Source organism: Lissotriton vulgaris, chromosome 2_1, assembly GCF_964263255.1.
Source record: "Lissotriton vulgaris chromosome 2_1, aLisVul1.2, whole genome shotgun sequence".
NCBI classification, from domain to species: Eukaryota; Metazoa; Chordata; class Amphibia; order Caudata; family Salamandridae; genus Lissotriton; species Lissotriton vulgaris.
In genome coordinates, this window is record NC_141687.1 from 122,357,895 (window position 1) to 122,502,073 (window position 144,179).

The 144,179-nt window shown below is 48.1% G+C and overlaps 1 protein-coding gene across 1 annotated transcript; it reads right to left on the minus strand.

Moving 5' to 3' along the window:
* Positions 1-3,422: 3,422 nt before the first annotated feature.
* ORAI2 (ORAI calcium release-activated calcium modulator 2) lies at positions 3,423-76,161 on the minus strand. The gene is made up of 3 exons (XM_086954565.1): positions 75,437-76,161; positions 61,427-61,659; positions 3,423-4,251 (listed from the first exon to the last, which is right to left on the minus strand). The coding sequence occupies exons 2-3, from the start codon at positions 61,649-61,651 to the stop codon at positions 3,700-3,702; spliced, it is 777 nt and encodes a 258-aa protein (XP_086810691.1). The 5' UTR covers positions 61,652-61,659; positions 75,437-76,161; the 3' UTR covers positions 3,423-3,699.
* Between the last annotated feature and the right edge of the window lie 68,018 nt (positions 76,162-144,179).

The following is a 144,179-nucleotide window of genomic DNA, read 5'->3' on the forward strand; positions in this document are numbered from 1 at the left end:
TGTACCTGAATGGGCAGCATCACTAAACATCCCCTAAACTGATGGCACTATTACCATTGGCATGGCCAACTGACCCACTGTTCCGAAGCCAAGTGAAGACCCTGGCTTGGAAATCAGACCAATTTCAGGTTCAAGGGAGTGCGCGCCAGCGAACAGGAACAGCACCCCTCGTCTGGTGATTGGTGGGTTTGTAAAAAGAACACTTTGGTACCCATGTAGGATCAAAAGTTTTACTTATTCAGGACTCTGTCTATAATATGTTCATATTTTGTGTTGACACTTAGTTTTTCTTTTCAGGTTGAAAGTCTTGCTCATTTCACCTAGGAAACTCCCTAATTTGAGACCAAAATCTAGCCAGTTGACACAAAAAAAGTTCCTTCCCTGTGAATGGATTTACGTCCTCTTTTAATTTCTAGTGCCTGGAAATAGGAGTCCCACCACACCTCTGCTTAACAAACATGCCACACAACATTTGCAACATGGTATAGTACATTCATTGTACATAAAAAGACATAACATTCAATTAATCTGCTGCTCTTAGCTGGTGCTATTTTAATACACCTGAGGCTCTACCATGTTCCCACCAGAGCAAAGATGTCCACTTTGTTTCCAAAAAAGAGCTTGTTCACTATCTAAATTTGATGATTGAAGTATGTAATCATTAATATTGCAAAGACCTTGTGCCCAGCTCTTGCTGAGAGGTCCCTGCCTTTACAGGATCAGCCCTGCCATAAAATATTTCTGCCTGGACCAAAACAATCAAGCAGTAAATAGAAGCTGTGCAGATTAGCGCCAAGATAGTAAAGGCTGTGGCTTATAATCAGTAGGCCACAACTAACAGAGCACACAAGCACTTAGTAAATTGTGTCAGTTTCACACTGATGGTAAGACAGCACTTACAGTTGAAACGTTTACTGTTTTACAGTCAAACAGGAATGGCTACTGCCCCAACAAGCCGGGCCATTGGTGGTAGCCGTGCACTCTACACATGAAATGGAATGGAATTGAACGAGCCCACGGGTGTATGAGCCCAGCGGGTCAGCGGTTACTTGTATGAGAAGCTCTCAACCATACCTGATACTCTACCTGCAGGGTAGGAACACCCAGAGGAGTTCATTTCAAGACCGGAGGCTACCATTATGCATTATAACTAATTTAATGCTACTCTGCAGCACCTTAAAAGAACATGTTAGACTGTGTCTTTAATGAAATCTTGATTCTCTTTTCATTTTATTTGGAGACCTGCCATTCTCCTGTCCTACTGCTCTTGAAGGGGCCATCCGGTGAAAGGCATGGTATGTCTCAAAACCCAAGCTGACGTCATCAAACAAAGTAGCGTTCCGAACGCCTGATCTTAGTGATACAGGGCTGGGTAAAGAGAACAGTTTTTTCCTTAAGCAGGTGGTCCATTTTTGTTTCCCCAGCTATCTGCAGTGGCAAAAGCAGCTGCCAAAGGCTTAGAAATATGGCACCCTGTCCGTCCTGAATGGGATTTTGGATCAAATGGATGATCTTCGAATGCATAAAAGTTATATTTCAAAACAAAAGGTGAACTTCCAGGAGAATAGGAGGCACACTTTGGCTTCAGCGACAAATATCTTGATTGCATTAATAGAACTTTGGATTTCTACTAATAGACATTATTTGTGATGAAGGACATTTCCATTGTTAAGATTAAGCTAATAACTGAATTACAGTTAATGACTACTCTTTTTCAGCAGAAGGTTGTTTTAAAACATAAGCTCTTACCTAGTAACTTTTTCATTTGAAGTATTGTATAAACCTGCATTATCAAGACTTTCTAGCTTTAGGGGTCTGTATTCTGATTACAAGATGATGGGGAGAGGGCCAGTGTACCATTTTGCCTCTGTGCCAAAATAAAATTAAGCATTGTGTACATTATGCCCTTATCACTGGCATTGTTGGTCATAGATGTAACATATCTGTTTTATAATGAGAATAAACACATCTCCAAACGCCTTACAGTGATTGTGACAAAATAAAATAGGTTACTTATTACATAAACTCTTACCAATCTGGCATAATCAACGTGCCGCAGTAGAAAGTACAGTACTCGTCATCATGGTATTTTGCGATGACTTTAAGTGCTAAGATGGTCACGAATGGTATTTGCGCTTGTTTGTGCTCCGGAGCCTACTGAAAGTCTGACTACAAATTGTGCTCCCTTCCTTTCTGACCAGGTTGATAACATTATCTGTTCAAGGGTTCGAACCACAAACCTCAAAACATGTAATCACATGCATGTTATGGGCAATAATACCATTTGCACACATCATTTAGTCTTATGAGCTCTGCTAAGCTGTCATCAGAGTCAAAAACAGTCTGGAGCTAATATAAATTGCACCAAAGTATTTTTGCACCCAAGGTGTCATTCAGTTCCAAATGACCCTTTAAAAGGTGCGAACACATGTAACTACACTGTTGCATACGTTCCGTTAATGCCAAATCGGTAAAACAGTAATTTACCCTGGTAAATAAATGTGATGGTCATACAGTGGCAAAGTGGAATGCTACATTTGGCCAGACCTAAACATTATCTGTAGGATGAATGGGAATAAATCACATTTTCATCAGTGAGGAGTTCAATCACAGACTGGGTATGACCTGAAAGAAGTCTTCATGATCCATCTGTGAATATAAACACAATATTATACTGTTCACCAGTGTATATGGCCATTAGATAAATTAGTATCAACAGAGTAAAATATCGAAAGCAGAGCAAGATTGTGAGGGACCAGCTCCGCAAGGAGCCGCATCAGCAGTGCATCCATGGTACTGGCAGCGCCATTGACTGGCGCGGTCCTGTGAAGTAACCTCCCGATCTAGTTGGTCATCAGTGGATCATCCTCATATGTTCTTATGCTACTCATCAGCAGCTTTAAGCGACACACTCCAGAAAAGACTTATAGCAATGTCACCAATCTGCTTCCAATTCCAGGAAATGTCTCTTAAGATGGATGAAAGACTGAAGGAATGGAACATGCATGAATTTTCAAAGGAGTAGAATGTATTGAGAGTTATAGATCTTATTTTCTTGTAAACACGATGTGTAACAATTTTTTCCGGAGAAAGCATCCATCACTGAGATAACGGCTCAGTGGAGAACATCAACTTTCCTTAATACATGCAAAAGAACTGAAAAGTTTAGAATGTGAAAGAGGATCCTAACAAGCTACAGGACCAATTGGAGTACAAAGAACTTGGTAGCAAAGAAGTAAACCAGAACTGATGGTCCCCTCAACCGCCGGACTGTGCCTACAGGACATGCTCCAGGGAATGTGTTTATGTCTAATTTGTGTTCAGAATGCAGCATATTCTTTTGTTTCTGTCAATGTGGGAGGCTCTGTGCTCCTTCCAATGTACCGTTATAATGTCTTAATAAAGTGCCAAGTGTTCTTTTTGTCAAGTAGATAGTGTGTTATGGCAAATACACACAATTTGTGCTCAGAAGAGCAGGCATACATTTCAGGAGCCACCAACGTGGACCTGTTTTAGCAAATGCAACGTCATTATTGGCCTCCTGCTGGATGGAATGAATGCTTGACTCATTAGCCCCACACAGCTGCTTTCCTTGAGGCCATTTGTCTACTTGCATTTCCTAGTTTATACTCTAACCTCCTAGCCCAGAAATGTACTAGCAGTATTGAGGCACTGATATTTGACAACTCTGCTCCCATGTTACACAACTTGGAAGCCACGATCATGTCCATCCAGCTGCACCTTCAGTTTGTGGAGCTCCTCAATCTCCAGATGGTGCCGCTCTGTTTTGTGCCGCACAAGCGAGCGGTAGAAATGAATGGTGAAGATCACAAAGATGAGGCCCACTGGTACCATGATGATAGTGGATACAAGGGCTGCCTGCCAGCCAGCATGCCCACGTGATTCACGAACCACTCCTGCCGCCTCATTCTTGACAAGTGTGGCGTCCATGGGCAGGAACTTGATCCAGCAGAGGAGGACCACTTCGGCTAGAAATAGGAGGATGCCCAGCGCGGTAGAGAAGCCCCAGGCGAGCTCGATGTAGGGGTGCATGCGATCATGTGGAGACTCATTCACAGAGTTTAGATTATGAATGTTGCTTACAGCCTCCACATTGGGTAGTATGCAGGTGCTGATAAGGAGTGCAAAGAGGTGCACAGCCACAAGCACTGTTGTGCATGCGCTGAAGGCAATGAGCAAAAGCTGAGGATACTGGTACTGCATTTCCAGCTGGACCTCTACCATGGCAACCTGAAAGGGAAACAGAACAAGAAGAATGTTGTGAGGTCAAAGATTCAAGATAGTACAAGTGAGTGACACTGGAAAGAAGAGACCAGAACAAAATGGTGCTAAATTAAATATTACAACTAATTTGTAGTAACCTTAACAGGTAATTCCTTTCCACAGAGACGCCACGTTTCCAATCCTGGTCTGGCTTGCCATTTAGGAGCCTAATGAATTATGGGAGTTGTGGTTCTGGTTCACCTGTATTGAACAAATTGGACTTGCAAAGGTTTTTAAAAGAAAACCTTAAGCAAGGATTGCGCTTATCAATATAAGGTGATGTCATTAATGTAATCATTAATGAGCGGGGTAGAATGCAACTTAATCCATGGATATCAAAAGTGATGCTACATGCCACCAGCAATCACTCTCTAACCATGCCCTCAGAATCAATGGGACTAGACAGTCAAACCCACACACATGAGCTTTGGACACATTCCACATATTACCAATTAAACAATCACAAGATGCGCAGGATACCACTCACCACCTTCCTTTACAAAAAAAAAACTAGTTAGAAAAACCAAATATCTAGATGCCAACACCCCTCACAGTTATACATCACACAAAAGTCATCTGCACACAATCCATCACAGTCCAACTAAACCAACATCCAAGCAAAAATAAACGCAGAAAAGATAGGCAATACATCACATAATAAAATAACATCTTTCAATATCATCACGCTATGGAAAACTGGTATAAAATTAACTGGATTATGCCATCAAAGCATTCCTTTTCTACAATCCGAAGACTTATTAATATAGAATTATTGATCAACAGCAACAGGACATTTACTACCATTCCTTTTATTGATACCACCACCACTTTCTTTCATTCATATTCTTTTGCATCCTTCATTGAGACTTTTCCACTTTTTTAAACAACACCCTATCTATGCCAACTTCTGCAAACCTTATCTTACACTTTCTTTTAGATATCCACCAGGGACAAAGTCTGCCTACAACCTACCACATAATTCTTCAATTGTAACGTGCTAGTCATTGAACGTGAAGGCATCCAGAAAAGTCAACAAAGTGAATTGCCTCGATTTATACCGGCATAATTGGAATTTCACTGCCAGTTGGACAGAGTTCTTTACTTTGCAATTTATGCTTTCAACCTGACTAATACCTTGAGGGTGATGCAACACCCTTTTGTTCGTCACCCACAACTTCTCAAGCAAACCAAACATTGTTTCACAATCAACTTGGGCATCAATGGCTTTAATTAAATCATAAAGAACTGCTTTATTGGAAAACAAATCTTCAAAAGACTTAATCACAATGTTAGTGGTGATACTATGAACCATTGTCACCTCAAGATAATTTTATAGACAACAAGTACAGTAGAGAATGATTCCCTCTGAATGACTACTTCAAATTTCCACTGGAACCGCACGTCTTCACAGATGTGTGCCTTGTAGCCCATGCATTTACAATACCTCATCACCTTATCTATTTCAGCATCCATTCTTTATCCACCAAAAATATTGACAGATCTTACGATTGAAGTAAAAAATATCACATTACCTTTTAGAACTATTTCTAATCGGAGCTCTTTGTAGGTCACAAGAAGGAATCATTTTGCCACAGTGCCTAATCACATCATTCTCTAAAGAAAGTTGCTATGGGGTCTTACACAAAACTTGAACATTTCCTTTTAAAGCTTTTTTTCAATGGAATGTCTGCATGGGTCAGTCATCCTAAATGTTAAAACATTGGTTCCCCTCCATCTCATCTTTTCGCTTCTCCTCAAATAACTACTTAGCAGACTCTGGCTCTGCTCCACGTGCCTAGTCCTTGGTGGTTAATTCATAGCAACTAAGTAGGTCAATACTTGGCATCAAGGGTATAGCATGGATATGCATTTTGCTTGCAGATTCGTTTTGCTGGAACATATTCTGGACAGCACAAGAAACAGGCCATCTTTGCCTGTAACTTTGCTAATCTGGCAGTTAATGTTCTGTCAACTCCTTGCGACAGCTTATTAAGCAGGAGTTTATGGTCAGTATTATGATAAACTCTGTCCTTTGGACACATATGCAACAATACTCTGCAACCCATGTACAAACTAACAATTATCTCTAAATTACTGAATAATTTCTCTCACTCTCTCAAATCGTTAACAAACTTTGTATACACTCAGTGGGGCCCAAGAAAAATACCATTTGATCTCTGGAAACTGGGCTTCCACAATAGCTTTTAAAAGGTTTTTAGGGCTTCATTCCCTCTAAAGAAATAGTGTGACCTAAGTGCTACAAACTACGTTGATTAAACGTACATTTTTTCAGTTTTAGTAAAAATCTCACAACTTTCTATTAAAGTGGTCATGTTCCATCTGACCCTTTGTGAAAATTATTACATCATCATGGAACTGTAAGGCATTGGCAGGTTGTCAAAATAAGCGGTAATAGCATTGCTTGCCTTAATGGCAGATTTTTCATTGAAAAGACCTCTCAGAAGTCAAGCAAGCTGTTATATCCTCTAAACCCTCCTTTCATTCTGTCCAATGGTAGGAGCTGGCCAAGTCAAATGTAGTGATCACTGTTACTCCTAATATTATGCTGAGTCTTATAAAAACTTACTGGATTCAGATGAACACATTTCTGGTGTTTCTGCATCCACAGTGTGATTCACCGAGCACTCAAAACACCATAGAAAACAAATCTCTAATTTCCCCTCTCACTGAGATCAGCATCATAATGAGCACTCATAATGTGACGGTCCACTTATGAAACTGAAGTACAAACATCCTGCTGTGGACTCTAATCATGCCATGGTCTTTGTGTGGCCTTGCACTTTATATTTATTGAATGCATTTGGGCCACCATTGTCCAGCATGTTGCAACCCCCTTCTTTTGATACAAGACTACTACAGAAGATTGAGGGCACTGGCTTTACTGATGCCTTTTCTTTTGGGTCACAGCTGTGGTGTTACCGTGTAATGTCAGTACTACATTTTATTTCTATACTCATGTTGACAGCTGTCAACTTCAGCCTCCACATTTGCCATCTTATAAGAGCTTGCAAAAAGAATCCTGCATTATCCTACAGCGGTGGTGACAAACACAGCCTGATCCAACCAAATCCTCAGCCCGCTAAGAAACAATTGTCCAGGTGTGATGATAGAAGATATGTCGAAGGGATTTCAGGAACAAAGGGAAGACTAAGCTCATTAAAGGAATTGAAACACTGGATCATACGGTTGATGGAACACAAGATAAAACAGAGAAGATTTTGTTCAATCTTTGCAGAAGGTCTTCTCAGTCCTTTTTCAGATGTAAGGAACTAGTGCTTTGTGCTGGGAGAGTAAATATGGGAGTGCAGGGCCGGCACGGAGATGTTGCAGCAGACGGTCACTCAGAAGGTTGTCTCAAGAGTGTTCACAGAGTGCAGCCAAGATATGCCTGGGCCTAGCATCAGCCAAGAGGCATCCTTACTTGTCCAAGAGGCATCCTTACTTGTCCAATCTTACTACTTCTGTGTGAATGAATAGGTCTTGCAAGTGGTCTGAGAGGTCTCAGAGGTTCCATTTCAGGGTGTAATCATATTCAGTCTTCCTGCATAGTTCAGCTGCTACTCTCCGCAGTGCCTGGACTTCAAATCCATCATGAATGAATTGATAGAAGAGGCCATCAGACATCAAGGTCTTTTCCCTTTAACATTACATTCAAGAAAGACTGTATGACACATCATTACACCACTAAGGAAGAAGTGTCAAAGACAGTAGCATCCCTACAGAGTCGAAACCCAAAGTGGAGGTCCTTGGAGATGGACTCCCAACTACACAGCTCTTTAAGATTTTGAAGGGAAATTGGGGTAAAGCCCATGGTCTCAACAGCAGCCTAGGTTTGATTTCCTAGGAGGGACTGGAGCTACACCTGACATTCAGTGGGCTGTGCAAGAACCCTTAGTCCTTTCTGTATTGCAGTTGTCGATTCCTTCCGGATCTGCTTCTCCTCAATTCTAGTTGAAGCTGAAGTGGGTTGTGTACATCAGTTCTTACTGCAGCGGTGGGATAATCCTTAAAAAAACAGCCACTAGTTTCCTTATGCCAGGGGGTCGTGTGACGCTCCGGCAGGTCTATGAACACAGCAGGGCTCTTCTGCGGTCCAGGCGGAACCGCAAAACATCAATCCACGAAGGTGCCTGCTATGGAAGAGCCCACAACCGGTGAGTTTAAGCTGAAGATTCTTTAATGAAGGCACTGCATACAGGAGAGAACATATATATATATATATATATATATATATATATATATATATATATATATATATATATATATATATATATACACGCTCCATTCCTCCAATTTGTTTGCACTCGGGGGGGGGGGGCTCACGCAAAATTTTCGAAGCGGCGGCCTCATAGAGCATTGCAAGGTTCAGTGTTAGAGGTTACGATCACACACTTTTAGAGAAAACACAGCACAAAGTAAGGCGCATTCCCAGGGATTAACTCCTTTTTGAGGGAAAAAGAAAAAGTAAAGCAGCAGAGGATAGTAAAGGCAAATTCAGAATGGTTACCCCTTATTCTTCTGAAGCTAACTATTTGAAGAAAATGATAAGAAAAAACTGGCACATTCTGAAAACAGATAATGTCATCAAGGACGACATTCCACCCCAACCGTTGTTGACATTTAGTAAAGCTAGATCCCTAAAAGATATGCTAGTGAGGAGCCATCTTGATACCATACAGCAACGAGCCAATACATTGAAGGAAATGAAGGACTTCTTTCCTTGCAGTAGATGCAAGGCGTGTGCAAACAGTAAGAGAGTCCTAACTTACAACCTATCAGATACAGGCAAGACTAAGGAAATTACCAAGTTTTTAACATGCAGCACCACACATGCAGTATACTGCCTAGTCTGCCCATGCGGGCTAAGATACATAGGCAGCACCATCCATCAACTAAAACTAGGAATTCTAGAACACCAAAGAGCAATAGATAAAGTGGATCCTGCATACCCGGTGGCACGCCACTTTGCGAAATTTCATTGCAGTGATAGGAGCAAATTACAGTATTTTGGTTTAGATTATGTTCCTTTGAACCCGTGTGGAGGTGATAGACTGCGTAGTCTAAGGCGCCTAGAATCTAGGTGCATCATTGACCTTCTTACAAAATCCCCTATAGGAATGAATTGTGGGAAAATGAATGTAAGGATAAATTCAGGAATTTGAAATCAGTAACATGCACTATAACTTAAGTAAATGGATTGTAAAGTACTGAGTAATCAATTTCAAGAATGATCTCTCTCATGTTTGATAAAGCGAGAAGGTTTTGTTTATCAATTAGCATGTCCTCTGCTGTTGGGGGTTTCACTTTGTTTTGAAATATAGCTATAAATTAGTGGGGCATGATTTAAAAAACACTAGAAGGGAGACTAGCTGATCATACCGATAGATGGATAAAACTGAGTGTATTTTACATTCAATTTTGTTTGTAAATGTATTATGCTAATGAAGTAATCTTAGCAGTAAATGTACCTATGAGATGCATCATCGAGTTTCTATATGAAAACTGTAGGTACTAGCCCACTTCAAAATGGCGCTTATAATTGCAATAGGAAGTAAGCCACTTTTTTGTTCCAATGCCCCTTTTGAATAATGCTTTATAAACATGGTCTTTTGTATGAATCATCAACACAGAAGAAGGCTCTAAGCTGAAACGTTTGTTTCCTCGTTTGCCGAATAATCGTTTTGGATGAGCCCCCCCGAGTGCGGAATTTTCTTTGAAAAATTAGAGGAACGGAGCGTTAATGAATAGCGGTTTGTCACGACCACAACTCGCACCTGCCCACGAGTGCACTGTTTGTACAGAGTGGCAACAGAGCGTCAATATATATATATATACATATATATATATATTCAAGGAAACAACTTATGAATCACAAAGTTGACTCGAGCCCAGGTCCTTTTAGCGTGTTATTTATTCACACACAGAATGCCAAACAACACCCGACGCGTTTCGGTGCAGCCGCACCTTGGTCACGGGTAACGGTGTTTACAAACATTAACATTTTTAAAGTCAAAAAATATAAACATAAACGTGGGACTACTCATCCTCACACCAGTGTTAGTTCAACCACTGTTGTGGCGGCCATATTTGAATGTGTAATTGGACACAGATATAATATACATTATACAATATATACAAAAGAAACTGTATAAGGACCACAGAGATTAATGTAACTTTAAATCAATTTGTTACAATTGCTCAAAGGTTATACCCTTATGTCAAATCAAAAAGTTTTTTCAAACGTTTCTCAAAATTTAGCCCAAGTGGGCAAATGTACCAAAGCTCAGATACATGTAACATGACAATTCCGCCCCAGTGGGCATGACTGCATCATTCCAGTCTCATCTCAATGTCCTGGAACTTCAACATCCTAGTTGAATTCCAAAAGTTTTTCAAATTAACAAATGTATAGTCCTGTGATTCCATCCAATTAAGTCAAATCGGCAGCAACCAGTGGTATTACGTCATCCCTGTGCGGCGACATATGTGTCTCCTACAAACATAAAAAATATGATCACTTTAAAATATACTCGAATAATTAAACATCCAAGACAGCTTCAAATTCATGTTTTTAAGGGATTACATGACTAGAGTATTATCAGTACGGTGAATGTGTTACATGGGCTCTTAAATTAGGTGGACTGCTAACTCCTCATCCTTATTCAACCCCAGCGGGTGTACAGTGTCATATTTAATTATGAACCTTGATTCAAGCTGGCGTAGTTGTCTCAGTCTGTCTCCACCTCGTTCCGACGGTGGGACTCTGTCTAATGCACAGAACTTGAATACACTTAGATTTTTTCCATGCAGGTCCTTAAAATGTTTGGCAATTGGATAGTTTTTGTCCTCATTCGTTATGGCCCGCATGTGTTCTAACACACGTTTTTTGCAGGGATGTATCGTGCTGCCAATGTAAGTCAGTGGACAGGGACATTGCAGTGCATAGACACAGTAGTCAGATTTGCACGTCAGATGTTTTGCAATCCTAAAGGGTTTGTTATTTTTAGACAAAGTGATTTCCTTTTTATTGACACTGTTCTTACAGGCTTTGCATGAGCGACAGGTAAAGAAACCTTCTACCTTCCTGGTATCTTCTTTGTCCTTTACCATGTTGCTACATAGCACGTCTTTCAGAGCTGGGCATTTCCTGTAGGTGATCATAGGTTGATTCCCCACAGCCTTTTTTAGTGTTTCGTCCAGCTGGAGTACATGCCAAAATTTCTTCAGACTTTTTCTGACCTGCCATGTTTGGTCAGAATATGTGGTAATAAATCTAAGAGGTCCCTCTTCACTGTCGCTTGGTTGTTTGGATACGAGAAGATCTTTTCTATCTACGTCTCTGACTTTGTTACAGGCTTGTTCGACCACTTTGGCCGGGTAGCCCCTCTCCCTGAATCTCTCCTTCATGATATTCATTTCTTTATGAAAGTCTGTGTTGGTTGCACAGTTCCTCTTTGCGCGTAGCAACTCGCCAAAAGGTATGCTGTGAATCAGGTTTTTGGGATGACAGCTCGACGCATGCAACAAGCTGTTGCCTGCTGTAGGCTTTCGATACAGCTTGCTGATGAGTCGTCCATTGTTAACTGATACCAAAACATCCAGAAATTCAATTGACTGCTTGTCAATAGTACTGGTAAATTGTAAGTTACATTCGTTCTGATTCAGTTCTTTGACAAATTGCAAAGCTGCCTCTTTACTGCCCTTCCACAGACAGAACACGTCGTCTATGTACCTGGCCCAGAGGACCACGTTCTGGGTAAAGGCCAAGATGTTACTGGCCACCTGCTCCTCCCACCAGCCCAGGTATAAACCTGCGTAACTGGGGGCAAAGCAGGTCCCCATCGCAGTCCCCCTGGCCTGGCAATAGACAACATGATTGAACAAGAAATAATTGCTTGAGAGGCAAGTGCGCATCATGGACACAAGCATATTAGTATGCTTCAAATACTTGACATCCCTGTTCTTTAAAAAGTGTTGGTTCGCACCCACACCCAAATTGTGGGGTATACATGTATAGAGGCTGTTGACATCTAATGTCATAAGCCACATGTCTTCCTCCCACTGTATGGGTTCGATAATTCTCAAGAAATCACGTGTATCCTGCAGATACGACGGTAGTTGTTCAACATAGGATCTTAAAAAGTGGTCTATGTATTTGGACGTGTTCTCATATGTGCTGCCCATAGCGGAAACAATGGGTCTCCCTGGGGGTGTTGAGGTGTTCTTATGTAACTTGGGTAAAAGATATAAAACCGCAAGTTTCGGATGGTCACACTTCAAAAATTTATATTCATCTTCTGATAAAAGTTTGTCATTCTTCCACTCATGCAACTGTTTCTGATAATCTAGATTATTTCTTTCATAAGCAATTCTAGAGCTTATTACATAATTGTCCCTGTCATCAAGCTGTCTTTTGCCCTCAGCAAGGTACATTTCAGTGGGCCACACGACAACATTCCCGCCTTTGTCAGACATTTTTAGTACAATGTTGTTGTTGTTTTTAAGATCAACCATGGCTTTCCTTTGTTTTCTAGTTAGATTGTCATGAGTGGGTTTTTGAATTTGATTTATCTTTTTGAACTCAGTAATGACACCCTTTTCAAACACATCAATCGTATCACAGTGAATTTGAGGTAGGAACCTGGATTTGGACTTGAATCCACTGCCACTAGGACAGTCATAAGTTAGTTCCTCCTCGGATAAACATTCTAACGTGCTTGGGATTGTATCAGTATCGGAGCCCAAACATCTCATGGTTTTCAAAAGGCTAATGTCACCAATAGCAACTCCTGTGTTAACCTCAGCAGTGGCCCCCCCCACAGACTTCCTATTTTGAAACCATTTCCTTAATTTCAATTTTCGTACAAAATGAAATAAGTCAATTCTTCCGTCAATGTAGTTAAAATGACTGGAAGGACAGAATGTCAATCCCAAAGATAAGACTTCAATCTGATCAAAAGTTAAAATCAAATTAGATAGATTTACCACTGTGTGGGTGTCCATCATTTCTTTGCCATCTTGCCTCTTGTTGTTACTCCCACGAAGGCATCTATCAATCCCTGTCTTTTGGCGCCTCTCTTGCTTCCGCCTTTGGCGCCTCTTCCACGACCTGGATTTGGAGACTCTGCAGGTCCGGGGCCGGGGCTGGCAAGCCCTTGTCTCCCTTGTGCCAGCAGAGAGAATTCGATTAAAATATTGTTTTTTACTCCTTCTGTGGTTGTAGATTCACCACTTGTAGACGGAGTTATCCCATCTTCAACCCCCATGTTTGCATCAGGGATGGACCCTGTTTGGTCTGTTTGGGCTGGTTGTTGTTTATCCGGGGTCTTTTGTAGTTTTTTGTTCAATTCTCTCAGTTGGTCAAATTTTCTTCCAAAAGTGAAGATCTGGCCCCTCTCATAATCCAACTGGTCGCGGTGGAATTTACTTTGTTTCTTTAGTTTGATTTCTTCTTCCGCTTTTTGAAGTCTTAATGTCATCTTTTTCATTTCTATTTCAAATTCACTTTCAGTGTATTGCCCCTTTAACTCTGCTGTAATTCGCTCTATTTCCTCTGACAGCCTCAAAGTGTCCTTTTGTGCGTACTTGATGAGTAATTTCAACATAATTGTTGAGCAGTTGTGATTATTTTCTACCCACTCCTCTATAAGTTCAGGGTCCGGGTCAGTAAACGTGGGAGTTATGAATATGCGCAAGCCACGTGGTACTCGTTTGCAATCCACGTATTTTTGTAAAGTGGTGGCCTCCCACCACTTTACCTGCTCCATTTTTGCGCTTTTCCACAGTTTGTCCCAAAGTTCCTTTTTGGTTGCTTTGTCTCGAGCCATTGTATTCCCCGCTGTACTCGCAGTAGTATCACCAGAAAACGGGACAAACAGCGTCTCAGCACAAAAAAAACCAAAGGTTACTAGGACGTTATAGTTAGGTTGAGAATTTACACAAACAAAACCATATAAATTCAGCAGATATAGTTAGAGTAAGCTCAAGGAACTATAACTCGTGCCATAAGGTAACTGTAACTCGCGCACTTGTCATGTAGTTTTCACATCAATAATTTTAATGTACTGTATAGGTTAATGAGCAGTGCATGGCAAGGGCAACTGCATGGGGAAAGTGTATTTTGGGACCTCCCCTTTTCTCAGCCTCCGTTTGACGTATCACCCTAAAACTTTCTAGACAGTAGCAGAAGTGAGTGGCAAACTAGTTTTGAAAATTTTGTGTGTGAAGATTCATGAAACAGCACCAAAGTTATTAGCAAAACAAAAACACTTTGTCTATGGAAACTAGGTCATACCTATACCTACCATACTGGCGGTCGGTAGGTAATATGTGGAGATACCGCTGGTAGGTGTGGTAGGTCAGAGCCTATCCATTACCATGAATACAAAAAAAGTGCTGAAGCTGCCCCGGATGACTCTGCCCTCTTGTTGAGACGGGTCTCCTCCATGTGTGCCCAGGACTTGCACACAACATGTGCCATGATCCTTTTGCTTGCAAGAACCAGAAAGACACCATGGGGTACTTCAAACAGGGGATTTATTTCAAAGAGCATGGCGCGTATATATATATATATATATATATATATATATATATATATCCAAAACTCGCAGGAACCACCATTTTAAGTGAAGCCACACAGATTCAAGTGATTGCTGGCACCTCTTTATTCGTAAATCGGCATCCCGCCAGCAGGACCCTTTGCAAGAAACTGTCCCAGTTCATTTCGCCAGACGCGTTTCAGGATTGTATTCCTTTCCTCAGTGGCCTTGAAACTGAAAGATGAAAGCCATTGCTTTGCGCACACCTGATAAGTAACAGCACCCGCCATGGTGGGCGTGGCCTCAGGGGCTTCTGGATGCTGTAGTGCGCTTTCACCTCTGAATGATTCAAAATAGATGGGTCTAAAAGTCTTGAAGGGGACCTGCCCCGCTTTGTGGATGTCGATGGCAATGCAGTTCAAACCTCCTGCATAGGCTCTTGCTGCTCTCTGTCCTGGCTCAGGCAACACCACTTGATGCCGCCGCAGGTCCGCTTAGCAAGCGGCTGGCTTCACTCGACGACCGGGTCGACCGTCTAAAAATCCAAAACTCGCAGGAACCGCCATTTTAAGTGAAGCCACACAGATTCAAGTGATTGCTGGCACCTCTTTATTCGTAAATCGGCATCCCGCCAGCAGGACCCTTTGCAAGAAACTGTCCCAGTTCATTTCGCCAGACGCGTTTCAGGATTGTATTCCTTTCCTCAGTGGCCTTGAAACTGAAAGATGAAAGCCATTGCTTTGCCCACACCTGATAAGTAACAGCATCCGCCATGGTGGGCGTGGCCTCAGAGGCTTCTGGATGCTGTAGTGCGCTTTCACCTCTGAATGATTCAAAATAGATGGGTGTAAAAGTCTTGAAGGGGACCTGCCCCGCTTTGTGGATGTCGATGGCAATGCAGTTCAAACCTCCTGCATAGGCTCTTGCTGCTCTCTGTCCTGGCTCAGGCAACACCACTTGATGCCGCCGCAGGTCCGCTTAGCAAGCGGCTGGCTTCACTCGACGACCGGGTCAACCGTCTAAAAATCCAAAACTCGCAGGAACCACCATTTTAAGTGAAGCCACACAGATTCAAGTGATTGCTGGCACCTCTTTATTAGTAAATCGGCATCCCGCCAGCAGGACCCTTTGCAAGAAACTGTCCCAGTTCATTTCGCCAGACGCGTTTCAGGATTGTATTCCTTTCCTCAGTGGCCTTGAAACTGAAAGATGAAAGCCATTGCTTCGCGCACACCTGATAAGTAACAGCACCCGCCATGGTGGGCGTGGCCTCAGAGGCTTCTGGATGCTGTAGTGCGCTTTCACCTCTTAATGATTCAAAATAGATGGGTGTAAAAGTCTTGAAGGGGACCTGCCCCGCTTTGTGGATGTCGATGGCAATGCAGTTCAAACCTCCTGCATAGGCTCTTGCTGCTCTCTGTCCTGGCTCAGGCAACACCACTTGATGCCGCCGCTGGTCCGCTTAGCAAGCGGCTGGCTTCACTCGACGACCGGGTCGACCGTCTAAAAATCCAAAACTCGCAGGAACCACCATTTTAAGTGACGCCACACAGATTCAATTGATTGCTGGCACCTCTTTATTCGTAAATCGGCATCCCGCCAGCAGGACCCTTTGCAAGAAACTGTCCCAGTTCATTTCGCCAGACGCGTTTCAGGATTGTATTTTTTTCCTCAGTGGCCTTGAAACTGAAAGATGAAAGCCATTGCTTCGCGCACACCTGATAAGTAACAGCACCTGCCATGGTGGGCGTGGCCTCAGGGGCTTCTGGATACTGTAGTGCGCTTTCACCTCTGAATGATTCAAAATAGATGGGTGTAAAAGTCTTGAAGGGGACCTGCCCCGCTTTGTGGATGTCAATGGCAATGCAGTTCAAACCTCCTGCATAGGCTCTTGCTGCTCTCTGTCCTGGCTCAGGCAACACCACTTGATGCCGCCGCAGGTCCGCTTAGCAAGTGGCTGGCTTCACTCGACGACCGGGTCGACCGTCTAAAAATCCAAAACTCGCAGGAACCACCATTTTAAGTGAAGCCACACAGATTCAAGTGATTGCTGGCACCTCTTTATTCGTAAATCGGCGTCCCGCCAGCAGGACCCTTTGCAAGAAACTGTCCCAGTTCATTTCGCCAGACGCGTTTCAGGATTGTATTCCTTTCCTCAGTGGCCTTGAAACTGAAAGATGAAAGCCATTGCTTTGCGCACACCTGATAAGTAACAGCACCCGCCATGGTGGGCGTGGCCTCAGGGGCTTCTGGATGCTGTAGTGCGCTTTCACCTCTGAATGATTCAAAATAGATGGGTCTAAAAGTCTTGAAGGGGACCTGCCTCGCTTTGTGGATGTCGATGGCAATGCAGTTCAAACCTCCTGCATAGGCTCTTGCTGCTCTCTGTCCTGGCTCAGGCAACACCACTTGATGCCGCCGCAGGTCCGCTTAGCAAGCGGCTGGCTTCACTCGACGACCGGGTCGACCGTCTAAAAATCCAAAACTCGCAGGAACCGCCATTTTAAGTGAAGCCACACAGATTCAAGTGATTGCTGGCACCTCTTTATTCGTAAATCGGCATCCCGCCAGCAGGACCCTTTGCAAGAAACTGTCCCAGTTCATTTCGCCAGACGCGTTTCAGGATTGTATTCCTTTCCTCAGTGGCCTTGAAACTGAAAGATGAAAGCCATTGCTTTGCCCACACCTGATAAGTAACAGCATCCGCCATGGTGGGCGTGGCCTCAGAGGCTTCTGGATGCTGTAGTGCGCTTTCACCTCTGAATGATTCAAAATAGATGGGTGTAAAAGTCTTGAAGGGGACCTGCCCCGCTTTGTGGATGTCGATGGCAATGCAGTTCAAACCTCCTGCATAGGCTCTTGCTGCTCTCTGTCCTGGCTCAGGCAACACCACTTGATGCCGCCGCAGGTCCGCTTAGCAAGCGGCTGGCTTCACTCGACGACCGGGTCGACCGTCTAAAAATCCAAAACTCGCAGGAACCACCATTTTAAGTGAAGCCACACAGATTCAAGTGATTGCTGGCACCTCTTTATTAGTAAATCGGCATCCCGCCAGCAGGACCCTTTGCAAGAAACTGTCCCAGTTCATTTCGCCAGACGCGTTTCAGGATTGTATTCCTTTCCTCAGTGGCCTTGAAACTGAAAGATGAAAGCCATTGCTTCGCGCACACCTGATAAGTAACAGCACCCGCCATGGTGGGCGTGGCCTCAGGGGCTTCTGGATGCTGTAGTGCGCTTTCACCTCTGAATGATTCAAAATAGATGGGTGTAAAAGTCATGAAGGGGACCTGCCCCGCTTTGTGGATGTCGATGGCAATGCAGTTCAAACCTCCTGCATAGGCTCTTGCTGCTCTCTGTCCTGGCTCAGGCAACACCACTTGATGCCGCCGCAGGTCCGCTTAGCAAGCGGCTGGCTTCACTCGACGACCAGGTCGACCGTCTAAAAATCCAAAACTCGCAGGAACCACCATTTTAAGTGAAGCCACACAGATTCAAGTGATTGCTGGCACCTCTTTATTCGTAAATTGGCATCCCGCCAGCAGGACCCTTTGCAAGAAACTGTCCCAGTTCATTTCGCCAGACGCGTTTCAGGATTGTATTCCTTTCCTCAGTGGCCTTGAAACTGAAAGATGAAAGCCATTGCTTCGCGCACACCTGATAAGTAACAGCACCCGCCATGGTGGGCGTGGCCTCAGGGGCTTCTGGATGCTGTAGTGCGCTTTCACCTCTGAATGATTCAAAGTAGATGGGTGTAAAAGTCTTGAAGGGGACCTGCCCCGCTTTGTGGATGTCGATGGCAATGCAGTTCAAACCTCCTGCATAGGCTCTTGCTGCTCTCTGTCCTGGCTCAGGCAACACCACTTGATACCGCCGCAGGTCCGCTTAGCAAGCGGCTGGCTTCACTCGACGAACGGGTCGACCGTCTAAAAATCCAAAACTCGCAGGAACCACCATTTTAAGTGAAGCCACACAGATTCAAGTGATTGCTGGCACCACTTTATTCGTAAATCGGCATCCCGCCAGCAGGACCCTTTTCAAGAAACTGTCCCAGTTCATTTCGCCAGACGCGTTTCAGGATTGTATTCCTTTCCTCAGTGGCCTTGAAACTGAAAGATGAAAGCCATTGCTTCGCGCACACCTGATAAGTAACAGCACCCGCCATGGTGGGCGTGGCCTCAGGGGCTTCTGGATGCTGTAGTGCGCTTTCACCTCTGAATGATTCAAAATAGATGGGTGTAAAAGTCTTGAAGGAGACCTGCCCCGCTTTGTGGATGTCGATGGCAATGCAGTTCAAACCTCCTGCATAGGCTCTTGCTGCTCTCTGTCCTGGCTCAGGCAACACCACTTGATGCCGCCGCAGGTCCGCTTAGCAAGCGGCTGGCTTCACTCGACGACCGGGTCGACCGTCTAAAAATCCAAAACTCGCAGGAACCACCATTTTAAGTGAAGCCACACAGATTCAAGTGATTGCTGGCACCTCTTTATTCGTAAATCGGCATCCCGCCAGCAGGACCCTTTGCAAGAAACTGTCCCAGTTCATTTCGCCAGACGCGTTTCAGGATTGTATTTTTTTCCTCAGTGGCCTTGAAACTGAAAGATGAAAGCCATTGCTTCGCGCACACCTGATAAGTAACAGCACCCGCCATGGTGGGCGTGGCCTCAGGGGCTTCTGGATGCTGTAGTGCGCTTTCACCTCTGAATGATTCAAAATAGATGGGTGTAAAAGTCTTGAAGGGGACCTGCCCCGCTTTGTGGATGTCGATGGCAATGCAGTTCAAACCTCCTGCATAGGCTCTTGCTGCTCTCTGTCCTGGCTCAGGCAACACCACTTGATGCCGCCGCAGGTCCGCTTGGCAAGCAGCTGGCTTAACTCGACGACCGGGTCGACCGTCTAAAAATCCAAAACTCGCAGGAACCACCATTTTAAGTGAAGCCACACAGATTCAAGTGATTGCTGGCACCTCTTTATTCATAAATCGGCATCCCGCCAGCAGGACCCTTTGCAAGAAACTGTCCCAGTTCATTTCGCCAGACGCGTTTCAGGATTGTATTCCTTTCCTCAGTGGCCTTGAAACTGAAAGATGAAAGCAATTGCTTCGCGCACACCTGATAAGTAACAGCACCCGCCATGGTGGGCGTGGCCAAAGGGGCTTCTGGATGCTGTAGTGCGCTTTCACCTCTGAATGATTCAAAATAGATGGGTGTAAAAGTCTTGAAGGGGACCTGCCCCGCTTTGTGGATGTCGATGGCAATGCAGTTCAAACCTCCTGCATAGGCTCTTGCTGCTCTCTGTCCTGGCTCAGGCAACACCACTTGATGCCGCCGCAGGTCCGCTTAGCAAGCGGCTGGCTTCACTCAACGACCGGGTCGACCGTCTAAAAATCCAAAACTCGCAGGAACCACCATTTTAAGTGAAGCCACACAGATTCAAGTGATTGCTGGCACCTCTTTATTCATAAAAATCGGCATCCCGCCAGCAGGACCCTTTGCAAGAAACTGTCCCAGTTCATTTCGCCAGACGCGTTTCTGGATTGTATTCCTTTCCTCAGTGGCCTTGACACTGAAAGATGAAAGCCATTGCTTCGCGCACACCTGATAAATAACAGCACCCGCCATGGTGGGCGTGGCCTCAGGGGCTTCTGGATGCTGTAGTGCGCTTTCACCTCTGAATGATTCAAAATAGATGGGTGTAAAAGTCTTGAAGGAGACCTGCCCCGCTTTGTGGATGTCGATGGCAATGCAGTTCAAACCTCCTGCATAGGCTCTTGCTGCCCTCTGTCCTGGCTCAGGCAACACCACTTGATGCCGCCGCAGGTCCGCTTGGCAAGCAGCTGGCTTCACTCGACGACCGGGTCGACTGTCTAAAAATCCAAAACTCGCAGGAACCACCATTTTAAGTGAAGCCACACAGATTCAAGTGATTGCTGGCACCTCTTTATTCGTAAATCGGCATCCCGCCAGCAGGACCCTTTGCAAGAAACTGTCGCAGTTCATTTCGCCAGACGCGTTTCAGGATTGTATTTTTTTCCTCAGTGGCCTTGAAACTGAAAGATGAAAGCCATTGCTTCGCGCACACCTGATAAGTAACAGCACCCGCCATGGTGGGCGTGGCCTCAGGGGCTTCTGGATGCTGTAGTGCGCTTTCACCTCTGAATGATTCAAAATAGATGGGTGTAAAAGTCTTGAAGGGGACCTGCCCCGCTTTGTGGATGTCGATGGCAATGCAGTTCAAACCTCCTGAATAGGCTCTTGCTGCTCTCTGTCCTGGCTCAGGCAACACCACTTGATGCCGCCGCAGGTCCGCTTTGCAAGCGGCTGGCTTCACTCGACGACCGGGTCGACCGTCTAAAAATCCAAAACTCGCAGGAACCACCATTTTAAGTGAAGCCACACAGATTCAAGTGATTGCTGGCACCTCTTTATTCGTAAATCGGCATCCCGCCAGCAGGACCCTTTGCAAGAAACTGTCCCAGTTCATTTCGCCAGACGCGTTTCAGGATTGTATTCCTTTCCTCAGTGGCCTTGAAACTGAAAGATGAAAGCCATTGCTTCGCGCACACCTGATAAGTAATAGCACCCGCCATGGTGGGCGTGGCCTCAGGGGCTTCTGGATGCTGTAGTGCGCTTTCACCTCTGAATGATTCAAAATAGATGGGTGTAAAAGTCTTGAAGGGGACCTGCCCCGCTTTGTGGATGTCGATGGCAATGCAGTTCAAACCTCCTGAATAGGCTCTTGCTGCTCTGTGTCCTGGCTCAGGCAACACCACTTGATGCCGCCGCAGGTCCGCTTTGCAAGCGGCTGGCTTCACTCGACGACCGGGTCGACCGTCTAAAAATCCAAAACTCGCAGGAACCACCATTTTAAGTGAAGCCACACAGATTTAAGTGATTGCTGGCACCTCTTTATTCGTAAATCGGCATCCCGCCAGCAGGACCCTTTGCAAGAAACTGTCCCAGTTCATTTCGCCAGACGCGTTTCAGGATTGTATTCCTTTCCTCAGTGGCCTTGAAACAGAAAGATGAAAGCCATTGCTTCGCGCACACCTGATAAGTAACAGCACCCGCCATGGTGGGCGTGGCCTCAGGGGCTTCTGGATGCTGTACTGCGCTTTCACCTCTGAATGATTCAAAATAGATGGGTGTAAAAGTCTTGAAGGGGACCTGCCCCGCTTTGTGGATGTCGATGGCAATGCAGTTCAAACCTCCTGCATGGGCTCTTGCTGCTCTCTGTCCTGGCTCAGGCAACTCCACTTGATGCCGCCGCAGGTCCGCTTAGCAAGCGGCTGGCTTCACTCGACGACCGGGTCGACCGTCTAAAAATCCCAAACTCGCAGGAACCACCATTTTAAGTGAAGCCACACAGATTCAAGTGATTGCTGGCACCTCTTTATTCGTAAATCGGCATCCCGCCAGCAAGACCCTTTGCAAGAAACTGTCCCAGTTCATTTCGCCAGACGCGTTTCAGGATTGTATTTTTTTCCTCAGTGGCCTTGAAACTGAAAGATGAAAGCCATTGCTTCGCGCACACCTGATAAGTAACAGCACCCGCCATGGTGGGCGTGGCCTCAGGGGCTTCTGGATGCTGTAGTGCGCTTTCACCTCTGAATGATTCAAAATAGATGGGTGTAAAAGTCTTGAAGGGGACCTGCCCCGCTTTGTGGATGTCGATGGCAATGCAGTTCAAACCTCCTGAATAGGCTCTTGCTGCTCTCTGTCCTGGCTCAGGCAACACCACTTGATGCCGCCGCAGGTCCGCTTTGCAAGCGGCTGGCTTCACTCGACGACCGGGTCGACCGTCTAAAAATCCAAAACTCGCAGGAACCACCATTTTAAGTGAAGCCACACAGATTCAAGTGATTGCTGGCACCTCTTTATTCGTAAATCGGCATCCCGCCAGCAGGACCCTTTGCAAGAAACTGTCCCAGTTCATTTCGCCAGACGCGTTTCAGGATTGTATTCCTTTCCTCAGTGGCCTTGAAACTGAAAGATGAAAGCCATTGCTTCGCGCACACCTGATAAGTAACAGCACCCGCCATGGTGGGCGTGGCCTCAGGGGCTTCTGGATGCTGTAGTGCGCTTTCACCTCTGAATGATTCAAAATAGATGGGTGTAAAAGTCCTGAAGGGGACCTGCCCCGCTTTGTGGATGTCGATGGCAATGCAGTTCAAACCTCCTGAATAGGCTCTTGCTGCTCTCTGTCCTGGCTCAGGCAACACCACTTGATGCCGCCGCAGGTCCGCTTTGCAAGCGGCTGGCTTCACTCGACGACCGGGTCGACCGTCTAAAAATCCAAAACTCGCAGGAACCACCATTTTAAGTGAAGCCACACAGATTCAAGTGATTGCTGGCACCTCTTTATTCGTAAATCGGCATCCCGCCAGCAGGACCCTTTGCAAGAAACTGTCCCAGTTCATTTCGCCAGACGCGTTTCAGGATTGTATTCCTTTCCTCAGTGGCCTTGAAACTGAAAGATGAAAGCCATTGCTTCGCGCACACCTGATAAGTAACAGCACCCGCCATGGTGGGCGTGGCCTCAGGGGCTTCTGGATGCTGTAGTGCGCTTTCACCTCTGAATGATTCAAAATAGATGGGTGTAAAAGTCCTGAAGGGGACCTGCCCCGCTTTGTGGATGTCGATGGCAATGCAGTTCAAACCTCCTGAATAGGCTCTTGCTGCTCTCTGTCCTGGCTCAGGCAACACCACTTGATGCCGCCGCAGGTCCGCTTTGCAAGCGGCTGGCTTCACTCGACGACCGGGTCGACCGTCTAAAAATCCAAAACTCGCAGGAACCACCATTTTAAGTGAAGCCACACAGATTCAAGTGATTGCTGGCACCTCTTTATTCGTAAATCGGCATCCCGCCAGCAAGACCCTTTGCAAGAAACTGTCCCAGTTCATTTCGCCAGACGCGTTTCAGGATTGTATTCCTTTCCTCAGTGGCCTTGAAACTGAAAGATGAAAGCCATTGCTTCGCGCACACCTGATAAGTAACAGCACCCGCCATGGTGGGCGTGGCCTCAGGGGCTTCTGGATGCTGTAGTGCGCTTTCACCTCTGAATGATTCAAAATAGATGGGTGTAAAAGTCTTGAAGGGGACCTGCCCCACTTTGTGGATGTCGATGGCAATGCAGTTCAAACCTCCTGCATGGGCTCTTGCTGCTCTCTGTCCTGGCTCAGGCAACACCACTTGATGCCGCCGCAGGTCCGCTTAGCAAGCGGCTGGCTTCACTCGACGACCGGGTCGACCGTCTACAAATCCAAAACTCGCAGGAACCACCATTTGAAGTGAAGCCACACAGATTCAAGTGATTGCTGGCACCTCTTTATTCGTAAATCGGCATCCCGCCAGCAGGACCCTTTGCAAGAAACTGTCCCAGTTCATTTCGCCAGACGCGTTTCAGGATTGTATTCCTTTCCTCAGTGGCCTTGAAACTAAAAGATGAAAGCCATTGCTTCGCGCACACCTGATAAGTAACAGCACCCGCCATGGTGGGCGTGGCCTCAGGGGCTTCTGGATGCTGTAGTGCGCTTTCACCTCTGAATGATTCAAAATAGATGGGTGTAAAAGTCTTGAAGGGGACCTGCCTCGCTTTGTGGATGTCGATGGCAATGCAGTTCAAACCTCCTGCCTAGGCTCTTGCTGCTCTCTGTCCTGGCTCAGGCAACACCACTTGATGCCGCCGCAGGTCCGCTTAGCAAGCGGCTGGCTTCACTCGACGACCGGGTCGACCGTCTAAAAATCCCAAACTCGCAGGAACCACCATTTTAAGTGAAGCCACACAGATTCAAGTGATTGCTGGCACCTCTTTATTCGTAAATCGGCATCCCGCCAGTAGGACCCTTTGCAAGAAACTGTCCCAGTTCATTTCGCCAGACGCGTTTCAGGATTGTATTTTTTTCCTCAGTGGCCTTGAAACTGAAAGATGAAAGCCATTGCTTCGCGCACACCTGATAAGTAACAGCACCCGCCATGGTGGGCGTGGCCTCAGAGGCTTCTGGATGCTGTAGTGCGCTTTCACCTCTGAATGATTCAAAATAGATGGGTGTAAAAGTCTTGAAGGGGACCTGCCTCGCTTTGTGGATGTCGATGGCAATGCAGTTCAAACCTCCTGCCTAGGCTCTTGCTGCTCTCTGTCCTGGCTCAGGCAACACCACTTGATGCCGCCGCAGGTCCGCTTAGCAAGCGGCTGGCTTCACTCGACGACCGGGTCGACCGTCTAAAAATCCAAAACTCGCAGGAACCACCATTTTAAGTGAAGCCACACAGATTCAAGTGATTGCTGGCACCTCTTTATTCGTAAATCGGCTTCCCGCCAGCAGGACCCTTTGCAAGAAACTGTCCCAGTTCATTTCGCCAGACGCGTTTCAGGATTGTATTCCTTTCCTCAGTGGCCTTGAAACTGAAAGATGAAAGCCATTGCTTCGCGCACACCTAATAAGTAACAGCACCCGCCATGGTGGGCGTGACCTCAGGGGCTTCTGGATGCTGTAGTGCGCTTTCACCTCTGAATGATTCAAAATAGATGGGTGTAAAAGTCTTGAAGGGGACCTGCCCCGCTTTGTGGATGTCGATGGCAATGCAGTTCAAACCTCCTGCATAGGCTCTTGCTGCTCTCTGTCCTGGCTCAGGCAACACCACTTGATGCCGCCGCAGGTCCGCTTAGCAAGCGGCTGGCTTCACTCGACGACCGGGTCGACCGTCTAAAAATCCAAAACTCGCAGGAACCACCATTTTAAGGGAAGCCACACAGATTCAAGTGATTGCTGGCACCTCTTTATTCGTAAATCGGCATCCCGCCAGCAGGACCCTTTGCAAGAAACTGTCCCAGTTCATTTCGCCAGACGCGTTTCAGGATTGTATTTTTTTCCTCAGTGGCCTTGAAACTGAAAGATGAAAGCCATTGCTTCGCGCACACCTGATAAGTAACAGCACCCGCCATGGTGGGCGTGGCCTCAGAGGCTTCTGGATGCTGTAGTGCGCTTTCACCTCTGAATGATTCAAAATAGATGGGTGTAAAAGTCTTGAAGGGGACCTGCCCCGCTTTGTGGATGTCGATGGCAATGCAGTTCAAACCTCCTGCATAGGCTCTTGCTGCTCTCTGTCCTGGCTCAGGCAACACCACTTGATGCCGCCGCAGGTCCGCTTAGCAAGCGGCTGGCTTCACTCGACGACCGGGTCGACCGTCTAAAAATCCAAAACTCGCAGGAACCACCATTTTAAGTGAAGCCACACAGATTCAAGTGATTGCTGGTACCTCTTTATTCGTAAATCGGCATCCCGCCAGCAGGACCCTTTGCAAGAAACTGTCCCAGTTCATTTCGCCAGACGCGTTTCAGGATTGTATTCCTTTCCTCAGTGGCCTTGAAACTGAAAGATGAAAGCCATTGCTTCGCGCACACCTGATAAGTAACAGCACCCGCCATGGTGGGCGTGACCTCAGGGGCTTCTGGATGCTGTAGTGCGCTTTCACCTCTGAATGATTCAAAATAGATGGGTGAAAAAGTCTTGAAGGGGACCTGCCCCGCTTTGTGGATGTCGATGGCAATGCAGTTCAAACCTCCTGCATAGGCTCTTGCTGCTCTCTGTCCTGGCTCAGGCAACACCACTTGATGCCGCCGCAGGTCCGCTTAGCAAGCGGCTGGCTTCACTCGACGACCGGGTCGACCGTCTAAAAACCCAAAACTCGCAGGAACCACCATTTTAAGTGAAGCCACACAGATTCAAGTGATTGCTGGCACCTCTTTATTCGTAAATCGGCATCCCGCCAGCAGGACCCTTTGCAAGAAACTGTCCCAGTTCATTTCGCCAGACGCGTTTCAGGATTGTATTCCTTTCCTCAGTGGCCTTGAAACTGAAAGATGAAAGCCATTGCTTCGCGCACACCTGATAAGTAACAGCACCCGCCATGGTGGGCGTGGCCTCAGGGGCTTCTGTATGCTGTAGTGCGCTTTCACCTCTGAATGATTCAAAATAGATGGGTGTAAAAGTCTTGAAGGGGACCTGCCCCGCTTTGTGGATGTCGATGGCAATGCAGTTCAAACCTCCTGCATAGGCTCTTGCTGCTCTCTGTCCTGGCTCAGGCAACACCACTTGATGCCGCCGCAGGTCCGCTTGGCAAGCGGCTGGCTTCACTCGACGACCGGGTCGACCATCTAAAAATCCAAAACTCGCAGGAACCACCATTTTAAGTGAAGCCACACAGATTCAAGTGATTGCTGGCACCTCTTTATTCGTAAATCAGCATCCCGCCAGCAGGACCCTTTGCAAGAAACTGTCCCAGTTCATTTCGCCAGACGCGTTTCAGGATTGTATTCCTTTCCTCAGTGGCCTTTAAACTTAAAGATGAAAGCCATTGCTTCGCGCACACCTGATAAGTAACAGCACCCGCCATGGTGGGCGTGGCCTCAGGGGCTTCTGGATGCTGTAGTGCGCTTTCACCTCTGAATGATTCAAAATAGATGGGTGTAAAAGTCTTGACGGGGACCTGCCCCGCTTTGTGGATGTCGATGGCAATGCAGTTCAAACCTCCTGCATAGGCTCTTGCTGCTCTCTGTCCTGGCTCAGGCAACACCACTTGATGCCGCCGCCGGTCCGCTTAGCAAGCGGCTGGCTTCACTCGACGACCGGGTCGACCGTCTAAAAATCCAAAACTCGCAGGAACCACCATTTTAAGTGAAGCCACACAGATTCAAGTGATTGCTGGCACCTCTTTATTCGTAAATCAGCATCCCGCCAGCAGGACCCTTTGCAAGAAACTGTCCCAGTTCATTTCGCCAGACGCGTTTCAGGATTGTATTTTTTTCCTCAGTGGCCTTGAAACTGAAAGATGAAAGCCATTGCTTCGCGCACACCTGATAAGTAACAGCACCCGCCATGGTGGGCGTGGCCTCAGGGGCTTCTGGATGCTGTAGTGCGCTTTCACCTCTGAATGATTCAAAATAGATGGGTGTAAAAGTCTTGAAGGGGACCTGCCCCGCTTTGTGGATGTCGATGGCAATGCAGTTCAAACCTCCTGAATAGGCTCTTGCTGCTCTCTGTCCTGGCTCAGGCAACACCACTTGATGCCGCCGCAGGTCCGCTTTGCAAGCGGCTGGCTTCACTCGACGACCGGGTCGACCGTCTAAAAATCCAAAACTCGCAGGAACCACCATTTTAAGTGAAGCCACACAGATTCAAGTGATTGCTGGCACCTCTTTATTCGTAAATCGGCATCCCGCCAGCAGGACCCTTTGCAAGAAACTGTCCCAGTTCATTTCGCCAGACGCGTTTCAGGATTGTATTCCTTTCCTCAGTGGCCTTGAAACTGAAAGATGAAAGCCATTGCTTCGCGCACACCTGATAAGTAACAGCACCCGCCATGGTGGGCGTGGCCTCAGGGGCTTCTGGATGCTGTAGTGCGCTTTCACCTCTGAATGATTCAAAATAGATGGGTGTAAAAGTCCTGAAGGGGACCTGCCCCGCTTTGTGGATGTCGATGGCAATGCAGTTCAAACCTCCTGAATAGGCTCTTGCTGCTCTCTGTCCTGGCTCAGGCAACACCACTTGATGCCGCCGCAGGTCCGCTTTGCAAGCGGCTGGCTTCACTCGACGACCGGGTCGACCGTCTAAAAATCCAAAACTCGCAGGAACCACCATTTTAAGTGAAGCCACACAGATTCAAGTGATTGCTGGCACCTCTTTATTCGTAAATCGGCATCCCGCCAGCAAGACCCTTTGCAAGAAACTGTCCCAGTTCATTTCGCCAGACGCGTTTCAGGATTGTATTCCTTTCCTCAGTGGCCTTGAAACTGAAAGATGAAAGCCATTGCTTCGCGCACACGTGATAAGTAACAGCACCCGCCATGGTGGGCGTGGCCTCAGGGGCTTCTGGATGCTGTAGTGCGCTTTCACCTCTGAATGATTCAAAATGGATGGGTGTAAAAATCTTGAAGGGGACCTGCCCCACTTTGTGGATGTCGATGGCAATGCAGTTCAAACCTCCTGCATGGGCTCTTGCTGCTCTCTGTCCTGGCTCAGGCAACACCACTTGATGCCGCCGCATGTCCGCTTAGCAAGCGGCTGGCTTCACTCGACGACCGGGTCGACCGTCTACAAATCCAAAACTCGCAGGAACCACCATTTGAAGTGAAGCCACACAGATTCAAGTGATTGCTGGCACCTCTTTATTCGTAAATCGGCATCCCGCCAGCAGGACCCTTTGCAAGAAACTGTCCCAGTTCATTTCGCCAGACGCGTTTCAGGATTGTATTCCTTTCCTCAGTGGCCTTGAAACTAAAAGATGAAAGCCATTGCTTCGCGCACACCTGATAAGTAACAGCACCCGCCATGGTGGGCGTGGCCTCAGGGGCTTCTGGATGCTGTAGTGCGCTTTCACCTCTGAATGATTCAAAATAGATGGGTGTAAAAGTCTTGAAGGGGACCTGCCTCGCTTTGTGGGTGTCGATGGCAATGCAGTTCAAACCTCCTGCCTAGGCTCTTGCTGCTCTCTGTCCTGGCTCAGGCAACACCACTTGATGCCGCCGCAGGTCCGCTTAGCAAGCGGCTGGCTTCACTCGACGACCGGGTCGACCGTCTAAAAATCCAAAACTCGCAGGAACCACCATTTTAAGTGAAGCCACACAGATTCAAGTGATTGCTGGCACCTCTTTATTCGTAAATCGGCATCCCGCCAGCAGGACCCTTTGCAAGAAACTGTCCCAGTTCATTTCGCCAGACGCGTTTCAGGATTGTATTCCTTTCCTCAGTGGCCTTGAAACTGAAAGATGAAAGCCATTGCTTTGCCCACACCTGATAAGTAACAGCATCCGCCATGGTGGGCGTGGCCTCAGAGGCTTCTGGATGCTGTAGTGCGCTTTCACCTCTGAATGATTCAAAATAGATGGGTGTAAAAGTCTTGAAGGGGACCTGCCCCGCTTTGTGGATGTCGATGGCAATGCAGTTCAAACCTCCTGCATAGGCTCTTGCTGCTCTCTGTCCTGGCTCAGGCAACACCACTTGATGCCGCCGCAGGTCCGCTTAGCAAGCGGCTGGCTTCACTCGACGACCGGGTCAACCGTCTAAAAATCCAAAACTCGCAGGAACCACCATTTTAAGTGAAGCCACACAGATTCAAGTGATTGCTGGCACCTCTTTATTAGTAAATCGGCATCCCGCCAGCAGGACCCTTTGCAAGAAACTGTCCCAGTTCATTTCGCCAGACGCGTTTCAGGATTGTATTCCTTTCCTCAGTGGCCTTGAAACTGAAAGATGAAAGCCATTGCTTCGCGCACACCTGATAAGTAACAGCACCCGCCATGGTGGGCGTGGCCTCAGAGGCTTCTGGATGCTGTAGTGCGCTTTCACCTCTTAATGATTCAAAATAGATGGGTGTAAAAGTCTTGAAGGGGACCTGCCCCGCTTTGTGGATGTCGATGGCAATGCAGTTCAAACCTCCTGCATAGGCTCTTGCTGCTCTCTGTCCTGGCTCAGGCAACACCACTTGATGCCGCCGCTGGTCCGCTTAGCAAGCGGCTGGCTTCACTCGACGACCGGGTCGACCGTCTAAAAATCCAAAACTCGCAGGAACCACCATTTTAAGTGACGCCACACAGATTCAATTGATTGCTGGCACCTCTTTATTCGTAAATCGGCATCCCGCCAGCAGGACCCTTTGCAAGAAACTGTCCCAGTTCATTTCGCCAGACGCGTTTCAGGATTGTATTTTTTTCCTCAGTGGCCTTGAAACTGAAAGATGAAAGCCATTGCTTCGCGCACACCTGATAAGTAACAGCACCTGCCATGGTGGGCGTGGCCTCAGGGGCTTCTGGATACTGTAGTGCGCTTTCACCTCTGAATGATTCAAAATAGATGGGTGTAAAAGTCTTGAAGGGGACCTGCCCCGCTTTGTGGATGTCAATGGCAATGCAGTTCAAACCTCCTGCATAGGCTCTTGCTGCTCTCTGTCCTGGCTCAGGCAACACCACTTGATGCCGCCGCAGGTCCGCTTAGCAAGTGGCTGGCTTCACTCGACGACCGGGTCGACCGTCTAAAAATCCAAAACTCGCAGGAACCACCATTTTAAGTGAAGCCACACAGATTCAAGTGATTGCTGGCACCTCTTTATTCGTAAATCGGCGTCCCGCCAGCAGGACCCTTTGCAAGAAACTGTCCCAGTTCATTTCGCCAGACGCGTTTCAGGATTGTATTCCTTTCCTCAGTGGCCTTGAAACTGAAAGATGAAAGCCATTGCTTTGCGCACACCTGATAAGTAACAGCACCCGCCATGGTGGGCGTGGCCTCAGGGGCTTCTGGATGCTGTAGTGCGCTTTCACCTCTGAATGATTCAAAATAGATGGGTCTAAAAGTCTTGAAGGGGACCTGCCTCGCTTTGTGGATGTCGATGGCAATGCAGTTCAAACCTCCTGCATAGGCTCTTGCTGCTCTCTGTCCTGGCTCAGGCAACACCACTTGATGCCGCCGCAGGTCCGCTTAGCAAGCGGCTGGCTTCACTCGACGACCGGGTCGACCGTCTAAAAATCCAAAACTCGCAGGAACCGCCATTTTAAGTGAAGCCACACAGATTCAAGTGATTGCTGGCACCTCTTTATTCGTAAATCGGCATCCCGCCAGCAGGACCCTTTGCAAGAAACTGTCCCAGTTCATTTCGCCAGACGCGTTTCAGGATTGTATTCCTTTCCTCAGTGGCCTTGAAACTGAAAGATGAAAGCCATTGCTTTGCCCACACCTGATAAGTAACAGCATCCGCCATGGTGGGCGTGGCCTCAGAGGCTTCTGGATGCTGTAGTGCGCTTTCACCTCTGAATGATTCAAAATAGATGGGTGTAAAAGTCTTGAAGGGGACCTGCCCCGCTTTGTGGATGTCGATGGCAATGCAGTTCAAACCTCCTGCATAGGCTCTTGCTGCTCTCTGTCCTGGCTCAGGCAACACCACTTGATGCCGCCGCAGGTCCGCTTAGCAAGCGGCTGGCTTCACTCGACGACCGGGTCGACCGTCTAAAAATCCAAAACTCGCAGGAACCACCATTTTAAGTGAAGCCACACAGATTCAAGTGATTGCTGGCACCTCTTTATTAGTAAATCGGCATCCCGCCAGCAGGACCCTTTGCAAGAAACTGTCCCAGTTCATTTCGCCAGACGCGTTTCAGGATTGTATTCCTTTCCTCAGTGGCCTTGAAACTGAAAGATGAAAGCCATTGCTTCGCGCACACCTGATAAGTAACAGCACCCGCCATGGTGGGCGTGGCCTCAGGGGCTTCTGGATGCTGTAGTGCGCTTTCACCTCTGAATGATTCAAAATAGATGGGTGTAAAAGTCATGAAGGGGACCTGCCCCGCTTTGTGGATGTCGATGGCAATGCAGTTCAAACCTCCTGCATAGGCTCTTGCTGCTCTCTGTCCTGGCTCAGGCAACACCACTTGATGCCGCCGCAGGTCCGCTTAGCAAGCGGCTGGCTTCACTCGACGACCAGGTCGACCGTCTAAAAATCCAAAACTCGCAGGAACCACCATTTTAAGTGAAGCCACACAGATTCAAGTGATTGCTGGCACCTCTTTATTCGTAAATTGGCATCCCGCCAGCAGGACCCTTTGCAAGAAACTGTCCCAGTTCATTTCGCCAGACGCGTTTCAGGATTGTATTCCTTTCCTCAGTGGCCTTGAAACTGAAAGATGAAAGCCATTGCTTCGCGCACACCTGATAAGTAACAGCACCCGCCATGGTGGGCGTGGCCTCAGGGGCTTCTGGATGCTGTAGTGCGCTTTCACCTCTGAATGATTCAAAGTAGATGGGTGTAAAAGTCTTGAAGGGGACCTGCCCCGCTTTGTGGATGTCGATGGCAATGCAGTTCAAACCTCCTGCATAGGCTCTTGCTGCTCTCTGTCCTGGCTCAGGCAACACCACTTGATACCGCCGCAGGTCCGCTTAGCAAGCGGCTGGCTTCACTCGACGAACGGGTCGACCGTCTAAAAATCCAAAACTCGCAGGAACCACCATAAGTGAAGCCACACAGATTCAAGTGATTGCTGGCACCACTTTATTCGTAAATCGGCATCCCGCCAGCAGGACCCTTTTCAAGAAACTGTCCCAGTTCATTTCGCCAGACGCGTTTCAGGATTGTATTCCTTTCCTCAGTGGCCTTGAAACTGAAAGATGAAAGCCATTGCTTCGCGCACACCTGATAAGTAACAGCACCCGCCATGGTGGGCGTGGCCTCAGGGGCTTCTGGATGCTGTAGTGCGCTTTCACCTCTGAATGATTCAAAATAGATGGGTGTAAAAGTCTTGAAGGAGACCTGCCCCGCTTTGTGGATGTCGATGGCAATGCAGTTCAAACCTCCTGCATAGGCTCTTGCTGCTCTCTGTCCTGGCTCAGGCAACACCACTTGATGCCGCCGCAGGTCCGCTTAGCAAGCGGCTGGCTTCACTCGACGACCGGGTCGACCGTCTAAAAATCCAAAACTCGCAGGAACCACCATTTTAAGTGAAGCCACACAGATTCAAGTGATTGCTGGCACCTCTTTATTCGTAAATCGGCATCCCGCCAGCAGGACCCTTTGCAAGAAACTGTCCCAGTTCATTTCGCCAGACGCGTTTCAGGATTGTATTTTTTTCCTCAGTGGCCTTGAAACTGAAAGATGAAAGCCATTGCTTCGCGCACACCTGATAAGTAACAGCACCCGCCATGGTGGGCGTGGCCTCAGGGGCTTCTGGATGCTGTAGTGCGCTTTCACCTCTGAATGATTCAAAATAGATGGGTGTAAAAGTCTTGAAGGGGACCTGCCCCGCTTTGTGGATGTCGATGGCAATGCAGTTCAAACCTCCTGCATAGGCTCTTGCTGCTCTCTGTCCTGGCTCAGGCAACACCACTTGATGCCGCCGCAGGTCCGCTTGGCAAGCAGCTGGCTTAACTCGACGACCGGGTCGACCGTCTAAAAATCCAAAACTCGCAGGAACCACCATTTTAAGTGAAGCCACACAGATTCAAGTGATTGCTGGCACCTCTTTATTCATAAATCGGCATCCCGCCAGCAGGACCCTTTGCAAGAAACTGTCCCAGTTCATTTCGCCAGACGCGTTTCAGGATTGTATTCCTTTCCTCAGTGGCCTTGAAACTGAAAGATGAAAGCAATTGCTTCGCGCACACCTGATAAGTAACAGCACCCGCCATGGTGGGCGTGGCCAAAGGGGCTTCTGGATGCTGTAGTGCGCTTTCACCTCTGAATGATTCAAAATAGATGGGTGTAAAAGTCTTGAAGGGGACCTGCCCCGCTTTGTGGATGTCGATGGCAATGCAGTTCAAACCTCCTGCATAGGCTCTTGCTGCTCTCTGTCCTGGCTCAGGCAACACCACTTGATGCCGCCGCAGGTCCGCTTAGCAAGCGGCTGGCTTCACTCAACGACCGGGTCGACCGTCTAAAAATCCAAAACTCGCAGGAACCACCATTTTAAGTGAAGCCACACAGATTCAAGTGATTGCTGGCACCTCTTTATTCATAAAAATCGGCATCCCGCCAGCAGGACCCTTTGCAAGAAACTGTCCCAGTTCATTTCGCCAGACGCGTTTCTGGATTGTATTCCTTTCCTCAGTGGCCTTGACACTGAAAGATGAAAGCCATTGCTTCGCGCACACCTGATAAATAACAGCACCCGCCATGGTGGGCGTGGCCTCAGGGGCTTCTGGATGCTGTAGTGCGCTTTCACCTCTGAATGATTCAAAATAGATGGGTGTAAAAGTCTTGAAGGAGACCTGCCCCGCTTTGTGGATGTCGATGGCAATGCAGTTCAAACCTCCTGCATAGGCTCTTGCTGCCCTCTGTCCTGGCTCAGGCAACACCACTTGATGCCGCCGCAGGTCCGCTTGGCAAGCAGCTGGCTTCACTCGACGACCGGGTCGACTGTCTAAAAATCCAAAACTCGCAGGAACCACCATTTTAAGTGAAGCCACACAGATTCAAGTGATTGCTGGCACCTCTTTATTCGTAAATCGGCATCCCGCCAGCAGGACCCTTTGCAAGAAACTGTCGCAGTTCATTTCGCCAGACGCGTTTCAGGATTGTATTTTTTTCCTCAGTGGCCTTGAAACTGAAAGATGAAAGCCATTGCTTCGCGCACACCTGATAAGTAACAGCACCCGCCATGGTGGGCGTGGCCTCAGGGGCTTCTGGATGCTGTAGTGCGCTTTCACCTCTGAATGATTCAAAATAGATGGGTGTAAAAGTCTTGAAGGGGACCTGCCCCGCTTTGTGGATGTCGATGGCAATGCAGTTCAAACCTCCTGAATAGGCTCTTGCTGCTCTCTGTCCTGGCTCAGGCAACACCACTTGATGCCGCCGCAGGTCCGCTTTGCAAGCGGCTGGCTTCACTCGACGACCGGGTCGACCGTCTAAAAATCCAAAACTCGCAGGAACCACCATTTTAAGTGAAGCCACACAGATTCAAGTGATTGCTGGCACCTCTTTATTCGTAAATCGGCATCCCGCCAGCAGGACCCTTTGCAAGAAACTGTCCCAGTTCATTTCGCCAGACGCGTTTCAGGATTGTATTCCTTTCCTCAGTGGCCTTGAAACTGAAAGATGAAAGCCATTGCTTCGCGCACACCTGATAAGTAACAGCACCCGCCATGGTGGGCGTGGCCTCAGGGGCTTCTGGATGCTGTAGTGCGCTTTCACCTCTGAATGATTCAAAATAGATGGGTGTAAAAGTCTTGAAGGGGACCTGCCCCGCTTTGTGGATGTCGATGGCAATGCAGTTCAAACCTCCTGAATAGGCTCTTGCTGCTCTGTGTCCTGGCTCAGGCAACACCACTTGATGCCGCCGCAGGTCCGCTTTGCAAGCGGCTGGCTTCACTCGACGACCGGGTCGACCGTCTAAAAATCCAAAACTCGCAGGAACCACCATTTTAAGTGAAGCCACACAGATTTAAGTGATTGCTGGCACCTCTTTATTCGTAAATCGGCATCCCGCCAGCAGGACCCTTTGCAAGAAACTGTCCCAGTTCATTTCGCCAGACGCGTTTCAGGATTGTATTCCTTTCCTCAGTGGCCTTGAAACAGAAAGATGAAAGCCATTGCTTCGCGCACACCTGATAAGTAACAGCACCCGCCATGGTGGGCGTGGCCTCAGGGGCTTCTGGATGCTGTACTGCGCTTTCACCTCTGAATGATTCAAAATAGATGGGTGTAAAAGTCTTGAAGGGGACCTGCCCCGCTTTGTGGATGTCGATGGCAATGCAGTTCAAACCTCCTGCATGGGCTCTTGCTGCTCTCTGTCCTGGCTCAGGCAACTCCACTTGATGCCGCCGCAGGTCCGCTTAGCAAGCGGCTGGCTTCACTCGACGACCGGGTCGACCGTCTAAAAATCCCAAACTCGCAGGAACCACCATTTTAAGTGAAGCCACACAGATTCAAGTGATTGCTGGCACCTCTTTATTCGTAAATCGGCATCCCGCCAGCAAGACCCTTTGCAAGAAACTGTCCCAGTTCATTTCGCCAGACGCGTTTCAGGATTGTATTTTTTTCCTCAGTGGCCTTGAAACTGAAGGATGAAAGCCATTGCTTCGCGCACACCTGATAAGTAACAGCACCCGCCATGGTGGGCGTGGCCTCAGGGGCTTCTGGATGCTGTAGTGCGCTTTCACCTCTGAATGATTCAAAATAGATGGGTGTAAAAGTCTTGAAGGGGACCTGCCCCGCTTTGTGGATGTCGATGGCAATGCAGTTCAAACCTCCTGAATAGGCTCTTGCTGCTCTCTGTCCTGGCTCAGGCAACACCACTTGATGCCGCCGCAGGTCCGCTTTGCAAGCGGCTGGCTTCACTCGACGACCGGGTCGACCGTCTAAAAATCCAAAACTCGCAGGAACCACCATTTTAAGTGAAGCCACACAGATTCAAGTGATTGCTGGCACCTCTTTATTCGTAAATCGGCATCCCGCCAGCAGGACCCTTTGCAAGAAACTGTCCCAGTTCATTTCGCCAGACGCGTTTCAGGATTGTATTCCTTTCCTCAGTGGCCTTGAAACTGAAAGATGAAAGCCATTGCTTCGCGCACACCTGATAAGTAACAGCACCCGCCATGGTGGGCGTGGCCTCAGGGGCTTCTGGATGCTGTAGTGCGCTTTCACCTCTGAATGATTCAAAATAGATGGGTGTAAAAGTCCTGAAGGGGACCTGCCCCGCTTTGTGGATGTCGATGGCAATGCAGTTCAAACCTCCTGAATAGGCTCTTGCTGCTCTCTGTCCTGGCTCAGGCAACACCACTTGATGCCGCCGCAGGTCCGCTTTGCAAGCGGCTGGCTTCACTCGACGACCGGGTCGACCGTCTAAAAATCCAAAACTCGCAGGAACCACCATTTTAAGTGAAGCCACACAGATTCAAGTGATTGCTGGCACCTCTTTATTCGTAAATCGGCATCCCGCCAGCAGGACCCTTTGCAAGAAACTGTCCCAGTTCATTTCGCCAGACGCGTTTCAGGATTGTATTCCTTTCCTCAGTGGCCTTGAAACTGAAAGATGAAAGCCATTGCTTCGCGCACACCTGATAAGTAACAGCACCCGCCATGGTGGGCGTGGCCTCAGGGGCTTCTGGATGCTGTAGTGCGCTTTCACCTCTGAATGATTCAAAATAGATGGGTGTAAAAGTCCTGAAGGGGACCTGCCCCGCTTTGTGGATGTCGATGGCAATGCAGTTCAAACCTCCTGAATAGGCTCTTGCTGCTCTCTGTCCTGGCTCAGGCAACACCACTTGATGCCGCCGCAGGTCCGCTTTGCAAGCGGCTGGCTTCACTCGACGACCGGGTCGACCGTCTAAAAATCCAAAACTCGCAGGAACCACCATTTTAAGTGAAGCCACACAGATTCAAGTGATTGCTGGCACCTCTTTATTCGTAAATCGGCATCCCGCCAGCAAGACCCTTTGCAAGAAACTGTCCCAGTTCATTTCGCCAGACGCGTTTCAGGATTGTATTCCTTTCCTCAGTGGCCTTGAAACTGAAAGATGAAAGCCATTGCTTCGCGCACACCTGATAAGTAACAGCACCCGCCATGGTGGGCGTGGCCTCAGGGGCTTCTGGATGCTGTAGTGCGCTTTCACCTCTGAATGATTCAAAATAGATGGGTGTAAAAGTCTTGAAGGGGACCTGCCCCACTTTGTGGATGTCGATGGCAATGCAGTTCAAACCTCCTGCATGGGCTCTTGCTGCTCTCTGTCCTGGCTCAGGCAACACCACTTGATGCCGCCGCAGGTCCGCTTAGCAAGCGGCTGGCTTCACTCGACGACCGGGTCGACCGTCTACAAATCCAAAACTCGCAGGAACCACCATTTGAAGTGAAGCCACACAGATTCAAGTGATTGCTGGCACCTCTTTATTCGTAAATCGGCATCCCGCCAGCAGGACCCTTTGCAAGAAACTGTCCCAGTTCATTTCGCCAGACGCGTTTCAGGATTGTATTCCTTTCCTCAGTGGCCTTGAAACTAAAAGATGAAAGCCATTGCTTCGCGCACACCTGATAAGTAACAGCACCCGCCATGGTGGGCGTGGCCTCAGGGGCTTCTGGATGCTGTAGTGCGCTTTCACCTCTGAATGATTCAAAATAGATGGGTGTAAAAGTCTTGAAGGGGACCTGCCTCGCTTTGTGGATGTCGATGGCAATGCAGTTCAAACCTCCTGCCTAGGCTCTTGCTGCTCTCTGTCCTGGCTCAGGCAACACCACTTGATGCCGCCGCAGGTCCGCTTAGCAAGCGGCTGGCTTCACTCGACGACCGGGTCGACCGTCTAAAAATCCAAAACTCGCAGGAACCACCATTTTAAGTGAAGCCACACAGATTCAAGTGATTGCTGGCACCTCTTTATTCGTAAATCGGCATCCCGCCAGCAGGACCCTTTGCAAGAAACTGTCCCAGTTCATTTCGCCAGACGCGTTTCAGGATTGTATTCCTTTCCTCAGTGGCCTTGAAACTGAAAGATGAAAGCCATTGCTTCGCGCACACCTGATAAGTAACAGCACCCGCCATGGTGGGCGAGGCCTCAGGGGCTTCTGGATGCTGTAGTGCGCTTTCACCTCTGAATGATTCCAAATAGATGGGTGTAAAAGTCTTGAAGGGGACCTGCCCCGCTTTGTGGATGTCGATGGCAATGCAGTTCAAACCTCCTGCATAGGCTCTTGCTGCTCTCTGTCCTGGCTCAGGCAACACCACTTGATGCCGCCGCAGGTCCGCTTAGCAAGCGGCTGGCTTCACTCGACGACCGGGTCGACCGTCTAAAAATCCCAAACTCGCAGGAACCACCATTTTAAGTGAAGCCACACAGATTCAAGTGATTGCTGGCACCTCTTTATTCGTAAATCGGCATCCCGCCAGTAGGACCCTTTGCAAGAAACTGTCCCAGTTCATTTCGCCAGACGCGTTTCAGGATTGTATTTTTTTCCTCAGTGGCCTTGAAACTGAAAGATGAAAGCCATTGCTTCGCGCACACCTGATAAGTAACAGCACCCGCCATGGTGGGCGTGGCCTCAGAGGCTTCTGGATGCTGTAGTGCGCTTTCACCTCTGAATGATTCAAAATAGATGGGTGTAAAAGTCTTGAAGGGGACCTGCCTCGCTTTGTGGATGTCGATGGCAATGCAGTTCAAACCTCCTGCCTAGGCTCTTGCTGCTCTCTGTCCTGGCTCAGGCAACACCACTTGATGCCGCCGCAGGTCCGCTTAGCAAGCGGCTGGCTTCACTCGACGACCGGGTCGACCGTCTAAAAATCCAAAACTCGCAGGAACCACCATTTTAAGTGAAGCCACACAGATTCAAGTGATTGCTGGCACCTCTTTATTCGTAAATCGGCTTCCCGCCAGCAGGACCCTTTGCAAGAAACTGTCCCAGTTCATTTCGCCAGACGCGTTTCAGGATTGTATTCCTTTCCTCAGTGGCCTTGAAACTGAAAGATGAAAGCCATTGCTTCGCGCACACCTAATAAGTAACAGCACCCGCCATGGTGGGCGTGACCTCAGGGGCTTCTGGATGCTGTAGTGCGCTTTCACCTCTGAATGATTCAAAATAGATGGGTGTAAAAGTCTTGAAGGGGACCTGCCCCGCTTTGTGGATGTCGATGGCAATGCAGTTCAAACCTCCTGCATAGGCTCTTGCTGCTCTCTGTCCTGGCTCAGGCAACACCACTTGATGCCGCCGCAGGTCCGCTTAGCAAGCGGCTGGCTTCACTCGACGACCGGGTCGACCGTCTAAAAATCCAAAACTCGCAGGAACCACCATTTTAAGGGAAGCCACACAGATTCAAGTGATTGCTGGCACCTCTTTATTCGTAAATCGGCATCCCGCCAGCAGGACCCTTTGCAAGAAACTGTCCCAGTTCATTTCGCCAGACGCGTTTCAGGATTGTATTTTTTTCCTCAGTGGCCTTGAAACTGAAAGATGAAAGCCATTGCTTCGCGCACACCTGATAAGTAACAGCACCCGCCATGGTGGGCGTGGCCTCAGAGGCTTCTGGATGCTGTAGTGCGCTTTCACCTCTGAATGATTCAAAATAGATGGGTGTAAAAGTCTTGAAGGGGACCTGCCCCGCTTTGTGGATGTCGATGGCAATGCAGTTCAAACCTCCTGCATAGGCTCTTGCTGCTCTCTGTCCTGGCTCAGGCAACACCACTTGATGCCGCCGCAGGTCCGCTTAGCAAGCGGCTGGCTTCACTCGACGACCGGGTCGACCGTCTAAAAATCCAAAACTCGCAGGAACCACCATTTTAAGTGAAGCCACACAGATTCAAGTGATTGCTGGTACCTCTTTATTCGTAAATCGGCATCCCGCCAGCAGGACCCTTTGCAAGAAACTGTCCCAGTTCATTTCGCCAGACGCGTTTCAGGATTGTATTCCTTTCCTCAGTGGCCTTGAAACTGAAAGATGAAAGCCATTGCTTCGCGCACACCTGATAAGTAACAGCACCCGCCATGGTGGGCGTGGCCTCAGGGGCTTCTGGATGCTGTAGTGCGCTTTCACCTCTGAATGATTCAAAATAGATGGGTGAAAAAGTCTTGAAGGGGACCTGCCCCGCTTTGTGGATGTCGATGGCAATGCAGTTCAAACCTCCTGCATAGGCTCTTGCTGCTCTCTGTCCTGGCTCAGGCAACACCACTTGATGCCGCCGCAGGTCCGCTTAGCAAGCGGCTGGCTTCACTCGACGACCGGGTCGACCGTCTAAAAACCCAAAACTCGCAGGAACCACCATTTTAAGTGAAGCCACACAGATTCAAGTGATTGCTGGCACCTCTTTATTCGTAAATCGGCATCCCGCCAGCAGGACCCTTTGCAAGAAACTGTCCCAGTTCATTTCGCCAGACGCGTTTCAGGATTGTATTCCTTTCCTCAGTGGCCTTGAAACTGAAAGATGAAAGCCATTGCTTCGCGCACACCTGATAAGTAACAGCACCCGCCATGGTGGGCGTGGCCTCAGGGGCTTCTGTATGCTGTAGTGCGCTTTCACCTCTGAATGATTCAAAATAGATGGGTGTAAAAGTCTTGAAGGGGACCTGCCCCGCTTTGTGGATGTCGATGGCAATGCAGTTCAAACCTCCTGCATAGGCTCTTGCTGCTCTCTGTCCTGGCTCAGGCAACACCACTTGATGCCGCCGCAGGTCCGCTTGGCAAGCGGCTGGCTTCACTCGACGACCGGGTCGACCATCTAAAAATCCAAAACTCGCAGGAACCACCATTTTAAGTGAAGCCACACAGATTCAAGTGATTGCTGGCACCTCTTTATTCGTAAATCAGCATCCCGCCAGCAGGACCCTTTGCAAGAAACTGTCCCAGTTCATTTCGCCAGACGCGTTTCAGGATTGTATTCCTTTCCTCAGTGGCCTTTAAACTTAAAGATGAAAGCCATTGCTTCGCGCACACCTGATAAGTAACAGCACCCGCCATGGTGGGCGTGGCCTCAGGGGCTTCTGGATGCTGTAGTGCGCTTTCACCTCTGAATAATTCAAAATAGATGGGTGTAAAAGTCTTGACGGGGACCTGCCCCGCTTTGTGGATGTCGATGGCAATGCAGTTCAAACCTCCTGCATAGGCTCTTGCTGCTCTCTGTCCTGGCTCAGGCAACACCACTTGATGCCGCCGCCGGTCCGCTTAGCAAGCGGCTGGCTTCACTCGACGACCGGGTCGACCGTCTAAAAATCCAAAACTCGCAGGAACCACCATTTTAAGTGAAGCCACACAGATTCAAGTGATTGCTGGCACCTCTTTATTCGTAAATCAGCATCCCGCCAGCAGGACCCTTTGCAAGAAACTGTCCCAGTTCATTTCGCCAGACGCGTTTCAGGATTGTATTTTTTTCCTCAGTGGCCTTGAAACTGAAAGATGAAAGCCATTGCTTCGCGCACACCTGATAAGTAACAGCACCCGCCATGGTGGGCGTGGCCTCAGGGGCTTCTGGATGCTGTAGTGCGCTTTCACCTCTGAATGATTCAAAATAGATGGGTGTAAAAGTCTTGAAGGGGACCTGCCCCGCTTTGTGGATGTCGATGGCAATGCAGTTCAAACCTCCTGAATAGGCTCTTGCTGCTCTCTGTCCTGGCTCAGGCAACACCACTTGATGCCGCCGCAGGTCCGCTTTGCAAGCGGCTGGCTTCACTCGACGACCGGGTCGACCGTCTAAAAATCCAAAACTCGCAGGAACCACCATTTTAAGTGAAGCCACACAGATTCAAGTGATTGCTGGCACCTCTTTATTCGTAAATCGGCATCCCGCCAGCAGGACCCTTTGCAAGAAACTGTCCCAGTTCATTTCGCCAGACGCGTTTCAGGATTGTATTCCTTTCCTCAGTGGCCTTGAAACTGAAAGATGAAAGCCATTGCTTCGCGCACACCTGATAAGTAACAGCACCCGCCATGGTGGGCGTGGCCTCAGGGGCTTCTGGATGCTGTAGTGCGCTTTCACCTCTGAATGATTCAAAATAGATGGGTGTAAAAGTCCTGAAGGGGACCTGCCCCGCTTTGTGGATGTCGATGGCAATGCAGTTCAAACCTCCTGAATAGGCTCTTGCTGCTCTCTGTCCTGGCTCAGGCAACACCACTTGATGCCGCCGCAGGTCCGCTTTGCAAGCGGCTGGCTTCACTCGACGACCGGGTCGACCGTCTAAAAATCCAAAACTCGCAGGAACCACCATTTTAAGTGAAGCCACACAGATTCAAGTGATTGCTGGCACCTCTTTATTCGTAAATCGGCATCCCGCCAGCAAGACCCTTTGCAAGAAACTGTCCCAGTTCATTTCGCCAGACGCGTTTCAGGATTGTATTCCTTTCCTCAGTGGCCTTGAAACTGAAAGATGAAAGCCATTGCTTCGCGCACACGTGATAAGTAACAGCACCCGCCATGGTGGGCGTGGCCTCAGGGGCTTCTGGATGCTGTAGTGCGCTTTCACCTCTGAATGATTCAAAATGGATGGGTGTAAAAATCTTGAAGGGGACCTGCCCCACTTTGTGGATGTCGATGGCAATGCAGTTCAAACCTCCTGCATGGGCTCTTGCTGCTCTCTGTCCTGGCTCAGGCAACACCACTTGATGCCGCCGCATGTCCGCTTAGCAAGCGGCTGGCTTCACTCGACGACCGGGTCGACCGTCTACAAATCCAAAACTCGCAGGAACCACCATTTGAAGTGAAGCCACACAGATTCAAGTGATTGCTGGCACCTCTTTATTCGTAAATCGGCATCCCGCCAGCAGGACCCTTTGCAAGAAACTGTCCCAGTTCATTTCGCCAGACGCGTTTCAGGATTGTATTCCTTTCCTCAGTGGCCTTGAAACTAAAAGATGAAAGCCATTGCTTCGCGCACACCTGATAAGTAACAGCACCCGCCATGGTGGGCGTGGCCTCAGGGGCTTCTGGATGCTGTAGTGCGCTTTCACCTCTGAATGATTCAAAATAGATGGGTGTAAAAGTCTTGAAGGGGACCTGCCTCGCTTTGTGGGTGTCGATGGCAATGCAGTTCAAACCTCCTGCCTAGGCTCTTGCTGCTCTCTGTCCTGGCTCAGGCAACACCACTTGATGCCGCCGCAGGTCCGCTTAGCAAGCGGCTGGCTTCACTCGACGACCGGGTCGACCGTCTAAAAATCCAAAACTCGCAGGAACCACCATTTTAAGTGAAGCCACACAGATTCAAGTGATTGCTGGCACCTCTTTATTCGTAAATCGGCATCCCGCCAGCAGGACCCTTTGCAAGAAACTGTCCCAGTTCATTTCGCCAGACGCGTTTCAGGATTGTATTCCTTTCCTCAGTGGCCTTGAAACTGAAAGATGAAAGCCATTGCTTTGCGCACACCTGATAAGTAACAGCACCCGCCATGGTGGGCGAGGCCTCAGGGGCTTCTGGATGCTGTAGTGCGCTTTCACCTCTGAATGATTCCAAATAGATGGGTGTAAAAGTCTTGAAGGGGACCTGCCCCGCTTTGTGGATGTCGATGGCAATGCAGTTCAAACCTCCTGCATAGGCTCTTGCTGCTCTCTGTCCTGGCTCAGGCAACACCACTTGATGCCGCCGCAGGTCCGCTTAGCAAGCGGCTGGCTTCACTCGACGACCGGGTCGACCGTCTAAAAATCCCAAACTCGCAGGAACCACCATTTTAAGTGAAGCCACACAGATTCAAGTGATTGCTGGCACCTCTTTATTCGTAAATCGGCATCCCGCCAGCAGGACCCTTTGCAAGAAACTGTCCCAGTTCATTTCGCCAGACGCGTTTCAGGATTGTATTTTTTTCCTCAGTGGCCTTGAAACTGAAAGATGAAAGCCATTGCTTCGCGCACACCTGATAAGTAACAGCACCCGCCATGGTGGGCGTGGCCTCAGAGGCCTCTGGATGCTGTAGTGCGCTTTCACCTCTGAATGATTCAAAATAGATGGGTGTAAAAGTCTTGAAGGGGTCCTGCCTCGCTTTGTGGATGTCGATGGCAATGCAGTTCAAACCTCCTGCCTAGGCTCTTGCTGCTCTCTGTCCTGGCTCAGGCAACACCACTTTTGCCGCCGCAGGTCCGCTTAGCAAGCGGCTGGCTTCACTCGACGACCGGGTCGACCGTCTAAAAATCCAAAACTCGCAGGAACCACCATTTTAAGTGAAGCCACACAGATTCAAGTGATTGCTGGCACCTCTTTATTCGTAAATCGGCATCCCACCAGCAGGACCCTTTGCAAGAAACTGTCCCAGTTCATTTCGCCAGACGCGTTTCAGGATTGTATTCCTTTCCTCAGTGGCCTTGAAACTGAAAGATGAAAGCCATTGCTTCGCGCACACCTAATAAGTAACAGCACCCGCCATGGTGGGCGTGGCCTCAGGGGCTTCTGGATGCTGTAGTGCGCTTTCACCTCTGAATGATTCAAAATAGATGGGTGTAAAAGTCTTGAAGGGGACCTGCCCCGCTTTGTGGATGTCGATGGCAATGCAGTTCAAACCTCCTGCATAGGCTCTTGCTGCTCTCTGTCCTGGCTCAGGCAACACCACTTGATGCCGCCGCAGGTCTGCTTAGCAAGCGGCTGGCTTCACTCGACGACCGGGTCGACCGTCTAAAAATCCAAAACTCGCAGGAACCACCATTTTAAGTGAAGCCACACAGATTCAAGTGATTGCTGGCACCTCTTTATTCGTAAATCGGCATCCCGCCAGCAGGACCCTTTGCAAGAAACTGTCCCAGTTCATTTCGCCAGACGCGTTTCAGGATTGTATTTTTTTCCTCAGTGGCCTTGAAACTGAAAGATGAAAGCCATTGCTTCGCGCACACCTGATAAGTAACAGCACCCGTCATGGTGGGCGTGGCCTCAGAGGCTTCTGGATGCTGTAGTGCGCTTTCACCTCTGAATGATTCAAAATAGATGGGTGTAAAAGTCTTGAAGGGGACCTGCCCCGCTTTGTGGATGTCGATGGCAATGCAGTTCAAACCTCCTGCATAGGCTCTTGCTGCTCTCTGTCCTGGCTCAGGCAACACCACTTGATGCCGCCGCAGGTCCGCTTAGCAAGCGGCTGGCTTCACTCGACGACCGGGTCGACCGTCTAAAAATCCAAAACTCGCAGGAACCACCATTTTAAGTGAAGCCACACAGATTCTGGTGATTGCTGGCACCTCTTTATTCGTAAATCGGCATCCCGCCAGCAGGACCCTTTGCAAGAAACTGTCCCAGTTCATTTCGCCAGACGCGTTTCAGGATTGTATTCCTTTCCTCAGTGGCCTTGAAACTGAAAGATGAAAGCCATTGCTTCGCGCACACCTGATAAGTAACAGCACCCGCCATGGTGGGCGTGGCCTCAGGGGCTTCTGGATGCTGTAGTGCGCTTTCACCTCTGAATGATTCAAAATAGATGGGTGAAAAAGTCTTGAAGGGGACCTGCCCCGCTTTGTGGATGTCGATGGCAATGCAGTTCAAACCTCCTGCATAGGCTCTTGCTGCTCTCTGTCCTGGCTCAGGCAACACCACTTGATGCCGCCGCAGGTCCGCTTAGCAAGCGGCTGGCTTCACTCGACGACCGGGTCGACCGTCTAAAAACCCAAAACTCGCAGGAACCACCATTTTAAGTGAAGCCACACAGATTCAAGTGATTGCTGGCACCTCTTTATTCGTAAATCGGCATCCCGCCAGCAGGACCCTTTGCAAGAAACTGTCCCAGTTCATTTCGCCAGACGCGTTTCAGGATTGTATTCCTTTCCTCAGTGGCCTTGAAACTGAAAGATGAAAGCCATTGCTTCGCGCACACCTGATAAGTAACAGCACCCGCCATGGTGGGCGTGGCCTCAGGGGCTTCTGGATGCTGTAGTGCGCTTTCACCTCTGAATGATTCAAAATAGATGGGTGAAAAAGTCTTGAAGGGGACCTGCCCCGCTTTGTGGATGTCGATGGCAATGCAGTTCAAACCTCCTGCATAGGCTCTTGCTGCTCTCTGTCCTGGCTCAGGCAACACCACTTGATGCCGCCGCAGGTCCGCTTAGCAAGCGGCTGGCTTCACTCGACGACCGGGTCGACCGTCTAAAAACCCAAAACTCGCAGGAACCACCATTTTAAGTGAAGCCACACAGATTCAAGTGATTGCTGGCACCTCTTTATTCGTAAATCGGCATCCCGCCAGCAGGACCCTTTGCAAGAAACTGTCCCAGTTCATTTCGCCAGACGCGTTTCAGGATTGTATTCCTTTCCTCAGTGGCCTTGAAACTGAAAGATGAAAGCCATTGCTTCGCGCACACCTGATAAGTAACAGCACCCGCCATGGTGGGCGTGGCCTCAGGGGCTTCTGTATGCTGTAGTGCGCTTTCACCTCTGAATGATTCAAAATAGATGGGTGTAAAAGTCTTGAAGGGGACCTGCCCCGCTTTGTGGATGTCGATGGCAATGCAGTTCAAACCTCCTGCATAGGCTCTTGCTGCTCTCTGTCCTGGCTCAGGCAACACCACTTGATGCCGCCGCAGGTCCGCTTGGCAAGCGGCTGGCTTCACTCGACGACCGGGTCGACCATCTAAAAATCCAAAACTCGCAGGAACCACCATTTTAAGTGAAGCCACACAGATTCAAGTGATTGCTGGCACCTCTTTATTCGTAAATCAGCATCCCGCCAGCAGGACCCTTTGCAAGAAACTGTCCCAGTTCATTTCGCCAGACGCGTTTCAGGATTGTATTCCTTTCCTCAGTGGCCTTGAAACTTAAAGATGAAAGCCATTGCTTCGCGCACACCTGATAAGTAACAGCACCCGCCATGGTGGGCGTGGCCTCAGGGGCTTCTGGATGCTGTAGTGCGCTTTCACCTCTGAATGATTCAAAATAGATGGGTGTAAAAGTCTTGACGGGGACCTGCCCCGCTTTGTGGATGTCGATGGCAATGCAGTTCAAACCTCCTGCATAGGCTCTTGCTGCTCTCTGTCCTGGCTCAGGCAACACCACTTGATGCCGCCGCCGGTCCGCTTAGCAAGCGGCTGGCTTCACTCGACGACCGGGTCGACCGTCTAAAAATCCAAAACTCGCAGGAACCACCATTTTAAGTGAAGCCACACAGATTCAAGTGATTGCTGGCACCTCTTTATTCGTAAATCAGCATCCCGCCAGCAGGACCCTTTGCAAGAAACTGTCCCAGTTCATTTCGCCAGACGCGTTTCAGGATTGTATTCCTTTCCTCAGTGGCCTTGAAACTGAAAGATGAAAGCCATTGCTTCGCGCACACCTGATAAGTAACAGCACCCGCCATGGTGGGCGTGGCCTCAGGGGCTTCTGGATGCTGTAGTGCGCTTTCACCTCTGAATGATTCAAAATAGATGGGTGTAAAAGTCTTGAAGGGGACCTGCCCCGCTTTGTGGATGTCGATGGCAATGCAGTTCAAACCTCCTGAATAGGCTCTTGCTGCTCTCTGTCCTGGCTCAGGCAACACCACTTGATGCCGCCGCAGGTCCGCTTTGCAAGCGGCTGGCTTCACTCGACGACCGGGTCGACCGTCTAAAAATCCAAAACTCGCAGGAACCACCATTTTAAGTGAAGCCACACAGATTCAAGTGATTGCTGGCACCTCTTTATTCGTAAATCGGCATCCCGCCAGCAGGACCCTTTGCAAGAAACTGTCCCAGTTCATTTCGCCAGACGCGTTTCAGGATTGTATTCCTTTCCTCAGTGGCCTTGAAACTGAAAGATGAAAGCCATTGCTTCGCGCACACCTGATAAGTAACAGCACCCGCCATGGTGGGCGTGGCCTCAGGGGCTTCTGGATGCTGTAGTGCGCTTTCACCTCTGAATGATTCAAAATAGATGGGTGTAAAAGTCCTGAAGGGGACCTGCCCCGCTTTGTGGATGTCGATGGCAATGCAGTTCAAACCTCCTGAATAGGCTCTTGCTGCTCTCTGTCCTGGCTCAGGCAACACCACTTGATGCCGCCGCAGGTCCGCTTTGCAAGCGGCTGGCTTCACTCGACGACCGGGTCGACCGTCTAAAAATCCAAAACTCGCAGGAACCACCATTTTAAGTGAAGCCACACAGATTCAAGTGATTGCTGGCACCTCTTTATTCGTAAATCGGCATCCCGCCAGCAAGACCCTTTGCAAGAAACTGTCCCAGTTCATTTCGCCAGACGCGTTTCAGGATTGTATTCCTTTCCTCAGTGGCCTTGAAACTGAAAGATGAAAGCCATTGCTTCGCGCACACCTGATAAGTAACAGCACCCGCCATGGTGGGCGTGGCCTCAGGGGCTTCTGGATGCTGTAGTGCACTTTCACCTCTGAATGATTCAAAATAGATGGGTGTAAAAGTCTTGAAGGGGACCTGCCCCACTTTGTGGATGTCGATGGCAATGCAGTTCAAACCTCCTGCATGGGCTCTTGCTGCTCTCTGTCCTGGCTCAGGCAACACCACTTGATGCCGCCGCAGGTCCGCTTAGCAAGCGGCTGGCTTCACTCGACGACCGGGTCGACCGTCTACAAATCCAAAACTCGCAGGAACCACCATTTGAAGTGAAGCCACACAGATTCAAGTGATTGCTGGCACCTCTTTATTCGTAAATCGGCATCCCGCCAGCAGGACCCTTTGCAAGAAACTGTCCCAGTTCATTTCGCCAGACGCGTTTCAGGATTGTATTCCTTTCCTCAGTGGCCTTGAAACTAAAAGATGAAAGCCATTGCTTCGCGCACACCTGATAAGTAACAGCACCCGCCATGGTGGGCGTGGCCTCAGGGGCTTCTGAATGCTGTAGTGCGCTTTCACCTCTGAATGATTCAAAATAGATGGGTGTAAAAGTCTTGAAGGGGACCTGCCTCGCTTTGTGGATGTCGATGGCAATGCAGTTCAAACCTCCTGCCTAGGCTCTTGCTGCTCTCTGTCCTGGCTCAGGCAACACCACTTGATGCCGCCGCAGGTCCGCTTAGCAAGCGGCTGGCTTCACTCGACGACCGGGTCGACCGTCTAAAAATCCAAAACTCGCAGGAACCACCATTTTAAGTGAAGCCACACAGATTCAAGTGATTGCTGGCACCTCTTTATTCGTAAATCGGCATCCCGCCAGCAGGATCCTTTGCAAGAAACTGTCCCAGTTCATTTCGCCAGACGCGTTTCAGGATTGTATTCCTTTCCTCAGTGGCCTTGAAACTGAAAGATGAAAGCCATTGCTTCGCGCACACCTGATAAGTAACAGCACCCGCCATGGTGGGCGAGGCCTCAGGGGCTTCTGGATGCTGTAGTGCGCTTTCACCTCTGAATGATTCCAAATAGATGGGTGTAAAAGTCTTGAAGGGGACCTGCCCCGCTTTGTGGATGTCGATGGCAATGCAGTTCAAACCTCCTGCATAGGCTCTTGCTGCTCTCTGTCCTGGCTCAGGCAACACCACTTGATGCCGCCGCAGGTCCGCTTAGCAAGCGGCTGGCTTCACTCGACGACCGGGTCGACCGTCTAAAAATCCCAAACTCGCAGGAACCACCATTTTAAGTGAAGCCACACAGATTCAAGTGATTGCTGGCACCTCTTTATTCGTAAATCGGCATCCCGCCAGCAGGACCCTTTGCAAGAAACTGTCCCAGTTCATTTCGCCAGACGCGTTTCAGGATTGTATTTTTTTCCTCAGTGGCCTTGAAACTGAAAGATGAAAGCCATTGCTTCGCGCACACCTGATAAGTAACAGCACCCGCCATGGTGGGCGTGGCCTCAGAGGCTTCTGGATGCTGTAGTGCGCTTTCACCTCTGAATGATTCAAAATAGATGGGTGTAAAAGTCTTGAAGGGGACCTGCCTCGCTTTGTGGATGTCGATGGCAATGCAGTTCAAACCTCCTGCCTAGGCTCTTGCTGCTCTCTGTCCTGGCTCAGGCAACACCACTTGATGCCGCCGCAGGTCCGCTTAGCAAGCGGCTGGCTTCACTCGACGACCGGGTCGACCGTCTAAAAATCCAAAACTCGCAGGAACCACCATTTTAAGTGAAGCCACACAGATTCAAGTGATTGCTGGCACCTCTTTATTCGTAAATCGGCATCCCGCCAGCAGGACCCTTTGCAAGAAACTGTCCCAGTTCATTTCGCCAGACGCGTTTTAGGATTGTATTTTTTTCCTCAGTGGCCTTGAAACTGAAAGATGAAAGCCATTGCTTCGCGCACACCTGATAAGTAACAGCACCCGCCATGGTGGGCGTGGCCTCAGAGGCTTCTGGATGCTGTAGTGCGCTTTCACCTCTGAATGATTCAAAATAGATGGGTGTAAAAGTCTTGAAGGGGACCTGCCCCGCTTTGTGGATGTCGATGGCAATGCAGTTCAAACCTCCTGCATAGGCTCTTGCTGCTCTCTGTCCTGGCTCAGGCAACACCACTTGATGCCGCCGCAGGTCCGCTTAGCAAGCGGCTGGCTTCACTCGACGACCGGGTCGACCGTCTAAAAATCCAAAACTCGCAGGAACCACCATTTTAAGTGAAGCCACACAGATTCAAGTGATTGCTGGCACCTCTTTATTCGTAAATCGGCATCCCGCCAGCAGGACCCTTTGCAAGAAACTGTCCCAGTTAATTTCGCCAGACGCGTTTCAGGATTGTATTCCTTTCCTCATTGGCCTTGAAACTGAAAGATGAAAGCCATTGCTTTGCGCACACCTGATAAGTAACAGCACCCGCCATGGTGGGCGTGGCCTCAGGGGCTTCTGGATGCTGTAGTGCGCTTTCACCTCTGAATGATTCAAAATAGATGGGTGAAAAAGTCTTGAAGGGGACCTGCCCCGCTTTGTGGATGTCGATGGCAATGCAGTTCAAACCTCCTGCATAGGCTCTTGCTGCTCTCTGTCCTGGCTCAGGCAACACCACTTGATGCCGCCGCAGGTCCGCTTAGCAAGCGGCTGGCTTCACTCGACGACCGGGTCGACCGTCTAAAAATCCAAAACTCGCAGGAACCACCATTTTAAGTGAAGCCACACAGATTCAAGTGATTGCTGGCACCTCTTTATTCGTAAATCGGCATCCCGCCAGCAGGACCCTTTGCAAGAAACTGTCCCAGTTCATTTCGCCAGACGCGTTTCAGGATTGTATTCCTTTCCTCAGTGGCCTTGAAACTGAAAGATGAAAGCCATTGCTTCGCGCACACCTGATAAGTAACAGCACCCGCCATGGTGGGCGTGGCCTCAGGGGCTTCTGTATGCTGTCGTGCGCTTTCACCTCTGAATGATTCAAAATAGATGGGTGTAAAAGTCTTGAAGGGGACCTGCCCCGCTTTGTGGATGTCGATGGCAATGCAGTTCAAACCTCCTGCATAGGCTCTTGCTGCTCTCTGTCCTGGCTCAGGCAACACCACTTGATGCCGCCGCAGGTCCGCTTGGCAAGCGGCTGGCTTCACTCGACGACCGGGTCGACCATCTAAAAATCCAAAACTCGCAGGAACCACCATTTTAAGTGAAGCCACACAGATTCAAGTGATTGCTGGCACCTCTTTATTCGTAAATCAGCATCCCGCCAGCAGGACCCTTTGCAAGAAACTGTCCCAGTTCATTTCGCCAGACGCGTTTCAGGATTGTATTCCTTTCCTCAGTGGCCTTGAAACTGAAAGATGAAAGCCATTGCTTCGCGCACACCTGATAAGTAACAGCACCCGCCATGGTGGGCGTGGCCTCAGGGGCTTCTGGATGCTGTAGTGCGCTTTCACCTCTGAATGATTCAAAATAGATGGGTGTAAAAGTCTTGACGGGGACCTGCCCCGCTTTGTGGATGTCGATGGCAATGCAGTTCAAACCTCCTGCATAGGCTCTTGCTGCTCTCTGTCCTGGCTCAGGCAACACCACTTGATGCCGCCGCCGGTCCGCTTAGCAAGCGGCTGGCTTCACTCGACGACCGGGTCGACCGTCTAAAAATCCCAAACTCGCAGGAACCACCATTTTAATTGAAGCCACACAGATTCAAGTGATTGCTGGCACCTCTTTATTCGTAAATCAGCATCCCGCCAGCAGGACCCTTTGCAAGAAACTGTCCCAATTCATTTCGCCAGACGCGTTTCAGGATTGTATTTTTTTCCTCAGTGGCCTTGAAACTGAAAGATGAAAGCCATTGCTTCGCGCACACCTGATAAGTAACAGCACCCGCCATGGTGGGCGTGGCCTCAGAGGCTTCTGGATGCTGTAGTGCGCTTTCACCTCTGAATGATTCAAAATAGATGGGTGTAAAAGTCTTGAAGGGGACCTGCCCCGCTTTGTGGATGTCGATGGCAATGCAGTTCAAACCTCCTGCATAGGCTCTTGCTGCTCTCTGTCCTGGCTCAGGCAACACCACTTGATGCCGCCGCAGGTCCGCTTAGCAAGCGGCTGGCTTCACTCGACGACCGGGTCGACCGTCTAAAAATCCAAAACTCGCAGGAACCACCATTTTAAGTGAAGCCACACAGATTCAAGTGATTGCTGGCACCTCTTTATTCGTAAATCGGCATCCCGCCAGCAGGACCCTTTGCAAGAAACTGTCCCAGTTCATTTCGCCAGACGCGTTTCAGGATTGTATTCCTTTCCTCAGTGGCCTTGAAACTGAAAGATGAAAGCCATTGCTTCGCGCACACCTGATAAGTAACAGCACCCGCCATGGTGGGCGTGGCCTCAGGGGCTTCTGGATGCTGTAGTGCGCTTTCACCTCTGAAGTTCAAACCTCCTGCATAGGCTCTTGCTGCTCTCTGTCCTGGCTCAGGCAACACCACTTGATGCCACCTGATAAGTAACAGCACCCGCCATGGTGGGCGTGAGTTCAACACTGCGCTCGGCATCTGCTGATTCAGGCACAGCAACGAAGCAGCTCACATGAGCAGTATTTTGGCACTACAAAGACCATCAGGCTCGAGGGGAGCCAACGCCCACTGAGGCAGATGGTCTGAGTTATTTGTAGCGCAGATGCCGAGCGCAGTGTTGAACTCTAAGCCTCTGATGAAGTGCTCGAAGGAGCGTGAAACGCGTCAGGCAATGATTTATGGACAGTTTTTTCATCCTCTATGCTGTGACTTGCACGGAAATAAACTAAGATGAAACCTTCATGATGTGTGGTTCTTCCAATTGGGGAAACTCATATATATATATATATATATATATATATATATATATATATATATATATATATATATATATATATATATACGCACACCACACAGCACAGTGCCATCTATTTCACTATGCCTGCGGACACTATAAAGGGCTTGCCTCCCCCTGGCACTATGGGCAACCTTAGAGCCTGGTCCAAACTGAACATTTCGGCATTCAATGCCTCTCTTTCTGCCACCTACCCTGATACCAATCTTGGGTGTATCTCCCTGGCTCAGGAAATATCCTATTGGCTTATCTCCAATATCAATCGCCACCTGCTGCTCCATCCTAGACGACCAATTTCCCATCTTACCCCTGCCCCATGGTTCACGGATGATTTGAAAGCTATCAAATCCGAATGCAAACATCTGGAGAGATCTTGGAGGAAAACTTACGCCTCGAACGATAAATTAACCTACTGATCGGCTCTCAAGCGATACCACCAAGCCTGCAGAAAGGCAAAAGCTCTTTTTGTCTCAAACACCGCCCCCACGCCTCCAGTGCTGGGAGAAGTGGAATGTAATGAAATTGCGGACTTCTTCATATCCAAAGTTGAAACTATCTACAACACTCTGTCTTCTGTCCCCTCCAAGCCTCCTCCCGGTCCCTCCATCATGGACCCTTTGAGCCCATCATCTCAGCAAACTCAGATCTCAAACTGGCCCTTGTTAGATCCCATCTCACTACTTATTCACATGACGAAGGTCAACTCGGGCTCCCCCCTGGACCCAATCCCCATGAGCATCCTCCGCCAGCTCTCTCCCGAGGCTCTACTAGTTATCCAAGAGCTCCTGAACTCCTCACTGCGGGATTCTATAGTCCCGGAGGAATGGAAAGAGCCCTGGTGGTACCACTCCTGAAAAAACCTGGAGCAGACCCCAAGATACTCGCTAACTATCGGCCCATCTCGCTGCTCCCTTTGTTCTCAAAAATCCTGGAGAGACATATTAACATCCACCTTTCCTCTCACGTGGAGACCACAGGTTTTCTACATCCGTCCCAGTCAGGATTCCGCCCCCACTACTCTACTGAAACTGACCTCTTAGGGGTTATTGAGAACCAACGTGCCCGCCTCGACCAGGGTGAGACTGCGGCGCTTATTCTTGTAGACCTAAGCGCCGCATTCGATACGGTCTCACACCCCATCCTCCTGCGAGCCCTGAGAATGGCTGGTGTGACCGGCCCTGCCCTTGCCTGGCTGGTTTCGTTTTTGAATAAACGTACTTTTCAGGTTGTCTCTTCCGGTTCCTACTCCTCTGTCCGTTCATCTGCGTATGGCGTCCCGCAGGGGTCTTCACTGAGCCCTATGCTCTTTAATATCTACGTGAGACCCCTGGCTACCATCGTGGAAGACGCTGGTCTATCCCTCAACTCATACGCAGATGATACCCAGATCCTTTTCTCCCTCTCCTCAGCCGCAGCAAATGCCCCATCCGCCCTTAAACTTGGACTCAGCCGAGTGGCCGAATGGATGCAGACGAACCTCTTGAAGCTGAATGGAGATAAGACGGAGGTGCTCATTTTGGGCAAGCAGAAACATCTCGGGAGCCCTGTGCACTGGCCTCCAGAAATGGGCCCTCCACCTCTCCCAGTGACCCAGGTTCGCAACCTTGGATTTGTTCTGGATGACTCGCTCTCCATGCGACACCAAGTGGTTAAGGTGGCCGCCACATGTTTTTCCATCCTGGGCTGGCTTAGAAAAATATTATGAATGCTGCCAGTAGGGACCAGACGCTCAGTGGTCCACGCCTTAATCACCTCCCGCCTGGATTACGGCAATGTACTGTATCTCGGAGTCACATTGGAGCTCCAGAGAAGGCTTAAACTAGTTCAGAATTCAGCTGCCCGGCTCCTATGCAAGGTCCAATGGAGATCCCCAATCTCCCCTGCTCTTAGAGACCTTCATTGGCTCCGCATTGCCAATCGTGTCAAATTCAAGGCCCTTTGCTTCATGCACAAAATCAAGCAAGGGTCAGCCCCAGTTTACCTCCAGGCTCTTGTTCAACAATAATCTCCCTCCCGCCCCCTGAGATCATCTGGTCGAGGCAATTTCCAAATTCCACGCTTCAAACTAATGAGAATGGGCGGGCGCGCCTTCTCCTGCGCTGGCCCAGGCTTTGGAACTCCCTCCCGGCGTCATTGAAACTTGAACCATCTTTGTTGAAATTCTGCAGAGAACTTAAGACCTGGCTCTTCTCTCAATAACACCTGCGATGCTTAAATCACTGCTTCTTTGCCGCCGGGAGACCCCTTGTGAGTAGCTGCGCACCCTATAAATTTAACTACAAATACAAATACAAATATGAACACGTATTTTAAAGACACATTTGTTAACACCTCGCTGCGGTGGCTATTCCGCCGCAGCGCTAAGGGGACGGTGCGGCCGCGCGGCACGCCCATGCTGGTGACGGACCCGCTCCGTCACCATCCTCGGTTGAGCTGTGCTCATGACGGAGCGGTTCCGTCATGGCCCCGCCCACTCAATGGAAAGCCTAGCGCAGGCGCGGAATACGCGCCACGTAGGCGCGGCGAGCGGGCCATGACGGAACCGCTCCGTCATCAGCACAGCGCTACCGCGGCTGATGACGGAGCGGTTCCGTCATCAGCATTGAAAAGGCTATTTGGTAATCTTGTCTTCCCGTCATTTCGACCAGCATGCACAATGAACACCAATTGATCATTTTACATTTTTGTACCAGTTCAATGCGCAGACAATACTTCAATTTAAAGGTAGCCAACATTCCATTTTTTATTGTCTCCTGCTGCGCCTTAAAAATCATGGTATCCGTAAATCTAACAAATGCTAGTTAACATCCCTTACTCGATTCCACACTCCGGTTATTTATTTTTGGGATGCATCCTGTCTTTTCCATGTGTAGAAGTGAGTGAGCCAGGCTCCCCTCAGAATCGCAAGCATGCATTTGCTCCGTTTGGGGAGCAGATGCAGGATGACTTTGACAAAGCAGGAACGGAGTCTCCTGCTGAAATGTTCCACACAGCACTTCACCGAAGAAGTAAGTCAAAGCCTGATTCCAGGATTCTGTAGTAATTAGGTCCATAGACAGTTGATGTAGTTAGATGGTTTATTGTAAGTTAAGCAGATATGATGGTATAAACCAATAGGACCCCAACAGGAACATCCTGCAAGATGCTTACAGATTCAAAGCGCTTTATTTGACAAAAATATACTTGGCAGTGCTTTGAATCTTGGGGAGCGGCCCCTGCAGGTGCCCTGCATCTGAGAGAGTCAGCATTGCTCCCCAGTGCGCTTCCGCCTGCGCGGTCCCCCCTCCTTCAATCAATATTTGACCAGGAATGGGGTCCCATTGGGCTGAAATTGGGCCTGGGAGTGGGGGCCTGTGTGCCCCCTACCCCTTTTGAAATAAAGCCGGACCCTGGGGAATGGGGGATGGGGTCCCTGGGACTGAAATCAGCCAGCAATGCAGTCACGCCCCAGGGATGGGGTCCTTGCGGCTAGAATTGTCCTATGGATTGGAACCACACACCTCTCCCCCCCCAAATATAAATATTTGTTCCCCATTGTGGGCTTTAAAAAAACAATCGCTTGTTTTTTTGTTTTTCTATTTTGCACCGGATTCGTGCAACCTCAGCAAATTTGGAAAAAACACTTTTGGCCCCAAGTTTTTTTCAAAGGTTTTTGCAAATTCCCCACCTTGCATACCCCACCACTATGCCTAAGGGGTTAGGGTATTCCCACCCTTCCCCCTCGTCTTTTTGTTGTTGTTTTGTTTTAGGACTCAGGACCGAGTCTCAAGTCCTAAGACGGCTTCCACCACTTTCTGGTTGAGGTGGTGGCAGCCAATCAGATCTCAGTTTGAGATCTGTTGAAATCCACCGATCCTTGGCATCCCTAATTATGCAAAGTTTTTTAGCATTAATTGCCAAAAAATACTTAACAGACTTACATCAAAGCACAAAAAGCACTGTTGCTTGACTTAGAGCTAGTTTTCTGCCAAATTTGGTGTAAATCCGGTCAGCGGTTTAGGCTGTAGCTGTGAATAAAGTTCCTATGGGAAAATGGATAGGGAAAACATGTTTTGAAATCCTACTTTATCTCGGCCCCCGCTTGACAGGTCACCCTAAAACTTTCCATGCGCAATCTAGGCAAAAAAGAGCACTTGTTTGGAAAGGTTAGTGGAGATTCGTCAAATGACGCCAAAGTTATTAGTAGCACAAACATGTATTTCCTATGGAAACACGATCCTAACTATAGCGACCCAGTATTGCCCCTGGGATATGGAGAGATAAATAGATGATTAGTGGCTGTTTAGAGGTAGTGCAACTTGCTTTCTGCAGAGTGTCACTGGCAATAAATTGAGCATGCAGCTGTAGAAAGACTAGAAGACTAGAATTCCAGTGAAGCAAAACTAGAATAACTTAGAGAACAGGGTGCAGGTACTAAAAAAGAGAAAATGGAAGTTACATACAAAGGCATTGCAGATACCATGGGATAGTTTGTAATAGTCAATCACAGCATCATGGAAGTGCAGTAGAGAAAGAGAAAGAGTTAGGAATGTAAATATGTGTTGAACAGGAGGGTTTCTATTTACAACCAAGAATGTTGTTGAATGTTGAGAGCTTAAGGAGTAAAACAGCTTTGTGCATGCATGGGTAGCTATTATTCAGTGGTTTTTCACAAAGTATTTAAAACCATTACAGGATGGGCATGGTGAATCTACATGTATCTGCACGAACAGGTGGCCATCTTCGAATAGTGTTTGTTCTACTTAAATAAAAGCTAATCAACCAATGCAAAGCCAATAGCACTGCAGTCAAATCCATAACAATTGGCTTTACTAACAATTAAGCACTACAACAGGAGAAAACAAGGCTTACTACCTTTGCCTTGCAGTTTGGATCACCTACAGGTCAGATGATTCTTTTCTTGCCCTGACCAAGCCCCTGTATGAGTTGCAAAGCTGATGCAGATGTCAGTTCTTTTCTGGACTGCGGGAGGGTGGGGAGATGGACTATCTTCCCAGTTTCCACTCTCTAGCCACCCCCTTTCTCTAGCTCGAAGCACTTTCGTGACAGGGAGATGGTGGGCTTCGCCAAGCTGAGGATCTGTGATTTTGGGACAGCGTGGATCAGAGCAGCTGCTGCGAAACAGCCTGTGGGACACAATAGACTTGCGTTGTCCAACGTTCTGGCAGGGATTTAAGAAGGTAATGGGCAGTGTGGTCCTGTCGGAGGATAAAGCACTGTTGAAACGACACCCCAGGGTCAACAGTTTCTTAAAAGAAATAAAATCATGGGAACATCGAGCATGGGTGCAGGGAAGAAGTCTACACAGAGGAGGAAGCAGAAGAGGCCTCAGAAAATAATGAAAAGACAAGTGAGTTCTGAGAGCAGTATTGATCTGGATCAGGATGTTATTCAAGATTCAAGACTGAGAAGGCTTGCTTTTTAGTAATTTTCACTATCGCTTCCCTCCTAGTGTGACCTTGTCTGTCTGAGAGGGCTGGTTTCTCAGCCGGGTATGCTGGAATGTTAGTTCTGAAGGCCTTGTATGTGATGCAGCTGGTCCTGAACTTTGATGGGGGCCTGAAGGGGGATCCAATGAAGTTTTTTCACAGTGGAGTGTTGTGGTCTAAATTCTTTTGGCCTTTGAATAAATAAACCACAGCTTGCAGGATGCCTAAAAGCAATGTTGATTTGGGGAGGCTGTTGATAAGAGTGTGTGAAGAAACAAAATGCTTGAACAGTTGATCTTATATTGGTTTCTGGTAATTGAGGTGTCACTCTTTCCAGAGGTAGACCTCGTAGAATGCCGTCTTGGTTTTCTTAGCGCTGCATCCCTTAGAAGAGATGTGCTTTGAGAAAAATTCATGCCACAGCTTCACTTAGTAGGACCACCTTAACTGTTATCCTCATTCTAGTGGACGGCACTTGTCATGTTGTATGTTGACCACTAGGCCCTGTGTTCCTAAGGCATGACAGATGCTGTGACCTGCAGCCATATCTCCCAGCATCCACAAGCTTAGATTGAAAATCATAATAGGACAGAGAAATGTCAGGAGGCCACCCCCAGTGGCGGGTTCCTCGTAGGGCGTGGGGGCTTGCCCCCCTGTTTCTATTGGTGCATGTGCCCCCACTTTACTTGACCATTATATACATTTGTTTTATTAATTGTTTTTTTTAAGAAGCGAGTGCGCAGAATTGCTTCATTACAGCCACCTGTAGTGGGCGAACGTGGGGGAGGGGCCTAACTGGGAGCTTGAGGATTGACAGTCTCCTTAAGGTGAAGTGTGCATGTTGGGTTGCACTGGTGCCTTGCTCTGTACAGCCTGACAATTGCACTTAAACTCTTGCCTACCAGTGCACAGTGTAGGAGCTTGGGGATTGCTGTCACAGCCCCCAGGTCTCCTAAGGAGCATTTGCAGTGCCTGACCCTCTGAATTCCATGTCTGTCTCGAAGCAAACCCTGAATTGCCCCAGTGCCCTGCCCGGGCCCAGGGCTGCCGTGACTGGTGCGTCTACTCAACAGCACTTGACGGCCGGGTCAGCAAGAGTCAAAAGCAGCTCCAGCACGTTCCCAGGGAATGCCCTGCAAAGGCCGATAGATCTGGGAGGCTCCAAGCCGATGTTCTCTTAATGTGCGGGATTACCACCCCGGAGCCTCCTTCTGTGGGGCTAACCCCCATTACCCAGGCCATCCTGCATTCTCGGCCGGACGGATTCATGTGCCAGGTAGAGCCCGTTGATCTGCCCATGAACTGCATTCCAACGGCATGTCCTAAACTTCCAAAAAGACATATGGCACTGGCAAGTGCCGCCCACTTCACATCTGGAGGGGGGCTGTGCAGTTGCGGCCGACATGACTCGCGGGTGAGAGGGTCGTGCGGGTTCACAGGTTTATAAAAAATAAAAAATACTTACCTTACCGGGTCCTGCACCACCTCCGCTGCTTCTGGCCGGGTCCCGCTTTTTCCTGCTGCTTTCCTGCTCTCCTCCCTCTGGCAGGAACAGGAAGCAGGCAGCCTCCCTCCCCTCCCCTAAGCCAATCACAACGCTGCAAAGGCAACGTTGTGTTTGGCGGGTACGGCGCCCAGCTAGGCGCCTATTGGTAGGCCATTTACTCTATGTAGGCAGCCTGCATAGAGAAAAGGGAGAGAGCGCATGGCTGCTTTGGTCGCCCCAGAGGGCCGACCAAACAGTCAGAGCTCACAGCATTGGGCAAGCCACTCCTCCCTGACCCGCTCACCTACCCACCCCACCAGGCATACCCTTCTGCTTCCTCACAGTGAGAGAAGCAGAAACATAACATGGTAGTTTTAACATTGTATGTCTCTGCTTCCCGCACTGCGAGAAAGCAGTGGGGCGATGCTCATCTGCCCTAATGGAGGAGCCGCCCCTGCTTCATGCTCAGCTGCAACTCTGAATAATTTAACATTACATTAGGTATCAACTTGTTTAGTGGCGAAGTCAGTTTTTTCACTGAGTCCTGTTATGGCCAGAAAACTTTAGATGTAATTGTTAATGTGGGGTATAATGCAAAGTAGGTCAAATTTAGAATTGGTCAGACCTTCCAAATTGACTTTAAACTCACCATTGCAAAGCCAGAGAGCAAAGCCGATGTCCGGCTGGAGGCTTTCAGCTTGGCACGGCTGAGGTAGAGCTTCCTCCAGGAGAGAGCCTGAACCGAGTGATGATTGGACGTCACCAGCTCCAGGTAGCTGCGTCGAACCCAGTCGCGGTAATCCATGCCTTTGCTTTGGTGCTCGGCGCTGGCAGGCGTGGATGAGCCCCCCGGGACATTCAACTCGCTGCTCATGGTTTATGCTATGGGACGACAAAAGGTGAAACGTTAGCAACTCTGCGAAGGGACCAAAACATCACACCGCGAAGGAGAACTTATGGTAACTGAATGAATGAATGAATGAATGAATGAATGAATGAATGAATGAATGAATGAATGAATGAATGAATGGAGTCTTTTATCGCACAACTTAGCCCAAGGGCATCAAGGCGCCAACTGTATAGGATCAGTGGCAATATATCTGATCCCCACAAGGAAATTAGGGATATGAGCAATTTTTGCAGTGTTGCAATTCGCCCCCAAAATTCACTAAAATGGACTTAAACATTATGGGAGATAAACAATTTTGCTCTTGAACGACACCCCCTCCACCTACATGTATTAGTTGAGTCTGACTGATGCTCAGCCAGTGCTGGGAGGAGAAGGAGGTCAGTGGATGTAGCAGGCTACTTTGCAAGTGCTCGAGTACAGGGATGGGACACAGAGCAACCCTTCAACTTGCAAAGTGAGTGGAGACTACTCTCACCTCACTGAACCAGAAACACCAAGTATCTATTTGTGTCTGAGAGAGGTGACCCAGGAAATTATTGATTGTCATAAACAGGCGCATTATTTCTATGATGTTAAACAGTATTACCTCACTTGGAAAGTGATATTAACGCAAATAGGATAATATTGCATTAATGAAAAAAAAAAAAAAAAGAATGGGATAAATATACTGCAATTCAAATTGCCCAAAGAAATTCAGATTGCTCAACCACTCATAAAAAGCAGTCAATTACTTTTTACAGAACCAATTATATTTTGCCGACAGACCTATGTACTAAAAGATCCGTTTGCAAAATAGGGAATCACAAGGGTCTGTGGAGCGTCCTGTCTAATTAATATTTATAAGCAGGTCTCAATTTGCAATACCCTGCAATTGGCTATAGTGACAGGGACGGTGGCCTGAAATGGACAGCAGACCACCATCCCTGTGATTGCATTTCCAAATGCAAAACTTTTTATTTTAACTAGCCCGATTTCCTTAATGGAAGCGGCTGCTTAAAAAAAAAAGTTTTCCATTTTGAAAACTTCAGTAAGAGTTGGCAGGGATCTCTTGGACCGCTGCCTACTCCCCCGAAAGTTGGCACCCACATTTCCAAAGGTCATGGGGTTCAAAGAGGACCACTTTCCCTCTGTGAATCAGTTACCTCCCCAGCTTGGAAGTCGGCAACGGATCAATGGTTTGCGGATGGAAATTACGGTTCCAAACCATTGATATATATGTTAAAGATTTCCAATTTTAAAAGACCTGCCAAAACACACCTCTTTCAAGTACCGAATCAGTAATCAATTCTGAACCCATTTTGGGAAAAGCTTTCCAAATCACAAAATGGGTTTCGTAAATAAGCAAATATGGCCGCAGACCCTGAAAGTTAGCGATTCGCAGGGTGTGCAACAGCTAAATCGCTTGGTACACTTGGCCATAATTTTACTATTCTAAGGTGGAGAATGAGAACGGGGATAATCTTGGGGATAAAGGTGCCCTTCAAGTGTTTCCCATCCTGAGATTCTGTGAGTGAAAGGCCAGCTGTGGTTCTGTGCACGTGAAGTAAAGGATAGTCAAGGCTATTAGATTCTACTTTGCATCAGGAAATATTTGTTGTGCATTTAAAATCCATGTACAGACATTTGCAAATATATTTGCCTAGATTTGGCTACCAGTGCCTGTGTGGGAAACATTTTTGTTTGTGCAGATCAGCAGCTTATTCGCTGTTTTTACTAATGCCCCAGATAAAAAGTCGCTGGTTGTTTATTATCCATGAATGGACAACATCGAGAAGCACCTTGAGGCGATTTCGGTTTTAAAGCTAAGCTACAGTTCTGTGCGAATAGCATGAGTTACAACACATGCGTTTACAACGCATACCATTACAACGCAAGAGGTTACAAAGACGTGCTGTTACATTGCATGCCATAACCATGCAAGTCGTTACAATTACTTGCTGAAGGAGGGGGAGTTTGGTACAGTATAATTCACTAACAGTAGAGAAGGTGTTGGATAGAAAATCCAACAAATCCAACACTTTCTGCCCCCTACAGCAAGTTGAAATAACTTGCGTTGTAATGGCATGCGTTGTAAATGATGCGTTGTAAACGTTGTTAACCGTTCTGTTCAGCATTCCATTCAAAACTGGAAGACAGCAAAGTAGGAGATAATGGAATTTAAAGACGAAGGCTAAAATGCTGGCTTTATCACGGAGGTTGGATACAGCTGTTCAGTGTTAGGAATGCTTCATAACATACTGGTGGTGATGGAGCAAGGATTCGCATACAAAGCGACTTGCTTGTATTGATGAACCTTGAATAACGTTAATAAAGTAACCAACATGTTTGTTTTATTAATATGCATATTTTACATCAACTTTGGGTGTCCGAGTGAAGCTTGCTTATGTGTTTACTAAACCATAATACGCTTGCATCTAAGATGGCTGCTGCTAAGCGAGGGTTTCTACTGCGCATGCGCCTGTCATACTCACGTGACATGACGTAGTCTTTACTTTGGAGGGAATCTGGCGCATCTGCGCACTAGTGCTAATATGGCTGCTCTGTGTTCTCACATGCGAGAAGCTTGCACTGCTGCTTTTGCTAAGCTGTTCGTTCTGCCTAATCCTAATGCTATAGTTAAAAATAAGATAACGGGTATAGAGTAGAAATACATGGTAGACAGTGTATTCATTTATTCTGTGTTCTAAAACTGTTTCTCTTCTACTTTTCATGTATCATAATCTTTGGGCCTGGGAGGTGCTATTACTCTATTTTGAAAGTCCTTCTGCGCATGACAAGCTCCAGGGCGAAGCTGAAAACATTTGTCATTGAATGGGAGCCAAAGACGGTCACAGCCAAGATGCGCCTGGGAAGCTGTACCTTAACCCTTCTAGAAGAAGCTGAACTGTACTCAAAATATTACAATGTATATAATGTTAAATTCTTCATTGTTAGGTGGAAGGAATATGTCATGTGAAAATAAATTGATGGGCGGGAACTTAAAATTTATATTCAACACTGAAGTAACAAAATTTGAGGTGGTGTGATGACCTCTCCTCTCTTGGCCAATCGAAATCGGGGATCCTTACACTTGCAACATTGGGGGGTGGTACACTGCCCTGGAAAATGGTATAACTAGAGTAGGCTAGATAGTTAAAATTGTCCGACTTGTCCGAATAGCTGACCTGTCACTGACCCAATGCACTCAATAGGTGACTAAGAGCAGAGGGCTGCGGAGCACTCTGACAGAAGATTCACTGACCCAATCAGGGTTCTGGGAAGCTGAGGTGCTGGTGAAGCACTTTGTCGGTGAATTAGATGACCCAATCGGGGTTCTGACTGTTAGATGCAGAGAGAGTAGCGCAGGTGTTGCAACTGAACTGCGGGTGCTGGTCTTAACCTTTGGTGGTCCTGTCCTGATCCAAATCTGGTTATCCCTGTCCTGATTCTAATCTGCACCTGCTGGCCTACTGGCAACTGCATCTTTTGGGGTTCTACTGTCTTTCAACTGGCCCGTGGCCAGGGTTGGTCTTCACACCATTCTAGGTAAATATAAATCTGTGTGGGTTCGTCGTTGCATGTTGTTTTTTCCTCCCTTTAAACTCGTTTTCATTAATATTTGATTGCATATGTTCCCTTTTCTCTTACCCTTCCCGGTAGCAGATGATCAATTTTGTTCTCTGAATTAATAGTATGTTCCACTTTTCTTACCCTACCTATAGTTGAATGCTAAAACCCGTTTTTCATGATAGCATAAAATGTTCCCTTTTTCCTCATCCTCCCTTTAAAGTGATTAGGTTCGGTTATTTAAGTTAATAGCGTGTTCCATTTTTTACCTTCCCTATAGCTATATGTTCAAATTGTTTTCGTGATTGTATATAATGTTCCTTTTTTCTTACTCACCCTTTTGATAAATTGCTTAAATGTTGCATTTAGAGTGTTCCTTTTTCTTACCTTCCCTTTAAATTACTAAATGATTGGCATAATATATCTTTTGCATAGTTATACCTTATTTTTGATCTTGGTTATTGACAGTCTTATTGCCTTCAATCTTTGGATCATGACCATTTATGAAATTTAGATAAAGAGTTTAAAACTTCCTGAGTCTGTGGTTATTATATGAGTGCAAATGTTATTTACCTTTTATGCTAACACCCTGATCCAATAAGTTATAGGTACCAGATGACAAGGATTGGTAAGTCAATGGTATAGGACTTAGTAGAATAAAATAAACTGGTAGTAGAGCGATGGTTACTTGACCAAATTATTGAGTTATTGATTTATGGGCCCAGGTGAGTATGGTAAAATGTATAGTCGGGTGACCTGCGTGCTCTATCGGTGGTGCTTCCCTCTTCTGACCGCCTACATTCAGGGTCCAATGACTGGAGAGTTTTTTATTTTAGTGTACTTTTTTGTTTGCTCGCAGCCGAATAAAGAGGAAATGATGATGATAATGACTGGGGAGTCTTAGGAGCTTATAAGGACTGCATTAATAGACTGGGAAAGGAGGCTTAAACAGTGGTCCGGCTAATCTCAAAGGAAGACCAATAACACCTCAACTCTCTGGTGGTTATTTGTGGCACGCCCGCAGCAAGAAAACCATCAGACTGCACACAAAGATGTGTAACAAAGAAACAAAGAAAGAACAAGGCAACCGGCCTTTTACATGGACCTGGACGGCATCCCATCCCATCCATCAAATCCGTCCAAGTGCTGCTTCAATTTAGGAAAGAACTGAAGACTCGCCTCTTTAAAGAACACTACAATACAATGCATTTACCGTCCACAGCCCAGCTCTCTCTCCTATCACTTGTTGACTTTATGCTGGCCTTTGACCCTGAACAGTGCTCCTCTGCCTTATGGCTTGGTTTGCACTATAATAAAACATATGTATACATACATACTGGAGCACGGCTACTGCATTGCTATTTATACGTCCTGGAATGGAGCACCGGAGGAACAGGATAGGTGGAGAAAAAACACTTGGAGGGCAGGTTTTAAAATTTGGGACACCCTCAATTGGGATTGATCAGCTACTGGAGGGAGTTCAGAGATGAAGAGAAGAGAACTTATGAAGTACGGAGATAGAGTTCAAACACTCTTCTGAAGGTGTTATGGGCTAATTAGGGGACTTGGGCAAGGATTAACTTGAATGAATGAATTAAGGAAATATTTTAAAAGGTGATAATGTATTGCTCGGGAAGAGGAGGGATGAGATACCCCAATTGCTTACAATGATGTTTCGTTGAGGAGAAGGAAGCCAACCCCAGAATTGGTGAATATATATTTATATGATAATAACTTAGTCCAGGCAACCTACGAGATTAACATAGTTTGGGTAATTCGAGTGTAACTGGAAATCTTTCAAATGATGTGTAGTGGGGAACAAAAATTAGGGAATAATGGAAAGGGAAGGAAAAACTTCTTACTGCTTCACCACAAAGCGCAGCGAGCCATGCTCCAAAACGGCACCAGATTAACACCACCACAATCACAACAGATATGTAAGCAATAAAATAATTCAAAGTGAAAGGTCTCAGAGGCTGAATTACGGCTACACAGTAGACTTGATACTATGGAGGCAAAAGTACTCAACCAAGAAAAATAAACTTGCAGGCAAGAAGGCTTTATGCACCATTGCAGTCAAGAACACATAGACACATAGAGCTGGTAGAACAACCATTGAGAGACTGGGCTCCCGGAATCAGCAAAAGGTCAAGTAACAATTGAAAACGACTTCCGAGAACAGGTTATGCAGGTTCTGACCTTGGAGAGAAATACTGTAACTAAGAGAACGCTCAGGTTTAGCTAAACTAATTTACCCCCTGGAGTGCCTGCACAAGCCTTTGTATGCCCAGAGCGAAAAAAAACTGTTCCAAATATTCAATGATAGGAAGCTAACTAATGCTATGAGAGGAATGCAGATTTACACCACAGAGAATCACGGTGTAAAGAGTGTTACTGTTGGGAGGACTGATGACTTACAACAGAAGAAGACAGTGCTGATGTGAAAGAACCCTAATGAGACAGAGATGGGAAGAAACATCTACAGCTGCAGGACGTAAGGAGAATCCTTCTGGGGAAAAACATTAAAACATACATAGTAGCCCTTCATTGACAGAGGAAGCATATGTACCCAAACAACACAACCATTTGTGGTTTTGGCATTACTGTTGGTCAAGCGGTGTGTAGCGATGCAGTGGCTGAACGGGCTGCTACTCATATTATAGTCATGTGTATGCCATATTATGTGGTCTAGATTATTAGATGGAACAACATTATAATCTACACAAGGAGTTTTTGTACAGTGCACATCCTAAAATTGCATTTTGGAAAGTATTCTCATATGTGCTCATTGAAAATGGAGGCTTGGTAAAATAAAATATTTGCCAAGGATCACACAATTGTAAGATGCAGGGAAGCCAGGATTGATTACTGGTTTCTAGTTCCACATGGTACAGTTCCACTACTAAAAGTGCATCTGCTTCTTCTGCTGTTTGCCTATAATTCTTGGTACATGAGGGTCGAGCATAGGTAGTAGACAATAGCTACATGAAAGCTCAGCTCGCTTTGGGCTCGAGGATCCAAGAGGATCTCAAGCTGACCTAGAGAATGGCATCAGGCAGGAGCCTGACTTGAGCTTTCAGTGGCTTGCCCACCTCTATCAAAAACTATTTGATGACATCTGGACCAGAAGGGGGACATGTTACAAATGAGGAGGCAACAGGGTGATACTAATTGCTAAGACCCTGGACTCTGACATTGATCGACCTGGGGGAAGAAGCCACAAATAAGAAATTTCCTACTGTCTTCGTTCTGGAGTCAGGCGAAAAGTTGCAAAGCAAAGTATTGAAGGCAGTTGTGACCTGAGAACTTTTCGGCGATGTGAGATGGATATAAAGAAATGATATGCACAGAAGTATTGTGAACCAGTTGATGCCATTCCCCTCAAATTTCCCTTTCGTCACCATCATGGCTGGAATTGCTACCCTAGAGTTGGCAGGACTGCCAGGAAGTTTACAATTGTTGACAAAGAAGTGGATGGTGCGGTCCTCTCATTGATAATATGATACGCAAGATGGGAATCTTATGAGGCTGCGGGATCACTGAGGAAGGATTGGCGAAATTGATAGGACAACAAAGGAGGAGGGAGGCCAATCAGGTGATGTGATCTGAGCCAAGAGGCAGGGAATGGACCTCTAAATAATTAATTGGACCACGGCAGATAAAAAAATCTAAAGAAAATAATTTAGGTATGCATTAGTAAAGCAATTGTCGTAGTGATTAAAAAGATGAAGTGTACGGAGTGGCAAAAATGGAGTGGCCACAAGGGATAAATGGAAATTTGTTTACAAAAAGCACGGTCACATAGAGGAGGCAAAGCTACTGCCAGGTACTCGCTGGTATGCACAGATAAGGTAGCATGGGAACAGAGGTATGCGCTCAGACCAGGGTCCGGGACAGATTACCCTATCAACTGTATCCTTTTAAGGCTAGAGCTACCAATCAGATGCAATTGGTGATTGCTGATTTACGCTATATGTGGGTTCAAAACCAGTGTTCAAGTGGGGACATTGTTATGAGACCAGAAAGAAACCTTTAAAGGCAAAAACTGTTTAAGGGGCGATTTAACTTCTAGTGTGCTGAAACACTGGACTCTGATTTGGTAATTGCTTGAAAGCTAGATTTAGAGACTTTGGAATCTGCAAGGTGCAACTAACCTTCCCTTTCATGGTCTCCTTCCCGCAGTTCCCTCCCCAAAAACCCTCCCCCCTGTCTGGCCACTCAACCTCTGAAATATCTCAATTCCGGGTTGGTGCTGCCTGCAGGTGAGCTTTGTGGGGGTACTGCTTCTGAGGAACCAAGGTTGCGACAAAGGGTTTTAGTGTTGGTCACAACCTCTGATGAACTCTTGGAATAGCTGATTCTCACTCTGATAGTCCTTGTTAACTCTCTCAGGAGGTGCTGTGCATAGGATTGCCAACTGCAGCCTTTCAGTATTTGTAATGTTATGACTCTATGATAAAGGCTATCGGTCTGATTGGTTGATTTACAAAGGTTCTGTCAAATGCCTTACCTCTGATTTGTTGATTATGAAAAATGACGATAAAGGCAGTAGGCCTGTGGTATATATAGTGAAAAGCCAATAGACCCTTGATGGTGGATTGGTATCACACACTGTGTTAAAGCGTGTAACCAGGTACTTTGTTACGTGAAATATCTAAGATTGCCATAGTTCGCAAGGGTTTTGGTGTTTGCTACCACCGCTGGTAGGCCCTGGGGCTAGGAGATTGTCCTTGGAGGAATCCTTGTTGGGCTCCCGGAGTAGGAGCTGTGCATTGTTTTGCTAGCTGTAATGTTATACATATTTGTAATTGTATGAATATTTACCTGATGGCTGCCTTAATGGAAAGTTTATGCTCAATACAGCAGGCCTTTAAGGGTAGATTGGTACTACACTGTGTGACACCCATTCGACAGGTTGACAGGTATTGTGTTGCATGAGCTCTTACAAATTACAGTAATAGACAAGGACTTTGGTGTCGATCATCACCCCCACCTACCCCCTCCCTGCCAGACAAATGGTGGTGATAGGAGATTTTCACTTTGATAATCTTTGCTAACTCTCTTAGGCAGGTTGTATGTTGTTTTGCCATCTGCAGTTTCACTGCCTTTGTAATTTTATGACTGTATTCCTGGTGGTTGCCTTGTGTGGGAGGAAGCATTTGCACCATGCAGTAGGCCTGAGTTGGTGACAAGCCAATGATAAAGGCTATAGGCCTGATTGGTTCAATGGGAAAATGTAATTTTAGATATCGTAGGTCTGATCTGTTTATTATGAAAAGTAACAAAGAAGGAGCATTAGGCCTTGATTGTGAAAAGTCCATGTTACCGCCAATATACCTTCAAGGGTGAACTATTATTACACTGTGTTAAAGCCTGTAGATAGGTATTCAGTTACATGGGTTATTATAGATGACCATAGTCTGCAAGAGGTTTATGGTTGGTAATCGCTATGACAAACACTGGGTAAAGAAGGTTTGGATTGGACAATCCTTAATATGCCCTCTTACGAGGGGTTCTATATTGTTTTGACAACTGTAGTTTTCTACAAATTGTTTCATTTAACACAGTATACTTGATGGTTGCTCATTGGAAAATGAATGCTCCATACACTAAGTCTGAGATGGTTATTGCGACAAGCTAATGATAAAAGCTAGAGGCCTGCTTGGTTATTTGGGAAAGTTTTGTCAGGCGCAATAGGTCTGATATGTTTGTCATGATGTCGCCTGACCATGGAACTATTAACGAAACATCCAACTTAATCGTAGGAAAATTGGTGAATATTGGGTCTAAAATATGTCCTAATTGATGGGTTGGGGCGCTCACTTTTTGGATTTGGTTCATGGTTTCGAGCTCCTTACATAGAGATTGTGCTTCTAGATTTGAGTTATCAAAGTGTGTATTAAGGTCAGCAAGGAATATCAGGTTATTATGGCGTAGTGCTGGCTGAAAAATATTTTAAGCAAGACTAGATATGAGCTGTGTCGCCTGTCCCGGCAGACAGTAGATTAAAAAGCACGCTATGACATAGTCTTCTGATGTGGGGACGGTAAAAAAGATGGCTCACAGTTCTCAAGGCTAGCGGCCTTGGTAATACATTTCAGTGATAGTTTGTAAATGATTACTGTCCCTCATCCTCTTTTAATAGGGCGGTCCTGTCTTAATATCCCTTAACCTCGCGGGATTGCATCTAAAATATCAGGTGATGAGGACTCAGTGAGCCATGTTTCCGTCAGAAACAAGGCGTCTGGCTGTTTTTCTTCAAGAACCTCAAAAATTGTGTTTTTATGGTTATTTATTGACCAACAGTTGATCAAGAGAAACTGCATTTTATAAGCAATAGTCAGGGGCCATTATTTTATAGCGCTTTGTTGTTTCCCAAGTGTGTAACCCAAGAGGTGTTTTTGGCAGGATCTGCATTTTTCAAGTTAACATGAATCAGTGCTTAATTTGAGCAGGTGGTGCCGCTACGGGCAACCGGCACTCATTTTTGGAGACTGGCCCTTATTTTTCCACAGCAGACATTTCCTGAGTGCAAGAGGGGGAAGCACACACAAACGTTAAAAAAAGGGGAAGAGAAAGACAAAAGAATCTGCAGGAAAAGAGAAAGCAGGAACCTGATAAAGGGAGATAAAGGGGCACAGAGTGTCTGGTAGTCGATTATAGAGCCCAGAGGCGGTTTCCGGGAAACCAGACTTGGTGTTCGCCATCCTGACATTTGTTAGCCCCAGCAGCGGGCTTCTGAGCAGCTCTTTGGGCACCAGCACTTACTATTTTACAATGTAAGCACTGAATAGCATACTCCAGTGGGTTAATGTAGCAAACTGCTGATCTCCAAATGTAATTTACTACTCACTGGTTTCCCTGAAATTGATCAGTGGCTAATGCACCAACTTCAGAAATATGTGTGCTACCTGCAGGCCACAGGTTCTGAAATGCAACTGCATATCTTTGAAATGTAATTGTGTAATTCACTGATGGAAAACCCCACTTCATGTACATGATCTAGGTTATATAAATACCCACACATACCAACATACATATACTAGTGCAACCCCTCAGTGGATTGATGTACCTAGTGCTTGGATTGGTACATGTAGGTTAAAGGCTTCGGGGCTTATTTATGAGCCCTTGCGTCACTTTTGCGCTGCCGGTGCGTCACTTTTTGTGACGCACCAGCAGCGTAAAAATGCACCAGGTTGCGTCATATTTACAAAGTGACGCATCTAGGTAGATGCGTCACTTTGTAAACCCCCTGTGCCACATTATACCTGCGTCAGATATAATGTATGCAGGGTGGGCGTTCTGACGCAAGTAAGCCTCCTAGTGGTCATGCAGTGAAATCTATGAGATTTCACTGCGTCACTTCTAGGACACAAATGCGCCAATATCTTACGCCTGCCAAGACTGACGCAGGCACATTTGAAATGCGACTTGTCCATGACTCATTGATGGAGTTCCGTCACTTTTGTGACACAATCCAGCAATGCGTCATTCTTGCGCCTACAGACACGTCAGAAATACTGACGTATCTGTAAATCCCTGTGACATGATGTGTCATACTGTAAATATGAAGCATCCAGCAAGGAGGGCGCAATGAAAAGTGACGCATCGTTGTTTTCACGCAGCGTTACATCATTTTTCATAAATGAGGCCCTTCATTTCTAGTCAGGGGCGACTGGCTAGTAACTCAGTGAGGTGATTGTCAGATAATGAGATGCATTTAAAGACTTTGGCTCCTCTATTGCATCAGGGCCTGTCCCTGGCAGGTGTGTACATTCCTCATTAGCAATGCAGGAAATCAGGGGGCTGCAGTCCGATCCCAGATGAAGCAGTTAATATTATGCGTCATCGGGGCTGGACCAGTGAAAGATACTGAATTTGACCCAATGTCATTTGCCGGCACCAAGACACATTCAGCACGGCCTGCACTATGTTTGCCTTCCATTTGGTGTATCAACCTAGAGGTGGTGAGGCGGCTTTCATATTTTCATTTCCAGCTGGGCTCAAAACAAATGCCTGATTTAAAGAGGAACTGTTTTTTTTTTTGTTAGAGTCTAATCTTGGCTCCTGGAGCCCAACACCTACATCCCCATGTAATGTAGGGACACAAAGGCGCTCTGCTTGTTTTCACTACACACGTGATTAGGAGAAACTATGATTTGGAGGCAGGTGTTGTACTTTGTTCAACCCCTATGTATCTAAGCGATCTGCATGGAACATAAGAATATTAGCTGTATCTGTCAGCATAAATAATTACAAAATTAATCATTTAAATAGCATTTACGAATATATTGTTTATTTATTTCATTTATAGTACTACTCGCCCAATTCGTGTGCGCGTGTGGTCGTCTGGTCTCCCGGTTCCATGGAACCGGGAGACCAGACGACCACACGCGCACACGACGTACTCGCCGAATTTAAGGCATTTACTTTCATTCTCTTGCTAACTTTTACTGGACCCCTAAACGAAAGGATGTCTAACTAAATCTGCCTACTCTTTAACCATACCCTGAAGAAGTCCGGTTTCGGACGAAACGCGTTGGCTATTTTTTATCTGCGAGTGTTTCGACAAATAAAGAGAACAAAACGAAGAAAAATTGGCTTGTACTAATTTCTTGGGAGAACAGTTTGACTTTACCCTGGTCACAAAATGAATGTTGATTGAACAATTATATTGTGTTTGTTATACAGCCTTTGGTGTGCGAGGTCAACTTGTGAAAATAGATATATGGAACAAATTTATTTGTTCTAAATTGGGTTCTAGGGGGTTGTATCCCAGACCATTCGCACCCTCGCTTTGAGTAACTGTTAGGAACCTGACTTGTGGTGCGGCACTTAAAGCCTCAATCCCCTTCCTTGTTGTGTTAAATAGACACACTATACAAGGACAGTAAATCAGAAAAGTGTGTAAATCAAAGTAAGGTGAATGATACAGAAGGCACTTTAAGTCACATATCGTACATATTGGTGGGCATTGTATGTTAGGACTGAATGGACTGGAGAAACACAAATCAGGATTTAAAACACCGCGCTGCGGTTGGGATTGTACGCACTAACAAAAGGATCTCTGTCTCAAAAGCAGTAACCCACTTATCAGGCTATTAAAATACAAATCTGTGATCTGCGTGTCACACGGTGTGCTTTGCAACAGGCACGGTACACGCCTATGCTAAGTTCTGAGTCTATCTCCAGGAAGTGAGTTATTGTGTGTTATTAATAGCCCATGAAAAGTGTTGGCCACAAAATATTTCTGCTGCAGGTGCCCTATATCTCGAAATACTTTCTAAAATTCAGCGTCTTTGTGAACAAGTGAGCCAGAACAGAATTTACTAGCACGTTTGTCCTTGTTGGCAAAGAAGTCTTTGCCGCAGCGTTTTTAAAAAATAAACAAGCACCGTGCCTGTCAGGCTCGGCTTTTCATGACTGTCACGCTTTGAGCCTTAATTTGTGGGTTCGCGGGGTCAAGTGTTTCCATTCGCTGCACTTGTCATTAGCGCCTCTAAGCGTGAAAACGCGTTTGTAAACGCTGAGTTTTACACGTCTTCTTTCTATCGCGACTCCAACTCATTTTCATTGGATTTGCAGACAACCTCTCATTGTCAGTGTACAGCGCTGCACATCGAGCACGGCCCGCTCGAGGCTTCTAAGCACGTCCACTGTACAGGTGAGACAAAACAGGCCCTGAAGAAGTCATAGAGTATAAAATAAAACGTATAAAAACACCAATAGGAACATGCGTCATGGCATCCTAGGCCACACGAACTCTGCTTGCCCAGTCAATCCCACTTCTGAGACGTCACGAACCCTCGTGCGGCAGCGAGGAGCTAAAACGTGCCCCCCTGCCCTCAAGCACTGTAGTTTAATTCAGACATAGATGCTGTTCAAAGGGGCCCTAAGTCTCGTGAGCCTCGGTGACTCTACATCTGTTGCTGCACGATAGCCACGCCCTGCTACTGTGCCACGCCCACATCCAGGAAGGACCCCGAGTGAGTCTTACCTAGGGGGCTCTGGTCATATATCTGCCAGTGAGCCCTCAGCGCGCACAGGAATCTTCCAACGGCAGCATCAGGAGCCAGGGCCCGCTGCTCGGGGGCCCAAACGGAAGAAAGAGTCACCATCACAGCCACAGGGGTGATGGAAACGGCCTCACTCCCTCCCCCAACAGACCCCCGGGGAACCAAACACAAGCCCTGCCATACTCACCAGCAGCCGGACTCCGTTCCCACTAGAACCCCGGTATCGGCGCCCGCCCCGTATCCGCTGTTCCTGTATCCACAGGTTCCCTTCATTCACAGGCTCCCATCACCAGCAGTGTCCTGTATCCGCGGTTCCCAGTTATCCGGCCGCGCCCCGTATCCGCTGTTCCTGTATCCACAGGTTCCCTTCATTCACAGGCTCCCATCACCAGCAGTGTCCTGTATCCGCGCCCGCCCCGTATCCGCTGTTCCTGTATCCACAGGTTCCCTTCATTCACAGGCTCCCATCACCAGCAGTGTCCTGTATCCGCTCGCGCCCCGTATCCGCTTTTCCTGTATCCACAGGTTCCCATCATTCACAGGCGCCCATCACAGCAGTGTACTGTATCCGCGCGCGCCCCGTATCCGCTGTTCCTGTATCCACAGGTTCCCTTCATTCACAGGCTCCCATCACCAGCAGTGTCCTGTATCCGCGCTTCCCAGTGATCGCGCGCCGCGTATCCGACTGTACCAACAGGTCCTCCTGCACCCAGTGTCGCTGGATCCCGGGTGTCCGCGGGCTCCTCTATCTTGACCCCCCTGTATACAGGCGCCCTGTCACTCATAGGGTTTTTATTCACAGGGGTCCGAAACCTCTGCACCCACACGCCCTGTGCAGAAACGAATCCCCGCGGTAAGTATTTGCAGCTCCACCGTGTTCGGTTCCTTGTATGCTGACTGCTACCAGTATCCGCAGGCCCTCGGCGACACAAGCCCCTGTACCAGCAGATCTCAGTCGCTACTGCTCCCCTGTATCCTCAGATTAACTGCAGACCTCACACACGCAGCCCCAGCCACATCTGTATTCCAAGTGTGCCTTACCCGTAGACTCTGAGGCCCCCGTATCCACAGGGTCCCTGTATCTTTGAGTTCCTGTATCGGTAGGGTTTGCGTTGGGTTCCTTCTCATGTGGTTCTATGTATCCGCGGCCCCACTCAGCCCTAGTACGGGGCTAGGGTTCTCTCCCTCTGCTCCCCCTTCGCCATCAGTCCATGCAATGGTCCTTTTATGTCGTATAGAGTTCCCTTATAGACAGCATCCTTCTATGCACAGGGGGTGTACTATTCCGCATACACAGAGCTCCCCTGTATACCCAAGGTCTTTAATTGGTGGCGCCCATGTATCTGCAGCTCCCCTTTAGACCCAGGTGCGCGTACCCATGCCTCTCCCCCCGTGTCTACAGTGCGCGGACCGGACCTTTAGGCGGGGGCTCTGCCCCTCTGTATCCGCGGATCCCCTGTATCCGCGCGCCTCTGTCCGCAGGTCCGAGTCACTTATCGGGGCTCACGGTGATGAGCAACAGGCCGGGCATCCCTCCCCGCAGACCCCGCTCGGAGAGGAGGAAGTCCAGAGGATGCTGAGCGTGACGTGTCCAGGGTGAGGCACACGTGACCCTGGGAGAGAGGATGGATGAGGGGAGAGGCTGGGCTGAGTCTGGGAGGAGATGACGGGTGAGAACCTGGGACTGACAGAAGCCCAGCTGGGAGCTGCTGATAAGTGCACACAACGTAAGACCTCCTCCCGTTGGCTAGCAACCGAGTCTACTCAATATAAGCTCTGCACTGGTTGGAGGAGAGGAAAGGTTTCTTTCAGATGGGAAAGGGATTCCCTCTGCTCGACGTAGTTGTCGGTGTTTGTTTTCTTTGCGCTGAGTTTGCCTCCTCAGACTGGATTCCGCAGCGTTTTCATGCAGGACTGGCCGAGTTCATTTTTAGCACCTTGTTGTCTCTGGCCGAAGATTTATTGCCCTGTAGGGCCGGACTGGGAACCCAGTGCAGCCCTGGAAAATGTTGTCATACCATCGTCGTGCGGTGCATAGCGAGTGCAGCAAGCCATACCATCACAAAGCCCCCCCCCAAGAACATTTTGGAAAAAATTCTGCATTCTGCTACATTTGCCATTATATATTCAGTTCCGTTGATAACTTTATTTCGGCCAGCTCGGACCATAAAAGTACATCATTACAATCAATAAAACAGCAATTTATTTATTTATTTTTTTATTTATGCATTTTTATATAGCGCGGACTTTACCCGAAGGCGTCAGAGCGCTTCACATTCAATGAAAACAACTAAAAAATGGATAGCGGTAGACAGTACAATCATATATCTACATATGTTACAGTATAAAATATTGGCTAACCATTATACTAAAATCAAGTAAAAAGAGATTATAAAATGTTTTTAAAACTGATGGTTATTAGGATAAAGTGGGTCAAAAAATTGAGAAGTAGTGCAAATGTCCCCATTAAGTAAACCTGGACGAATTTATTAAAGAAGGGTATGCATAAATCTCTCCGTACAGTCACTTCAAGAAGCCCCTGCGTTTATGCCACATACCATTCAGGAAGCGTGAAACTGCAAAAACAATAGGGGGGATGGGTATCGTATTTTAATATCCTATAGGCCTCTTGACAGTGCCTAAGCCCTAGGTTTCTGCATATTGGGGCTGTCCATCGTTCACGTGGTACGGTATATGCAAGGCAGAGAAAAAGGACATGCATTTCAGACTCTACCTTATATTTGCACACCGGGCATTCTTCCTTATTTTCTATGTCCCATTTGCTCGTGAGCGTCATTAGTGGAAGGGTCCCCATTCTAAATTGGATATAGAGTTTCCTAGCCAGAGGGGGATAAATCACATCCAGGAACTGTTCTGTTCTATATTCGGCCTTTACTTGTAGGAACTCTAATGTCAGCCGACCACCAGTGGCCCTTTCTTGGAGAGTTATCGGATTATGGTGCCTTATAAGCCGCACAAGATCCACTCTGGATATTTGTGGGCAAGCCACCTCAGGCATTTTCCTGAGATCCTGTCTACCTATCTTGGTACAGAGACTCCTTATGTGGTTAAGCCACATTATTTGCTCATTAGTTAGGCTAGATTGGACCACACTAAGTTCAGCTCTGTAGTAAAACAACTCTGGTGTCGCCCAAAGCCGACGTCAGAATGTGATAGGCCGTATGGCGATCTCTTCATCAATGGGTTGCAAGCCAAATCCATATGGAGGGGTACTAAGGGGGTGCTACGAGGGAGGCCACTAATTGCCTCATGAAGCTATGTTCTATTTTTATGAGGTTAGAGGGCCTGCAATGCCCCCACAGTTCAGCCCCATGTAAGGTAGCCCCCCTGGCCTTGGCTTTATATATTTCAATAGCAGGGGCAGCTGGCTTGAGCGTAGCTCTTCTATGTATTTTCATGATCCCCCCAGTGTATGTGTTAACTTCAGACTTGCCTTGGCCAGTTGGGTTTCCCACTCTAGATGTTCTGATAGTATAATACCCAGGTACTCAAATGTCCTCACTCTCTCCAGCGGTGTACCCTATAGAGAGGGATTTGGACGGGTTGTTTTAGGGGTATTGAAGATCATTAATTTGGTATTGGCTAGATTGATCTCCAAGCCCCTCAAATCGCAAAATTCTGCAAACCCATCCAAAGTGCGTTGTATGCCCGTTGATGTTTTGGACAGCAACAGAGTGTCGTCCGCAAACATCAACGCAGGCACACTCCCTGAGACTAGCCTTGGTGCGTCGCTATCTTTGACACTAAGTAGATGTTCAATGAGCCCGTTGATGTAAAGACAGAATAGGGTAGGGGCAAGCACGCACCCCTGTCGTACCCCCTTTTTGACAGGGAAGCATGCAGAGAGTTCCCCATATTTCCCACATCTTACTTGGGCATAGGTCCCTGAGTGTAGCCTCACTATCACATCAAGGAGGTAAGGTGGAATCCCATGGTCGCATAATACTTTCCACAGTTTTTTCCTGGGTACTACTAAGTCAAAGGCAGACTTCAGGTCGACGAATATAAGATAGAGGCTGCCACCCTCAATACTCACCGTCATCCAGTAAAGCAGCAGAAGTCTAAATATCTGGTCGACGGTTGATATGCTCGACCTGAAGCCTCCCTGATAAGGACTTAGTATCTCCATCTCCTCAATCCAACCCTGTATTCTGTCCAGAATGACCCGTCCCATAATTTTGTTTTGCTTAGTATCTATTAGGCTGATAAGCCTATAATTAGAGGGTTGGAGAGGGCAACCTTTTTTGTGTATGGGGACTATCTCAGCCCCAGGCCAAGTGTCCAGGGGATCCATGCCCTTCTAGATAGCATTAAACTGGGCACACAAATATGGGTCCCACATTTTCAATTCCGTCCGAAAGAGATCCCCGGGTAACTTGTCTAGGCCAGGTGCTTTGTTAGGTTGTAATTTAGCGATGGTACTTTCTACTTCACCCAGGGTAATCTCCCACACACCTTCAAATCGATACTCATAGAAGAGCTTCAGAGAGACAATTGGAGCACCCACTTCACTCTGGTCAGCTTATTGTGCCCCAAAATGGGCTTCCCAAACTTTGGGTGCTATGTTAGGATCTAGGGCGAGTTGCCCTCCCCTATCCCCAGAACTTATTATTGCCCAAAATGCTTTAAGACCTTTATCATTCTGGGTAATCCTAAGGGCTTCCCACTTCTCCGCTTCCCAATTTTCTTTTCCATTTTAATAGTCCACTTATACCTTGCCCTACAATCCCTTGGATTTCTCACCGGGTAGAATACCAGTTTAACCCCGAAGGTAGATGGAAGAAGTGCACTACACACGATACCGCAGTCCACAGTTTTTAGCGGGACAACCCGTAGTCCAGAATTTTGTTTTGTGGCCAACATTTCAGTGTCACAAAGCTAATAAAGTCTTTAGCCATCTTGACCATGTAACACTGCGTCGGGGCCCACTAGTTGTTGTCACTGAGTCTGTAACTCCAGGTCTATGTGGGGGGGGAGGTGGCTTAGCCGCTCTTTTTTCTTCTCCTTTCACACGTTGGTGTCCACTGCCCAGGGGGGTGTCCCAGCCCAGCCTCTTCTGGCCTACGACGGGCGCAGACGGGCCTGCCCTTGGCCCGTGCTGCGGGAGCCTATGAGCGTTTTTGAAGCGCCTTCTGGCGCTTTCACTGTGACGCGGTGGTAGGTGTCGGTGAGGGAATGTGGTACGTGTAGTCCCCTGTCGAGTGAATGGCGGCACAGCGTGGAGGAGGATTCATTGTTGCAGTCCCCTCTCGGACTGTTCTCTAAGGCAGGCAAAACAGGTAGCACAAAGAGCTTAAGAGGGGTTATACATTCAATTGTAGAAGCTTTTAAAGCATATCTTGCACAGAAACTTGTTATTTCTGGAGGAAGCAGAATCTCCAGGTCCACTAGGGACCCCCTCCTCCAACCTGCACGTTTTCAGAAGAAAAAAACGTACAACCGAGCCTTCTCCGGGGCAGCACCAAGAATATGGAACTCTCTCCCACCCGCCGTTAGAAGAATCCCTTCTCTGGCACGGTTCAAGAAGGAAGCCAAAGCCTACCTTATGGGTAAATTCCTTGTTTAACTTTTGCCACCAACCACCACTGAGACCCTGGCTAACGTCCGGCTTTGGCCTCCCTCCTGACTACCTAGTTTTTCCCCTAAGATACCGGGAGCCCATTTCTTGTTAATTGTAAATATAATGTGTACATACTTGTCCTCTATCCATCATATTTCCTGCACTGTGTGAATATTATGTGATGCTTAACCTTTGTATAACTCTATGACCCTTGTAAAGCGCTCTGATACCCTAATGGGTCAAGTACGTGCTCTATAAAATACTAAATATATAAATAAATAAACCAATCTTTTTAGATTAGGTTTTTACGATGCTCTTAACTTCACCGCCAAAGTCAGTACCCAAGGACATACTGATGCTTTTAAATTTTATTATCAAAGCTAAGCACCTAGCAAGGAATCTCTGTTTTTTTTATATTGTTGCAAGCGTTTCCAACAAATCATGCAATAAAGTAAAGTGCATATACTCAAACAAACCTCAGGACAATGAAAGACTTGTAAAAAAACATACCTTTCTAACCTGTACCAAGTAGCTTTTTGATGACAGTTCATAGCGCACCTTGGTAGATTACGATTGTAACTTATGAACTACACAGTAACAAAAGAATCTCTGTGACAAAACCAGTAATCCACTGATTTATGCACATAAACTATTGCTCTTTGATATGCATGGTATAAGTTCTTTGCAGGGGACATATTAAGCCTCCGCACTACCTTAGGTGAGTCACAATTGCCATTAGTCAAAATTCCTGTCTCTCTCGAGCAGGCAAATTAATCACCAGAGTTAACTTGACACTTTTATTGTTGCCCAAAACCTCTGAATATACAAAGAACTTTGCAGTGCTTTTAGCCCCTTCCGTGCTCATGACGAGCTGAGCTCGTCATGAGGCACGGTTGCCGTGTGCTCATGACGAGCTGAGCTCATCATGACACGCGCGGCGCTCACACGCTGGACTAATTCCCCGCGGTGCTGAGCGTTCTAAGAAACAGGCGTCGTCATGAGCACAGCGCCACTGTGCAGTGTGATGAGCCAAGCTCCTCACGAGCACCGTGGCGCTGTGCGCGCCCCATGCCCCCCAGCGCCGCAGGGGAATTAGACCCGCGGCGAAGGTGTCAGAACTGCTGCACTGCTACAAAACGGCCCCTGCTAACAGCCTACCCCTTCCAGCCTCCTGGGGAAACACCTGATGACTGGTACAGCCAGTCCGGCCTTCTTTCCCACTATTGTCATTCAGACAGTTGCTGCACAAGTCAGAAACATTTTGCGCAAACTAATGGATTTAATATATAGCTCAAGGGCTTGTATTTTTCAGCCATGTACAATAAATAATTGCACGTAGGGCAGGCGGCGGAAGCCAGACACAACACTGACAACCCTTCTGTCTGTGAAAAAAGGCTGCTTTATTGAGACAGATGAGCATCTAGGTAATAATCCTTGACTCATGCCACACATACTACAAATAATGTCTCACTAGACATTAAGCAAACCTGAACAGACCACCCTCTCCTAAAACAAACACATCAACAATTACCATGTGCAAACGCCCCACACCCTTCTCTCAAATCTTTCATACCTAACAAATCAATGCGCTAAGGTATGCTAAAACTTTCTTCAAGCAAATCTTAACTTCCACCTCTCCCCCCCCACAACCAGCCTCCCACCTGCGCTGATCTGCCAGACCACCTAAAAACCCTCCACAAGGAGTTTTTCTGCCCCACCAATTCACCACCACAGTTCGTCTCCTGGCAAAATTGCCAAAGCGACTCTCATCTGCATCAAGTCCAGTTCCAAAACTCTCTATTTGATTCTACGATTAAACCACTACTTCCTTAACAACGAAGTCCTAAACCACGAATGCTGAACCACAAACAATGCTAAACCACTACCTTCCTAACACAGACTTCCTGAACCACGAAAAATATACAATTAGCTCATTACCTGATTATACCACTCAGTGCTTTAAAAAAGCGCATATTTGAAACATCCAAAAAAACAAAGAATACATTTGTTTTTCTTTTTTTTTTCAATACCGGACAAACTACAAAACGACAGTAATAAACACTATAAACAATATACAATATAATAACTGAAAAGAAGGGATACAATTTCTGGAGTTATAGAGGGCAATTCCAGCCAGCAAAAAATGGTGCGGAATTGTTGAGCCCTGGTAGAGACAGTGAGCATGAGGACTACCAGTGGCCCGTGGCAAACCAGTAGGACGCGGCTTAGAAGGCACGAGTGACCCAACTACGGATCACTCGGGAGAGAAATCACAGCCTTGTTGGAGGAAACTAACACAAAACAGTTCATTAAGTTTGCAGTGGTCCTCCAACCAACACTGGAAAACACTCTTTGGGCACGTCTGGGCATACCCTTCCCACATAGGGTGAACAGCAAAACACACAAGATGATATACGGAATGTTGCACACTGGCAAAACATTAACCCCCAGTCACAGATCTGGGTTTAATCCATCGTTATTTTGCTCACCAAGCCACCCCAGTTCAGACATGGCCATATGCAAATCAGTCTTGACCCTGTGCCTCATGGGAACAGTCCAGACTGACGTGCAACATTCTGTCCATCATCTTGTGTGTTTTTCTGTTCACCCCATGCACGTGTAAGTACACACGGCCGGTACAGACGTGTGTCCAGTGCTCACTACACCACTGGAGTCAAGCTATTCTGGCTGAAGATGGCTGATAGCCAGAAACCGGTCCTAAGATGCTTGATTCAGGTCCAGGGAAGACATGGCTTGGCAGTTCGGTCTGGACTGTTCCCATGAGGCACAGGGTCAAGACTGATTTGCATGTCTGAACTGGGGAGGCTTGGTGAGCAAAATAATGATGGATTAAACCCAGATCTGTGACTGGGGGTGAATGTTTTGCCACTGTGCAACATTCCGTCCATCATCTTGTGTGTTTTGCGGTTCACCCTATGTGGGAAGGGTATGCCCAGACGTGGGTCCCATGCTCACTACGCCACTGGAGTCAAGCTATCCTGGCTGAAGACGACTGATAGCCAGAAACCGGTACTAGGATCTCTGCCCTAGGAAAGGAACTCATGTCTGCTACCTATTCCCAAACCCCTCCGGCTCTTCCTCCACACTCTGCGCTGCCCTCCCAGACCTCCCTCAAAAACCAAGCATTATGGTCCAACTTCAAAGTCTATGATGAACAATCGGTCGCAAAAATCTTTTCCTCATTAAGCCCCAACAACCACTTCAACGACCCTCTCCCGTCAAACTGCCTTGCCGCTGCCTCTCAGGCTATCATTCCCTCTTGGACGACAATAATCAACTCCTCCCTCCTACAGGGATTGATTCCTGACTTCCTCAAAGACGGCCAAGTTGTCCCCATCCTAAAAAAACCTACACTTCATCCGGTTTCTCCCGACAACTACAGACCTATCTCAAACATCCCTCTCCTAGCCAAAGTGCGGGAAAAATATGTACAACAACAGCTGAGCCAACCCATTACAAACTTCCACCTTCTAGACGCCTTGCAATCCGGCTTCGGACCGGGTCACAGCACGGAAACCACTCTCCTCCACATTGTGGATGATGCCCTTCAAGCCCTTGACCAAGGCAAAACCTGCCTCCTGATCCCCCTTTTCCCATAACCTCGGCTTTTGACACGGTCAACCATGAAAATCTCCTGAATCACCTCAAACTTAGGATGGGCCTGGATGGCACTGTTCTGGCGTGGTTTAGGTCCTTCCTCCAGAACCGCTTTCAGAGAGTCCTGACCAACGGCAATCTATCCGCTTCCTCTCCGATCACAGTGGGAGTCCCTCAAGGCGGAACCCTGTCCTCTACCCTCTTCAATCTCTACCTTGAACAGCTTGCAGAGGGGCTGCGTACTGCCAACATCTCCTACCACATGTTTGCAGACGACACACAGCTCTACATCAAAATCTCTGCCATTGTGCAACATTCCGTCCATCATCTTGTGTGTTTTGCTATAAATCTTTTTCTCCTTTATTTTTATTACCATCGTCGCTGGCATCACCGCTTTCATCAACAGGGTCCTTCTATTTCTTGCTAGCCTCTTCACTCTGCCTCACTTCCTATGTGCCAGTTCCATGTTCCACACAATATTTTCTATATCCCAACATCACTTTCTCCCCCCTCTGACATACCACCACAGCATAATGCAAATGACCTGGAAAAGGTGCTCAAGTTATAAAATGGCTTAACGCCTCGCATAGTTTTAACTGGCTGCAAGATTGGGACCCGTATTTAAGCCTGCTGCCTAGTACAGGCTCCCTTTTCTATGGTGCTACAAATTGACTCCGTCCATGTTCTGTCAGTGCCTTACCCTCAAACCCACCAAGCCTTCTTGACTGGTACCTTTCTATCCCAACGCACACCTCCGGCTTCTTACTACCCCTGCCATTTCCACCTCTCTTACTCTCTAGTCACATCCCGCTTGTGATATCTCACCATATTTCAAGTCACATCCTCAAAATCTAGCAACGTCTCGTCTGCGTCTGTATACCACTCTCTATCGACCCTACCTGCACTCGTACTAGGCATCTCTCCATCATTAATGCCACCATCAACAAAGGTGTTCAAATTCCCTACTTTGATCTTCTGAATGTAGGCCACACTTAATGTTCCCTTGCCTGCATCAACGGCCCCACGCTTCCTCCAAGCCGGCCAGAGTGAACCATGCTCTGTCTTCCATCCAGGGTATATGAGCCCCACAAGATTCATGACATTTCACTAGTTACAGAGTGCGCCTTTGTTACCCGTTGTCCATCCTGTTTACTTTCTCCACTCTGACCAAAGCTCCCCTTGCACTGCATCGCTATCCCTACTCTCTACCCAAACTCCCCTACCTATCCCACTTTTTCTCCCTTTTCCTACTACCCTGTCCCACCTTGCAGTCTGATGCAGAGTCCCCTCTGCCCTCCTAATGCAGCTTTGCTTTCCGCATACTTGGCACTCCATCATGTTCTCTCACCCTTTGCAGAGAGCCTCTTATTCCTTCCCCCACTGACCAGTGTCCTGCACATTGCTCTGACTTTGCTGCTGCCATATTCCAACTCTGGGAGCTGATGCTCCCTCCAGTGCTTCTCTCTGCCTCACCTCCTGCCCCAGCACAGTCCTCAGTATTAAGCAGGTCCTCTACAACAGAAGCTTAAGAACATACGAGGAGTCATTGTACCCTCTCTGTTGATGTTAATATAATATGCCAGCACCAACAGGAAACACAACAAAACAATACTGTAAACAACATGTATGGTACGCAACCACTGAATGAAACCATTTACACTGTTTAACGTGGGAGTAGGAATATGTTATGTGTGCCTATCACTATGTGCCAATGCCAACACTCTTTTGTGAAGACATTTGAAGGCTAAGACAATGGGGGCTCCACACCAGCTGGTGCCCCAAAGTGGATTATCACTGGTGCATGATATTCCCCAAGGGAGGATCTGCGACCCTGTAGTGTGCAGGATGTCAGACCCAGAAGGAGAAGGTTGTCTATACGGAACAGGGATCTATGCACTGCCAAAGTATGGGTGTATTCCTGTCTATCGGGGTTCCAATATACGATGCATCACAGAGCCCCAGCACTGTCGCCTAGCCTGCCAGTTTCCCCCTGTCTTGTAGCCTACATCAGTCCTGGTCATCAAGAAATTTGTTGAAGTCCTCCCTTCACTACATCTTGCCTGGTGGTAGGTCTCGGAGGCTCTGCAGTGTGGAGCTTTGTGTGGCTAGCGGGATGTAAACACTGATCAACTGACGCAATACCTCCCAGTTATAGCCTACTGAGAATTGACAGACAAAAACAACGTGGAGGAGGGCTAGCACTAATCTATAAATCAGAGCTAGTATGCACGCTAATGAAATTCACCATAACTAATAGGGAATGTGGCATATTCACAATAAAAATGGAACCGACAAATGCGATCACTGGTCTACTGATATATCGGCCGCCGGGAGCCGCAGCGATTTTCTGCAGCCAACTCATTGAGTTGGCAACCCAGCTAGCAATTAGATATAAAAAACTAATTATTTTAGGCGACCTGAATCTTCATTTTGAAGATATTAATTCCAGCGAGGCACACCTTGTAGCTGCTGCACTTAACTCTGTAGATATAAAACTTCTCTCTACAACCCCCACACACCAGCAGGGTCATCTTCTAGACCCCATTTTTGCGAATTGGGAAGGCATTAAGATCTTACCCCCGATCCCATTGATCTGGTCTGACCACAGCATTGTGCCATTTGAGATATTAAGAGAACCTATAGGAATTATACCCAGAAAACATCCCCCTCAGAAACGTTGCAATTGGAAAAGATTCACTCCTGAACTCTTTAATAGCATTTTAGCAGAGCAGCCTCCAACAATAGGTAACATTTTACAGGAGGTTTGGGACAATTATGAATTATGGATGTCGAAAGCATTAGATAAGATTGCTCCTTGGACAGCCAAACCTCCAGCAAGACAATCCAGAATCGCTCCATGGTTTTCGGAGAAACTTAGAACAGCAAAGGCTCATTGTAAATCTACGGAGCGTAGATGGAGAAAAAGCTATGCACCTGAACTCAAAGCGAGTTACAGAATTGAACTAAAAAAGTATCAGAAACTGGTCAGAACGGAGAAAGGTATCCATTATAAAAATAGAATTGAGCAAGCAGACAATCCCACGAGAGAGCTGTTTAGTATCTACAAAGAACTCACAATTCCATCACGACTAGATGCTCAAGACACATACTCTGCTGAGATATGTGATCAAATTACTGACTTCTTTGTAGAAAAGGTGGATAGAATCCATGCCACCTTTGTAAGCAACACAACTCCCGTAAATACCAACGCGGAAGCCAGATCCATCCCAACATACAAATCCCCGCTTACCAGTTTTAAAACCCCTGACAAACAGGATTTGTTGGAAATCATTAATGGCATACAGTCCGGCTCCCCCACCGACGCCTGTCCACCGGATCGGTGTAAGGGAGTTATGGAAAGCACATTAATTGATCATATTAGTCATATGATCACTTTATCTTTCCAGGATTGCTATGTTCCAGAAGTATGGAAAACTGCCCAAGTTATGCCATTAAAGAAAAAGCCCAACATTCATATTTCTCAGTTCCAAAATCTCCGCCCAATCTCACTTCTTCCTTTCTGTGCTAAAATCATAGAAAAAGTTGCTATTAAACAACTTATGGAGTTTTTAGAGAAAGAAGCTCTCCTTTATCCTTCCCAGTCAGGATTCAGATCAGGCTACTCGACTGAGTCGGCAGTTCTATATTCGACTGAATGTATTCGGCAGATGGTGGACGAGGGCGAGACAGCGGCGTTGGTCCTATTGGACCTTAGTGCAGCATTTGACACCGTGCTGCACTCAACGCTGCTGTCTCGTCTCTCGGACATGGGAGTAAAGGGCCCAGCACTTGCTTGGCTACGCTCCTTTCTGACCGACAGAAGTTTTCAGCTACACTGCCCACCCTTCAGATCATCTCCTCGGAAGGTGAGCCATGGGGTTCCACAGGGATCTAGTCTAAGCCCTACGTTATTTAACATCTATATGGAACCCCTGGCACACATTGTAGAGGACTTTGGGGTGGGCATTGTCAGCTACGCCTACGACACCCAGTTGGTGTTTAAGCTAACCCCTGACCGAAGAGAATATGCCACCAATTTCTCGGACTGTATGTCGGCAGTAGCGGCCTGGATGAACAACAACTGTCTCCGTCTGAATGGTGATAAGACCGAATTACTGGTGGTCGGGAGAGCTGTTTCTGCGTGGTCTCATGCATGGTGGCCTAGCGAACTGGGTAATCTGCCTACCCCCGCAGAGGCGGTCAGAAACCTAGGCGGTATGCTGGACTCCGACCTCTCTGGTAAGACACAAGTCAACAAGATAACGGGAAAGTGCTTTGGCATATTAAAAGTTCTTCGAAAGGTGTTGGATCTTCTTCCCACCAAAGCCAGGAAAACCATAATACATGCACTGGTGACACCCCATTTGGACTATGGGAATGCCCTCCTGATTGGGCTTAGCCAGAAGGGCCTACATCAATTACAATGCGTGCAGAACGCTGCCGCACGACTGGTGCTCGGACTCCCAAGAAGAACCTCTGCTAAAGCTGCCTTATCCAAACTCCACTGGCTCCCAGTCAAGGAGAGGATTAAGTTTAAAACCCTTTGCTATGCCCACCGCATCGCTCAGGACAAAGGTCCTGAATACTTAAAAAATCTCCTTACTATACATAGCCCGACTCGGAATCTAAGATCATCGGGCATGATGCTATTCAAACTTCCCCGAATCACCAGAGCCAAAATGGGAGGAAAATCCTTTAGATACCTAGCCTCCAAACATTGGAATGCGCTCCCGCTCCACCTGCGGATGGAGCCATCCGAACTGAGATTTAGGACAAAATTAAAAACTTATTTGTTCCCTAGCTTGAAATTCCACTCTGAGCTCCTTTCCACTGCTCCTCTGGACTTCTGTATTGTTTAGCAGTCAGCGCGGGGACACACAGTTTTGTGCAGCCAGGCGCTTTATAAATGTTTTATTATTATTATTATTTTCAAGTTATAGCAGGCACCTTCCATGGACCTTTCTAGGAGTATGCATCTACCTTGTGGGTCCCTTGTGACCTTGGTCATCACTAGTAGGAGCATTCTGTGCAGTAGGATGGCCAACAGCTGTGACCCTCTGGCGTAACCTGTATGGAACACTCTGTCATACATGTGGTGGGCCAGGAAGTGGCAGTTATGCCCCTGCAGGTGCATTTCCTGGAGCACCAGGCTGCCAAGACTATGACGAGCGGGGGAAATGGAGAACCGCCCCACTTTTAATCTGAGGTAGGAGCCAGTTCACATTCTAGGTCATAACTGTCAACGGCCCCATACTTATGTGTGTGAAAGAGTCAATCGCTTACCTCTGTGGTGCGGCTCCAACGCCCGGGTACGACGGCTTCATCGGGAGCTGGCTAGTGTGGCTGTGGACTGCGAGAATCTATCTTTCAAAATAGATTTCTCCCCCACTATCACCTTTTCTGGGCTACTAATATATCGCCCACCCGGGGCCCAAGGACAATTCCTCAACACCCTGCCGGTAACTATTGACAATTTAGTCTGCTCGCCGTCCAACTACACAGTATTTAGGGATCTTAATATTCACTTAGACAACTCCTCCGATCATATCGCAAAAGAGATGATTGTGAACCTCTCTGCTCTTCAGTTAAAACAGAAAGTACTTGAACCTACCCACATTAAAGGCCACATAGCCGATCTCATCTTCAGTAACTACAATGAACTCACAGTAGGAGCACTGTCTCCGCTCCCCTGGTCTGTTCAGTTCCTGATTCCCCGGTCCTAGGAAATTTCTGGTCCTACCTTCCACTCCAAATTAGCCCCTCGCTTGGAACGCAACAGCTCTCAGCTTCCTACAGAACAATGCATTTCAGTTCTGGAAGCCACTAGGCCAGCTAGGGACCTAAACCCCATCTCGGCTAATAAGAAATTTAACCACTGGATTCAGGGTTTCTTAGATAAAGTACTCCCCAAGAGACCTACCCACAAAAAATGTAGGTCGAAGATCTCCTCATGGTACTCCTCGAAGTTACGGGAACTCAAACAACTCTGCAAAAGGTTAGAGAGGAAGTGGAGACAGAACTATGCAGAATCCAGCATATCAGAATATAGGGTGGCAATAGGAACTTATAAAGGTGAAATCCAAGCCACCCAAGCATCCTTCTACGAGGAAAAAAATGAACTCCCCTAAGGAAATTTCCCGGATTGCCAAAACCCTTACAAAACTGCCCCAGAAACAACCAATCATGGACGATGCCCATACCCGCTGTAACAACAATGCAGAGTTTTTTCACCAGAAAATACAAAATATATTCTCGACTTTCTCGTCCACTCAGAACCAACAAACCCTTGTTCCCACTACTGTACCAGTATATGGGTCTCAAGCTGTACTGGAGCTCCCTCCTCCCCCCTTTGGATTTCATAACTCTAGATTATATCATGGCCCGGGTAAAATCGGCTCCCACTCAGACCCTGCGCCACCTCGTGCTTTGACCCTGTCACAGGGAACGTCCTCCCAGTAGTCCATTTTCTCTGGATTGGGTCCCCCTGCATGGAAATGCACAATGGTAAAGGCTCTCTTAAAGAAACTCAACCTTGACCAGGACAACTTGGGGAACTACCGTCCTATCTCCCTCCTTCCTAGGTTGAGCAAGATTTTGGAAACGCATGTCAGCTCGGTCCTGGTAGAGTTTCTAGAATCCAACAAATTACTTCATCCTTCACAGATCGGCTTCCGTCCCCAATATGGGATTGAAACCGCCCTTCTCGCAGTAATTGAGGATTTTGGACCAAGGGTGCACTGCAGCGATCATTCTTATTGACCTCAGTGCTGTATTTGATGCTGTCAACCACAACATACTTATCCTTAGACTCAGGAGTCTGGGAGTGAGAGGCAGTGCCATCACCTGAATACAGTCTTTCCTAGGAGAACAAACCTACCATGTCTTTGAAGGAGATGTTGAATACAAACATATGCCCCTCAGATGTGGTGTGCCTCAGGGCCCCTCCCTGAGCCCCACGCTGTTTAATGTCTATATGAGTCCTTTTGCAGAGATTAGCCATCCATTTGGCATAAAAATCATTACCTACGCTGATGACACTCAGCTCGTGGTGGCATTCAACCACCCCGAGAAGTCACCAAGCGACCTAGGAAGTTGACTAGAGGAGGTTGCCAAATGGATGGAACTCTCCTGCCTAAAACTCAATGGGGACAGTACCAAGTGTATGCTCCTCGGTAACTCTCCTTCTTTTGATCCCGAGTTACTCTGCCTATATGCCTTGGCCCTGCTCCAGCCCCTAAAGAACAGATTAAAAGCCTCGGCATCTGGCTGGACCGCTCCCTTAGCTTCAACTACCAGACAGCAAAACTATGGCCTGCTGAGAATGCTACGCAAAATACTCCCTCTTCTCCCATTTCAGGAAAAACAAATCATGGTCTAGGCTCTTATTCTATCCTGCTTGGACTACGGGAATGCCCTTTATTTAGGAACCCCTCAATCCACTACACACAAGCTCCAGATCATTCAAAACTGCGCATCCCGCTTGCTTCTCCAGACCCCGCACCGGCAATCCGCAAAATCGGCACTGAGGAGCCTTCACTGGCTGCCTGTTAGGGAGAGAATCCAATTCAAAGCCATGTGTATCACTCATAAAATCTTCTGGAGGAATGGCCCAGCAATAACCAGATCCATGATAACTCCTTATCAACCTACCAGAAACCTCCGCTCGGCGTCCTCTTCCCTCGCCCTACTCCCAAGAATAAAGAGAGCTAGATGAGGAGGGCGCTCCTTTTCCTATAACTCCACCAAGTTATGGAATGCTCTCCTCCCACACATATGGGTGGACCCTAATATGCTGCCCTTACGTAAACTCCTAAAAACATTGCTCGTTAACAATTGCTTTTAACTATTGGGCTTCTCTCTGCTTGTCTGCGTTCGTCTGCAGCACTGGGATGTCTCTGGGTAGCTATCACGCTTTATAAATTTAATTTTTTCATTCCATTTCATCGTCCAGTGTGTGCACCTGTGGACCTATTTGTGTATTTAGTAGTGTTGAACAACCATTGTAAAATAACAACCAATGAAAGAAAGGGAAGCAGAAACAAAAAACATAACCGCTCTCCCCAACATCCACCTCCTAATACTTTCCACCTAGAAGAAGGATCTGCTTCCCAAACCCAACATAAACATTGAATGAACAGAAGAGACGCCTTCCCAATATGCCGGGCCTGTCCCCCCTCTCCCTGAGGGACCAAACTGGACATGCTGTGAATAAGGATATAGATGTACTGAGGTGCCAAAAGAGGAACCAGGTAGTGACCCCCAACTTCCATCGGTCAGTCGACCTCTGGCTGTGTTTGATGTTCCTCCCCAAATTCTGTGGATACTCCTGTGTTGAATGGATTGCCTCGTTGTCGGCATGACTGCTACCGACATCTACTCTCTTGTGGCTTGGGTGGATCGTGGTTCCTGGTCTCTCAGGGAGAGGCTGGCTGCCATTGCAGGGTCTTGTTCACAGCCAGGGGTCACTGTTTGGTGAGACAGGCCTACTTCCAGGGAGTAAAAGAACACAGTTGTTTATTGAGTGTACGACTTGCATAAAAGGTACATACAGAAGTGTAGTACATGTATGCATAGTTTGCATTTTTGCCATTCTGATGGATCCACAAGTAACAGCTTAAAGTTTAATGTTATTAATTTGTGAAGTCACGCGGTACGTTGGCACAACAAATCAATCACTATCTTCTAATGAGGGGTCTTCAGGTGGAAACGTACAATTATTCCCTCTGAATTTATTTCAGCCTCCCCACACCCGTTCCCACTTTTTGGGACTGCCTTTGTGTGTATATATACTGAAGGGATGGATGGACAGGTGAAAGGATGGATAGATGGAAGGCAATGTGGAAGGGTGGATGACGGATGGGAGAGTTGATGAATGGATGGATGGACGGTAGAGTAGATGGGTCGATGATGGATGGCAGAGTTGACGAATGGATGCATGACAGAGTTAACAAATGGATGGATGGACGGCAAAGTGGATGGATAGATGGCATAGTGGATTCCTTAATGCATGTATGGCAGAGTGGAAGATTGGATGGATGGATGGCAGAGTGGTTGGATGGATTGCAGAGTGGATGCATGGATTGCAGAGCGGCTCCATGTATCGCAGAGGGGGTGGAAGGATATCTGGGTGTATGGATGGATGGATGCCAAAGTGTATGTGTGAAGGAATGGATGGGTGGCAGAGTGGAAGGATCACCATGTGGGTGTATGGTAGGATGGATGAATTGGCAAAAGCATGGCAGACTAGAGAAATGGATGGATGATGGATGGATGAGTGGATGGGATGGGGAAAGATTGAATGATGGATAAAAGAATGAATGGGTGACAGAATATAAATGTGAAATAGTGGATATCCGCAGGTGGATGGGAGGGGGAAAGAATACAAGGATAGGTGGACTGATGGAAAAGACAGGGAAGCTGTTCTAGGGAGAGTACGGCTCCCTTGCTTTGCTTTGCTTGTTTGGTTGCATCAGCGCTATAGTTCAAAGTGGGGTGTTTTTGATTGCTACTCCCTTGACTCCGGCCCTCATAAAATTCTTCAGGAGGGTCCCATCACTTTGTGGTAAGCCATTGCACCTGCACAAACTGTAGTAAATATGAGTCCATGTATCACATATAAAGCAGTCACCCAGCAAAGCCGACCTACCTCTCGCAGTAAGGGCGGAAACTCAAAACATGAGGAGCCAAACAATTATTAAACATGAGATCAGAAAGTTCCAAAAAGAGGAGTATTCTCATAGCCTATCATCACTCTCTTCCCTCCTGGCTTTCAGCATGTCCCACATGTATGTTGCAAGTTCCCTCCATGTCTCTTCCGGTTCACAAAGAAGCTTCAAATGCACATTTTCTTTCTCGAAATTTCACACCCCGTGCTCAAAGCACCATAACACACACAGCCTTCTCACAGCACTCAAGGCAGTGTGAACAGTGATGTGTGACCCTGGGCTCCTTAGAGCTACACTAATGTGTTCTCCTGTAATTCATGAAAAGCTTAGCATTTTGTACCCCACTGCTTCCTGAAGACAGGCTTGCGCTTTAACATTCACCCCAAAATGGCAATAACTTTTATTTTATTCACAGAATGATTTAGGTGATCCACGCTCCAGTTTATTCCACCTGCTGCTAGAGTGAAATGAATACATCAGGACAGACAGTATTATTGCCAGTTAAAGTTTAGTGCACTCGTTAATAATGTATGTGTAATAGGTTGGGCTGGAACAGAACAACATGTCCCGAGGACGAATAGCAATGAGTTAAACGAATGTTGTTTCTTTTTCTCTCCTTCTGGGGCGAGCTGAGACAGAGCATGACATGGTTCTGCCAGAACCAAAGCAAAAGGCTCCAGCAGCCTCAGGGTAATCAACATGCCAGCCAGCAACCATGCATGCCCGTGTGAGCCCAAGCCAGCAGAGAACACAGGAGACCGGCTCTCAATTTACACAGATCCCTTAAGGTGATCTGCTCTACCCTGGAACAGGTGCGACTCCTAGAGGGAGCAAATGAAAATGATCCTTTGAGGAATAGGGGAGACTGGAAATATGAAGACATGCATCACCAAAGAAGGGATTATGAAAACCACTAGGAAGAAACACAACATGCTGGCTTACATTGAATTAACAAATATGAAGAAAAAAATATGAACGATGTCAAAATGAAGAATGTCCCTACCAGCAACTCTAACCGTAAATGTATCTGTAGTACTTACTTATGCCATATCTGAACCATACATACAGCCCGGCACCTAAACATAATCCTAACCATGTCTCTAACAATAACCCAGATTTACTCATAAAACCCATTGTAGTGTCTTGTGAATTAGCGATGATGGGACCCTTATGGTTCCTGATGGACTCCGCAGAACTATGATGTAATTGTTCGGGTGTGAGGAATAGAGATCATGTTTAGAAGGTTGAGTTTGAAGTTACACCCACAGGAATAAAGATGTGGAATACTAAGCTCCGTGTGTGACACATTCATTTACGAGTACCCTGGCTGGGGAGGGCGCTATAACTGGTGACGAGATGGGGCTACGTAACTCAAAGATCGACAGTGCTCTCTCAGAGGTTGGTTTGGTCCAGCAAACCTCTTGTGTGTGCAGCATGTGCCTTAGTCGAAATGAAGATCAATGTTTGGTGTAGGTGGAGTCAAAGTGCCTCTTCAGCCATTGTGAAGAATGTGACAATAACAAAAACCTCACTGAGAAGTTTACTCATCGTTGGCCAGAAATCTGCTACTGAGGCCGTGAAAGAGGAACCACGTCGCTATGCAACACTGAGATATCAATCGGATGGAACGCTAACACTAAAGGCAGAAACAACCAGCTACAGAGAAGCTCTAGAAGCAGCAACATATCAGGGCGAGAAATCTCTAGCGACGAAAATAGCCAAATACAGAAAAGCACTAAAGGCAGTGAAAACCAGGGCGAGAAATTATTGTGGTACTTACCCAAAAGCTGAGTAAAGAGGGTCATCATACCTGTGCTGCGGGCCCCATGACCTAAGTAGAATACCCGGGTTGTGAATACAGAGCTGTTGATCCTTGTAGCAGACACCACTGGAAGCGCTTGGTGCATTCCACAGAACTCGAAAGTCCTTCAAGAGTTGACAAACTCCACTGGACACACGAAAAGGAGCTCTACCCATGCAGATTGGCAACAACAATCCTGTAGCAGGCACGTTGAAAAGACTTGCAGATGGTATCAAAAGGGCAAGTGCAGGTGAGGAGCATAGACTCTTAAAGTCAGTAAATTTCACAACTGGTTATACAGCTGCCACCTTCCTGAAACCACAACCTCTATTTGACACTGCTAAAGAGCAGAATATTGGTGACAGATGTACTGCCTGGATGGAAACGTTTGATGATTTCATCAATGGACTAGAAGAAGCCAAACATAAAACAAATGTCAAATACCTCAAAAATCTTGATTGTGAAGGAGTAAAAGACTCGTCTCGAGCCTAACTACCTGACCTTCGGAAAGCAATTAAAAACTTACCTGTTCCCCTAACTCTGTCCATGGTTGAAGCTGCACCGCTATTAGTGCTGGGTTGCCCCCGGGTAGCTATGCGCTCTAGCAATGCCTCTTCATTCATTGTTTCATTCATTCATTCATAAAGAAATTAACGCATACTGACAAAGTCAAATACTGTCATATCAATGTCAAGTTTAATCTAATGAATGTCGATTTTATGAAAGATATATTTTCAGTCAGGAGTGACAGAGAGTTCATAAACTCATCAAATACTCAGGGGCGTAACAAACGCCCCCGCAGGCCCCGCACCGCCCCCTCCCTCTGCTCTGACTGAAGAGAAACAAAGTATCAACATACTTTATTTCTCTTCAGTCAGAGGTGCCAGGCCTGGAAAGAGGTTGGGGGTGGGGGCCCCAGAGAGCAGGAGGCAGCTTAGAGCACTGCTAGGAACCTGACAAGGGTGGGGTGGGGGCCCCAGAGAGCAGGAGGCAGCACAGAGCACTGCTGGGACCCTGACAAGGGTGGGGGTGGGGCCCCAGAGAGCAGGAGGCAGCACAGAGCTCTGCTGGGACCCTGACAAGGGTGGGGGTGGGGCCCCAGAGAGCAGGACGCAGCACAGAGCTCTGCTGGGACCCTGACAAGGGTGGGGGTGGGGCCTCAGAGAGCAGGAGGCAGCACAGAGCTCTGCTGGGACCCTGACAAGGGTGGGGGTGGGGCCCCAGAGAGCAGGAGGCAGCACAGAGCTCTGCTAGGAACCTGACAAGGGTGGGGTGGGGGCCCCAGAGAGCAGGAGGCAGCACAGAGCACTGCTGGGACCCTGACAAGGGTGGGGGTGGGGCCCCAGAGAGCAGGAGGCAGCACAGAGCTCTGCTGGGACCCTGACAAGGGTGGGGGTGGGGCCCCAGAGAGCAGGACGCAGCACAGAGCTCTGCTGGGACCCTGACAAGGGTGGGGGTGGGGGTGGAGCCTCAGAGAGCAGGAGGCAGCACAGAGCTCTGCTGGGACCCTGACAAGGGTGGAGTGGGGGCCCCAGAGGGCAGGAGGCAGCACAGAGCACTGCTGGGACCCTGACATGGGTGGGGGTGGGGGCCCAGAGACAGCAGGAGGCAGCACCGAGCACTGCTGGGATCCTGACAAGGGTGGAGTGGGGCCCCCAGAGAGCAGGAGGCCGCAAAGAGCACTGCTCAGGACCCTGACAAGGATGGGAGTGGGGGCCCCCAGAGAGTGCATTCTCCAGGGCAAAGCTCATATGAGAAGGGATGAGGCAGCAAAATGGTGCCCTCAGGTAAGCACTCTTGTTAGAAGGCACCATGTGGGTGAAAGGCAGAGGGGAGAAGGGTGCAAGGTAGAGAGGAGAAGAGTGCAAGGCAGAGAGGAGATGGGTGCAAGGTAGAGAAGGGTGCAAGGCGGAAGGAAGAAGGGTGCAAGGCAGAGAGGAGATGGGTGCAAGGTAGAGAGGAGAAGGGTTCAAGGCAGAGGGGAGAAGGGTGCAAGGCAGAGGGGAGAAGGGTGCAAGGTCGAGGGGAGAAGGGTGCAAGGCAGAGGGGAGACGGGTGCAAGGCAGAGGGGAGAAGGGTGTAAGGCAGAGGAGAGAAGGGTGTAAGGTAGAGAGGAGAAGGGTGCAAGGCAGAGAGGAGATGGGTGCAAGGTAGAGAAGGGTGCAAGGTGAAAGGGAGAAGGGTGCAAGGCAGAGAGGAGATGGGTGCAAGGTAGTGAGGAGAAGGGTTCAAGGCAGAGAGGAGATGGGTGCAAGGTAGAGAAGGGTGCAAGGTGGGAGGGAGAAAGGTGCAAGGCAGAGAGGAGATGGGTGCAAGGTAGAGAGGAGAAGGGTTCAAGGCAGAGGGGAGAAGGGTGTAACGGGGAGGGGAGAAGGGTGCCAGGCAGAGGGGAGAAGGGTGCAAGGCAGAGGGGAGAAGGGTGCAAGGCAGAGGGGAGAAGGGTGCAAGGCAGAGAGGAAAAGGGTGCAAGGTGGAGGGGAGAAGGGTGCAAGGTAGAGGAGAGAAGGGTGCAAGGCAGAGGGGAGAAGTGTGCAAGGCAGAGGGGAGACGGGTGCAAGGCAGAGGAGAGAAGGATGCCAAGCAGAGGGGAGAAGTGTGCAAGGCAGAGGGGAGAAGAGTGCAATTTAGAGAGGAGAAGGGTGCAAGCTAGAGGGGAGAAAGGTTCAAGGCGGAGTGGAGAAGGGTGCAAGGCGGAGTGGAGAAGGGTGCAAGGCAGAGGGGAGAAGGGTGCAAGGGGGAGGGGAGAAGGGTGCAAGGGAAAGGGGAGAAGGGTGCAAGGGAGAGGGGAGAAGGGTGCAAGGCGGAGGGGAGAAGGGTGCAAGGTGGAGGGGCGATGGGTGCAAGGTAGTAAAGGGTGCAAGGGGGAGGGGGAGAAGGGTGCAAGGCGGAGGGAAGAAGGGTGCAAGGCGGAGGGGAGGTGGGTGCAAGGTACTAAAGGGTGCAAGGGGGAGGGGGAGAAGGGTGCAAGGGGCAGGGGAGACGGGTGCAAGGGGAGGGAGAAAATAATGCAAGGGGGAGGGGTAGAAGGGTGCAAGGGGGAGGGTGAGAAGGGTGCAAGGGGTAGGGTGAGAAGAGTGCAAGGGGCATGGTGATGAAGTTAAAAATGTGCCCCCCCCCTCCCCCCCTGGAAACATTTCTGGGGACGCCCATGGCAACACACACTACTTTGGGAGAGAGAGGGGAGAGAGAGTGGAGTCAGAGTGTGAGTGGAGTGAGAGATAGAGTGGAGTGAGAGAGAGAGTGCAAGGCAGAGGGTAGAAGGGTGCAAGGCAGAGGGGAGAAGAGTGCAAGACAGAAGGGAAAAGGGTGCAAGGCAGAGGGGAGAAAGGTGCAAGGCAGAGGGGAGAAGGGTGCAAGGCAGAGGGGAGAAGGGTGCAAGGCAGAAGGGAGGAGGATGCCAAGCAGAGGGGAGAAGTGTGCAAGGCAGAGGGGAGAAGGGTGCAAGGTAGAGAGGAGAAGGGTGCAAGGTACAGGGGAGAAAGGTGCAGACGGAGTGGAGAAGGGTGCAAGGCAGAGTGGAGAAGGGTGCAAGGCAGAGGGGAGAAGGGTGCAAGGGGGGGAGAAGGGTGCAAGGGAGAGGGGAGAAGGGTGCAAGGCGAAGGGGAGAAGGGTGCAAGGCGGAGGGGCGATGGGTGCAAGGTAATAAAGGGTGCATGGGGGAGGGGGAGAAGGGTGCAAGGGGGAGGGTGAGAAGAGTGCAAGGGGGAGGGGGAGAAGGATGCAAGGGGGAGGGTGAGAAGAGTGCAAGGGTGGAGGGTGAGAAGAGTGCAAGGGGGATGGTAATGAAGTTAAAAATGTGCCCCCCTGGAAACATTTCTGCGGACGCCCATGGCAACACACACTACTTTGTGAGAGAGAGGGGAGAGAGAGCGGAGTGAGAGAGAGAGTGGAGTGAGAGAGAGTGGAGAGAGAGAGAGTGGAGAGAGAGACAGTGGGTAGAGAGTAGAGAGAGTGGAGAGAGAGAGAGTGGGTAGAGAGTGGAGAGAGAGAGTGGGTAGAGAGTGGCGAGAGAGAGTGGGTAGAGAGTGGAGAGAGAGAGAGTGGAGAGAGAGAGAGTAGAGAGAGAGAAGGGGGAGTAGAGACAGAGAAGGGAGAGAAAGAGAGAGTGGGGAGAGAGTGGAGGGAGACAGTGTAGAGAGAGTGGAGAGAGAGTAGAGAGAGTGAGAGACAGTGGAGAGAGAGACAGTAGAGAGAAACAGGAGAGAGAGAGACCGTGGAGAGAGAAACAGTGGAGAGAGACAGTGGAGAGAGAGAGACAGTGGAGAGAGACAGTGGAAAGAGAGTGGAGAGAGAGTGGAGAGGGGAGAGGGAGAGAAAGTGGAGAGGTGTTAGACGGACCGGGAGGGTCGGCCGAGGATAAGGGGAGAGGTCTCCGGGGAGAGCCGTCTCCGACGATCGTACAGACAAGTAACTTCCCCCCGGGAGGGTCGGCCGAGGATAAGGGGAGAGGTCTCCGGGGAGAGCCGTCTCCGACGATCGTACAGACAAGTAACTTCCCCCCCACAGACGGACACCACACAAGGGCAAAGTTCAACGATACTTTATAGGCAATTCTTTAAGTACGATGAATGGTACAAGGAGGTCTGGACTCAGGGGTCCCCTCGATTCTGGTCTCTGGTGTGGGAGAAGGGTAGCGGGACAGTCTTGTTACCAAAAGATGGAAATAGCTCTCAATCCTCGAGCTCGGCGTTCTAGATGATCGGGCCGCGGCGGAGCCAGCAGGTCCCGAGATGGACGAAGGAAGCGACGGTCCGCGGCGGAGCCAGCAGGTCCCGATGAAGATGGTAGTTACAAACGGTCCGCGGCCACGCCAGCAGGTCCCGACGACGATGAAGGATTACGAAGGTTACGAAGGTTGCGGCAGCGCCAGCAGGCAGGACGATGATGCGCAAGGCAGAGCTACGGCAGCGCCAGTAGTCCGTCAAGGATGAGTTCTTCTCTGCGTCTCTCGACTCCAGGATACAACTGCCTTCCTGCTCTGGAGCTGCCCCAGTTATAGGGCTGGTGCCCTTTGATGTCCGGACCCTCGCACTTGGAGGTCGGGAGGTCCGGGATGAGGGAGTCCAGACACCCAGCAGGGGGGTGGAGCCAGCGCCCGGGGAGGCGATGGGCGAGCGGCACTTGGCGGGGGAGAACCATCGACGCCTCTTTCTCCCATTGACTTGCCAAGTAGCCCGCTCACCTCCTGGGTGGATGGTGGTGCCGGGATGTCTGAGGCCTGGCTAGGCCCAGGGTTGAGGTCGGCCGGGGGCCAGGCGGCCTCGTGGTGGAGTGTCCAAGATGGCGCCCAGGCTGGGCGCGCGGGCCAGTAGTGGGTCGGGCCCACGAGGTCGATATGCTCAGGGGCCGGGGTCCCGGAGGGGACGGAAGACGGGCAGTGGTGGTGTGTGGCCCTTGTGTGTCCGGGCTCGGGCCTGGTCGGGCCGAGGGGGGAGCGGCCCTTCATGTGGCCTGTCCAACAAGAGGGATATAGAGTGGAGAGTGGAGAGAGAGTGGAGAGAGTGGAGAGAGAGTGGAGAGAGTGGAGAGAGAGTGGAGAGAGAGTGGAGAGAGTGGGAAGAGAGTGGAGAGAGAGTGGAGCGAGAGTGGAGAGAGAAAGTGGAGAGAGTAGAGGGAGAGAGGGGAGAGTGGAGGGAGAGAGGGGAGAGAGAGAGAGAGTGGAGAGAGAGAGAGAGTGGAGAGAGAGACACCAGAGAGAGAGACACTGGAGAGAGAGAGGAGAGAGAGAGTGGCGTGAGGGAGAGTAGAGAGAGTGGAGAGAGAGTGGAGTTGGAGAGAGAGTGGAGATGGAGAGAGATTGGATAGAGAGAGTGGAGAGAAAGAGAGTGGAGAGAGAGAGTGGAGAGAGAGAGAGTGGAGAGGGAGAGAGTACAGAGAGAGAGAGAGTGGTGAGGGAGAGAGAGTGGAGAGGGAGAGAGAGTGAAGAGAGAGAGTGGAAAGAGAGAGAGTAGGGAGAGAGAGTGAAGAGAGAGTGGGGGGAGACAGTGGAGAGAAAGTAGAGAGAATGAGAGAGAGTGGTGAGAGAGAGAGTGTGGAGAGAGAGTAGAAAGAGTGAGAGAGTGGAGAGACAGTGGGGAGAGAGACAGTGGAGAGAGAGACAGCGGAGATAGACAGTGGAGGGAGAGACAGTGGAGGGAGAGACACAGGAGAGAGAGTGGAGAGAGAGACAGTGGAGATAGAGTAGACAGAGTTGAGAGAGAGAATGAAGAGAGAGATAGAATGGAGAGAGAGTAGAGACCGACTCACTCAGAGACTGAATACTGACTGACGGAGAGACTGACTGGCTGAGAAACTGACAGAGAGAGAGAGACTGACTGACTGAGAGAGACTGACTGACAGACTGACAGAAAGAGAGAGATAGAGAGACTGACAGAGAGAGAGACTGACTGACTGACAGAGAGAGAGAGAGAGACTGACTGACAGAGAGATAGACTGACTCACTGAGAGAGAGAGAGACTGTGATGGAATTGGGGTCAAAGTGTGTATGAAGCTAAGCAATGCCTCTTAAGATTCCTATTGTCTACTAATAAAAATGTATTATCAAAATGTGCTCTTTGTAGTTACATCTGCTTTTGAAATACTGCATTGTCGCTTTGTCTAATGTTTTAAAACGGAATCGAGAAGGAGCAGTGGATGCACTTTCGTCAAAACTGAACAATGAGTGGGCCCGATATTGTATATCAAGACAGGAGTCTGCATCAGGAAACCCACCTAAAATTGGGCAAACTTCCCCGGCCTACTGATGGCAAAGGCCCTGTAATGAATGGACCACCCCCTTTGATAGCCTGCGGGCAGACTAAGCTCAACCTTTACCTACACCATTCAGTGTTACTTATAACGGCTGGATTGGTGACAGTGGCGTAACGATCGACCCGCATCTCCTGCAGTATGGCGGGTCGCTGGCCTGAGAGCTCTAGACTGGCACGGAGAATGGGGGGCCCCCTCCATGTAGTTTGCAGGGGGGCCCCCTCAAGTTTCGTTACGCCACTGCAAATACTGTTAGTTCAATGAATTTAATGATGAAGAAGATATATGTTCAGAAGTTATCAACAAATGTCCAACTGATTTATTTAGAAGATGAATGCTGAGCGAAACTGTTAGTTTGGAGCAAGTTCCCATGGCTGCTGGAGCTGAGGTACATGCTGATCAACAAGCTACTGACATCAAGACTGGAGTTCCCCTGAATGAGTTACTCATGAACGTGAACAAAAAGCAGAAACACTCAGCCAAAGGACACAAAGTAATGTCTCTAAAGAAAAGGAAACTGTACTTTAGATGTGGATTTTTGTTTCCTCACGAAGGTAAATGTCCCACCATTGGACAAATATGCAAAGGCTGTGGAAAGGAGAACTATTTTGTAACAGTTTGCAAGGCAAATGAAAAGCTAAATGCATCACAACAAGAAAACAAGATGAACGCCCTAATGTTCCAGAAGCGGTGTTCTACCATGCGCATATGGACAGCGGCAACACCTGTTGAGGCAAATCAATACTAAACGAAGTCAATCATCATCTAAATCTTCGTTTAATAAATCTTCACTTTTATTGTCAAGTAACAGTGAGGAAGACAGATGTATGTTATCGATGTTTTACTTAGAAACATGTGAGCATATAGGACTGGCCACATGCAGAGGAAAATACAAGTTGAAACAAAGTGGACGAGTAAAATCACAAAAGTCACTCAAATATTGTCCGAAAATTACACTAAAAATAAAAGGTTGCTTCATACCTTTTATTAAAAACAGTGGTGCGTCGATAAACATTATGACTGAGGAGAAATTTAATTAAGTGTCTCCATTGCCTCGTCACACACTGTCAAATAGTTAAGTGTATACCTGGGCTACTTCAACACCTTTGCTACCATTTATAGGAACCATGAAACACCCAAGGACAAAACTACATGCATCCATTCACGTACTTCAAAGTACTGCGCCAAGTGCCTGTTTACTCAGTTTCAATACTGCTGCTGACATGGGACTGATATCTGTGTACTAGAACATGAATTCTCATCACGACATAGTAAGTCAGCTGCCAACGTTATTTCATGGATTGGGAAAACTTAAGCCTGTGAAAGTGCAACTTCATATCAATGTGGAAGTTTATCCTGTTGCTCACAGACACCGGCAAATTGCATTTCATCTATCAGAAGCAGTTGAGAAAGAGCTTAAGACATTACTAAATCATGATATCATTGAGCGATCTACAGGTCCCACTGCATTTGTTCGGTCTATAGTGGTAGTGCCCAAAACGGACAGTGAAAGAGCTGTATGCATCTGTGTCAATATGCATCAAGGCCATTGAAAGAGAACACCATCCCGGTCCACACATTGCCGACACGATCACACAGTTGAATAGTGCTAAAGTTTTCTCTTGCCTTGATCTGAAAAAGGGGTATTAACAATTGGAACTCTGAGAAAATTGCAGCTACATTACCACCTTTTCTACCCATATTGGTTTGTTAAAATATAAATTATAATGTTTTGATGTGTCATCAGCTTCCAAACATTTGCAAGATGCCATTCGACATATCATACGACCCGTCATGAATGCTTTCAAATACAGTGATTACATTTTTTATTTCAGAGTCACACAAAAGGAACATGATAAAGGTCTTACTCAAGTGTGTCGTTTGCATGCTGATGCAGCTTTAACTTTGAAGTCAGAGAAATGTTAGTTCCATAAAATAAACCTCATATTCTTTGTCCACATCTTTTCTGATGGGGGTATGACACGGGGTCCAGCTAAAGTAAAGGCTTTGTCAGCCACCAATCCCTCACAAGATGTTACCTTGTTATGTTAATTCACTGGCATGGTCAGTTACTGTTCATGATACACACGTGACTTTGCCACAGTAAGTGCTCCCTTAAAAGACTCAACAAAAAGAAATACTTAATTTTACTTGTCACACAATTGTGAATAAAGTTTCAAGAAAATCTAGCATGCAATTGATAACGCCACTGAAATGGCCTACTTTGATCCAAAACTGTACACAAATGTTGTTGTTGATGCATGCCCAGTTGGGTTGGGCGCGATCCTTGCCCAAAGTTTGTGACAAACTTCTACTTCTAAAGACTACAATATGCCTGCGAGCATTTGGGCGTCCACTGTGTTGGGCAAGGATCGTCCTCTAGGTAATAGGGGGACACCTGTCGCTGCTATCCTTAAATGCTTTTTCCTTGGCTTCTTCTACTTATCCCTGTGGTTTAGATTCATCCATCAGTTTAATCATCCTGTTTTCATCTCTCGCGTTGACAAGCTTATCTTGTTTGTCTTCCATTTTTCTCCAGGCCCCATGGACCCTTGTCACGAACTTACCTTCACGCCCTGAAGAAGGTGATACCCCGGCATAGGGGGTGATAACACCGAAACGCGCATCGGCGTGTTTGAATGAATTTTCTTGTTCCTTACATATGCACCTTATTGTTTGTTTTATGTAAAACAAAGTAATGCTAATCTGATTAATTTCTCAAATTTATTTATACAAAGTTACACTGTAACCTTTGATGCAAATGTTTATACGTATTGGAACGTACACAAGCAACCCAATTTTTCTATGGAAAGGGAAGAAAAAAATTGTTCTATGTTGCATTTGTATCGGGACTGTGTATCATAATCAGGTACAAATTTTGATGAATGTGAAGTGTGTTTTTCACGGTTTGAATGGGTCTATTCGAGTGTGAGATTGTATGAATGTTTTATATAATAGGTAGTCCATGGGAATTTCCATTATTAAGGGCCAGTGTTATTGTTGTATACATTTTATGATGTGAAGACATGATTCATGCACTTATTTGTTATCTTTGAGTAACAGCAAAACAAAACTAAAATGTTGTTTAAATAATTCATTTATATATTTTTTTGCTTGATCACATGGCCTAGCAAGAGTGGTATATTTATTTAACAACTTAATTGCGTTTTTTCAAACAGACAGGTAGAGCAGACTGTTTCTCGATACATTGATTTTCCCCTATTGCTCTACCTCCATTTTTGCAGGGGTCCCCTTATTACCTAGTGGGCGATTCTTGCCCAACACAGTGGACACCCAAATGCTCGAAGGCATATTTTAGTCTTTAGAAGTAGAAGTTTGTCACAAACTAAAAGCACCTATTAGCAACCTGACAAAAAAAAGCTTAGCAGTGGTGTGGGGTTGTGAACATTTCCACGTAGTCCTTTGTGGAAAACTTTTCCATCTTGCAACGGATCATCTTCATTACGCACCATTTTTGGCGACCTCAAAAGCCAAGATGTCTCCTAGAATTGAACGCTTGGGTTTGCAATTACAGTATAGTTCACCACCAGGGAAAGATCAAAACCTTGATGACTACTTATTATGAGTGCCAATAAAATGCCATGGTAATTAACCCTTACAAAGCAGCAGAAACTAACATGAACTTCTTTCTAAATTCCACTACACCTGCAGCAGGTATATCATTAAGAAAAATCATTGCTGCAACAAGCAAAGATAGTGACATGTTGATGCTAAAAGACATAATTGCACATCAATCTTGTAAACAGCACATCCGACCTCTCACATGTGACAACGAACATCAAAAGTTCAAAAATTTGAAAGATGAACTGTCCGTTACTCAAGAAGGTATTGTCTTACAAGGGTCAAGAATTGTCTTACCGGAGAGTCTGCGACAACAAATAATTGAACTGGCCCATGAAGGACATCGTGGAATTGTTGAAACAAAACAAGCTCTTCGAGATCGAGTTTGGTTTCCTTATCTTGATGTGAGAGTTGAAGATTTGTCTTATTTGTGCAATTGCTCATCTCTCAAAACCACTCAACATGCCTTGAATATGTCTGATTTGACAAAACATTTATGGGAAAGAGTACCTGTTGATTTCTTTGGCCCTTTTGACAATGGACATCACCTGATGGTAGTCATCAATGAATACTCCTGTTTTCCATTGGTAGATCTCTCATCGACCACTCAAGAAAGAGTCATCGAGAGGTTAGATGGCGTTTTTCCAACATGGGATGATCCTTAAAATCTAAAGTCTGACAATGGTCTACCATTCAACCATCAAGAATTCAGAATTTCTTAATCATCACAAAGGATACAAGCAAAAGATCTACAACAGATGGTAAACTACATCAAACAGACTTGTGCCCTAAGCGAAAGGTGAAAGTATATGCCGGCAAATGTTGATGTGTCAATACATTACTTTCAATAAAGACGATCGAGTATGGGTGCGACAACAGAGAAAATGCAAACCTGATGCTCCCTATGATGTGGAACCTTTCAAAGTTGTGACTAGTAAAGGACACATGGTGACTGCTCACCACCCTGAAAAGTCTATTACACAAATGATGAACCTCTGCTTCTCGCTTTTTTGTTTCTGGGGTAGCCATGAGGGAGAAATTTCTGGACCTTAGCTCTCTCGCATTGTTGTACAGGGTAATGAGATGACTAAGGATATGTGGACCATGTGCATATTTTATCTTGTAAGCATTGCACAAGGCTTTAAATTCAATTCTATTGCTCACCGACAACCAATGGAGACTCGCTAAAGCCTGGCGCGTGGATTGTGTTTTTAGTAGGCCTGGCAGTACTCAGGCTGCAGCATTTTGAATAACTTGTAACTTCCGAATTTCACAGGTAGAACTGCATAAGTAAATAGTGTTACTATAGTCTAAACATGGAAGTATAAGACCTTGTACGACTACTCCCCGAGTTTCCACAGGGAGCCTTGTGAGTGTCTTTCTAAGGGCTCACAGGACACCAAAACATGTTGCTGTCACTTTTCTTTGCCTGGGAGGCCATGTCAGGTCATTATACATTAATACCCCCAGGCTCTTTACTTCAGTTTTGGGGGGAGGGCTCTTACCCAGGTACAAGGGCTAGAGAATATAGTCCTACAGTGCTGGGTTATTTCCAATAACCATAACCTCAGTTTTTTGCCACTCAGTTTAAGACGGCTAGTTGCTATCCAATTGTTCCCCTGCGCCAGACAGTTTCTTAGAAATTGAGCGGGTATTGGGTGATAGGGAAACGACAATCTGTTGTTGTCAGAATACTACACCATGGTAAGGCCTGATGAAAGGACGAACGTATATCTTAAAAAGAGTAGGGCTCAATGCTGAGCCCCGTGGCACCCACATCTGAGCCGATGAACCTCCGATAGACAAGGCCCTTCCCCGAACTTTTAGTGATACCTAACTCTTCAATCTATGTTGGAGAGTGGCATGGGATACAGTATCGAAGGTTGCGCTCAAATCAAAAAGAATGACCACAGCTGCCCTTCCCTGATCTAGTGTTTTTTTAGATCCTCCAAGGCCAATAAGAAGGCTGTCTCTGTACGTCATACGGGACGAAAGCCTGTTTGCTTCTGGTGCAGGCGACTGTGCTTTTCCAGGAAGTCAGTCAAAAAACCATTTGCCAATTTTTCTATGATCTTAGTAATGCCTGGGAGCAATGATATTGGTCGGTAATTGTCAATCTTGTTAGGGTCTAAGGAGAATTTTTTCAGTAACAGACCAATGATCACATGCTTCCAGGGGTCGGGGACCTGTCCACTTTCCAGTGAAGTATTATAGACAGTCTACAAGGCAGATATGATGATGTCACCTCCTTTCAAAAGTATATCTATAGGAACCGAATCCATAGGCGAGCCAGGCTTGACTGTGCTCGCTGCTGCCCTGATGATATTATTGTTCAATTATCCGGAATGCCCTCTTTTTTTTATATTTTTTTTTTTAGCTGTGGATTTTTATTATTGATAGCAGTGTGACTTGGTATTTCAGAAAATATAAGACCACAAACCAATCTTGTACGAAAACACAAATACAAAATAAGAGCATAAGAAATTGTGTTGTTTACACATAGTTCCCCCTTTATTATTTTTAATTCAAGCTAACAATCACAGATTTATGACAGCATCAAACAGATATAAAGAAATGCTTGAAATTGTTAGTACTCTAAATTGAGAGTTGCTTGTGTCATAATTGTGCTCCCGCCTTCATCAGCTGCTAATAGACTCCAATGCTCTTTATTGGTCCCCTCTCTGACTCCCCCCCTCCCCCTTCTGTAGATCCCGCTATCTCCCCTTCACCTTCAATTTTAATGACAAAGTACATTTTTCCAACAAAAGGCTTTTTTGCTTCCTATTTTGATACTCAGACCGCACTTAACCCAAAAGACTTCCAACACTAGACAGAATGTGTCCCACTAGCACCAAATAAGTACCTGTCCTTGATTTCTTCAATGAAATACAGCCCCCCTATCCGTGAAATGCATCCTTTGCTGGTCATTTATTTGGATTTTTTCAGCAATCTTGACTAGTGAAATGCTTCTATTTCTTCAAAAGTGGTGCTTCACGAATGGAAGCAAGTATTTGTCACATATTTACAAAAAAGGCGGCAGATTGCAGTGCTATGAATAACTGCCTCCCGTTCACAGCTTCATGTTTCATAAAAGTACAAGAGAAACCGGTGCATGGGCATATATCTAACTTTCCTCCTAAAAGAAATTCCTTAGATCCAACATAAACCGGAGTGAGACAACTGCACAGTGCAGAAGTGGCTCAGGTCTGCATAACAGATTAACTCTATTGGATGCCTGATGAATGCGGCAGACAGCACTGATTCTATTAGACCTCTCTGCCCATTTTGATCCAATCTCTTATGATACTAATGCCCTCTTTGATATTAGAAAATAGATAAGAGTCATAATGGCCAGCAGCATTGGGGCCAAGTTATATTGGCCTGTGGGTCACATGCCACAATGATACTGGATGTTTATGAGCTCCACAAGCTGACTAGGATTAAGAAAGTGGTGTGATTCCAGAAAGTAGTGTGTGTCCTTCCATATCTGTAGTCCTCCCTTGACCCCAGCAACAGAGGAGGAGGTGGTGTGCCCCTGTGCTGTGAGTGGAGCAGGAGGGCAGCAGGGCAGGTGGAGAAGAAACAAAACAACCCTTTGCTCTGCTTCCATGAGCTATTGCCTGTGTGCGTTATTTTTGTGGGCTTGTGTGTAAATATACAGAAACACCCAATAATCATTCAGCTAACCAGGTAGCAACACACCACACTAAGCGCGTGCACACAGCCTGCAGCACCTGCTGTCTCCCTGCAGGGATCTGCCCCTGCCACATACATAGGTGCACAAGAGAGCAGATCAAATCCCTACCTGTACACACAGGAATGACTCCCTACACTGGCCTCCTACGGCTGGAGGTCTCTAAGACCAGAATTCAGGAATTTGCGCCACATACGCAGGCAACTTGTCACCATATGGGCACAATTCTATATGTATATGTTTTATCAGAACAACTCAGTCTCTAAACAAATATTCATTCGGCTCTGTACATGCACAGCCTGTCCACCATACAGCCCTCTCCCTGCACTGGCCTACTAATCTATATTCATATTTATAGGTACGAGTCAGCAAAATCTCTGTAGCGCAACAAGAATTCCATAGCAGTCAACTTCCCTAGCGGGTAACCTATACCGGTCAAGTAAATGTTTCTCTACTTCTATAGGTCACTTATAGTTGGATCTTTACAAGAAATACACAAGAATTTTACCACCAGAGTTGGTGTTTACATTTTATGAAAAGTTGACAACCGCGTTATGCACATTCTAAAGGTCAAATTAAATATATAGAAATCTTTACAGTACAAAAACATTTCCCATCAGAGTTGGTGTTTACAAACTCTGAGAAGTAGGCAACCGTGTTTTGTCCCTTGAACAGTCCAAATGGTGTATGCACATTTCCACAAGCAGGTTTATATTAGTGGTTACCTGGTCATAGGGGTTACCCATCATGGCCTGACTCTAAGCAGACTCCATTGAGTTGCTATTTGCAGTTTATGGATATAGATGCCTCTCTTGTTGGTTAGGTATGCTTTTTGCTGTAGTCCAGTGATAGGTTCCCTGGAGGACTCCTACCCTGAAATAGGCTTTTCAAAGAACTACATAGATGGTGACGTGGAAAACCCTAGATATGAGTTGGATGACTGTCGTTCTGACCAGATAACCAGAGCAAAATATACAATTCTGTAGGCGAAAGTGTCCCTTTGGGAGGTGAACCAGTGTCTGGTAGGGCTTAAGTACCACCCTAGGAGCAGCGCTAGAATATGTTTCTTGAAGCTGGTTAAGGACTGGTGAGTGGGTAGCTTAGGAGGCAATGGGGCTCCAGATCCTGGGTGCACTGCCAGAGACATTTTGAGCGATTGATTTTTCCTTCTTGAGTTTGGACATTACCAGAAGTTGTGTGTATGAACTTTCAAGGGTTTGTTTCTTTCTTGACCTGGATTGTTTATTTGAGAAGTATTTTGGGTTCCCCAAGTGGCAGGCTTTGTGTGTGATGCAGGCTGTTTGAAATTGCATATTGCTTCAATTAATTCCAGTCTGATCAGAGGGGAGGCGATGTGATCGTAATGTCATTCTCCTCTTATGAGCCTTGCTGCAGCCTCCTGAATAGCCCTCAAAGAGCCTAGGTGGGGGTTCAGGTTGCCACTGAGAGTCACTATAGTATAACTTTTTTGAGGAGTTTGAGTTAATTTTTTGCACTTTTTACTTTGGAGTTTATGTGAGCCTCCATGTTTTTTGCCTATTGTTATCCCAAAGGATTTCGCTGAGTTGATAAGTATCAGGTGCAGTTTAGTGCGTCTAGGTGATTGAACCATTCTTGGGAGGGTGGAAATTAGGTGTACTTATTGGAGTTGATTTTCATGTGATTTATGGTTAGCCACTCTTAGAGTTTTGTTCAGGCATAGAATATCACTTTTAAACACAGCTGTGTGCCATCACACTTTAAATGATATGCTATGTGGCATGTTTTGTACTGCAGTAAGGGGTTCCATGTGTAGACTGAAAGGGTAGGTGATAACATTGATCCTTGAGGAACTCCTTGCAGTATGGGTGCTGGATGGGAGAGAGAGTCATTCAGTTTAATCAGCTAAGACTCTTGTAGAATGTATAAGGTACACCATTTTAGGACTCTGCCTCTTACGCCCTCTCCGGAGTTGTTTTGTGGTTAACCATGTCAAAGGCTGCCTGCAGAGAGTTCAAGTAGAATTAGTAGGCAAGAGTTGCCTGTAAATAATTATTGACGATATCATCTGAGACTTTAGGGATAACTGTTTCCATGGTGTAGCCTTCTCTGAAGCCTGGCTGAGGGTATCCATATCTATAAGGTCATATTCTTCTATTTGTCTGGTTGAGTTTTGCTAGTATGCATTTTTCAAGAGTGTTTGCTAGGAATGGTAGTTTGGTTGCTGAAAGGAAATTGTTCAGGTCACCTGGATCTGTACCCCATTTCTTTAGGAGAGTGGTGACTTGTCTTAGTTTTAGTCAGTCTAGCATCATTACTTTATTTAGTGAGGTGTTTACTGTTTTGGTCCAAAGCTGTGCAAGAAGGTGGCTGTAGGTTTTGTCTAATGCTGAAGGTATAGTGTCCATGGAATGTGATGTGGGTGTAAGGTCAGTTATCACTTTGATGATATCTCCTTCCATGAGGTTGTTGAATTCATTCCATATTGTGTTGCTCTTTGGGTGTTTGTGACAGATATAATGTCATTTGTTTTGTTTTTGTCAGTGTGGGCTTTTGTTGTCATGCCCAGCTAGTGGCTGTTGTTGTGATGGTGGATGTGAGAGAGTTTGATCTTTCTTATTTTGTCTGAGAAGAATTTTGTGAAGTCTTCACATCATTTTGTTGTGGAGGTTGTGTTCAGTTGAATGGCGGGGAATGTTTGTTGTTTTTTGATGCTGTATAATTTTTGGGGACAGATTCTGGCTTTATCTATCTGCAACTGGAAGTAGGATGCTTTTTCTCTGAATATTTTTTTTGTATCGTTTACATGTGTAGCACAGGAGGGTAAGGTGTGAGGTTAATAAGTTTTGTCTCCATCTTCTCTTGGCCAATTTGAGCTGTCTTTGCTCCATATTAAGTTCTTTGCTTCAACCAATATCCTGATAGGTTGCTTCTGTGCCTTTAAAGTTTAAGCCGGTTGACCTGGTTGAGCATGCTGAATATCGTCATGTTGGAAGGTCGTCAACTGAGTGTTGCTCTACTGGTGGTTGAGTGCTGGCTTTGTCCGTCAGTTCATTACTGTTGATTTGTTTCATGTTTCTCACCCTGCGTTTTGGTTTGTGAAACTTATTTTTGGGTTTTTGGTTTACTGCAGTTAATTAGAAGAGAACGATTTGGTTGTCTGACTGACTGACTGATTGTCTTGTAAAGGGCACGGTTTCCGAGGCGTCTTGGCGCTGAGGTGAGTGGATACTGAGGTCATGCTGATTAATCTAAGAGCTTAGGGGAAAGGCCATATTCATTTTCTAAATTAGTCCTGTTAGGCTGTAGTCTGATCTGTGTGGGGAGGGAGTTCCACAGTTTGGCCGCTCATTATGAGAAGCCCTTCCCCCTCCATCTGGCTCTTTTTATCTTGGGGACCAGAATCAGTCCTGTATTTCCTGACCTGAGGTAGCATTGTGGTGAATACCGGGGGAATAGATGTTGCACATCCACACCTCCCCCTCCATACAAAGCCTTGTGTACAAGACAGAGGACCTTGAAATCCACTCTCTGCTGAACTTGGAGCCAATGGAGCTGTTTAATACTGGCAGACGTGGGATTGTGTTTAGGGAGATCAAGTAGCACACGAGCCGCCGAATTCTGTAAGGACTGCAGTTTGGCAATCTGATTTTTATCTGCTCCCAGGAATAAGGTCTTGCCATAATCGACTCTAGAGAGAGCCAGCCCCCCTACTCCAGTTTTCCTAAGAGTTAGTGGGATGAAAACAGGATTGTGCGCCGGACTTTCAGCGTGCAGAAGCAGGCAGAAGATACCTGATTAATTTGTTGATTAAACTTTAGATTGCTATCAAACATTAATCCAAGGTTCCTGGCCTTGGTCACGAAAACACGACAGTTCCCAGCCTCAGAGGGCCACCATAATTGGCTCCATACAGAAGGCCTCTGCCCAAACTCAATAACCTCAGTCTTTTCAGTATTGAGCTTCAGAAAGTTTGAGTTCATCCATGCCATAACTGCATTTAGACAGTAACGAAACCTGACAACTGTATTGTCCACACTTTCTGTGACCGAAACCACTACCACTTTCAGGAGTGTGGAAATACCCCTGAGCTGATGACCTCGTTTCGGAGGGGAGTCAAGTGAGCACTGATTTCTTCGGGAACCAGGTGCTATTGCAGGGGTCCAGGGGCGAGCCGGACTTAATCTCTGATAGCAGATCTGTGACTTGCTCTGTTGCTAAAACAAGGAATCGTAACAGATTGCAATGCATTAGAATGTTCCTCTGATCTGACCTGATCTATGTTCTCTGTTCTGGCCAATCAACTGACATGATAAAGCCTAGTGACAATGAGTGGTTCTGAACATATCTAGGGTGGATCCTTTTATGCGGGTCTGATCAATGCAGTGTTGAATTAATTCATTGGTTTCAAAGAATTCTTTTTAGTTTTGTATCAATTGTTGTTCCAATGTAAGCTGAAGTCTCCAAGGTATATGTTGTTCGTGTCAAGGAGGGGTTACTGGGTTATGAATTATATAAGCTGCTCAGAGAAACGTTGTTGGTCCTCTGGGGTATGACAGACGATGAGGAATGTGGTTGTTTTTGAGACCATTGAGATGATGTCCTCCCATAGATTTTCAAAGGAGGAGGAGTTTTCAGTCTTGAAGCTGATGATTTCAATGGTGTTCTTGTGTATGAGTGATGCATCACCTAATTTTTTTCCCTCTCGGAGTAGCCATTTACCGGATAAATATGGCTGGAAGAGTAGGTCTAATAGCGGTGCAGCAAAGTCATTTAGCCATGTTTATGTTAGGAATGTGATGTTGATTCCATGTGTTAGGATTGTTTCAGCTATTTCTACGGCATGTTTGTCTGTGGATCTGCAGTTCTTTTGCATGCATTTAAGATTTGGTTTTGTGATTGAGTTGGCTTGGTCAAAGAGTGTTTATATGTTGATGAAGTGAATAGGTGGTTCATTGATTTGCTGTGTTGGTCTATGTCTACTGACACCCATTGTCACAGGCATCTTGGAAATTCTTTTCTGAGAGCATGTCATTGGTTTTGAATTATTGGATTCACGGAGGATGGCCGTATGTTTTTTCATTACAGCTTGTTATTAGCATGCTGTGGGAACTTAACAAATGATATGGCTCACTGGTTAGAGGCGGCAAACCCGGAAGTAGAGAACGGCCCAGGATCAGGGTTCAATTCCTGACGTGGCAGGGTCGTGGACCAGGGTCAGCGAACTCGATAAATCTCGCCTCGGTGCCTACTCTAACCAGGGATCACACTCGGCAACTCTGGGCATTAGCTTGCCTCATCTCTACGACGGCCCCCCATATTCGCCGGGGATGCCTGGTTTAACCTTGGAGATACCCAGTAGGGACCATCTCACAGGGATAGCCAGGACGGGTTCCCCAGCGGTCTACAGCACCACGACGCCTCAGGGCAGCAGTGCGCTTTACAAGACACATACATTTACATATAAACAACATATAAAACAGCCTGGCCTCCCACACAAGAGCCAACCTAAAACTGGGCAAATCAGTGGAGACAAAACTCCTAATGTGAAGTGATTCATGGTGACATAGTGTTTGGGTGTACATAGAATCATTTTTAAGTAATGATCTCTGGGAGTCTTTGTGAGTTGTTAGGGATTCCTGCTTTTTGACTATTTTGAGGCTATTTAGGGATGGGTGGCCCCAGGTTGTGAGTGGTCTATTGTGGTCCTGGAAAATTGTCAGGAATGCCATCTTATCATTTGTGTCATGCCTGTGTTGACTCATAAGGTTCCACGTGGGTCTATCGATAGCAGTGTGGGTTATGACTCCTGTAGGTGAACTGCAGCTGGGACTTGTCTCTGGGAAAGGAGAAGTGTTAGAGGCGCTATAGATGTAGTGTATGCAGCTGTGTAGTTTGGTTGGTGGTGATGTTTGAGCTATGTAGCAGGAAACCAGCATAATGAGTACGGTTGGTTTTCATGAGTGTGTTCCATGTGAAATGATGTGTATTATCATCAGAGGGGGGTTCAGCATAGTTGTTGGTGGGTGATATCATGAGCTTGTGTGTTAGATGAGTAGTTGTTGGGTGCCGGAGTGATGTTGAGTGGGTTGCGTGTGTTTGCTAAAGTATGGTGCCGGATGAGGCCTAGGTATTGCAGGTAAAGGGTGAGATTGAAATGATGAGTTTGCAGTGTTTGCGGAAGTGTGGTGCTGGATACATCCTAGGTATTGCAGGTAAAGGTTCAGAATGAGATTATGGGATTGCAGTTCAGTGTGGATTACAGCGAGTTATTAGTAATTGTAGGGTGTTGGTAAGGGTATGGTCTCCTACGTGTGCGGCATGTAGAGTGAGATGTGGTGGGTTCAGGAGGGAGTTGTATATTGTAATAGGTGATTGGCAGTGTTTGCAGTGAAGTGCGTTGTGGGTGATTTAGGGTGCTGCGGTGGTTGTCGTTTTGCAGAATGTGGTTGAGTCTGTGTGCGGGTTAATGAGGATGAGTGCTTAAGTATGTATGCGGCTTGCAGAGGCAAGTAGTGTGGGGAAATGGTGGACAAAGATTTGGATTTGGAGGTTGTGTTCTGCTGCTTGGATCTGTTGCACTCTGCCCATGGCCAGCTTCTGACAGCGCACAGAATGCGAGCTCCCTGGGAGCTGGAGGGAGCACGGAGGTATTGACACGCTGCCCTAAACACATTTACTACAAGGTGGCCAGCCCCCTGGGGCTATCTTGGGCAACGGTCCTCTTCTTGGGAACATGTTGGGAGACAGAACTGGAGTCTCTGTGTTTCTTCTCCTTCTTCTTCCCAGAATTCTCTGAGAGGATTCCTGGCATAGGAAATACTGCCTGTTCCAAGATGGAACTCTGTCCATTCCTTCCAATAGGACATTCCCAGTCTTAAATGGTGGTCTAACTTCCTGTGATGTAATTCATGTCATTGGCCTATATAAGAAAGGGTTTACATTATCTTCTTGTGACACAACGCACTCAGGTCTCTTGTGGTGTGTTCCTGCGCTCCAGTCCTTCCTTGGCTCCTCCAGGAATCTTTAATCTTCTCCTGTTAATTCACTGTTTGTCTCCAGCCATTCCAGTGTTTGAGTCTTTCCTTCGCTTCTTCAGGAATCTCCAGTCCTCTTCTGTTCGTTGGGTCCTCAGCCTTGTTTCTTACCTCAAATTTACATCTGCGCTCAAAAGAAATCTCAGAGGTTTTTTACCCTCTGGCTTTTTCCTACTTCCTAGGGCCAATTCCAGAAGGCACTTTCTGCCTAGACGCTTTCTGTGTCGGCAGTAACGTGACTACTGGAAGGGGTTGTCAATACCTCTGGCAGCCAAGAACTGTGAAAACCTGGGCCTCCGGTCCAACTCGCAGCCAAAGGCTCTCCGCCAGGAGTCAGCGGTGTGACGGTATTAAGATATAGCCGTTTCTGTGGATGGAAGGTGCTATGGCTAGTTTAGATCCATGCTGGAGTCTACTTGAGTTAGTCACTTGCAAGTGGCTGGAGAAGATGTCTTTCCAGTTGACTGGCCAAAATGTGTAGAAGATAAGATAATTTTTCTGTTTACCTTTTTCCGGGCTGAAGTAGATATCTGATATGAAGGATTCTAGAAATTATTTCAGTAGTCTATGTTTCAGAGGTTTTGCAGCATGATTATATAAGTTTGGTGGCTTGATTAGTCTGAAGAACTTTGGCCTGTTTTCCTCATCCTTTCATTGTTTGAGAGATCCACTGGGTTTTCAAGAGGGGCTTAGTGAATTATCGAATTATGTTGATTTGCGAGGCTTTGAGCAGGGGTCGCTTAGTAAGATGTGTAGGAGAGTAGGGTCTGCAATCCTATGATCACCCGGACTTTTTGCTTTTGTTTCACTGGTTTATGACTTTCTCGGGCTGTGGGCCTGCCAATCAGACCCACAGCCTAGCTGTTCTCTCGCTAAATTGATATGTGTACCTTAGGTGCATTACCCAATTGGAACTGGGCCACCCTGTCAGACCCTGTAACTCAGGGCATCGGTGTACCCAGGGCCTACCAGGAGCTGAAGCATGTATTATGCCACCCCTGGATGGCCATCTAAATCTGACACAACTGGCTGCACGACAGCTGGGGCAACGTGGCGTACTCGCCCGTTGCTGTAGGTATAGTAACCCTATGCCTATCCTTAAAATGGACACCCGAGTTCCTATCAGTCACTCCTATGGCAGGCCTTGACAATCCTGAAGGCAGAGTGCATGGAACTGTGTGAATTGGACTCCGGCACGAGCCGAGCCCGGTTGCAGCTTGCGGAACCAAGACCCAATGGCTGTTCCATGATAACGCGCCCCATATCGGTAACTTCGGTATCGCGTTATCAAGACATGTCGAGTAAGGTGTCATACGAATCGGGGTGCTGCCCTCTCACCATTCCTGGCGACGAGGTTAGCATTCCGTCCTTCTAGAGGGACACGACATGTACGTAACTGTGAACCCCGGTTAAAGTTAACTGAAGCCTCAGCTCCACAAAATGGACGCTGCCATCACAGACACAAGTCTGACCTCCTGCTGCTGGGAGTCCTTCCAGCGAGGAGAGCTTGGACAAAGGGTTTGCTGTCAAGGGCGGTGTTCGCACCGTCCCAGACAGGGTTTGTGTATTCTGGGTAGGTAGGGCTTTGCAAGAAGGTGACTGCGGAGTGGCACCCCGGTGCTCACTACGCATCTGCCGGCTAGAACCAGTTCCAGGGGCGCGCAGCCCCTGACCTGGGGAAAGTCCAGCAGGGGGAGAGGGGTGTAACTACCCCCCTTCCTGGTCCCACCCTCAGGGCCGGACCTAGTCATGTACCCGCCCCTTTCTTTAGGATAAAGGCCGGAGCGGGGACCCTTCCAAATTAGATCATCTTTGAATCAAGAATACTTTCTACGAAAGGACTTCAAGACTCTTCTCAAGATTTCTCCCTTGTGGCTAAGGAGTAGTCACCCTGCACCAGCGGGCACCATCTAAGAACTCTGCGGTTTGCTGCAAGTCCTTCCTCAAGGATCCGACGGACCAGCTCGACGAGAACCGGCTTCCCTGGCACCTCTGACCTCTACCCACGTTGTCAGCTCAGCTGAGATCTGTGGGTGCGACGAGACCTCGAGGGACCGGGCATCATCAAAACCTGCACGCTTTCTTAACCAGCACGACCATCAAAGCAATTCTCTGGTGAGTGCTCTGGGGTCCGAGAAGCCCCAACCCTGAGCAGCTCCAGCACCGAGGTGCAGTCTCCCAGCATCTCCACGATCTGCGTGGGGCCCTTCTGCTCGCTGCTCAGCACGTTGTCTGGTCACTAGCCGCTGGCTTGTGTCCTTCTTTGACGACATCCGACAACCAACGTTGCTGGTCTGGTTGCTCCAGACCGGCCCTTGCTCCCTTTTTCGAGAGGAGCACTCCGGACCCTCCTGGTCCACTCAAGACGCCATCTTAGGCCCACCACGTGGCCCTGAGATCTGCCAAGGCTTGTTGCCCCAATCCTGGGCCCAGCGACGCCGACAGCATCAACCTTCGTGGGACAGCTCGCACCTCCATCCTGGTCGCCGACAACGCCTCCTGGTCCGTGAGACTGCAGAGCCTAGCGTCGCACACTCACCTAGTCGAGGTGACGGCCATCCGGTGCCTTCCTGGTACCCTCTGACTACTGGCTAGTAGTACGAACTTGGTCCCCTCTGCTTTCAGGTGTTAACAATCACTGATCCAGGCTTGGATCTCTACAAACTATTCATCACTGGTCGCCGGCCAGCAACTCCTTTTCTTCCGGCTCCTGGCTCGTCAGCGAAGACCCCCGACGCCTGTAAGACTTGTGCAGCCGCAGCCCTCGTGGCTAGGTAACTTCGGCATTCCGGTGCCTGCATAGCCTCCTTACTCTAGGGTCCCGAGTCCCTCGCTTCCGACTTGCCTTATCGGGTCCGCCCGAGACCACTAAACTTTCCGTGCCCTCGGGCACTTGTTTTTAATTGTGCACTTGAAGTATTTTCTAAGAGCTTTTGGTTCTGTGCTTAGTACCCTGTCCTCATAAAGAGTCCAGGGCTGTTGTGATTCTTAATAAATATACTGTTTATTTTCATAACACTTGTGTGGTGTCCTCTCACTTGGTGTTCAAGGGGTATGTGATGGTATTACAGCTGGCTTAACACGCCCTCTAGAGTTTAGCCCGAAGACTGCTCGTATCCACGCTACTAGGATAGCTGGTCTAAGGTTGACTTACAACCAATCACCATAAGGGTCGTTGGAACGATACATAGTGGTCGCTAGAATAGCGAACGCTGCATATCGGGCCAACTTCTCACATTGGTGAGCAGCGGTTGGGATTTGAGCTTGCTGTTGTTTTACCACGCGTATCCTAAGAATATCTTGTGAAAGATCGCATAAGTACTCCAGGTACATATAACTTAGCTTAGAATACTCTGAGTTCTACTGAACCAGCTGTTGTAGCTCCTCAAGGCTTAGCACACCTTGGCTACAACTCTTAGCAAGGGACCAGTAGGTAAACCCATAGTGTAGGTAGGTGCATCACTTACACCACACTAGAAGCAGCATGTCGGACAAAGGAGGAAACTCTGAGTCTCCCCTTGTGTCAGTCGACCCTCCACAGGTCATCTCCAGATATGCTGCACTTAGCTTCCACGAGATGCGACAGATCTGTACATCTCGGAAGTTAAAACAGGGTGCAAACCCTACCATTCCGTTTCTGATTGGTCTCTTGGAGACTTATGATGCTAGGAGAGCGGGTAACACTGACCCTTCTCATCCAGAAATGGAAATGCCTCCCCTCGAGGGAACCTGAGGTGACCCTGACCTTATCCATCTCTCCGCCGAGGGTGGAGAGGAGGACGAGGAGCCAGAGACATCTGGGGACAAGGCAGACCAAGGTCCAGTCGTAGTTAGTCAGCTAACTCAGGACAACTTAAGCCGGCACGAGATTGGTACTAGGGGACCCCTGGGCCCTCTCTCGGGCCAGCTTAACATTGGGAACGGACGAGTTAGGTCTCTGTCGAGAGGCTCTAACAGATCCGCTCGAACCAATGGCTCTCGAGGTTCTGCTCGAAGAGGGATGACATCACCTCAGAGGAGAATGTACGAAGCAAAGGAGAGGGAAGTCAATCTGCGGATCGAGAGGGAAGAACTTGCCCTAGCCAAAGAGAGACTCGCCTTTGCTCGAGAGCAAGAGTTGAGTGGGACAATTCCCACTGGTGGCAGCATTCCCCCACGGGAACCCAGGAGTTTAGACACTAAGCACCTGAATAAGATAGTGCCCCCCTTAAAGCAAGGGGACGACATCCACAAATGGATTACTGGTTTGGAGCGGGCCTGCACTGTACAGTGCATCCCCCAGAGTCAGTGGGCAGCTATCTTGTGGCTCTCCTTTGATGGTAAAGGTAGAGATAAGCTCCTCACTACTAGAGTCGAGGACGCTAACAATTACCAGATCCTGAAGAACACACTGATTGATGGGTTCGGCCTAACCACTGAGCAGTACAGGTTGCTGTTCAGGGATACCCAGAAAACTCAGTCTCAGGACTGGTCTGATTTCGTTGATTGTGCCACTAAGGCTTTGGAGGGCTGGTTGCTGGGCAGTAAGGTTACTGATTACACAGGATTGTATAATTTGATCATGCGAGAACAGATTTTAAACAATTGTCAGAACCAGTTGTTGCATCAGCACCTTGTCGACTCGGATCTGACCTCTCCCCAAGAATTGGGAAAGAAGGCAGACAGATGGGTCAGAACAAGGGTTAAGCAAAACCAGGGCCAGAACCAGGGTGGTCAGAAGAAAGCAGACCAGAAGGGTAAAGATTCGAAAGGGGAACAAACTGACCAGAAGTCTTCGACAGGTCCCCAACAACCCAAAGAAGGGGGGGGTCAGGTTTCCCAGAAAAAGAAGAATCAAGAAGGCCAATCGAAAAGGTGGTGCCAATACTGTAAAAGTAAAACTCACTGGTTTAGTGAGTGCACCAAGAAAGGAGGGCAGACTCCTGCTACTGCAGCCCCTAAGGCACCTGTGCCCCCCAGTACAGCCAGCAGTAACAGTGCGCCTCCCAAGGGACTAGTTGGGTTAACCTTGGGTTCTGGGGGGTGTGACAGCTTAACTGGTACGCTCACTCAGGCTTTCCTTGTCTGTACAGGGGATGTGGATATATCCCCTGATGTCAGTCCCAATACTTTGGGCAAATACCGACAGACGCCTTTAATAAATGGAAGAATGGCTCAGGCCTACAGGGACACTTGTGCCAGCGTCACCATGGTGACGCCTAACTTTGTGGACCCTGGACAGATCATGCCAGGTACAGATTTCCTGGTGACCAATGCCAGCAACGTCACTACCAGTCATAGTATGGCGATTGTTGCTTTCTCCTGGGGAGAGGTAAATGGCCAGAAAAAGGTTGTTGTTAGTTCAGACCTCCCAGTGGATTGTTTGTTGGGCAATGATTTGGAGTCATCGCAATGGTCAGAAGTGGAGCAACGGACTCACATGGAGATGTTAGGCTTGCCAGCACACGTGTTTGCTGTGACCAGGTCACAGGTCAGACCATGCCCCACTGAACAGGTGCTGGATCCTGGAACAACGGACCAGACACCACCCAAGAAGAAGAGCAGTCGGGTTAAGGCTTCGCCTTCCCCCTTGCCCCAGGTCGAGGATCAAGTCTCAGAGGAGGCTGACTTCCAGGAATTGCGGGAAACTGAACCTAAAGAACTCGAACTTGATCAAGTTGAGTTTCTGGGCTCAGGGGGATCCACACGAGAAGACCTGGGGAAGGACCAGTTAGACTGCCCTTCCCTTGAACCCCTCAGACAGCAGGCTGCTGCTGAGGCTGCTGGGAACGCCACAGGTACCCACAAGGTATACTGGGAAGATGGACTCCTGTACACTGAGGCAAAAGACCCCAAGCCTGGCATGACCAGGAGGCTGGTCGTCCCCTTGTCTCAGCGTGGTTTCCTCCTTACCTTGGCCCACGAGATTCCCTTAGCAGGACACTTAGGCCAGACGAAGACGTGGGACAGGCTTGTCTCGCACTTTCACTGGCCTCACATGAACGAAGATACCAAGGAGTTTTGCCGCTCCTGTGTCACTTGCCAAGCCAGTGGTAAGTCAGGTGGCACGACAAAGGCCCCCCTTATACCAATGCCTGTGGTGGGGGTGCCCTTTGAACGGGTGGGGATTGACATCGTCGGTCCCATGGAACCACCAACAGCATCAGGGCACAAGTTTATACTGGTGGTAGTGGATCATGCCACCAGGTATCCTGAAGCTATTCCCCTTAGGACCACTACAGCGCCTGTTGTGGCAAGAGCCCTAGTTGGAGTATTCTCCAGAGTGGGCTTCCCTAAGGAGGTCGTCTCCGACAGAGGTGCAAACTTTATGTCGAGCTACTTAACTGCTATGTGGAAGGAATGTGGTGTCAACTACAAGTTCACTACACCCTATCATCCACAATGCAATGGGCTTGTTGAGAGATTCAACAGGACCCTCAAAGGGATGATTCATGGACTACCTGAAAAGCTTCGGCGTAGATGGGTCGTCCTGATCCCCTGCCTTTTATTCGCTTACAGAGAAGTCCCACAGAAGGGGGTTGGCTACAGCCCTTTTGAACTTTTGTACGGGCATCCTGTAAGAGGACCCCTGTGTTTGGTGAAGGAAGGATGGGAGAGACCTCTCAAAAAGCCTGCAACCAACATAGTGGACTATGTGCTTGGTCTCCGCTCGCGGATGGCTGAATACATGGAGAAGGCATCCGAAAACCTTAAGGCCAGCCAAGAACTCCAAAAAGCTTGGCATGACCAAAAGGCTGTCTTGACTGTTTACCAGCCCGGACAGAAGGTGTGGGTGTTGGAGCCAGTGGCCCCAGCAGCACTCAAGGACAAATGGTCCGGGCCCTACACCATCCTGGAGAAAAAGGGAGAGGTCACCTACCTGGTCGACCTGGGAACTCCCCGGAGCCCCCACAGGGTGCTTCATGTCAACAGGCTCAAAGCGTATGTCGACAGGAAGGACATGAGTTTGCTCATGGCCATAGATGAGGGACAGGAAGAGGAGAGTGACCCTCTCCCCGACCTGCTCACTCAGAATCCTGACGATGGATCGGTAGATGGTGTTGTCTTTTGTGGCAGCCTGTCCGAACATCAACAGGAGGATTGTAAACAGGTTCTTCAATCCTTCCGGCATATGTTCTCTCTAACACCCAGCCAGACCAATTGGTGTACCCATGAGGTTGACACTGGCGACAGCCTGCCCGTCAAGAGTAAAATCTACCGGCAGCCTGATCACGTTAGAGACTGCATCAAGAGTGAGGTGCAGAAAATGTTGGAGCTGGGAGTCATTGAACCCTCGGACAGCCCCTGGGCTAGTCCCGTAGTTCTAGTGCCGAAACCTCACACCCCGGGCGGTAAGAAAGAGATGAGGTTCTGCGTAGACTACAGGGGTCTCAATGCAGTCACTAAGACTGACGCCCACCCAATACCAAGGGCAGACGAGCTTATCGATAGATTGGCTTCGGCCAACTACTTAAGTACGTTTGACCTGACAGCTGGGTATTGGCAAATCAGGTTAGCTGAGGACGCCAAGCCTAAGACCGCATTTTCTACCCCTGGTGGGCATTATCAGTTCGTGGTGATGCCCTTTGGTTTGAAAAATGCACCTGCCACCTTCCAACGGTTGGTGAATCACGTTCTCACCGGGCTGGATGACTTCTGTGCGGCGTATCTTGACGATATCGCTGTCTTTAGCTCCACCTGGGAGGATCACCTGGTCCACCTGCGGAAAGTGTTAGAGGCTCTGCAAGCAGCAGGTCTCACTATCAAGGCTACCAAGTGCCAGATAGGGCAGACACAGGTTGTATACTTGGGCCACCTTGTCGGTGGAGGCCAAGTTCAACCACTGGAGAGCAAGATACAGTCAATCAGGGACTGGGCTCCTCCAACCACCCAGACTCAGGTTCGAGCTTTCTTGGGCCTGACTGGTTACTACCTGAAGTTCGTCAGAAATTACGGATCGATTGTGACTCCGCTCAATGAACTGACGAGTAAAAAAATGCCAAAAAAGGTTCAGTGGACAGCTAGCTGTCAAAAAGCATTCGATGACCTAAAACAGGCCATGTGCACGGCACCTATCCTCAAGAGTCCAGACAACTCCAAACCATTCATTGTCCAAACAGATGCTTCTGAGTTGGGTGTGGGAGCTGTTCTATCTCAACTGAATTTTGATGGTAATGACCAGCCCATTGCTTTTATAAGCAGACGGCTGACCCCCAGAGAGAAAAATTGGTCAGCTATAGAGAGGGAGGCCTTCGCTGTGGTGTGGGCCCTGAAGAAACTGAGGCCATACTTGTTTGGCACTCATTTCAAGATTCAGACCGACCATAAGCCCCTCCTATGGCTAAATCAGATGAAGGGTGAAAACCCCAAACTGCTTAGGTGGTCCATTTCCCTACAGGGGATGGACTTCACAGTGGAGCATAGACCTGGCACTGATCATGGTAATGCAGATGGGCTCTCCAGGTATTTCCACTTAGAACAAGAAGACTTACCTGGTCAAGGTTAGCTTATTGTCCCAACGTTTGGGGGGGGGGGGGTCATGTAGGAGAGTAGGGTCTGCAATCCTATGATCACCCGGACTTTTTGCTTTTGTTTCACTGGTTTACGACTTTCTCGGGCTGTGGGCCTGCCAATCAGACCCACAGACTAGCTGTTCTCTCGCTAAATTGATATGTGTACCTTAGGTGCATTACCCAATTGGAACTGGGCCACCCTGTCAGACCCTGTAACTCAGGGCATCGGTGTACCCAGGGCCTACCAGGAGCTGAAGCATGTATTATGCCACCCCTGGATGGCCATCTAAATCTGACACAACTGGCTGCACGACAGCTGGGGCAACGTGGCGTACTCGCCCGTTGCTGTAGGTATAGTAACCCTATGCCTAACCTTAAAATGGACACCCGAGTTCCTATCAGTCACTCCTATGGCAGGCCTTGACAATCCTGAAGGCAGAGTGCATGGAACTGTGTGAATTGGACTCCGGCACGAGCCGAGCCCGGTTGCAGCTTGCGGAACCAAGACCCAATGGCTGTTCCATGATAACGCTCCCCATATCGGTAACTTCGGTATCGCGTTATCAAGACATGTCGAGTAAGGTGTCATACGAATCGGGGTGCTGCCCTCTCACCATTCCTGGCGACGAGGTTAGCATTCCGCCCTTCTAGAGGGACACGACATGTACGTAACTGTGAACCCCGGTTAAAGTTAACTGAAGCCTCAGCTCCACAAAGTGGACGCTGCCACCACAGACACAAGTCTGACCTCCTGCTGCTGGGAGTCCTTCCAGCGAGGAGAGCTTGGACAAAGGGTTTCCTGTCAAGGGCGGTGTTCGCACCGTCCCAGACAGGGTTTGTGTATTCTGGGTAGGTAGGGCTTTGCAAGAAGGTGACTGCGGAGTGGCACCCCGGTGCTCACTACGCATCTGCCGGCTAGAACCAGTTCCAGGGGCGCGCAGCCCCTGACCTGGGGAAAGTCCAGCAGGGGGAGAGGGGTGTAACTACCCCCTTTCCTGGTCCCACCCTCAGGGCCGGACCTAGTCATGTACCCGCCCCTTTCTTTAGGATAAAGGCCGGAGCGGGGACCCTTCCAAATTAGATCATCTTTGATTCAAGAATACTTTCTACGAAAGGACTTCAAGACTCTTCTCAAGATTTCTCCCTTGTGGCTAAGGAGTAGTCACCCTGCACCAGCGGGCACCATCTAAGAACTCTGCGGTTTGCTGCAAGTCCTTCCTCAAGGATCCGACGGACCAGCTCGACGAGAACCGGCTTCCCTGGCACCTCTGACCTCTACCCACGTCGTCAGCTCAGCTGAGATCTGTGGGTGCGACGAGACCTCGAGGGACCGGCCATCATCAAAACTTGCACGCTTTCTTAACCAGCACGACCATCGAAGCAATTCTCTGGTGAGTGCTCTGGGGTCCGAGAAGCCCCGACCCTGAGCAGCTCCAGCACCGAAGTGCAGTCTCCCAGCATCTCCACGATCTGCGTGGGGCCCTTCTGCTCGCTGCTCAGCACGTTGTCTGGTCACTAGCCGCTGGCTTGTGTCCTTCTTTGACGACATCCGACAACCAACGTTGCTGGTCTGGTTGCTCCAGACCGGCCCTTGCTCCCTTTTTCGAGAGGAGCACTCCGGACCCTCCTGGTCCACTCAAGACGCCATCTTAGGCCCACCACGTGGCCCTGAGATCTGCCAAGGCTTGTTGCCCCAATCCTGGGCCCAGCGACGCCGACAGCATCAACCTTCGTGGGACAGCTCGCACCTCCATCCTGGTCGCCGACAACGCCTCCTGGTCCGTGAGACTGCAGAGCCTAGCGTCGCCCACTCACCTAGTCGAGGTGACGGCCATCCGGTGCCTTCCTGGTACCCTCTGACTACTGGCTAGTAGTACGAACTTGGTCCCCTCTGCTTTCAGGTGTCAACAATCACTGATCCAGGCTTGGATCTCTACGAACTATTCATCACTGGTCGCCGGCCAGCAACTCCTTTTCTTCCGGCTCCTGGCTCGTCAGCGAAGACCCCCGACGCCTGTAAGACTTGTGCAGCCGCAGCCCTCGTGGCTAGGTAACTTCGGCATTCCGGTGCCTGCATAGCCTCCTTACTCTAGGGTCCCGAGTCCCTCGCTTCCGACTTGCCTTATCGGGTCCGCCCGAGACCACTAAACTTTCCGTGCCCTCGGGCACTTGTTTTTAATTTTGCACTTGAAGTATTTTCTAAGAGCTTTTGGTTCTGTGCTTAGTACCCTGTCCTCATAAAGAGTCCAGGGCTGTTGTGATTCTTAATAAATATACTGTTTATTTTCATAACACTTGTGTGGTGTCCTCTCACTTGGTGTTCAAGGGGTATGTGATGGTATTACAGCTGGCTTAACACGCCCTCTAGAGTTTAGCCCGAAGACTGCTCGTATCCACGCTACTAGGATAGCTGGTCTAAGGTTTACTTACAACCAATCACCATAAGGGTCGTTGGAACGATACATAGTGGTCGCTAGAATAGCGAACGCTGCATATCGGGCCAACTTCTCACAAGATGCAACAGAGATAATAGCAATGGAGCACTGGAAGAGATTAGTTATCCACTTAACAGATATTCCTAGCAGTTACTGGTTTGAGATGTGGATCTAATCTCAGATGAGAAGTATGTATGAGAGAGTTAGCAGCAAATATTCCTTTCTTGTTCTACAGATTCATGGACGATTGCTTAGAGGGTGTAGTTACGCATGCAAGACCCAAGCTATTGTTAGCCTACAACTACTCTTCTGAGACCGCCTTAGACTGCTTTGCTTCACCAACTAGACAGAGTGAATTCTCTAACTGGGCATTGTAGCTCCAGATCAAACTGTAGCTGTAAATCTAGGAATCAGGCCCTTCGCAGCTTCTAATCCAATTTGTTGTGGGTAATATTCTTTGCACTGTGTAAAATTGATAGTGGTCCCTTGTAGCAAATGTCATTCTGGGTTGGTGAGGGTGTTTTTGAGCTTGAAGGTGGAGAGAACCTCATTCTACTGTTGGAGTATTTGTCCTGTAGAGTCAGCAGTTTGTAGTTCCCTTTTTCCTTCAAGTCTCAAGAGATGTTGGATCCTATGATATGATGTGGTCTCTATAGTTCAGGGGCTGCTTTCCCAATTCAGAGGGATGAAAAGTGGGCCTTTCTTGTCCTAGGGTGGTGCGCTCATTTGCCGATTGATTGCCAAGCCAAAATTCAGATTCTGGTCATTGGGCTGTTATCCAACTAATACTTTTAATGGCCGGCGAACAATTCCTACTACTAAGAGCCAGATTTATGAATCATCTTTGAGGTCGCAAACGGGCCCATTCTCTGAACTAGAACATTTTCGACTGCAAAAATGCTTTTGGTATGTGCAAGCACTAAACTGTGATTCTATTGCAAATCGATAATTGGAAAAGGCGTGTTTAGGGCATCCCTTCCAAATACCAATTCGCAGTCGTATGCATTAATGTTTTGCAGCCGAATTATAGTCTCAAAACATTACTTTTTTACAGACTGCTCCTGCTGTGGTAGTCATTTGCAAATTGTAAAAAAAGTCCTCATGGGGCCCCTTCCCCTTTGAGAATGTAAAAAAAAATATTTTATAGGAGCAGGCAGTGGTCCGACTGACCACTGCCTGCTCTTAAAAAATCGATTTTCAACGTGTCATTATTTTCATTTGAAACGCATCCCATTTCCTAAAAGGAAAATGGGCTGCATTATTTAAAAGCTATCACAGACATGGTGATCGGATGACACCAGCTGGCCAGCATTCCTGTGATGACTATAATTTCTAATGGATTGGCCTATCTCAATAATATTCATCAGGTAGGTTGATTTGTCACCCAGTTGGAATCACAAATTTTAATTTAAAACGTTCATACTATAAGAATAGCAATTTTCTTATTGTGATTCGCAGAAAATCACAATTAGGAAATCGCTATTCCTAATGTTAGTACATCTGGCTCCAAGGTGACTTAGAAACTGCCTCACAGTGCCTTTACCTTTCGCGTCTTGACTCCGGTGCTGCCCTTATTACTAGAAATTTGAACATAGCAGGCTGATTAACGGTCATTATTCAAATTCCTGGTAATTTAACAACATCACATTGTTCTTCTTCTCCTTACAAATCTCATCAATCGGAGAAGGATGCACGGACATAGCATTACATTGGGATACCCTCAAATGCCTCTTAAAGGAAGTAAATATTTATTTATTTGAGGTTTTATAGAGCACGAACGTGACCTGTTAGGGTATCACAGTGCTTTACAGGGATAACACATTATACACAGCTTAGGCACTGATAGGTTTCATTTTCCAATGCCACCCCCCACTTACATTTATATATATGAGTTAGCATAATGTGTCTAACTAATGATGTATTCATTTATGCATTTACGTTTGTATTCTCCATTTCATTATTCATTTATGCATGTGATGATATTCAGTTTTCTTAGCTTAGCTTGTGCGCCACCATTTTGGGTGCTTCTCTCTGCGTGCGAGTCGCACTCGCTCATCCCCCCTCCCGTAGGAATAGGAAAAACCCTGAACGCAGCAGTTTTCGTTTCTTAGCTAACTGTGGCCGAAACTAATAACAAAATTCTAATCAGTAATATTCTCATGCGCTGGAGACGCTGAGGCCCGGCTCCGCGGCCTTGGGCAGAGATAACCAAATGTTGCTATTGCAGGTGCAGATGCCTCTTGTGTGAGGCCATTGTTCACCCTCTCTGGGGTCCAGTACTTTTCCAGTATGGGTGTGTTCTACTTTGCTGTACCATGTTATAATGTATTGCTGTGAGGAGATGGGTCAGTCCTCTCTGCGCACTCTTAGGGGCGAGGTCGGACAGGGCCCTCTAAAATGGGAGTTTGTGGCCTAATAAAATACTTTGTTATTTCTTCTCCACTGTCCGGCTGACTTCTTACTTGGAAATTATAGGTGAGTGCGGTAAGTCACTCGGGTGGATTTGAGCCACGCTTATCAGATGGCGCCCGAACAGGAACCCCGCAATAAGGATCTTTCTCACCCGTAAGTGGGTAGCAGAAGGCCGGGGACCCTTTGGTCGGCACGGTGGGTCTGGGCACCCACTTTGATGGCGAGCTTGGTTCACGCAGCGCTGCCCAACCCTGCTGATCAGGAGAGGTCCTGGTTCATGATCCTGCGCCGGGGTGCAGAAGGCGGAACTTTGGAGCTGACCGTGTTGGTCCCAGCAGCCGGCGGGGAAGAACGGTAGAGGTCGGTACCGCATATAGAAGGTGAGTGGTCCGACGGTTGATTGAGGGAGCTGGGACGCTCCAAGAGACCGGTGTGTCTCTAGTGGTTGGAGGAGCCGGTGTGCTCCTGGGGCTAGTGTGCTCCAGGGAACTCAGAGTACGAGCGGTGCTCTGACAGACTTGGCGGAGGTTGGGTGGACGTTTGTTTGTGGTCATCCGACCGGGTGGTACTGCACTGGAGGCGTGGCTCATTGAGGGCGGATTCTGGGGCTCACCCAAACCCCTAGTGTGTGGTTCGTTGGGAGTGGGTCCAGGGTCTCCCGTGGTAAAGTGCGCAGCGATCTGTAGTGCCGCCCGGGTGGCGGATGTGTTCTCCAACCTCAGAACAGTTAGTGTACTGTTCGGTCTGCGGTAGGGTCCAGGTTCCCCAGGACTTGGTCGACGGGCCTTGTCCCATTTTGGTAACACATGTTTGGCAGGGATTTGACGTATAGGAGGCGTGAATATATGTGTGTGTGTTTTAGTAGTGATTGTGCGGTTTGGGTGGTGGTGAGAAGGTACGTGTGAATTTTGTGTTGGTGTGTGATTGAGTGGGTAAAGATGCCGCGTTACAGTAAGCTACAGTGCCTTGGGTGCTGCTGCGGCGCCTCGGGCACTAGATTGGCTGAGAGCCAACCCGCCCCGGTGGAGGGCTCACCTAATTTCGAGATGTATGTTAAGCATGGATAGACCCCAATTTTGTTCAACACCTTGTTTCATAAATATACTAAAAGTAACGTAGATTTGCAATGGCCGTTGACTGGTTCTTTTGATGTGGCAAAACTAGATTATTTGCAGGACAGATTATTTACTAAGCGTAGCCGCCAGAGTATGTTCGATTCTTTGAGAGTGTGGCAAAAGGAAGTAAGGGAACGACAGTTGAGAGAGGAGAAGGTGGCTAAGGGTGGGCGTAAAATCCGTTTCGCGGGCAAATTTGCGGATTTTCCGCGATTTCGCGATCCGCGAATCTCGCGAAATCGCGGTAAAATCCGCGAATCAGCGGGGACGAATTTTCAGCCAAGAAAGGGTTACAGCAGCAGGTGCAAAAGTTGAACCTAATTTCTTTGTAACCTTTTACAAAAGGGTTACAAACAAATTAACTTGAAATTGGACACCTGCTGCTAATTGCTTCCTGGCCCCTTGTTGCCTACTTGCAACTATTCTCTGACCCTGCTCTGACCCTTGAAGCAAGTCAAGTCAAGTCAAGTCAAAGAATTTATATAGCGCACTACATACCCAGAGGGTCTCAAGGCGCTTAGGGAGGGGAGGAGGATTACTTGTCAAATATCCACGTTTTAAGTTGCTTTCTGAATGCTAGGTGGTTCTGGGTAAGGCGAAGGTAAGTGGGGAGTGAGTTCCATGTTTTAGCTGCCAGGTATGAGAAGGATCTTCCTCCCATGGTGGTCTTGTTGATGCGGGGTACAGTGGCGAGGGCTTGGCTGGAAGAACGTAGTTGGCGGGAGGGGGTGTAGAAGGACAGTCGTGATTTGAGGCATTCTGGTCCGATGTCGTAGAGTGATTTGTGTGCGTGGGTTAGCAGTCGGAAAGTGATCCTCTTATTGACGGGTAGCCAGTGGAGGTCTTTCAGGTGGCCAGAGATGTGTTCGTTACGCGGGATGTCTAATATGATCCTGGCTGAAGCGTTTTGGATTCGTTGGAGTTTCTTCTGGATTTTAGCGGTAGTACCTGCGTAGAGGGTGTTTCCGTAGTCCAGTCGGCTCGTGACCAGAGCATGGGTGACTGTTTTTCTGGTTTCGGTGGGGATCCAGCGAAATGTTTTTTTGAGCATGCGAAGAATGTTGAAGCAGGATGAGGATACGGCGCTGACTTGTCTGTTCATTGAAAGTGAAGAATCCAGGATAACGCCTAGGTTCCGTGCGTGGTCTGTCGGGATGGGTGCTTTTCCGAGGGCTTCCGGCCACCAAGAGTCGTCCCATGCAGAGGGGGATGTACCTAAGATGAGGACTTCTGTTTTATCTGAGTTTAGTTTCAGACGGCTGTGTTTCATCCATTCGGCAACTTCTTTCATTCCTTCGTGTAGGTTGGTTTTGGCGGTGCTGGGGTCATTGGTGAGAGAAAGGATCAGTTGAGTGTCATCCGCGTAGGAGATGATGTTGAGATTGTGTTGGCGAGTGATGGCCGCAAGGGGGCTCATGTATACGTTGAAGAGGGTGGGACTGAGTGAGGATCCTTGTGGTACGCCACAGATGACTTCAGTGGCCTCGGACTTGAATGGTGGAAGGCGGACTCTCTGGGTTCTTCCGGTGAGGAACGAGGTGATCCATTCAAGTGCTTTTACTTGTATTCCGATGTTTCTGAGGCGTTGTAAAAGGGTGCTGTGGCAGACTATGTCGAAGGCTGCAGAGAGGTCGAGGAGGATGAGGGCGACTGTGTCTCCATTGTCCAGTAGAGTTCGAATGTCGTCTGTTGCTGCGATGAGGGCGGTCTCAGTGCTGTGTTTTGCTCGGAAGCCAGATTGTGAGGAGTCGAGGGATTTGTTGGCTTCGAGGAAAGCGGCGAGTTGGTTGTTGACAGCTTTCTCGATGACTTTGGCCGGGAAAGGAAGGAGTGATATGGGGCGGTAATTTTTGAGTTCGGTGGGGTCCGCTGTGGGTTTTTTCAGAAGGGCGGTGAGTTCAGCGTGTTTCCAGCTTTCCGGGAAGGTGGCGGAGTTGAAGGAGCAGTTGATGACGTCTCGGAGGTGCGGAGCTATGACGGAGTCTGCTTTGTTGAAGATGTGGTGAGGACATGGGTCTGTGGGGGATCCTGAGTGGATGGAGTTCATCAGGCGGATGGTGTTCTCAGTGGAGATTGGGTTCCAGTCGTTGAGGGTGTTCAAGGGGGGAGAATGTTCAGCATATGGTTGGGTGGGTTGATCTCCGGGTTGGTTGTCGAAGCTGTTGTGGATGTCTGCAATTTTGTTGTGGAAGAATAAAGCCAGGGAGTCGCAGAGTGTTTGAGAGGGGGTGATGTCGTTGGAGTTGGCCGAGGGGTTGGTAAATTCCTTGACGATGTTGAAAAGTTCCTTGCTGTTGTGGGCGTTGTTGTCTAGTCGATCCTTGAATGCTGTTTTCTTGGCCTTTCGGATTAGTTGGTGGTGTGTGCGGGTGGGGTTTTTGAAGGCGTCCTTGGTGCTAGTGGTTGGGTCTTTTTTCCAGGCCTTCTCAAGGGAGCGGCAGAGTTTCTTGGACTTCTTAAGATCATCGTTGAACCATGAGGCCTTCTTGCTGCCAGGTTTGCTTTGACGTTTTTTCAGTGGTGCTAGGATGTCGGCGGTGTTGGATAACCATAGGGTGAAGTTGGCGGTGGCTTGGTCTGGGTTAGAAGAGTGGGCTGGGGTGTTTAGAAGGAGCGATGAGGAGATCTGGTCGAAGGTGATTTTGTTCCAGTTTCTTTGCAGAGTTGGTTGGAGGTGGTTGATGGGTTTCGGCTTGTTGTAGGTGAAGTGAACGCAGCTGTGGTCAGTCCAGAGGAGATCCGTAGTGTGGCTGAAGGAGACATGATTGCTGGAGGTGAAGATGGGGTCGAGTGTGTGACCTGCGATGTGGGTGGGGGAAGTGACCAGTTGTTTAAGTCCGAGGTTGGCGAGGTTGTCTAAGAGGGTGGTGGTGTTGCGGTCGTTGTGCTTTTCAAGGTGAAAGTTGAGGTCTCCCAGAAGGATGTAATCTTTGGAGGGGAGCGCGTGTGGAGTGATGAAGTCCGTGATGTCTTCACTGAATTTTGCGCGGGGTCCTGGTGGTCTGTAGAGGAGGGTGCCTCTGAGTGTGGTCTTGGGGTCGATGTGGATCTGGAAGTGAAGGTGTTCAGAGTTGGCGAGGTTGACGTCAGAGCTGGTTGAGATGTGGATTGATTTTTTATGGACGATAGCGATTCCTCCTCCTGTGTGGCCGGTACGGTCCTTGCGTGTGATCTTATAATCTTCAGGGATGGCGATGGTGATGTCTGGGGCGGAGGAAGCGTTCATCCATGTTTCTGTTAGGAAGGCGACGTCTGGAGAGATGGTGTCTAGTAGATTCCATAGGTCAATGGCGTGTCTGTGGACCGATCGGGTGTTGAGAAGGATGCATTGTAGGTGGTTGGGGTCGGGAATCTGTGGTGTGGTCGTAGCGGAGATGTTGTCGGTGCCGCTGAATTTGCAGGAGTAGCAAGAGAAAGGTCCATGGGTGTGTCCAGGAGCGGCTTGGACGCAGTTGGGGGCGCGACCGGGGTTAAGGGCTAGGAGGGCTAGGAGGGTGGCGGCATCGTAGGTAATGCGGGAGAGCTGGGCAGCGCGAGGGGCAGGGGGTCTGGCGCTGGGCGCGGTCCAGGCGCGGACGAGCGTAGACGGGCTTACCTTTGGCACCTTCGGCGCGGATTGGGCGCGGTCGCTGCGCGTGAAAGCTGCGCGCGGGAAGAACTGTCATATATGGATAGTGCTGGGAGGCGGGGCGGGCTCCAGGGATCACAACAACAACAAAATGGAGGCGGAGGGGGGAGCACAGCGGAGCGCTAGGGAAAAGCGCGCACAAACTGTCAAAGCAGCAGATAAAATAACTGAAAGTGCAAATAAATCAAATCGGCAAGCAGGCACACAGCAGGCAGTTATAATTAGGCAGTTCTTATGAGGAAAAGTAGCACAACGATACCGAGTGTCACGAGGGGACACTGGGGAGCGACCACTCAGCCCGAGGGACAGGAGCGAGTCACGGCGCTATCAGGTACTGGAGCGCTGATGTGGTCAGTGGGAGGGCGGCTCAGCTGGGAGGCGGGGCGGGCTCCAGGGATCACAACAACAACAAAATCGAGGCGGAGGGGGGATCACAGCGGAGCGCTAGGGAAAAGCGCGCACAAACAGTCAAAGCAGCAGATAAAATAACTGAAAGTGCAAATAAATCAAATCGGCAAGCAGGCACACAGCAGGCAGTTATAATTAGGCAGTTCTTATGAGGAAAAGTAGCACAACGATACCGAGTGTCACGAGGGGACACTGGGGAGCGACCACTCAGCCCGAGGGACAGGAGCGAGTCACGGCGCTATCAGGTACTGGAGCGCTGATGTGGTCAGTGGGAGGGCGGCTCAGCTGGGAGGCGGGGCGGGCTCCAGGGATCACAACCACAACAAAATCGAGGCGGAGGGGGGATGACAGCGGAGCGCTAGGGAAAAGCGCGCACAAACAGTCAAAGCAGCAGATAAAATAACTGAAAGTGCAAATAAATCAAATCGGCAAGCAGGCACACAGTAGGAAACAGGAAGAAGGGAGAGGATGGCAAATACACCCATTTTGAGTTGTCAGGAGGGGTTAAACTAAAAGAGACCTTTACAGCACAATTTTCATATGCATTTTGCTAAAAATAAAAAGCTGTATGTTCTGTAGGGGCAACTCAGGAATCTGGCCCTTCAGAGATCCGGCCTCTCTTTCTTTCTCTCGTTCTCTCTCTCCCTCTCTCTTTCCCTCTCTTTCTATCTATCTATCTATCTATCTATCTATCTATCTCTCTCTCCCTCTCCCATAAATGACTGCATGGGTAACTTTGCTATGCAAGCGGCTCGCGAAGACGCAAAAAGCCCCGCGAACACGCAAAAAACCCCGCGAACACGCAAAAAACAAAAATCCGCAAATTCGCGAATTTTGCGGATCGCGAATTCACAAATCCGCAAATTCGCGAATCTTGAATTCGCAAAATTCGCCCATGCTTAAAGGTGGCTCAGAAGAGAGCAGCGCAGACGATGGCACAAAAGGCAAGTGAACATACTAAGAAAGAGAACAAGATGCAGATTGAGAGCGCAGACAGACTACATAGGTTGCAGACAAATAAAAGTTATGTAGTAAGAGAAGAAGAGCAAGACGAGATGGAGGACATTTGGAATGTTTGGCCCCCTCCCCCGTATGCACCACAATCATTGTATCCCGTGTTGACAGGTTCTGCTTCCCCTGCAGTGGTTTCAGTTCCACAAACGGTTGCTACGCCCCTGTTCGGCACCCCCACTTCCTCTGTTTCGGCCCCTACTTTGTTGAGAGATGTTGAACAAGCATTGTCTTCTGTCACTTCTTCCGTGACCGCGCCTCTGATTTCTCTCTTTGCTGCGAGCCCACCTGCCCCCTCTGTGTTCTCTTCCGCACTTCCCACTGTCTCTGCTAGTGCTACCCCCCAAGGTGAGTTCGAAGTGCCGGAAGAGGGCTACTTACCCAAGTACGTAAATTGCTTACACGCTCTACTGTTGGGTTGGACGAAAAAACGATGGTGGCTAATCAGGCTTGTCAGTGGGCTTGGAATCCTATTTACGTACTGGAAGACATCTGGTCCACAGTGAAGGATTATGAGCCTCTGATGCAGCAGCATGCTTTGTGGCATATGTCAACGACGTTGATAGCGTTGTGGGAACAGGGTTTTGGTGGAACGGCGCCCCGGGTTCTTTATGACATTAAGGAGAGCCTATAGGGCTAATACCAAAATGAAGGATGTGTTACAGAATTTGCAGACTTTGCTGGAATATAGAGATGAATTGCCTTCAGTAGGAGGGGCCTCTTTTTCTGGAGTACACCCAATGCGCGAGGTTCACCCCATTTTCCAACCTGAAGTGCCTGCAGTGATAGACCCAGTAACTCAGAATGTGACAAGAGCTCATGTAGAGGCTCGTTTCCAGGAACAGTGGGTATACACCCCCTGGAAACGGAGCGAGGTGTTGGCGCTGAAGGCGCAATTGCCTAACTCTAGAAAAAACCAGACCGCTTATTACAAAGAATTGACGGAAGCAGCTTCCTCGACGGTCATGACTTTAGCTGACATAGAATTGTTCTTTGGATTATTTGTTCCGGCGGACGTGTGGAGGCAGGTGATGGGTACAGATCATGCGGAGAAATTGTGAGGTACTTGGGAGGAATTTAAGGACTGGGATAAGGAACGGAAGCCAGGAGACAAACCGAAAGCTGAGATCCTAACATTACCGGGGCGAATAATACAATTTATGCACTCTCTTATTCCTCCAAAGAAGGTGGATTGGGATAAGTTGACTGCATGTAAGCAGAAGAAGGATGAAGCGGTTTCAGATTTTTTCACTTGTTTCGAAGAAGCCTTTTTGGATTTTAGTGGTCCGGATCTTTCTAAGGATGGGGGCTTGCGACTTTTTGTGAACAGGTTTGTAACAAACTTGTTACCAGAAATAGCGGCTAGATTGCAAGCATCGGAGAGTACGTGGACGACTTCCACCCCCCTGGTATTCTGAGTATGGCTCAGTATTATGAACATAGAGAGAACGAGAACAAAGACAGACAGGAAAAGAAAGCCAAAGATTTGAAGACAATAGTGTTGTTGCAGCAGGTGTCGAAGGGTCGGGGACGTGGAGCCCCACCTATGGTAGCGGGTCGAGGTGGAAGTAACTATGGAAAGGGAGAGAGGAGAGAGAGGCTGGGGCCGAATCAGTGTGCGAACTGTAAAAAGGAGGGGCACTGGTGGAAAGATTGTCCGGAGCTTCGGTCCAATGCTGGACAAGGTGGAGGCAGAGGTCGTGGTGAATATCGCAGGGATGATAGAGACAGACAGTGTGGTGAAGAAAGGCGACCGGGGAGAAATTGTTTTGATGGGGAGAGGGATCAACAGCATTTTCAGACTGAAGGTGGCCATGACAGTGACAGACAGTACTATAACCAGTACTACAACGATGCATATGCAATGGATGACATAACTGGCTTCTCCCATAACTAGGACAGCGTAGGACAGGGCATGGGACCAGTTTCTGTGGATGTTGATCAACGAGGACCGTATGTGACTGCGGATTTGTTGGGGTCCCCTCAGAAATTTTTGGTGGACATGGGTGCTATGAAAAGTTCTGTAGCACGTTCTCAGGTCCCAGGGGCGGCTCTGTCTGGCAGGAATAATATTTCCGTTGGGTTCTCAGGTACTCCGGTAATTAGCCCCATTTCTAAGCCCCTAACGCTTACGATTGGTCCTTTCACCATTGACTCTCCTTTCCTTCTAACTTCGAATTGTGGTGAGAATTTGCTGGGTTTGGATTTGTTGAAGAGACTACTTTCTACCATTTACTGTTCCCCGGACGGTGTGTACGTCACTTTGGGTCCTACTGTCGCGCGTGTTCAACAGTGTTTCTCAAAAGACGAGCCTCTTCCAGCTGAGTTCGTGGGGATCCCAGAGACATTGTGGGCCAGTAGTGATACTGATGTGGGAAAGGTGGATATTGACCCCGTGCCCATCAAGGTTAAGGTGGGAGCTTGATTGCCCCGAATACCGCAGTATAAAATATCTAGGGATGGTGAAAGGGCTCTGCTACAAATAATACAGGATTTGATACAGGTGGGTGTAGTGGAAGAGACGGCCTCTAACATTTGTAATAGCCCCATCCTCCCGATTCTTAAAAGACCCTCTGCTGATGCAGGCAATGGTGCACCTGATGTTTATCGTTTTGTGATGGATTTACGCCACATTAATTAAGTGGTTGAGCCCCAATATCCAGTGGTCTCTGATATTACAACGATTTTGACTATGATCCCTCCCACCGCCAGATATTTCTCTGTGTTGGATTTAAAGAATGCTTTCTTTAGTATCCCGGTACACCATGACAGCCATCATCTTTTCGGATTCTCATTGGCTGGCCGCAGCTTCAGATTTTGTAGAATTCCTCAAGGATATACTGAGAGCCCCAGCATTTATAGTCAGGCTTTGAAGGCTCAATTGGATGATTTGGAACTCCCTGAGGGCATGGTTTTATTGCAATATGTGGACGATCTTTTAATAGCGTCTGACACCGAAGATGGGTGTCGGGATGCTACGGTTAAATTGTTGCATCATTTGGCTCGGAATGGACACAAAGTATCCCTTCCCAAATTTCAATACTGTCGACAGGAGGTTACCTACTTAGATCATCTCCTATCGAAGGAGGGGAGGAAGTTGACACCGGAGCGCATCAAGGCGATAACTAACATGGCTGTACCTAACGCGCAGCGAGAGGTGCGCATGTTTTTGGGCATAACCACGTATTGTCGCCAGTGGATACCTAATTATGCCTTACTAACCAAACCCCTTCTGTATCTGACTACTGAAGAGGTGCGCAAACCCCTACCCTGGACTCCAGCAGGTCAAGAAGCTTTTGAATCACTAAAAACTGCTTTGTGTTCTGCACCTGTTTTGGGAACTCCTGATTACCAAAAGCCTTTTGTACTTTATGTACATGAGGCGGAAGGTGGCGCGTTGTCTGTCCTAACTCAATATTTTTCTGCTATGCTTGACAACGTGGCGAGAGCATTGCCGAGCTGTCTAAGGGCTACAGCGGCTGCTGCGGTCTCAATTAGATAATCGCCAGGGCTTTTGCTGGGTTCTGATCTCACAGTAATGGTACCACATGCTGTGGACACTTTATTGAACAAAATGCAGACGCAGCATTTAACTAGTGCTCGTCTCACTGGTTATGAGCTTACATTATTCTCACCCCATGTTACGATTAAAAGATGTGCCACCTTGAACCCAGCCACGTTGCTACCCATCCCTTCAGATGAAAAGGACGATGAAGTCCATGATTGTTTTTTCGGACAGAGGAGGAGACGAAGGGAAGAATAGATTTAACGGACACTCCCCTAGATGATTCCGACGGGGAGCTGTATGTTGATGGTTCCTGTTTTAAACTTGCGGATGGTATCTCAACTGCAGCATACGCAGTCACGACATTGAAAAGAGTGGTGGAGACTTCTAGGGTCCCGTACCACTCAGCCCAAGCTGCAGAAATAATAGCATTGATGCGAGCGTGTGAATTGAGCGAAAGACTGGACGTGAATATTTACACTGACAGCCAATACGCCTTCGGCGTGGCTCATAGTTACGGGCGACTGTGGGCGGAGAGAGGGTTTTTGACATCACACGGACAAAGGATCCAGAATGGTCCGTTGATATTACGATTATTGACAGCATTGACGCTTCCCAGACGACTGGCTGTGATCAAATGTAGTGCACACAAAGCGGTGGTAGATGATGTAGGACGGGGCAACGCATTTGCAGATCAGACAGCTAAGGAGACAGCTAGGACAAAACTTCCACGAATGTTTGTGGCAGGACCAGCTAGGTGGGTACCAGACGTTGACATGTTTATGAATATTGTACAAAGTGTGCGGAACATACAAGAAAAAGCGACTGAGGATGAGTTGAGTACATGGAAGGATGGTGGGGGACGGTTGGACGCGGATGAGTGTTGGACGGATGTGTCAGACAAAAGACGATGGTTACTCTCGGACTCATATGTCCTCCCAGTGGTGACAATGTCTCATGGGCCTGCTCATATTAGTGCGAAGGGAATCTGTAAACTACTAGACCCAGTGTGGAGTAATAAGAACATTTCCAAGATGGCAACCCATTTAGTGCAGCAGTGCATGGTTTGTTTAAAACATAATCCTGGAAAGGGAACACCTGGAAATGTTGCTCCTCCTTCTTTCCCTTTTGAAGTGATCCAAATGGATTATATTGAGATGGAAAGAGTCAATAACCTCAAATATGTCCTGGTGGTGGTATGCTCTTTTAGTAGGTGGGTGGAGGCTTTCCCAACTAAGGATTGTACAACTAGCTCAACATTTAAGATGTTTTTTATTTATTTATTTTTTTTAACATAGTTTTTATTGCAGATATTCAGTACCACAGTTACATCACAGGGTTTACACCTCTTAGCTCTCCCCTTCTTCCGTTTGCCTTAATTCCTGTACACAGCCTTAAGGCCCACAACCCGGAGGTCGGGCGGCGATAAACATAAAGGTTCTCGAGGTCTAGCAAGGTGTAGCCGGTGTAACCCCCACTCTTGGAATTGCGCTCGTCTGCTTTTCTTCTGTACCCTTCTATAAGATGTCCCCATATCTACGAACTGTCCCCAACTTCCCCTCCCAAATGTCCACCACCTACTCAAGATTCTCGCCACTGTCTCTTCTATGGGTTCAATCAGGAGTTAACGTCTAGTGTCTATCTAGGTTTGCGATGTCCCCGGTGTGTCGCAAGGCCGTTCACAGCTTCGCCCACTTCAGCCTCATCCTCTGTATTGTGCTATCTCTTAGGGCTTGGACCAATGCCTCCCAAGCCGCCGCCGTGTCCATCGCTCTATCATTTGGTTTACGGCGAGCCATCTGGTACCGGTGCGCACTGTCACAAGCGGCCCACTTCAAGAGCTCATTGGTCCATCTCCTGTGTGTGGGAGCTACCCTCGCCTTCCAGTGTCGTGTGATTTCTCTTTTGGTGATAATCAGGCTCATGTCTATAAATTTACTTGTGGTTTTGTTTTTAGGCGTGTGCGGGAACCAGTGTAGTAAGCAAACTGCTATATCATATTGGAGTGTCCTATCTGTCACTTCCCTTAAAGTATCACCTATCGCCCGCCAGTACTCCCGGAGGTCAGGGCAGGACCATAACATATGGTCCAGCTCTGCTCCTTACAAGGCACACCTCGGGCATGCCGCAGTGATTGTTCCAAAATATTTCTTACGTTTTCCCGGGGTCAAATAAGCCCTATGCAGCACGTAAAAATGAATCTGCTGAAATTGTGCGTTTCTCGTGCTGTTTCTAGCCGTTCTCACCAATTGGGCCCAAGTCATCTCAGGGATCTGCCTATCAAGGTCTGCTTCCCATTTGGTCTTTAGTACCGATAGCGGCGGCAGATTTTCCCGTAGCATTCTAGAGTATAAGCATGTTACTGCTTTATAGGTTCCGGCTGCCATCATGGTGTACTGGCAGGCCATGGTTGTATTTGGTTCCGCAAGTCCTCCCCTCCAGTGTGTTTGGATGGCCCTAGTCACCGCAGCATGCAATAAGTACCCTCCTCTAGGTAGCTCATATTTCTCTTGTAGCTCCTGAAACGGAACAAGTGCCCGTCCTCGTAGAGGTCCCCCACTATTTGTATACCAGCTTCTTCCCATCTCTGCAACTGCGACCAGTCTCCGCCATGGGGGAGTGCTGTCAGCATTCCTAGGGGTATCTCTGGGCATATGGGTGTTGCTCCCCCGCGCGACGCCGGGATCGGTTCCAGCAAAGTCTGAACGTTCGTTCTTCGGGTGTCAGATCCCTTAGAGCAATTCTCTGCTGTAAAGCTATATAGGCCAAAACATGGCGCGGGGTGCCCTCTTCTCTCTTGGTCTCCGGAACTCGATATACCCTTGCTACCTCCTGCGTGAAAATCTGTAGTTGAGTGGCCAAATAGTAAAGTTCAAAATCGGGGGCCGCCAAACCACCCTCATGCTTCGGGCCGGTGAGTGTCGCCAGTGTAACTCTGCACCTGCCCGTCCCCCATATGTAGGAGGTCACCTGAGATTTCAGTTGGGAAAACAGGGCTCTAGGTATCCAGATAGGAAGGGCGCGAAAATAATATAGGAGGCGCGGCAGGGTGATCATTTTCAATAATGAAATGCGCCCAGTGACTGTTAGCGAGAGCGTGGCCTAAAAGGCCATGCATCCCTTCAGCGCTCGTATGCAGCGGCCTATATTACCCTCCAGCATATCCGCTGCCGTGTGGTATATATATGCACCTAAATACTTCAGACAGGCGGGCTCCCACCTAAGCTCAGGCCGGTGGGCGGGCTGCGCTGTGTCCCGCCTCAGGGGGAACAGGCAGGTTTTAGACCAGTTCACTTTCAGCCCTGATAAATCCCCTAATCGCTCCAGTAGTCGTTCCACTCCCGCAAGTGCCTCTGACCCATTTTCCAGGAATAATAAAAGGCCATCCTCGTATAAGGAGATGAATTGTTGACCTCCTCTGCTATATATGCCCCGAAAATGCCTACCCGTTTTGGCCTCAGCCGCGAGGGGTTCAATTGCCAGGGCGAACAGGAGGGGGGACAGGGAACATCCCTGCCGGGTGCCCCGTTCCACCAGGTATTGGTGTGAAACTAGGGGTCCTATCCTCACTCTAGTCACCGCCTCCGTATACAGTACTCGCATCCACTTGATGTATCCTTCTCCCAGTCCAAAGTGCTCCATGGCCCTGTATAAATATTCACACTCCAGGCTATCAAACGCCTTTTCTATGTCTATCGCTAGGACCAGGGGCGTCTGGGCTTCCATATGTGGGCTTTCCACCAAGCGTGAAAGTCTCCTTATATTTATCGTCGTGTTTCGAGCGGGAATAAAGCCCGATTGGTCTGCGTGGACTAGGTCGGCATGTGCTGGAGGTGCCTCTCTGCTAGTATGGCACTTAATATTTTATAATCCGTGGTCAGCATGGATAACGGCCTGTAGGAAGCCGGGCGTTCGCTCTCCCTCCCTGGTTTTAGTAGTGGGATCACTAAGGCCTAGCGCATAGACTGGGGTAGGTGGCCAGTCGTCCTGGCCTCATTATAAATCGTTTGTAGTCTAGGCGCCAGTAAGTCTACGTATTTGCTGTAGAATTCAATTTGTAGCCCGTCTAGGCTCGGCGTTTTGTTGCGAGCCATCCGTTTAATCGCACCTCTAATCTCCCCCAGCTCTATATCCCTCCCTAACTCGTCCGCCTGTTCCTGCTCCAAGCGTGGCAGTTGTAGGTCCGCGAGAAAAGCTTGAATATCATGCTCCTGTCCCAT

Excerpts from the sequence above, each read along its gene's own strand:
- ORAI2 (XM_086954565.1), bottom strand. The coding sequence starts at position 61,651 with ATGAGCAGCGAGTTGAATGTCCCGGGGGGCTCATCCACGCCTGCCAGC. Across the intron at positions 4,252-61,426 it reads TGCTCTCTGGCTTTGCAATG|GTTGCCATGGTAGAGGTCCA; the intron begins GTGAGTTTAAAG and ends TTTCCCTTTCAG.